The sequence below is a fragment of the Sinocyclocheilus rhinocerous genome, unplaced genomic scaffold (assembly GCF_001515625.1).
Source record: "Sinocyclocheilus rhinocerous isolate Xijiao unplaced genomic scaffold, SAMN03320098_v1.1 scaffold44, whole genome shotgun sequence".
NCBI classification, from domain to species: domain Eukaryota; kingdom Metazoa; phylum Chordata; class Actinopteri; order Cypriniformes; family Cyprinidae; genus Sinocyclocheilus; species Sinocyclocheilus rhinocerous.
The window spans coordinates 695,469-813,758 of record NW_015631022.1 but is presented as its reverse complement, the minus strand read 5'-3'; the positions used below and the strand labels follow the sequence as shown (position 1 = coordinate 813,758).

The 118,290-nt window shown below is 36.9% G+C and overlaps 6 protein-coding genes across 6 annotated transcripts in view; 4 read left to right on the top strand and 2 right to left on the bottom strand.

The window, feature by feature from the left end:
- Nucleotides 1–4,999, top strand: part of slc36a1 (solute carrier family 36 member 1) — a 46,296-nt gene extending 41,297 nt beyond the window's left edge. Inside the window, exon 12 of the mRNA XM_016553641.1 lies at nt 4,095–4,999. Coding sequence (XP_016409127.1) covers nt 4,095–4,363 — 269 coding nt within the window. The 3' untranslated portion in view covers nt 4,364–4,999. The remainder of the gene's footprint in view (nt 1–4,094) is intronic.
- A 7,379-nt stretch (nt 5,000–12,378) lies between these two features.
- Nucleotides 12,379–19,796, bottom strand: mtnr1al (melatonin receptor type 1A like). Its single transcript, XM_016553697.1, has 2 exons — nt 19,577–19,796; nt 12,379–13,148 (listed from the first exon to the last, which is right to left on the bottom strand). The coding sequence occupies exons 1-2, from the start codon at nt 19,761–19,763 to the stop codon at nt 12,379–12,381; spliced, it is 957 nt and encodes a 318-aa protein (XP_016409183.1). The 5' UTR covers nt 19,764–19,796.
- Nucleotides 19,797–27,256: 7,460 nt separating this feature from the next.
- On the bottom strand, nt 27,257–77,488 carry fat2 (FAT atypical cadherin 2). Its single transcript, XM_016553639.1, has 24 exons — nt 77,374–77,488; nt 70,953–74,240; nt 69,410–69,721; nt 67,596–67,654; nt 66,463–66,774; nt 65,078–65,288; nt 62,529–62,668; nt 61,698–61,973; nt 61,148–61,358; nt 56,909–60,949; nt 56,482–56,678; nt 55,943–56,096; nt 55,144–55,377; nt 52,511–52,900; nt 47,863–48,074; nt 46,282–46,419; nt 45,935–46,078; nt 43,335–43,532; nt 41,306–42,107; nt 38,403–38,557; nt 33,113–33,554; nt 31,408–31,567; nt 29,763–30,268; nt 27,257–27,865 (listed from the first exon to the last, which is right to left on the bottom strand). Exons 2-24 carry the CDS (start codon nt 74,209–74,211, stop codon nt 27,393–27,395), a joined length of 13,026 nt encoding a protein of 4,341 aa, XP_016409125.1. The 5' UTR covers nt 74,212–74,240; nt 77,374–77,488; the 3' UTR covers nt 27,257–27,392.
- An 18,907-nt stretch (nt 77,489–96,395) lies between these two features.
- On the top strand, nt 96,396–100,351 carry LOC107741106 (ganglioside GM2 activator-like). The gene is made up of 4 exons (XM_016553696.1): nt 96,396–96,772; nt 96,861–97,013; nt 99,507–99,689; nt 99,822–100,351. Exons 1-4 carry the CDS (start codon nt 96,668–96,670, stop codon nt 99,981–99,983), a joined length of 603 nt encoding a protein of 200 aa, XP_016409182.1. The 5' UTR covers nt 96,396–96,667; the 3' UTR covers nt 99,984–100,351.
- A 1,322-nt stretch (nt 100,352–101,673) lies between these two features.
- On the top strand, nt 101,674–107,189 carry LOC107741090 (ganglioside GM2 activator-like). Its single transcript, XM_016553682.1, has 4 exons — nt 101,674–101,778; nt 101,873–101,971; nt 102,589–102,774; nt 107,169–107,189. Exons 1-4 carry the CDS (start codon nt 101,674–101,676, stop codon nt 107,187–107,189), a joined length of 411 nt encoding a protein of 136 aa, XP_016409168.1.
- A 1,686-nt stretch (nt 107,190–108,875) lies between these two features.
- Nucleotides 108,876–118,290, top strand: part of ccdc69 (coiled-coil domain containing 69) — a 14,553-nt gene continuing 5,138 nt past the window's right edge. The window contains exons 1-8 of the mRNA XM_016553638.1: nt 108,876–109,076; nt 113,367–113,430; nt 113,778–113,935; nt 115,871–115,958; nt 116,166–116,239; nt 116,384–116,485; nt 116,572–116,691; nt 117,062–117,159. Of these exons, the coding sequence (XP_016409124.1) occupies nt 109,029–109,076; nt 113,367–113,430; nt 113,778–113,935; nt 115,871–115,958; nt 116,166–116,239; nt 116,384–116,485; nt 116,572–116,691; nt 117,062–117,159 (752 nt within the window). The 5' untranslated portion in view covers nt 108,876–109,028. The remainder of the gene's footprint in view (nt 109,077–113,366; nt 113,431–113,777; nt 113,936–115,870; nt 115,959–116,165; nt 116,240–116,383; nt 116,486–116,571; nt 116,692–117,061; nt 117,160–118,290) is intronic.

Genomic DNA, 118,290 nt, shown 5'->3' with positions numbered 1-118,290 from the left:
AGAGCGTGTGCAGAGCAGGGGGACGTGAGCAACAGTATTAAGAACCGCTGCTTTAAAACATTGATTTTGAATCTTGTGAATCCATTAGAATCGTTAGAAGTCAGAATCGCGATTCATATATGAACAGATTTTTACGTGCACCCCTAGTTTTCTCTTCCTCTTCTCTAAAGCATGGCCTAGCCCCCTTCTTGCGTGTTCCCAGGGGCGGGGTTTATCTGGGTTTGTGATGTCACAAACCCGGGAAGTAACTCGTTGTAGTCCCTACCAGCCGTTTTTGTAGGCATTAAACTGCCAGAATTTTAAAAGCCGCACCTTTGCAAATATTGTTTATGCTCAAACAGCAACATTACACACTTTTTAACTTTAAAAAAGTGAAATCGCAATCAACCACCCCTTTAAAACATGTGTTTTATTTATATTTATGATGGTTTTGAAAACTTTTATACCATTCTCAAGAAAAGTTTTCCATTTAATGACTCAAAATTGCATATGGTGTAACCATCAAGTAAAACTTAATAACATGTTTTTCTTACACCTTGAATTATTGTGAGTCTACACATCTTATTCTTTCTTTTGAATTTTTTTAAACAAATATCAAATAATTATTGATTCATAAATATCATGCGTTTTGGGGAGTCGTACCACATGATATTTGACAACCTCAACTAACCTGGCCATGTTATGAAATATTTCAGGACACCTTTTGACCTTGACACACAGTCATGATGTCATTTCCTCTTTTATTTATTTTTTTATTTATTGGTTTTCTGGTTGGTTGCACCACATGACTTTCATTTGAGCAGGCAAATGTTTCTCAAATATCAGTAAAGCAGTGAAGCATTTTTGTATTCTTTTTTTAAAGTAAATAATTATAAAAGATTCTGCTAAACAATTATGGAAAAGTTTGGCATAATTAAGTTTTCTATGACAATGAGTGTTTTTTTTTTCTTTTTCTTTATGATATTAAAACTCTGAAATATTCGACTTTATTCCCTTAATAACAATTCAGAAATTAAAAACATGCTTATAATAGTAGAGGTTTATTCAAGTCATTGTAATTGTGTATGCTTAAACTGCATTTGTTTCTGAATAGCGCCATGTCATTGACCCATACAGTAGTCTTACTGTGATGTGTGTCTAATCTTTCTGCAAATTCATGCCCTCCATCATCACAGTAAGCCACAAATGAGTCAACGGCCGAGGACTCATAGACGCCTGTACAATTTAGTTTGCTGGAAGAGCTGCACTCCATCAATTGATCCAGCACATGTCCTTAATGTGAATTTACTTTGCAATAGCTTTTAAAGCCTTGTTCTGCTCTCGGTCCCCGAGGGGAATCTGTCACCGGTGTCTGCTTTGTAGTCTGCTTGGTGTTTGCCGCTCAAATCTTCAAAGTGACCTACATCTCAACCCCTTTGGACTATTTGTCTTCTTTGGGCTTCAAATTTGGCTTTTCAAAACAACATGTTGTAATATGTTGTTTTGAAAGGCCAAATTTTAAGCCCAAAGAAGACAAAAGCAGGCCATCAGGTTCGGTTTGGTTTCCCTCGCCTAAGTCTTCGAGAGAGCGTGGGTTGTGGCATGGCGTTCAAAAGATCAGCCTTTCAATGTCGATCTGCCAGATATCCTGCTTCAAAAAGACTTGTGTATCAAATGAGAAGAAAGTGAACAGCCGACAACCCCTACAAAATAATAGTAAGTGACAGGAAGTGGGTGTGCGCTCGAATGTGTGTGTTCATGTGGACCGACAGGAATTTGCCATGTGAACGCTTGAAGATTTAAAAGCTGCGGTGTATTCCCGCCGTGCACAGTGTGAAAAACAGAGGAACGTTCGGAGGACATCAGCGGAGGCTTGTTTGGTGGAGAACAGTGCCTTTCCATGCCCACTTCAATCCCCTTAGTGACAGATCAAGATAACTCATTCCCAAAGCAGTGCGCCGCATGGCCACTGTCCTCTACTCAACATGAAATGCACTCATCAGCATTACGATTGGCTTCTGGCTTTTTACATTTTCCCTCTCCAGAGCTTGACGCTTACTTTTTTCCCCAAGGAGCACATTACGGAACTTTAGAGGTGCAGTGAAAATGTATCAGATAACGTTGTTTTCCTTTATGAAGGGATGCAAGGAGATATTTAGAAGGATTTGATTGCTTAAAATGCAAAATAGGTTTTAAAATATTTCTGCTACAAACTGTTTTTAATAATTACTGTATTATTAGGCCTATACACAGACCTTATGCGTCTGAGAAACAAGTGTGCATCCATTTTTAGAATTTTTTTGGTAACACTTTATTTTAAAGTGTCCTTGTTACATGTTACATACATGTACTTACTATTATAATAACAATTAATTATGCATAATTACATGCACGTAACACAGTAACAGTACTTAAATGTATAATTACACGGTAGCAAGGACACCTTAAAATAAAGTGTAACCAATTTTTTCTTTGAATTTCTGTTTGTTTGTTTTTCAGTAGCTCTATAGCATCACTACTGGAGAGTAATTAGCTGGTGAAGTGGATTTATTTATTGTAGAGTTAATGAAAGTTATCATGTGCATTGTAATGTTCGAAGCGGATGTCATAAATGTCAGACCGGGAAGATTTTTAAAACGAGTGGTTCATTCATAAATTGGTACAACCTTACCTTCACGCTGTGGAAATACGGAATACAGAAGACAACGAGCGCAGTGCTGAAAAGGGGCGGAGCTACATTAAGTCTATAGGATACATTGCATAAAAATGAATACATAAATATACATCAGCCGTGTTCAAGAATTTTCTGTCACAGACTGTGTGACTTCGCTACTTCCTGTTTTTTCCTGCAACCAACCGACTAATTCAGATATGGTCGACTTTTTTCAACTAACATGTAGTCAACTATTAGGGGGCAGCCCTAGTTTTTAGTATTTCCTTCTTGTGACGGGCTACAAGAAACATAAGTTATAAAAGTTTACTTTCAAGTAAATGCATGAAACAGAATGGCAATAATAACCATTAAGAAAAAAAGTATTTTTGTCCTATTTTCCATTAAAAATATCTAAGCATTCTTAAATCAAGATAAATTTACTTAACAAGCAAAATGGCTTGAGATATAAAGTCTTATTTTCTAAATAAAAATAAAAAATTTGATTAGTTTTTTTGCATTAAACAAGAAAAAATATCTGCCAGTGGGGCAAGAAAACTAACCTTGTTTTCCCTTTGAATTAAGTTTATTTTTCTCACCCTATTGGCATATTGAATTTTAATACAGGAATTATAAACAAGCCTGAAATACACACAGACTCCCCTAGTAAAAAATTTATATATTTATTTCATACCAAGTATAGTTCGAATCTATTAACATATTTACTGACAGATAACTCAAAACTTTCTGATATAAAAATTACCCTCAATAGCAGCAAAAGTGTTTTGCAATACAATATGAACACAATAAGTACACTGTACTTGTTTTTTGATGTAAGTACATAGTAGTTAAGGCCACTTAATATAGGACCAAAATTATAATTAGACTTTATTTGGCGTACTACTTGTGCACAATGCACATTTCTTAATATTAAGTCTAAAATGTGTTTTAATGTCACTTTTGATGAGGATTGTATGATCTTTGAATAGTATCGGTCTTTAAATGCAAAATATTTAAATATTTACCTCAAGTATACTTGCAATAGTTCCACTTTAGCACAATCAAATATACTATGTATAATATCTTTAATTGCACTTCAGCACTGCTTCAGCACAATTAAAGTGCATTAAGTGCAAAATTACATAGTTGTTCCACTTTAGCAGACTTATACCAGTTTAGTATACTAAAAGTACAATTGCAGGGTATTTTATTAAGTACATAAATATGTAAATGTATTTGTAGTATACTTAGCATGAAATAAATGTATTTCAAATACATTTAAGTATATTTATATATTATGGAAAGTCTATACTATCACGGGATGCTCACTGCAAAACATGTTAGGGATAAAATATGCACTCTTACAACTGTCTTCAGCATGGTACAGTGCAAACACCATGAAGAGCGCAGCAGCCGGAAGTGGTCGTGCAGTTTAACGTGATGTTCCTCTGCTGTCTCACCGCAGGTGCTCTGGCCATATTGATCCCGGAGCTTGACCTGGTCATCTCTCTGGTGGGCTCCGTGAGCAGCAGCGCTCTGGCCCTCATCATCCCTCCCCTGCTTCAGATCATCACCTTCCATAATGAAGACATGAAGCTCTGGGTGATGGTCAAGGACATCGGCATCAGTCTCATTGGCTTTGTGGGCTTTGTGGCGGGGACGTACATCTCCATCCAGGAGATTGTGGCACGGAACAGCAGCAGACACAACGGCACACACCTGCAGCTGCTGTGAACGCCGAGGGAGCGACAGATTAAATGTAGGCCGTGCAGACCCACTGAATCATTTACTCACTACATGCTCCTTTGATTTCTGCTCAATTCCGCTTGGGATTCTTCTTTCTGAACGTCCGTAGATTCTTTGTGTTTTTGTCCTTCGGTTTTTGTAGCACTGAAGTCTCTTCATATCGAGTTCCCAAGTTACTTTGGCTTCAAGGAACTCATTTTTACTAAATCTTTTGGGTCAAACAGCCTTTTATCCCAATTTTAAGATGAATATTAATGGAATAATATCTATATTGCTCATTTTAATGTCTTGTTTACAGTGTTTCAATGCCACAAACAGATTCCTTTCACATTCATTTAGAATGAACAGGTTCACATGTGTTGTTTACTCATTCTGAGTGGTTGCAATTGGAAAGAAGTGACATGAACAGTAATTTCTGTTTGTAACTGTGTTTTTGTATTCTTAGAACTCTTGTTTGCAAGACAAAAGGCGAGTTATTTGCTTCTGCATATTACACACAGACTCAACCTAGACTTGATTGTAAATATGTGGAAATCCAGTCAAAGTACACACGTTTGCACAATTACACAATACCCAGTACCTCTCAGTCTCAACCAATCAAAAGATTAGTCAGATCAGTGGACTTTAAACTATTTTATCTGCACTGTGTCAGCTGTTTAAGTTTTTTTCATTGATTTATATTTTTAAGTAATGTTTTATTGGTTTCTTTTATTTGTGCCATCTCACACATCAAACAGTCTTTTATATTCAACAGGTGCCGTCAGTGAGTCATCTTGCAGAGAAATCTGTTGATATAACTTGATTTTTTTATTTATTTTTTCATCTACCAGCTGTAGTTTTTTGTCAGTATCTACATATGGCCAGATTTCATTCCAGATGTGCAGTATATAATTGTTTTAAAACAGGCTCCAGATCTCATGATGTTTAGCACACAAAACACTTCAAGTTCAGGCAAACGCAACAGAAGTGTGTTTTAACTGTATGCATGTTGAGTAACTTTAATTTTAAACACTTGTACTGTTGTGTTAAACACTTTTTACTGAGGTACTTGAATTTAATTTTTTTTTTAGTTGTATGAAATTGCTATATAAATATATATATATATTGTTGGCAGTGCCAAAGTTATCGACTGGAGGTTTTTTTTTTAATATAATTTACGGTAATTTTTTTGTAATTTTTGTTACTTGTTTTGACTTTGTGATTTCATGGATTTTTGCCTTATTGTACATATGCTGTAGGTCATTTATTCATGCTCGCCTTGTTGAAAATGAACATACCTTTAATACGTTAAAATAGATTAAATATGAGAAGCATATTACTAGTTCATTTATTGGTTGATCATCAACATGAGAGTTTCAAGGTCCACCTGTTGAGTTGCGTCATTGTGTGTCTTTCTAGTTCATGTAAAACAGCAGGCCTTGAGAGCTGCTATGTGCTCTGTGTTTGAATTAAAGAACCGATAGCCTGTCTTGATGTTACTGCCTCTTCCTCAGGTGTCATTTTTCTCACTGTGTCTTTTTGTTGCAAGACAATGTTTTCCAACCAACAGTATGCATGCTGCAATGGTACTTGGAAAGATTTAGCTTTGTTAAAAGTACTTTTAGAAATTTTTGATAGGGCAACACTTTGTAAAGGTAGTGCTTGGTTTGCCGGTTTATAAAGACAGAAAGGAAAGTCAAACCAGGTTTGTATCTGTGAAAAGCTCAGATGAATTGAACACATGCAGGCATTCCTCTAGTTCACATCGGTGGCTAATTAGGTAGAGGTGCTTGTCTGTGACATACCAATAGAGAGTGCTGGGTAGTAACTGATGATCAGATTCGTAAAAAAAAAGTGCCTTTAATTAGATTATATTTCATTTTAAAATAATCGTAATCAGACTACAGTTACTCTTTTATTGATTACATAGTAACACAATAGCAAAGAATTATTCATAATTTATTGATTCTCCCTAATTCTTTTTTTTCATCTTTTAAATTTACATTTCAAAAATAGTCTATAGCTTATATGCATTCAGAAAGTCTTCCAGTTTTGTGGACATTGCTGACTTGTGACTGATCTTTGTGTCAGTGTTAGGAAAAGGTTACTTTGGAAATGTAACCAGTTACAGATTACATGTTACCCTATTTAACATGTAATAAGTAGTGTAACTTTCAATTACTTTGTTAATGTAACTGATTACATTTGATTACTCAACTCTTGAGATTGAATGCCGATTTGAAATCATAACAAGAAATAGTAAATATTCATACAAGAAATATTCAGATGTAACCCCCTTTGTAATCATTAACATTTTCATAACTGTAATTTAATTACATTTTTCTCAGTAACTGTAAAAGACTACAGTTATATTTATTTTGTAATTAAATTATGTAACGCTGTTACATGTTCAGGTTGATCTACAAAACACAGAAAGGCTACACAACAGTTGACCGTTAATTTCATGTTTTTATGATTTGGTTAATTTACTTTTTTTATTAAATTCACAAACCCCAATCTGGGAAACCTTGATATAATGTAATGTCTAATGCACTTCGTGTTGTTAACAACAACGAATTAAATATATGTTCTTTCTCTTTGTATTTTTATATCAATATGGTACACATTTATCCTATTTAAATCAGCATGGTAAACGAGCTAAAAAAAGTAATCCAAAAGTAGTCTGATTACATTACTTAAAATGTGAAATGTAATGGATTACGTTACAAACGACAGTTTTTGTTATGTAATTTGGAATCAGTAACGGATTACAATTTGCCAGTTATCTATCTAGCACTGCCAACAGAATATAACTTATTGTGAGGGAAAATTTGTTGAGAAATTTCATCACTGAATATCAGTGTGCTTCGGATGTGTGCACTCAGAAAACCTTATATCTGAAGTTTAAACTCATATGGTTTAAAACTCATGATTTCAGCGGGATAAACAGAACCAAAACAGATGTTTTTAGCAGGTACGAGCTGTAATGGCGCAGCCCTATTCTGGAAAAGGGGGCGGGGAGCAGCAGCTCATTTGCATTTAAAGACACAGGCCCGAAAAACAGCGTGTTTCTGCTTCCACTCAAAATAGGCATTTTCAAAATGTTATAATAAATGATCTGTGGAGTATTTTGAGATGAAACTTCACAGACACATTCTGGGGACACCAGAGACTTATATTACATATTGTAAAAAGTGGTATAATATGTCTCCTTTAATAATCAAGTCCTCAATTGAAGACGCCGGTGATACAAAAGAGACATAAAAGTAGTGCTGGTTTCACTTACCCGGATGAGTGCGTTAATATGCAGCACAGTATATTAGTTGAGCTTGAATATTTGAAAATATCTGACTGCTGAATGACGCCATTGACAAATCAGGTTTTCGAGAGAACCCTGTAATAAGCGATTATATCCTATCAAACTTGTGTTACAGGTGCATCTCAATAAATTAGAATGTCGTGGAAAAGTTCATTAGTGAGTTGGTGGGTTTTTGTTAAATGTGAGCCAAAATCATCACAATTAAAAGAACCAAAGACTTAAACTACTTCAGTCTGTGTGCATTGAATTTATTTAATACACGAGTTTCACAATTTGAGTTGAATTACTGAAATAAATGAACTTTTCCACGACATTCTAATTTATTGAGATGCACCTGTATTACATATCGTGATGGGAGAAACAAGACTTTTAGAAACTTTGAATCAACTGAACCAATTGCTTCACAAAATTATTTACTTTTTCGAAGTGCTCAACACACTGGTGATGGTCAGAACAGTAGAAATGCAATCTCAAGCTCATAAATGCATAAAAACACCTTTTGCAAACTAAAATTTAATTACACCTAACACGAATAATATGAAGTGTCTGTATAATATGTTATTTTATTAATTTGTAAAATAATGCAATAACATTAGCTTTGTTAATCAGACCAATAAGCTCTCTTTTTTTTATGCAAATCTCTCACTAAAAATATCTACTAATTTAATCCGAGATAATGTAACAACTGGTTCCTTCACAGAGATCACCAAAATAGTTATGGCATTTCAAAAATAGTCATTTCAAAATAGTTATGGCATAATGAAGCCTCATTTACTGAGATCACGTGACTTTGGTAGTTTTGATGCGTGCACTGAATGACTGGTTTAAAAAACGACTTGCATATTTTGAAAGCCCCCATCACACAATATCATATGATATTAGTGATGGGGCTTTCAAAATTGCTTCGTCAATCTTTGCAAATTGCATGTGTAAGTATTTTAAAGTTTAATATTCCAGTGAAATGCCCTGCCCCATAAATTTCCACTGTAAGTACATCACTGTGAATGTGATCTATGTACAATGATTTTCTGTAGTAATGGTGTTGTCGATAGAGCTTAACTTGCATTGAACCTGGAACAATCAAGCATGTCTAACCAAATTAATTACACCGTTGACCCATCTCTTACACCTTAACCTACCCATACAACCAAACCTGTTCCTAACCTTACCCGTATCGCTCAATAGCAGCATAGGTTTTTTTCAATACAATATTAACACAATAAGTACATTGTACTTATTTTTTTATTTAAAGGTCCCCTGAAATGCTTAGAAACACGCAGCGTTAGTCTGTGATGACGTCATTTTAACTGAAACAGGAGGACAGGGCGGGACATATCAAGCAGCCCCGCCCCTTTTTAAAATAGCCAATAGCGTTCGTTTATATCACAGCTTGGGTTAGAGCCGTTGAGCTCCGTAAAGCCGCATTTGACAGGGTATGCCAGCCACAATCTCATCCATATTGCTATAAAATATAGCATTCTGTGTAGAATTCAAATAGCTCCGATACATTTTGTGGTCTGCGCCGACTCGCGCATGTGATCCGCTCCGTGCTATCGTGTCTCTGGACCGGAGCAGAGTGTGTGTGCGGTGCTGTGGTTAGCATGACACAGCGCGAAACCAGACTTCTTTTTTTCCTCAATCGAAAGCATATTTAAACTGTTTGAATCGTTCCCTGTCCCCTATATAGTGCACTACGTGCCATTCACTGTACAGAAAATACTAATTCTGTGGACAAGTGACCGATTTCAGCCGCGGCTTCAGCGTCTATTTTATAGTGTAGGGGGCGGGCGCTTCGGATTCTAGAGAGCATTTGATTGGACAGAAAGTTTGACGAGAAGCTGAAGTACGATGTGACGTCAAACAAATCGTTGAGCCGTTTTGGCGGAAGTGACGACCTGCAAGCTTTGAATGCTTATATCTTCTAATGCGAATTTTGTCACCGTTTTGGAGGACACTGCCTTATAGATAACCTTAAGACTAACATATTGATACTAACACCCAAAAAACTTTAATTTTGATTTCATGGGGACTTTAAGTAGTAGTTAAGGCCACCTAATATAAATTTGTGTGAGTCTCAGCATCTGCGTGATGTTTCCCTGTTTTCATCTCAAACCCTGAGGCATAAATCCACCATCTACAAGCTATTTGTCCTCACTGACCCACAAAGCTCCCTGTCAGAGATCTATACTTCTTCTTCGGCTGAACCTGCTCTGAATGGATAATGATGACTGGCAGCACACCATGAAGAGAAGTGCCCCGGGCAATTGTGTGTTTCTAGACTTGTATTTATTGTTTGTAAAACACTTGAGGCACTGAAAACAGCATGCGTCTTGTCAAACATGTACTTGTGGTGTTCATCTAATGAAACAACCACATGTCAGAAAAAAAATTCTTTATAATTATGTGTAAAACACCCCTTCGTTTTCCTACAGAGGAGTGAATATTTCGACACGTTGCACAGTGATTACATTTTATTAAGACATCTTACTATTAAACATGAATGCAGCACTCAGATGTGCATTCATAGGAATGTTTACATATAAAAAATATGATTGTTTAATAAATATTTGATCAGAAAATGTGCAGTGGAGATTTCAAATAACACAGTATTACACTTTTTGATTTCCACCTTTACACACAAAAACGAATATTTGTAGGATGCATGGAAGTGCTTTCCATCCATATTTCTGTGCATTTTTTGCAACATTCTAGTTCATAAATCTAATGGATTGATAAACTGCTCTAACTTTCCACTTATGGTCCATTTTCTTTGTTTTAACCAGAAAACAAGCTATAATATTAATATCAGTACATTTGTGTAAAATAATTTAGAGTAAATCATACATTCTTTTTTGCAGTTGAGGTATCAGATAATAGAGTAAATTCATTTAGCTCAGCAAAAATATGCTCATATATGTAATCTATCAAAATCTCCTATTTTACATCCTCATTAATATATGCTAACTTTAATTCATTCATAGCATAGATATATTTTTCTTATTTAATAATAAATCCCAAGTCTCTCCAAATATGTGACTTCTGTCACCTTAATAACATGTAATTGATTGAGTTAATTAAATTGAGATAAAATGATATGTAGTTTTAAGTATAATCATCATCTTAATTATAATCTGAAAATCCTCTCATTGATTCGATATGCTCCATTAGTACTTCAAACATTCACTAATTGTTTTCGTAGTTTTTTCTCCCAAATATTTAACAAAAATGAGACACCATGATCAGTACAATAATGCTAAATATATATATAAAAAAAAAAAATCACATGTTTAAAAGCAATTGCATTTCAGAATTTTTTTTTTTATGTACTTGTGGTGTTCATCTAATGAAACAACCACATGTCAGAAAAAAAATTCTTTATAATTATGTGTAAAACACCCCTTCGTTTTCCTACAGAGGAGTGAATATTTCGACACGTTGCACAGTGATTACATTTTATTAAGACATCTTACTATTAAACATGAATGCAGCACTCAGATGTGCATTCATAGGAATGTTTACATATAAAAAATATGATTGTTTAATAAATATTTGATCAGAAAATGTGCAGTGGAGATTTCAAATAACACAGTATTACACTTTTTGATTTCCACCTTTACACACAAAAACAAATATTTGTAGGATGCATGGAAGTGCTTTCCATCCATATTTCTGTGCATTTTTTGCAACATTCTAGTTCATAAATCTAATGGATTGATAAACTGCTCTAACTTTCCACTTATGGTCCATTTTCTTTGTTTTAACCAGAAAACAAGCTATAATATTAATATCAGTACATTTGTGTAAAATAATTTAGAGTAAATCATACATTCTTTTTTGCAGTTGAGGTATCAGATAATAGAGTAAATTCATTTAGCTCAGCAAAAATATGCTCATATATGTAATCTATCAAAATCTCCTATTTTACATCCTCATTAATATATGCTAACTTTAATTCATTCATAGCATAGATATATTTTTCTTATTTAATAATAAATCCCAAGTCTCTCCAAATATGTGACTTCTGTCACCTTAATAACATGTAATTGATTGAGTTAATTAAATTGAGATAAAATGATATGTAGTTTTAAGTATAATCATCATCTTATATATAATCTGAAAATCCTCTCATTGATTCGATATGCTCCATTAGTACTTCAAACATTCACTAATTGTTTTCGTAGTTTTTTCTCCCAAATATTTAACAAAAATGAGACACCATGATCAGTACAATAATGCTAAATATATATATATAAAAAAAATCACATGACATGTTTAAAAGCAATTGCATTTCAGAATTTTTTTTTTTAACTTTTTTTTTATATTTAAACCACATTTTTAGACATTTGAATATCAACAACAAAATCAAGTACATTGATTTTAATTAAATAAAAAATAGTATTTCAAATAGACATTATTAAGGGTTTTTATTAGTGTTGGGATCTTCCACATTTAGATGCCAGTTAAATTTCTAAATAAGAACATATTGTGTAGACGATAATGTAAACAAGGAACTCAAGTTCAAACTTATGTCATTTTGTGCAAATTTTAGGATGCAAATACAGGGACTCAAAATATGTCCATATTTGGTATGACAAAATGCAAACAATAAAAACATTCGAATCACAAAAGATGCATCATTACGTTGCACTCATAAGTCAATCGCTTTGAATAACTTACGAATTTTAAGAAAGACACAGTGCTCGTCTCAACAATTAAACTTGAAAATAGCAAGTATAATCCTTTTATACTCTTTTCGAAAGTTGTGGTTTAGCACTCCATATATAACGCCATTGAGGCAGCTGTTGAAGTACGCCATGAAGTAGCTGGCTGTGAAGAGCCACTCGGGTATGGCTTGACCCAGTCTGGGGTGGATCGCCACCGCCAGGCCTATGAAGTTCAGCGGAGCCCAGCAGACAGCGAACAACACAAACACCACGAACATGGTGGGAAAGTTCCGGAAGTCATGAGGCTTGATCTTGGGTCGACTGTCGGGCTTGACCCGTTTGCGCACCTGTATGACGAGGATCCAGATGCGCAGGTAGCAGTACGTGACGATGCCGATGGGCAGAATGAAGTGCACCACCACCACCGTGATGGTGTAGAGCGAGCTCACCGATTGGGCGAAGGTGCATGAGTAGATGCGCGGGTCGTACTGCAGAGACTCCACAAACCAATTTGGAACGATCGCCAGGATAGTCAGCGCCCAGACCAGGACCACGTAGCATATTGTGTTCTTGTTGGAGAAGAGCTTGTCGTACTTAAGGCTGTGGCAGATGTAACAGTAGCGGTTTATGGCGATGCCTGTGATGTTGAAAATAGAGCCGATCACACTGAGCCCCATGAGGAAGCCGCTGATTTGACAGTGAATATCACCGGCGATCCAGCGGTCATGGAAGATGGCGGTCAGGATGAGCGGGTAGGGGTAGATGGCCACGACCAGATCTGCTACTGCCAAACTCACCACAAAGGCATTACCTGTAAGGACAAGAGGGTAAAAGATCACTGAAAGCACTGAGTTAAGATGTGTTGCTTGTCCAGGTTGTCTAGCTATATCCAGTTGCTTTGTCGTGGATTATTATTCTTTACTTTAACATAAATGCCAGCAGCAGCAACATATCTGTGTGATAAACCCAAAACAAACAGGGGTGCTTAATATGAGTCACAAACCTCATGTGCTGTAAATATCAATATCAAACTCTGAGTAGACAAATCCAGGAGGTTCAAAGCAGTGACCTACACGGTGTAATTGGATCCTGTAATGTTTGAACAATGTCTTCGTACTCCACTCTCACGTAACTCATGTAGCTCAAAATCGCACACATAATAAGACCAATGCCTGGCCTTTCTTCTTTAATGAAAGGATTTGCTAGTTCTGTTTAACTACATCAGTGAGATTATAAAATCGAATAAAACAATGAAATCAGGTCCGTGCCTGTGGAGCGCTTTGAACACGAGACTTTTACATTTACTGCATGTGTGGTGTCTCTAAAGTGGGCTGACTTTCATAATAAAACTCAGATTTACGCCAACACACAAATGAAATTGTTTTATCTATTTAAACTTCACTTTTCAACTCTCTAGGTACCAGATGCTCCATTAAACAAGTGCTGTATTGACTTCAATGAATTGAATTCTTTGAATTACTGAGCACACGCTTCACATCCAGCTGTGTTAATCCATCACATGTCGGCCAGGCTTGTACTACGTGAACAACACATTTATTGCAAATGATTTTAACCATCCTCTAGCAGAAGAATTAGAAGTGTGGGATGCTGGACCCATCACAATTTGGATCCAGAGTTTGTTTAATTAAAACAAACTCTGGTGTGATTGCTTTGTTAGTGTGATTCATTTGAATAAGTGTGAACGCTGCCATCTGAACCTGCGCTCAAAAGCAGACCAAGACGCCTTAAAATGGTGGGCCTTTTGAAATATGAATACAACATGGACCAAAGACATCTAAACGAACCAAAAACAGGATGTGATGTCACACTAGATGCAACCCTAAAATGGACAGAATGCTCAAACACACCTGGAATTCCTGCCACTGTTTTGACTCCAGTCCTTAACACATTTTATAAGTTCTTTGTGAGTTATCAACTGGTAAAAAATACCACCATATGTAATTAGTGCATTTAGCCCAGCGCACAGCAGTTCTGGATGTTCGGCAAGTTTCTTCTCAAAATATAAGTCATAAAAGCTGTCCGATCAGGTTGTGACCATATCCATATGCCTTAAGTTTTGTATCTTTAGGTTCGGTGTTAACTCTTACCCTGCCAGGATTTTCTGGCTTTCCATGTTTTCACTGTTATGCAGTAGGGGGCGCTATTACACATCTTCTGAAAGATTACTTAATTTCTGGATCAAAACCGAGCGGCAACCTCCCGCTCTCTGTCCTGAAGCCAACAAGGCAGTGACTTAAACTGTAATTCATCGACTGGCCGCTAGAGGCTGGCTGCAAAAGGGAGTCAATCCCATAGACTCCCCATGTTAAAATAACTTTACAGCAGAAAAAAACATGTTTACAGCCTGGTTCAAAAAATTATTTTGGTCTATATAGCTAATTTTGCCCTTCATGACAACTGTGAGGGGGGTGAATTTTTTTATAACTCATCCGTTTAAATTATATTAAGCCTTAAAGTTCTGCATAATTAAGGGCGTGGCCACTTGAGTGACAGGTGGATTGCCGCTGCTGTCACCGCCATCGAGCTAGGTGGGCGTGGTTTCAACAACCAGCTCCCGCCTCTTTGCCCATCTTCGATTATCCGGGAGTGACGCGCGGTGACGCGCTGCCAAGATGGCGACGGCCGCCTCCGCCCACTTTTGAGCTTCAAAAACTATCTTCGGAACCCTACGGGTGACGTCACGGACACTATGTCCATGTTTTTATACAGTCTATGATCAAAACATGTTAAAGAAGAATAAGAAACAAGCCATCTCATATGTAAGCAGATGCATATGTGAAATAATGCAATCATCAAACACAACCCAATCTCACGGCAATTCGTACATTTTTGACTAATTTGTACGAATTCGTACAACCTTACTCATATAAATGTGAAAAATCATATGTATTTTACAATGTAGCAAATTTATAGGAATTCGTACGAAGGACCACACATAACCCCGCCCCTAAACTTAACCATCACAGAAATCATACAAAATTGTGTGAGTGAGGTCATGTTATCAAACATTAAACAGCAAAACTGCCAAATGTTAGCGAATGAAATGTTGAGCCAGGAAGAGGTTTAGGACTGTGAAGTTTTGGGGGTTTTGATGGACTCGATCAACTTCATCTATGTTTTGGTCATCGTTCTGAATCTGATCTGGATGTCGTTTTTGACAAAAGCATGATTTTCTCAGCTTTTTGTTCAAAATGTTTTTCATGAAATAAACCCACATTCAAGGGTTGATAAAAAAAAATTAATGCATAAACTAATAGGATTTTTTTTTAAGCAGAGGCTCTGTTCTTTCTTTGACACATTGCATGTTCAGATATTCATGCAACAAAATATTCTGGTGGCCATGAACAATTTGTAAAGATGATTAAAAATGCTGGTTGTGGCTGGCAACTTTTTTTTAAAACACTGGTGGGAAAAGAGTTAAAAACGTTTCGGTTACGTATGGTAACCCTCGTTCCCTGAAGGAGGGAACGGAGACGTCACGTCAGATGACCGACGAATTGAGATACCAATTCGTCGGTCATCCGACGTGACGTTGAGAGTGACCGACTGAAAGGGAACAGTAACGTTTCTAGGCATAGGCAAGCTAGGCGGTCACCTAGGGTGCCACCAGCAGGAGGGGGCGCCAATGAGTGCACATACTGGCACTACATTTTAGCAGGGTTGTGATAAAGAGTGGCACGGCTGACCTGAAATATAATTGCCGCCCCCACTGGATCCCCCACCATCACTGGGCTAGAGAACTGCCAATCTGACGATGCCTGTATGCCATTGGATCAGAGCGCTGTCAATTGCTACCTCTGATTGTTGCATGCAAAGTTTGCATTTGGAGTGCTCAACAATAGCCCAAAGTCTGCAGAATTGGGCTACTTTTATACTGTTGCCACAGGTAGTTTTTTCAGTCCGGAGGTTAAAAGGAAATCCACCGAACTCCCAGAACGCAATTTTGACTGAGGACGACCCCCGGAACATGACTTTGGAGCAATTTTGATCGCCAATTTCCCCCAGAATGCGATATCTGCCTTATCTTCTTCTTGTCAACTCAATCGATCACCAACAAATCAATGAATGAATGCAGTATTTGTTACTTTATTTGTCACCACTGTGTTTCATGTGTGAGGCAGTATCAGCTCAGGGGCTCGATAAAAAATTGTCTGTTTGGGTGAAGCAATGAACATGTTAGTGGTGCTTCTCTTCACAGTCATCACGGTGCAGAAATTAGGGGCAGCTTTCTCTGATTGACTATTCAGACCCAGTCATGTGGAGAAGGGTTACAAATGTGACAAATGATAAGAAGACGCGATGAAGAACTGTTTTGCAGGATTATTGTTTTTCTCTGTTGCACAGGTAGCACTGCACAATTAATTCACAGATCACCTGGTCTCGCTCGACAGATATCTGTGATGACAGGACACATGTAAATTCATGCCTACAGGCTGTCATTTTGAAACAAGCTCACAGCACTGTTCTGGGAGTTCAGATAGGTGATCAAAGCAGTAGACTCTTTCACTGATGGACGTGTGTGAATTTTGATGGACTGGATTGTTCTTCATGTGAATTCTGGTGTCATGGAGGTACTTTCTGTGACCTGTCAGCACCAGCGTCACAAGAATAGAGGTCAACAATACTGATGAATTTATGCGCTATAAATTAATTTGCTGGCTATTGATGAATGTGATGGAAATGGGACTCAAATTGAATTTGGCACTTGTGCATCACCCAGTCTGAAGTGTCAGGACCTGTGATGGAATAAATCATCACATTTAAAATCACTTTGATCCAGATCCTCTGTCTGTAATGGATCTGCCCTCATTGAGCATCAAGTGACGAGATAAGTAGAGCTTCGGCTATAAGTGTTTACAATGAAAACACATTTAAAGACCAACATACAATGCCTTATAAACTTTTTGACTTTTACAGCAAAATTTAAAACAAGGTAAATTTAGAAGCAACATTGCATAAGGTATTAAGCCTTGTTTTCAGAAAATATATCTTAAATTAATATCTTAAATATATCTTGTTGTCAGCTTTAAATTGTTTTTAGCTTAAATCAAACAACATTTAGTATGTAGTTTGTAAGTTTTTGCTTATAAGAAAAAAAACACTTGCCAGTGAGGCAAGAAAAATAAATTTTATTCAGCCTTTTTTTCACTGAATCGCACACATTTTTTTCCCTTCACAAAAATAAATAAATAAATAGGGACTTGTCTCACAATTCAGACTTCGTTTCTCATAAAAAAAAATAATTGTGATATATAAACGCACAGAATTCTGACTTTTTTCTTGCAATTCTGAGAATTTAGCACAATTCTTTTTTCTTTGAGACTTCATTCAGACTTCTATTCTCAGACTTGCAAGTTTATATTTCGCAATTCTAAGTTTATATCTCACAATTCTGACTTTTTCCCCTAGAATTGCAAGTTTATATCTTACAATTTTAAGCCTACATCTTGCAGTTCTTATTTTTCATTTATATCTTGAAATTTCATACATTTTTCTAAGAATTGTGAAGTATAAACTCAGAATTGTAAATAATAAATAAATAAATAACTGTGCAGAATTATGAGATAAAAAGTAGCAATTACCTTTTTCTTTTCTTTTTTTCTTTTTTTTAAATTCCGTGGCAGGAAACAGCTTTCCTTAATTATCTTGTGCAATGTTTGATGTTTGAATATTTTTACTGAAAAACATGATGAAAATACTAATGAATAAATAAAATCACACCAAGACAGAACACCAAATGATGTGTAAATACTGTGCTGGTGTCTCTAAAGCAACCACACACATCACATGGCAGCAAAACACTGGAGCTCTAATTACTGGAGGTGTGTCAGGAGTGCATGAACCCATCTCACTGCCAGCACTGAGTGAGCTCCTGCATTAAAATTGCCTGAATGCATTCCTTTTAAGAGGAAACAACCATTCGTTTAGTATTGTTCTGTATAAGGGAGTATAATCAACAGAATTAAACATCACAAACGAGGATATTTCTGTCTGGAACTGTTTAGTATCCAAAAGACTACACATGTTGCATTAGCCAGATGATTATATAGGATCTGTATGTGTCTGGTTTGCAGCATATGCAAGCTGTCTCAGTTTCAAGCTCTGTTTGAAACTTTATTTCTCATGCAGAGAAGATCTGAGGCTGAGCTCATTAAGAGAAGTGTACTGTATCTCATTTGTCTTTACATTCTCTCAGTGCTTGTATCTTTTAAAGGTCAATCATTAGTTGGTCAGACAAAATAACTGCACCTTAGAACCACTTAAAGCTTAAATCTCCAAAAGGAAAAGGTCAGGCTGTGTGCTGTGTGTGTTCATGAGATGAGACCAGTGGCCGGAGACCAGTGGCCGGAGGACAGATTGAGATGTTGCATCTCAGACTAAAACTGACAATGTTAACAGGGCAGCATGCAGAGGCATTCATACAGCAGCTGCACACCCCCATGCTTTGTCTTTTCAGTATGACACCTGATGGTCTGGAAACCGTTGATGAGTCAATTACTGTGTCTGAATCTTAAATAATGAGCTGAGACAGACAGCTAATCAGATAGTTGTACTTTAATATCAAGGCTGTAAATGAATACTAGCTACTGTTTGGTCTAAAGAATGGCATCAAACACCACAGTCTGTTAAAAAAAAACATATTCACATGTAAAGTAAGTTTTTAAGGTGTTGTTCACAGTCATTTATTATTATTATATGAATTATAATAAAAAAATATTTTAAATATTAAAAATGACCTAAATGAGATAATAATAATAAATTGTAAAAAGAAAAATATTAAAAATACTAATAACTGCAGAACAATTATTGTTAGTAGTAAAATTGTTATCATTATTAATAGTAGTAGTAGTAATAATAATAATAATAATTATTATTATTATTATTATAAAAAGAAGATTAAAAAGATTAATAATATCCTTCTGAAAAAAATTCAACCAGTCTATTAACTGATTTGCTGGTCTTACTGGTCAGGCTCTGTTTTCTGGTTTTAGGCGCTTTTAGTTGCTCAGGTTTAAAGACCATGCAGACCAGGTGATAATAATACATATTCATAATGCATATTATTTTACTCTGTCAAAGAACAGAAACAAAAACATTTCAAATCTGTTCTGAATCAGTCAGTGATATCAATAACGAGTTACTTCAGAAAACCTTGCCAGTAAAATATACAAATAAAGGACTGTCAGCGTGATGAATTACAGAGATGAAGACATTTACCTGCCTTCCTGAGCTTTCTGTTTCTGAAGACCGATACAATGACCAGCAGGTTGCCCAGAACATCTACTATAATCGTAGTGATGAGAACACTGGAGAGTAAAGTCACCACCCAGGGGAAAGAGAGGTACTTGCTGTCCCGGTTTCCTGTCGAAATGTTCCTCAAAGGGGCGTCTGTTCCCTCCACCATCCTCAATTCATCATCACAGGACAGCGGCGAGGGCTCCGGTCCTCCGCGCATCCAGACACCGCCGCTTCAGCCGTGCGCTCTTACAGCTGCCGTAGAGGCATGTCGATATGATAACAGGCAAAGCAGTTATTAAATCGTGAATTGATGAAAACTGGCGCCGTTTCAAATAGAATAGCTGCGATTCAAACTCGTTTTTAGACATAAAATCCTGCAGGACAAGCGGAGAGACATTTGTAATCCAGCGTCTCTTTAGATCGCGAGAACTTGAAGAACAAGCAGCGCGCTGTGCTTGTCAAGACGCCCATTCATAAATCTGATACATAAAGTATAAAACTGGTGTTCGTTCATTCACTTCTTAAACGTGCAGCCCTCATTCACAATGTTGATTCCAAAAAGCTGTCGGGAAATAAAAGTGTGGATAAACGCCTCCCAAACTTCAGAAGTTCTCTCAGTAGGCTACCGTCGTGAAACGCAGCTGGAGATCCAGAGACCTGTGCCATTTATATCCGCGTGTGCTCTGACATGTGTTGGCTTTGTGTGAAGCTGGATGCTGATGCTGAGGATGAGGATGAGGATGTTCTGATCATGTGATCGCGCACCTGATGGCTCCTGTCTGCCGAGCGCAGTTAAAGCGCACTGTCATGCTGCCCTAAAAATATCGAAGCACAATGCTGGAAGTCTTAAAAGTTTGTATAACATACATTTTAGAGAATACACTTTACAGTAAAAACTTTTTACAAAAGATTGTATCGTTAGTCAAATGCTAGGCGTTCGCGAATAGAAGTTGCGTTAGAAGAAACCATAGCAACAGTATGCTACGCTGCTTGCGTTAGGACTATTATCTTATATTATATTAGCTTATAATCACAACTTTAGGTTTTTGTTTCAAACATCAAAATCTGTCTATCTATCTATCTATCTATAGTCAAATGCTAGGCGTTCGCGAATAGAAGTTGCGTTAGAAGAAACCATAGCAACAGTATGCTACGCTGCTTGCGTTAGGATTATTATCTTATATTATATTAGCTTATAATCACAACTTTAGGTTTTTGTTTCAAACATCAAAATCTGGGGTATGACATAGGTATTACAAGGAGAAGGTGACTTTTCAGGACATTACCCCATGTCCCCACTTTTCAAAACGCATATAAATCACACAGAATGGAGTGTATTGAAAATCTGAAATAGCACAAAGTTTCCTGTGAGGGGTAGGTTTCGGGGTAGGGTTGGTGTAGGGCAATAGAATATACGGTCTGTACAATAGAAAAACCATTACGCCTATGGGATGTCCCCACTTTTCACAAAAACAAACCTGTGTGTGTGTGTGTGTGTAATGAGACATTTATTTATTTCATTTTTGACATTTCAGAAGCATAAAAATCATCCAATTCAAAAATCATTTCATTCATCGCAACAAATATGTAAAACCTTTGCATCTTCTTAAACTGCATTCATAGCTGTCTCATTCACTCTTCACATCATCCATCATGGCTTTTGTGCACATGTAGTTTACAATGCTTCATTAGCATTAAAGAAAAGTGTCATTCTGCATATTTAAGATGATGCTTGACCGCTGTAATGATGGTTGTTGAAGAAGGGTTGGACACCAGGTGTGGGTTTATGGCTCATAATAAGCTGTCAGTAATGGCACATTTTTTTCCTGATATATTCCCCTACCTCATCATCTGTCAGTCAGCCAGGTCAATAAATATTGTATCCTCTATCTTGTCATTCTTGGCTGGTTCATTGATAAGTTTATGACAGAATGGCATGTATGAGAACACGTGCACTCACTTACTACATACAGTATGTTTCTGTGTTGAAGATAAAATGTTTAGATTCATTTCATTCATTCCAAAAAAACTATTTGTTAAGGCAACAATTAAGTACTTAAAATAAGCACACAAAAAATCTGAAATTAATGATTAATATGAACATGTCCAATGTTTTATGCTGCACCGTGAAGCCATTTAAAACAGACTGAACATCATCTATGAGCTTCCAAACAGACACATGTGTCAAACCTGAGAGATAAGTATGAATTCCCTAATGTATGGTAAGTTTTTGACATTCATATATATAATATATATAGAATGTCAGAAACAGACATTTATTTGTATTTGCACATGCGTTGTGGTCGCATGATATTCACTGTATTTTTCCCCATAGTCGATTGCTTCTCCTCTCCCCTCTCTTTTGAAACTGCACTACAAAAGCACTAATCTGAGTACACAAACATTGCTGCCCTCCATCTGTTGACCCAGAAATGACTAGGGGTCACATTAATAACCAGACTTTTTTGTTTGCAGAGTATGATGATGAATGCAAAGCAGTTTGCATTGCGCTTCAGCCACCGTATTTAACAATCCAGATGTGAGCGGGTTTACACACAAGACTGTTTATCATGCTATATGTGAGAGTGTCAAAGCCAGAGTAACAGGGAGCTCACTTGTATCCTGTTAAAATTACGACTCACGCCGCTGTGTTTCTGTATGTGCGAGGGGAATGTTTTTTTTTTTAATAGAACCTTGATGGGCATCTGAATAATTGTCAGTGGCTGTGCTGATTATAGAGGTTTGGGCCAAGGTTTGTATGAGGTGAACCTTTTATGCTGATAAACCAACCCACGTCTCTTGCTCAATTTTGAACTTGAATATTGAGTTGTAAACAGCTGCACAGTGGGACATTCATACAGTTTAATGAATTTTATGTTGACATAAAACAATATGGTATATTTTACATTAAACAGCGTGATTATATGTCCTGTTTTCACTGGACATATCCTGGCAGGGATTACTAAATTGCCTAAAATGTCTGGGTCATGGCTTTGTTTTCCTATTGCTTTAATACGTACAGAAGGTAATGACTGATAAGTTGTTTGACCAATAACATGCAAGGATTGTACATAATTGTCCAATTGTGGCATGGAGAAGGTGGGATCTACAGAGAATAGTCACTTGACAAATTCCTCAACATGTTTTCTCAACTTCACTTTGGAATAAAGGTCACATTTATATTTCTAAATTAGACATTTTGAGTATTAGTATATGCATTTACTTAATCTCTTTGACATAAAATACTATTTATTGTGATATTTCTGTGTGTGTGTGTAAAAGCAGGTTTGTTGAAAAAAAGTTTCAAGCTCAAGTAGCTCAATAATCCTGACCCAATATTTCAAATGACAGAAATTTTGTCCACCCTGTTACATCACATTTTTTACAGTGCAATGCGTAACAGAGTGGACCTTAACGGGACAGAGTTTTTAAACTAAAGAACAACATGCTGGCAGAAACTTACAATTTAGGAAGAATTTTATAGATACATAAGATCTGTTACAAAAAGCACATATTTTCATATGTGGATGTTATTTATATGCTATTAAAATAAGTCTTCTAAAAACGAAGAAAAGAGAGAAAACTAATAATTTGTTTTTGGAGATGCTTTCCCTCCAAGGAAATGATGTCACTTATAGAAAGTCATGTGAATTGGGATTGTGAGACTAATTTATAAATTATAAACTAATTTAGTTTGATACACACACACAAAAAAAAACATGCATCACAATGAATTGTATTTTATGACAAAAACAATAAGCAAATGTATACACTGATACTCAAGTGGGGTACGTCTATGCATGGAAACCATGTGGCATGAAAGTTGACTACCGTTTTATGCTACTGTTTGCTTCTATGCTACTATGTACTGTTTCAAGGGGACATCCAAAATTCCCCAAACTAATAACGCCAAATTAGTTAATGTCTTACTAACTCCAGTCCGCCCTGCTACATTGGTACTACTTGCCCTTTAAAATCTTAAGCATGTGCCCTAAATCACGATTTGCTAGATGTGGCCTCATTTCATTGGAGGGAAATCGATTCCAAACACAAAGTGAGTCATTAACTTGTCTCTCATTTCCTCAGTTTTAGAAGGCTTATCTAAAATAGTGCAAAACATAACATGTCCACCCTGTTGTGTTTATAGATTTTATATCTATTAAAATTCCTTTTAAATGTTAATCTTCTGTTAGCATGCTGTTGTTTCCTAATGAGTTTCATTAGCTTAAAACCTCCATTCTGTTAAGGTCCAGTGAAAAAAAAAAAGTGACGCAACAGGGTGGATTTCATTTTTAGGCTGAGCTTGATCTGTGCGTTTTTCTGATTGACAAACACTTTCTCCTTCTGATAACACTAAAAATTAATTGAATAATTGAAATTTATCACAAACCTGCCCACTCCAAAATCCACCAAGCTTTCGCAGCATCTAATCGTGGACATTAATATTAGAGAGCCACTCAGTTGAAGTGAGTGTGAATAGTCAGTACTGTTTAACATTGCAAAAGGCATTCTAAACAGTTACATCCTACACTTCAGATGTCATGTGTATGAGTTCAAGATGAGTTACGGCACTCAGTACTGTTATGAGTTGACACTTATATCCGAAAGCCTCAACGGTCCTCAGCTGTGGGGTTATTTGAGATTCCCGTGCTTCAGGACAGGGGATGTATACATTATGGGACTGCTCCACTTTCACTCGTGCATAAATCTTGGGGAATTGCTGAGTTACAGTAATTGTGGCGAAGCCCCCGGTGAGCTGAGTCAGAGCTCCTCTGAGTGTTGCCGCTGTGATTCACGACCTCGTTCGCTTATGTTCTTCCATTATTCTAATCGCTTTTATTCTGCGTCTGAAAGCTAATGAGTCTCCCTCATCCATTTCTTAATTCATTCAGAGATGTCTGAAATGGAAACAACTGTTAGAAGCCCTATAAAAAAAAGCATTAATAAACACTTCTGATGAAATCTGATGATAGTGTCCTCAAATGTAGCAGTAAGACAAATACTTGTACTAATAGATGTTACCACATTAACCACATTTATATATATTGTATACAGTAAGATTTTAAAAAGTTTTTAAAGTCTCTTGCTGACCAATGTTGCATTTATTTGACGGAAATACAGTAAAAACAGTATTGTGAGATATTACAATTTAAAATAACTGCTTTGTATTTTAATATTTTTTTAAAGAAATGTATTCCCAGGTGAGAAAAAAAGTGCACTTCCATAATGTACTTAAAGTGCTCTATTTTCACACACTAATTTTGTAATTAATATACTAAAAAAAAAATTATTTAGTTCTTAAGATAAACTTAAGATCATCTAAGTGTACTCAACTGTGCTATTTTGGGACACCATGAATATGAATATTTTTTAGTATATTAAGTACAAAATTAGTGTGTGAAAATAGAGCACTTTGGAAAGCACATTATGGAAGTGCACTTTCTTCACCTGGGTTATTCCTGCGGTGACAAGAGTACTTCAGTGTCACATGATCCTTCAGAAATCATTCTAATATGCTGATTGTCTGCTCAAATATTTATTATTTTCAATGTTGAAAACAGTTGTACTGCTTAATATTTTCTGGAAACAATGACCTTTCTTTAATGATCCTTTGTTTAAAAGAACAGCCTTTAACATTATTATAATAAAGACACATGTCTTTACTGTCACTCTTGACCAATGCAACCTTGCTGAATAAAAAAAAAATGACTGAGTACTTTTTGAATTACTATTGAATTTTTGAGTCTGTAAGATTATAATTAATACAACACACAGTACATTCTGTATATTAAACAATTTTATTTGATATATTTCATAGTATTTTTTTACATAGATGGGAAATGGCAAAGACAACACAGATTCTCTCACAGAGGAACTTTAAAACTTTAAAACATGGGAGTCATCCCACATTGAATTTTCAAAATACAAAAAAATGACATTCGCACTTACCACCCACTTCACAAACATACGGCAGATCACAACAAATACTTGCAACAGCTGCTAATAACATGTACATCAACACTGTGCCATGTAATTTGAAACACTATAGACTACAGTCAATGAGGGAAAGGAGCACATGCAATATCATTTGATGACACATGCAGCAGTCCACTAAACCAGTCTCCAAAGCCAGTTGCATTCAGGTCATCTATGCATCCAATAAAATGTACTCTGTTGAAAATATTCATAACCCTATTCATAACAAAAAAATATTGAACCCTAAAGATGACATCAATGTTATGAATACAGTTCAAAGACAGAAGCGCTTTAGAATATAAAATGCAGCTGTTTGTGATGTTCACACACACATACAGTATATATGATTCTTCAATCAGGTCAGTTTCTTTCATACTTTGGCAGTATTTTTGATCATTTTAATGATTAGTAAGCATTATGACAGTTTGTCAAGAAGCATAATTGAGCCATAAAAAGCTGCACAGTGATTTTTTATGGCTTAAGTTTGATTGCCTTTGATCAGTGAAAACTTCTAAAACTGCATAACTTCTGCAGCGTGAGAAGATAAAGCCAGAGTTCACATTTCAAATTAGTATTCACCAAGCGCAGCAATTCAGACTCATCTTAAAGGAACAGTTCACCCAAAAATTTGCAGAACATGTATTCACCCCCAGGCCATTCAAGATGTAAATGAGTTTGTTTCTTCATCTGAACAGATTTGGAGAAATTTAGCATTAGATCACTTGCTCACCAATGTGAAAAAGTCCATGCCCTGTTGTGAGAGGACAACGTGAAATGGACTTTTTTTACACTTAAGGACAGCATTATTATGGATTATGGACTCATATTTTGGACAGAAGCAACAGTTTGTACATAAAACGCCTTGATGGATTTGTTTCAAACAAGCAGCTGTTCACTTCACAAGATGTTAATTGATGGACTGGAGTGGTGTGGATTATTGTGATGTTTTTATCAGCTGTTTGGGCTCTCATTTGGACGGCACCCATTCACTTGGCGAGCAAGTGATATAATGCAATATTTCTAAAAATGTGTTCCCATAAAAAAAACAAACTACAGGCCTGAGTGTGAGTAAATCTTTAGCAAATTTAAGTGAACTATTCCTTTTACAAAACAGTCAAAAAGTAAATTTCCCAACAACCAATGACACATCAACTTACCATGGACCGATATTTGATATTTCATTAACATACATCTTATATTTCACATTGTGTACTAATTTTTGATACAGCAGGGAACCAGCCTCTGCTTCAGCCGCATGTACAAATCAGTGTAACCTCTATACTTTCGCTGTAGTGAAATGTGCCATCGCTAAAAATGTTTACACCATATGGAACGCTTCATTTCATAGCACGCTGATTTCGGTGAGCACATATGGGCTCGGAGAACAACACACCTCAGCTATGTTTTACAGAAATAATCATCCGCCCTACAGCTGGTTTCCAATCTGATAATGACATGCAACACTACAATCAATCATTTAACATCTGCTGAAAATATACTTTTTCCAACCAAACTGGACGGGGTGCGATTGAACTCGCAATACCAAATGAGGCCGCATTATCTCTACACGCTAATAACATCATTTATAACCACACCGTAGACGTTTTAAGGTCATGCAATAATTCCACAGATTCGTAAAGGGCAAACAATGAGGAAAGTTGCATTTCACACAGATGTATTTGTTTTCCCTGAAAGTGACTATTAATACTGATAGTGCTTCTGTGGCTCTCAGCCGTTGAGCTTCATATACTATATGTATGAGATGAGCTTCCTCTCTATAACCCCACTCATACGGGACCTTTGATCCAACCGCAGTCTCTTAGAACATGACCTCCTCGCAGCTGCCGTAGTCACTCTCCACCATATCTGAGCCAGCATAACTGCGAGACGTCCTTCTAGTAGATCCAGGCCGCTTGGAGCCGTCGCCGTCCGCGTATGAAGGCTGTGCCACGCTCAAACGCACGCTGAGCCTCTTATAGCCGCTGGAGACGTTGTCCAGGCTGCGAGTGTGCTGGGTAGGGTAGTAGCTTATGGCAGTGTACTCGTTAGGGCACTGAGAGCTGGGCAGCGGCAGACCATCCGGCCCCAAGAAGTCATCTAAATTCTGATTGCTGTAACAAGGGGGTAATGGAGCGCGGCGGTCGGCGCGGTCCAGCGGGAAAGGGAAGCCTCCGAAGCGAGAGTTCCTGCGCGACTCTGTGGCAGCCGTCGAGTAGGTGCTTTCCACAATGTCAAACTTTGGGAACTCTTGAACCGTGGGTCGGCCGTAGTAGTCAGGATCAGCTGGATACACTGTGAATGAGAGTTATTATTAGAAATCGTTTATTTCTTGCAACTAGGGGTTGCACAAATTAGTTGATTAGTTCTGACAGTAGTAAGTGAGATAGGTCTATGTCCACTTGGTCTATACAAGTAGTGATGCACCAATATTAAAATGATATTTTCATGTTATGGCCGATAAACACTATTGTTTGAAAGTTTGGGGTTGGTAAGATTTTTGATGTTTTTAAAAACATGTTTACCAAGGCTGCATTTATTTGATGAAAAAATGCAGTGAAAACAGTAATATTGTGAAAAATTATTACTATTTAAAATATTTGTTTTATCTTGTATTTAGACGTTTTTAATATATTTTAAAATATAATTTATTTGTGATGGCAAAGCTGAAATTTCAGCAGTCATTATTCCAGTCTTCAGTGTCACAGGACCTTCGGAATTCATTCTGGTGCTCAAGAAACATTTATTATTATTATTATTATTATTATCAATAATACAGTTGTGTTGCTTAATATTTTGGTCCATTTTAAAGCGTCCTTGCCAAAGGATACTTTTATTTCTAAAAACAAACAAAAATATTATTGACCCCAAACTTTTGGACAGTTTGGTAAGATTTTTGATGTTTTTAAAAACATGTTTACCAAGGCTGCATTTATTTGATGAAAAAATGCAGTGAAAACAGTAATATTGTGAAAAATTATTACTATTTAAAATATTTGTTTTATCTTGTATTTAGACGTTTTTAATATATTTTAAAATATAATTTATTTGTGATGGCAAAGCTGAAATTTCAGCAGTCATTATTCCAGTCTTCAGTGTCACAGGACCTTCGGAATTCATTCTGGTGCTCAAGAAACATTTATTATTATTATTATTATTATCAATAATACAGTTGTGTTGCTTAATATTTTGGTCCATTTTAAAGTGTCCTTGCCAAAGGATACTTTTATTTCTAAAAACAAACAAAAATATTATTTACCCCAAACTTTTGGACAGTAGGGTATTTTTTTTTTTTTTTTTACTTAAATTTTTAATTAAAAACATTTTTTAAACTACAAGTGAATTAAGGAATCACAACCTTATAATGTACAGAATGAGATTTGTGTTATTCAATTTTAAAGATTTACTTTAAGTGAGAGTTAGAAAACAGGGTTAAATCTATAAATAGGGAAAATATACAATTAAACAAAATATGCACCAATATAGCTCTAATATACTGATACTGAAAATCTCCACTATCATCCAATAATGATATGGGTACCGATAAATTGTGCATCCCTAATGGCAAGAGCAGGAGAAAATTCCTCTCACTGGCATGTGACATCAATTTTATTATTAAACCAATAAAATACCCAATATGTCCAAATATATGAAACTAATAATGTGCCGCACAGAGTTTTCCCACTATGCGAGTGGGATGTGAATGTTTTGCACTGTTTATGACAGTTCATGGTGATCCACTCATAAACTTTCCATCAAGGCAATGTTGGATGTGCCACAAACAGCAGTGTATGAGACATTTGCATTAGGTAAACACTGTCCTGCTGACTATTTCAATTGAGTAAAAATTAGTCATGTTTAAATAAAAATTCTAAAGTAGTCAAATTCTCACCCGTTTTTGAAATGTTTGAGTGTTAAGGATGTGCTTGAGAATTTAGTATGTCACCATTTTAAATGTGATAGTTTTTAAGCCATAGGTTTTAAACAGAGGCACACATGAGAAAGTGCTCAGTGCTGCAGCAAACAGAAGATGTAATTGATATGACCCACACATGCTTTTCCATCGACCTGCAGGAGCACACGCAGCTATTTGTCCTCCACCGCTCTCGTCTTTTATGATGTGACTAAATTCCAAATGAAGTGAAGTGCCTGTTGAAGCTGGGAAAATAATAAATAAAACTCAAGTTCTCACCTTCGTAGTCGTGCTCCCAGTTGTTTTTCCTAATAGAGTCGTTATCAGAGCTGGTGGAGGGTGGAGGAGGTAAATTGGGGGCCACGCTGCAAATCACAGGACCCTGAGGCCTGGACCGAGAGCCCACCTGAGGGCCGAGCTCCCGCTGTTCTCGAGGTTTGAGTGAGCAGAAAGGACTGCTGTCCAGATCGCCTGCGAAGCCAATCAGGGTGCTGAGCTCCATAGGAGAGCTGATCTCGGTTTCTTTCATCATGCTTTTGGGCAACGTTGGGAAGTAGCCGTTGGAATCTTGAACGCAGCCGGACTTGTGCTTTTTGCGGCTGACGTAGTGTTTTCGGAAACACACAAAGGCCACAGCGAGGAGGACAAGCCCCAATATGCCTGCGCAGATCTCTGCGATTTCCACATACGCAGGGGAGTTGGTGCGCTCACAGTGGATTGAGTTTCCCGCCATTGAACAGGTGAAACCAGCGAGACATGGATTGGGAGTGCACGCATTCTGACATCTGTAAAGAGAAGGAACAATTGACTGAATGTAGGAGAGTGTGTGGGCCACACTGATCTAGATATTCTCACACTCGGTCACAGAGACCACAGGTGAATTACTATTCAATGGAAATGGCATATGCCATCTTATCCAAATTGAATATTTTCCTCATTCCAAACGTCCAGATGCATTTCTTTTAAATTTTCTTTATGTATGGAAAAACAGTAATGTTATCAAGCTATCATCTGGGTGTTTCCACACAGCTCTTTTCATATTGAGAAATAAAATCAAAAATGCCAGCTACACACCTCTTCCTCCAGGCGTGAAGGGTATTTTCTTTTTTAATTCATTCTGTATTTTATCTGATATCTTTGCACATTTGATATTATAGAATGCTACAGTTAACTCTTTCCCTGTCAGCTTTTTTTTTTTTAAGTTGTCAGTCACGGCCAGCATTTTTGAGCATTTTCACAAAATTATCAGAATGTTTTGTTGTATGAATATCTGAACATGCTGCAATGTGTCAAAAGTCTTTTAAACACAAACAAAAAAGTTTTATTCTAGATTAAAAAATTTAAATTAAAAAATTTATTCTTTTATTGATTCAGTTTCTGTAGTGTGTTTTTAATATTAGTCTTTTTTTCTTGTTTTTTTCTAACATTAACATTGTGTTAGCTGCTCGAGAAAATAAGTGCATATTAATTCAATCAAAAATAATTAGTTAAATTAATATTACATATTTTTCATTCATATTTCTCACTCATGTAATATCAGCTATCATCATTTTGTTAGATTGACATGTCCAATATTCCAGACAGTGAATACTACTTAATTCCACCTACAGAAAAATAATTATTGCATTTTGCTTTTTGTCATAAGCATCTAACTGAGATAGACAAACAGAAGGACATCTATTGATTGGAATTCTCACTCCATGACTAATTTCCTCAAGCTTTGGTGTTATATATGAATGAGGACAATCAATAACGTTTTAATTTGTTAACTCAAAGGCGCAAAGCAAATGGCAAATGCACATAACGCATGTAACCTGTGTGGGCGAGTATTCATTCTCATGTAAATTAGTCCGACTTCTCAATGCCTTCACCGAGGACATAATATGCATGTGTGATTTCAAGAGCTTCGCTGTGTGAGTCTCACCTGTTTCCAGCCATTTGTGCAGAGCAGTTGCAGATGTACCCTTGATTATTTGGCATGCACAAACCATTAGCACATGGCTGGGATGCACAAGGATCGTCCGGCAGGATGCCGTTCTCACAGCGAGAGCCAAAGTACAGCGATGGACAGCTACAGCGAAACTCTGGAGGACATACGGAAAAAATGCATCTTAGAGAAATGGTCAAGATAACAAAGACATTTCCATAGGAACTTCTCTGTGCTGAGATGAAAGTGTAGACTGACACTGGAGTATTGAGAGATCTTTTGAGTGAAAATACAGCGGACATTATCATCTCCCTAGCTTTATTTACATATCTGTGTAGTGTTTCTTAGATACTCCAAAGACATTCCAGCATTTCTGTTTGTTGTCCCTTACCAATTTATTAAGGGACCTTGTTTAATATTCAAGAATTAATTCCGTACTTCACAATCTTATATCATGAAACAGAGATGAAAACAAAAAAAGTGAAATATATATAAGGGGTGAATACATTTGCACCACTTTAGCACACTTTCAAGATTTCAAGAGCTTTCACTTTCATGAACTACTTCCAACCTCCAACTTGACCAGGTTCTGGTACAGATGAGTTCAATGCGTTAACATTAGTTAATGCATTTTTAAACTCACATTAAACATTTATTACATCATTTATTAATCTAGGTTATTTTCTATTTATACAGTAAATATAATATTGTTCACTGTTAACTAAATGTTTAATTTTATGTTTGTATAATTTAAACTTAATTCTTGTTCATTCGAACTTTACTGTGTAATGTGGTACCAATAAATTCATCTTTATAATTTTTTTTTTTTTATTAAACCTTTTCTGTTTTTGTAATAAATATTATGTTGTCAATAAAATACATTTAATCTTAACAAAAATGTTTGTGTACATTTTCTAGTGATCATGGCAGCAGTATATGGCATATATAGCATTTCATATATAGCATTATAAAAAATATATATATATATCAGCATTTCTGTTTTATCTTTCTCAAATTGCTATTGTCCACCTCTTTGTTTGTTGTCCTAACAATTTGTTAATTTATGTCAGAATATGTCAGTTATGTCTAACAAACAAACAACATTTTACAGCATTTATTAATCTAGGTTAGTGGTCATTTATAAAAAATACTGTTGTTCAATGTTAATTCATGTTAATTCATAACACATTAATGTTAATCTATACAACTTGAAATCTTACAATAGTCATATTATTGTGAAATTAACCGCTATTAATTAATGCAATTAAATTGTATAGTTCATCCTTATGTTCATGATGATCAAATGATCTTATGTTAATAATGTTAATGATTTCAATTTATTGTAAAGTGTTATCAATTCATTATTATTACTATTTTTTATTATTTTCATTGCAAACCTTCTCTGTTTTTATTATTTCTACACGTATGATTATTGTGGCAATAAAATGCATTTAATTTTACAGAGATGTTTGTGTACATTTTCTAGTGATCACGGCAGCAGTAGTTCATCATATGCTGATTAAATAATGTAGCATTATAATCATCCATATATCAAAACTAGTGTAGACAAGCAAGATGGCAAACTGTGTTGTGCAAATGGAATTCAGATTTGCTGACCTAATTTGCATATCTGATTTTAAGAACGGGCAGGTAAAACAGGGAAGAAAGTGTGTGCAAATTTAGAGGAACATTGCTTTCCCACCTCCACTGGGCTCTTCAACACAAGTGCCTCCATTCTCACAAGGATTGCTGGCACAGATCTTCACATCAGAGCAGCACTGGTAGATCCCGAAGAGTCTGCCGGTCTGCGGGCCAGTTGCTGTCATCCCCTCCTCTCCTCTCACCGCCTCTCCGTTGAACTGTATGCTCTCCAAACAGCCGGTGAAGCCCAGGCGCTCTGCATCTGCGCTGGGATTGGAGCTGGCTAACACCAGGGCCCCACTGGACTGACTGAGCCTGCAGGGTTGAGGCAAAACCACAGCGTTGGAGTGGCTGGCATCAATGGTGAGTCTAAGGGTTGAGCCGTTGACCTCCAGAGAGACGTGGTGCCAGCGGCCATCAGCCAAAGGGTGGTGGGCCACATGCAGACTGGCAGGGAGCATGTTGCCACATCTATATCTGAGCCACAGCTCCTTGTCCACCAGCTAGAAAAACACACACACACACGAGTCAATGACAAATAACAGCATTCTTGGTAAAGAACAGGAAAAATCTTTCTTTTCTTTTTTTTATTTTTTATTTGAAATGTACTCTTTGTATTCATGTCGGTTTTATATGGATTTGAAAAACTTTTATAATATTCTTAATAAAAAGGTTAAATCTGCTGACTAAACAAATGTGAAAAATGATAACATTTTCACTTTGAATACATTTGAATGTGTAGTTCTGATTTGAAACAAAAAGTTATAAGTAAAATATTGTCTGTTCAATGTATGTTCAATAATGTATGTTCAAGTGTTTTTTTTTCTAGTAAGTTTGCTTTTAGTTAGTTATTTGATGCTATAAAAACGGGGCGTGGTGTCATGGTTGCGAGCTTGTGATTGGGTCTGTGGGAGTTTGGGCTCCAGCTCACGATCACTACTGCACAGACTCCGCTCCAGATGAATCACTACTGTGCCAACTCAGGCTCAAAAATGAATCACTTCTGCACAGACCTGGGCTCCAAATGAATCACTACTATTAAACAGACACTTGAGGTGGTTCAACTCAATAAATCTGAATTTCAAACTTCAGAATAAAAATGCAACACTCACTCTACAAACATTGACTTGACTCTATTGATGTTTCAGCCAACTTTAGGGCCTTCATTAGTCAAAAGGAATAAAGTCAAGTCTATGTTTGTAGTAGAGTCTGAAATTTAAGGCATGTTCATCACAAAAGAGACATTGTCAAGTCACTGCATGTATGAACTGCATATCAAATGTATTTTTGAAAAGACAAAAAAAAAAAGAGCATCACGTCATTGATGCAGAAAAGCACCTTCAGTCTGGCAAATAAATAAAAAACATCAAAACAAAAGTACACACTTATTATTAGCTTTAGCCTGACGTCTGCGGCTTGAATAAAGTTACATATTTATGGACTGTGCCCAGGTTGCTGAACAGCCAGCGAAGCTCTTGCTGAGGTAGGGTCGATAGGTTGTGTTTTTGCACAGTTGGAAGCTTGTGCTCCCTGCGCTCGTTCTGTGGGAGATAAGAAGCCCTTTGTGTGCGCTGAAGGTAGTTGTGAAAGACAGAGCTCGCGGGAGAACGCGGTTAGTTCTCCTTCAATCGCACCAACAACTTTGTGATGCAAAGCATTCAAACAGACGCTGACATTATGCCTCCTCAGCGATCCGTCCACAAATAATGGATCACTCACATATGCATGTGTTCTGCTCCAAGTTTGTCGCTTGTATAGGTTTGGTGCCACCTGGTGGCAGTTCTACGCCAAGTGAGTTCAGAGTAGAGCACATTTCTCATCCAGTCAGTTTCTCCTCGATTTTTGGATGCCATCCTTTGTTTTTTGTCTGTAAAAGCATCATCTGTAAGTTAATTATTCATTACATAATGCTTGATTATATATATTTGCACATATTTGTGATAAATTCTTTCGAAGCTTTGATTTGGTGTAATTTTAGTAATGGCCTCTAGCTGTTAGCTTAGCTTTTATTTGATATGGCACTCAATGTGTTGATTTCATTCTACTTTGATAAGACGATTTCTCTATACGAGTCAATATTTGAATTTGTTGCTATTTTTGGTTATCTGGTAATCTCATTTAAGTAAATTGATTACATCGATAACATTTGAGCCTTTTTTCAGATATAAGTCTCAGAGCTGCTTGTATGCATATTCTTTGGTTGTTGTTGTGTAATTATTCTGATTATTGTTTGTTTACTGTTTTTTACAGTTTTACTCCTAATTCATAATGTACATCTCAATGGCATCTTATTAAAATGACGAAGACTAAGATGAATCCTGACTCATCTGTACTTTATGGATGGAGTTTGGCTGACTGTTAAATTGCATTCGTACATGCGAGAAGAACAGTACAGCATGTATTAGTTTCCTGTTCTGTGCATTAAAAAAACATAGCTTGTGTGTGTGCACTTCACATCATCTCCTTCACACCAGCCTCTTAATTGCTGCGGCAGGATCTTCAGAGAGTTTTGCGATGAGAGAAACGAAGCACAGATCCTTTTGCTCTGATCTGATACCAGTCAGCCCATGGGTTTAGCTCATTTGCTTTCATTGGACGGAGCTGCTGTTTGATTTTGCTGTGCTGGGCTGAGCTGAGTGTGCAGTGGTGGTGGTGGTGGTGAGATGAGCACAGAAAAGGAAGAGGAACTTTTCCCGAGAGAACTCAGAGGGTGAATGTTCGATCTGAGTTTTGGTTCCTCGAGGGCAATGCTGAGTTTGACAGGCTACAAGGCTGTTTATCCACCAGAGTCCACATCAAAAAAAAAAAACACACAGCACATGATCTCGCTGTGCTTGTAAATCACAAACAAAACATCAGCCAACTAAACATTTACAGTCCAGCAAGCAGAAGAGAGTCTCCTCCATAAATGAAGTGATATTCCCTGCCCAGTTATTTGTTTTGAGAAATGATGACGGCAAAAATTCTGTTTGCTGATGAGATTAAACTAATTCTCTGGAATATTTGTTCTTGATTGGTCAGTTGTGGCATTCTGCGGCCTAAAATAAAAATAATTTTGACTCACATCAATGTGAATTAATTTATTTGGCAGGCAGCTGTGTATTACGTGAGATAATGTATATTGCGCTGGTTGTTTTAGCAAAATACACCATTTATGGATAATAAAAATGTCCCGTCCTATATACATTCATACTGCCTGACTATTATCCCTCACTTGATTATTGTTATTATGCCTCAATGAATGAATGGATGAAAGCTCTGCTTTATTGTCCACTGCATTCATATAGGCAGCATCCTATTCAAGAAGGCAGCAGCTCCACATGAACAAATAGCATGCGATTTAAACAGTAATTTAAATTACTAGAATAAAAATTTTTCTGATTTTGTATGAATGTATTTATACTAGTTTGAGGTTAATAAGATTTTTAAATGTTTTTCAGACGTCTCACAGGCTGCAAAAATACAGTAAAAACAGCAATATTGTAATCTATTATTACAATTTAAAATAACTCTTTTCTATTTTAATATATTTAAAAATGTAATTTATTCCTGTGATGCAAAGCTGAATTTTCAGCATCATTACTCCAGTCTTCAGTGTCACATGATCCTTCAGAAATCCTTATAATATGCTGATTTGCTGCTCAAGAAACATTTATTACTATTATTATCAACATTGAAAACAGTTGTGCTGCTTAACATATTTGTGGAATCTGGGATATTTATTTATTTATTTACAGTCATTTTTGATGAAGAGAAAGAAATAGAAACAACATTTATTTGAAATATAAATCTTTCGTAATATTATAAATGTCTTTACGGTCACTTTTGACCAATGTAATGCATCCTTGCTGAATAAAAGCATTATTTTCTTTATTAAAAAAAACTGCCCCTAAACTATATATATATATATACACACACACACACACATTTATAAATAAATCCAAATTTCTCGATTCTATCTACCATCTTGGATAATATGTTGCATTAAAATTTGGTCAAAATTGATGGATCTTTGATTAATCATTTTGTTCCCTGCTGTTCGGAAGAGTCTTGGCATCAGGATCGTGTCTGCGATGCCTTACAACGCTGTCTAGGTAGGTTTTGTAACAGACCTCCTGATGTGAGTCCGGTTAGAAGAAAAACCTAATTATTGCGATCAATGCCCCCATGCTCGGACTCCTCACTGCATTAAAGGGTATCAGTTCCAGCGTATCTATCCCGCCACAGATCTCTTTTCTCTTAATAATGTTAGATCGCAGCTGTCAGTATTCATAAATGCTACAGCTGCTTAACTGACAAGTCACCTTTACTTCCCTTTCTCTTGTCAGAGGTGGCTTTGCTCAAACAGGCTCAGTTTCCATTTGAAAGTAATTACTTGAAAGGTAAGAAAACTGAAAGTACTAGCTTAGCAGTTGATTCAAATTGTACAAGTTTCCAAAGCACGAGCTGTCGCTCCTCTCAAATTAAAAGACTGATAGGAATTTGCCGAGGTGCGGCAAAATGTTAATTCTCCAGAGAGACACATGAATTACGTCATGTATAGCTTTGCAACGTGTGAAGATGAATGCCCTGAAGATTTCTTGGATGTTTAACAATTCCTTTTGAAGCCCCTCTGCAACAATGAAATGGTCCAGCTTGCCAAGTTTCAAAACCCAGAGGTAAAGCTTAAAAAAAAGGAGAGTGCACTTTTGATGTTGCAAGCCCTTTAAATTGAATATTCAATTATGGTGCATAAATGAAGTGTCCTCTGGGAGAGGTGTCATATGATTTTGATGCAGAGGTCGGCGTTTCAAGTCATGCTTGCTGCATTCTTTATCTTACTCACAATGTATAGAACATGAATGCACTTTTCAGTCTTTTATGCAGAACCTTAAAGACTTCCTCTAGCTGAAGCTTCAAAGCTGCATCAGGCCGTTTAAATAAACAAATACTCAAAAGAGCCCTCACTGCGCCTCTGAGTCAAAGGAGGAGAGCAGTCAGCCATGGATTCATCATAACACTCATTTCAGAAATACAGGTTGATTTATCCCTGATGTGCTCAAAGGGTGGGATGAAATCCACATCACAAGCGCTTTCATTCCCTTTTGGAATGTGCTCCTGAATATTAACGCGTTTAATGCGCAGTTAGTCGTTCATGAGAACAAACAAGCTTCTACTGCAAACATTTGGACATTGCATTTATCATTGGGTGGAGTGAAGTTTCCTGTGATCGTTCTATTGTGATCTGGATGGCAGGGGTTTTTTGTATTTTAGATTTATACCTACAGCGATTCACTCAGAGTAAGCTTTTTGCGCAAGACAAAAGAAGAAGTTAAAGAATCTTTTGTCAGTGTGTTTGAAAAATGTCGTACCTCTAATTTTGCCCAGTCAGAGGCATTGGTGGACATCACTGTGCCCTCCGCTGCAGACGTCTTGAGTCGAAGAGACAGATGGAAGTTTTCTTTGCTCTCTTCCATTTGATAGAGGTATTTCAGATAACCCTTGCCGTCAAGTCTCACAGCAGATTCTGCAACGCAGGAAGCATAAATAATAAATACATTTGGCAAAATGTGCAGCAGCTGTCCACTTCTTGTAGAAACCTAAATTAAACAAGCTTATAGACGGACATCACGACAGACATCTTTGAAGGAATAGTTCACCAAAAAAATCTAAATACTGTACTGTTTACATACGAACTGTTCGAAGGTTTGGGATCAGTAAGATTTTTTAAAAGACATTTATACTTTTATTCAGCAAGGATGCATTAACCTGATCAAAAATTATAGTAAAGACATTTACAAAGTAAGATTTCTATTTCAAATAAATGCTGTTCTTTCTATTCATCAAAGAATCCTGAATAAAAAAGCTAACTATTTATTTTTTAACAATGACAATAAGAAGCAAATCTGCATATTATAATTATCTCTGAAGGATCACGTGACACTGAAGACTGGAGTAATGATGCTGAAAATTCAGCTTTGAATCAAAAGAATAAATTACATTTTAAAATAGCAGCTGTCCACTTCTTGTAGAAACCTAAATTAAACAAGCTTATAGACGGACATCACGACAGACATCTTTGAAGGAATAGTTCACCAAAAAAATCTAAATACTGTACTGTTTACATACGAACTGTTCGAAGGTTTGGGATCAGTAAGATTTTTTAAAAGACATTTATACTTTTATTCAGCAAGGATGCATTAACCTGATCAAAAATTATAGTAAAGACATTTACAAAGTAAGATTTCTATTTCAAATAAATGCTGTTCTTTCTATTCATCAAAGAATCCTGAATAAAAAAGCTAACTATTTATTTTTTAACAATGACAATAAGAAGCAAATCTGCATATTATAATTATCTCTGAAGGATCACGTGACACTGAAGACTGGAGTAATGATGCTGAAAATTCAGCTTTGAATCAAAAGAATAAATTACATTTTAAAATATATTCAAATAGAAAACAGTTCTTTTAAATTGTAATAATATTTCAAAATATTAATGTTTTACTGTATTTTTGATGAAATAAATGCAGCCTTGGTGAGCATAAGAGAATTATTTCAAATACATAAAAAAAATCTTACCATCTACAAAGTTTTGAACAGTAGTATACATTGAAAACAAAAGATATTTTGAATAACTTTCAAACTGCTTTTTACCAAAACATGAAAGCATATAGTGACCAGGAGCCATAAAGCTCTTTAAAAAATTAAAATAAAAAATACAAAATGTTTTACTGTATTTTTGATGAAATAAATGCAGCCTTGGTGAGCATAAGAGAATTATTTCAAATACATAAAAAAAATCTTACCATCTACAAAGTTTTGAACAGTAGTGTACGCTGAAAACAAAAGATATTTTGAATAACTTTCAAACCGCTTTTTACCAAAACATGAAAGCATATAGTGACCAGGAGCCATAAAGCTCTTAAAAAAATTAAAATAAAAAATACAGTTAATGTATCATACTGTAAATATTACAGTATGTGTGTGCTCTTAGTGTATGTGTAAGCAACAGACTGAAATTAAAGTAATTAATCATTGAATATCTTTGCCTCTGGCATAGCTCTCAAATCTTATTCATGTTCACATTCATTTAAATATAATGTGCCAACACATGACGTCAATGATGCCAAATGGCTTTGGTTTTTCCATGTCTCAAGTTTAAATATGAACAATAAAGGGAAATGAGATTGAAAATGTTCTGTGAATAGCAACCTTTTTCTGATCATATAAAACTTTAGACACATTATAGTATAATGAAAATAAAAGTCATACAGGCCAGTGGTTCTCAAAATTTTTGACTCCCGTCGTCCAAAATAATCTTCAGCCCCATGTCATTCATTATTTGCTGGATCATTTTGAAATAAACTATAACTATAAAAATTTATAAATATTATAAAAAAAAGTTTTCTAGAATTCTAGAAATCACAGTATTAAGGTGAGGTGGGAACGAGACATGGGAATCTTAAGTTTGTAAAACACAAAAACAGTTGTTGAGGGGGTGAATTATAAGAAATATCTAGATTTTTTGTTGTTTAGCTTATTTTGTCTTATTTTGTATCATTTTAAGTCATCTTGAAGGCCCTGGCCAACTGGCTGAGAACCACTGATATAGACTATTGCTTTTTTTGTCCTTACTGGAGCTTGAAAGTGCAGCTTGAAATTTCTATTTCCTTTTGTGTTGTCATTTTGGAACGACATGAGGGTGCATTTCATTTAGGGTGAACTGTTCCTTTAAGGCAAACCCAGGTGCAACTTAGGCCCTGTCCACATGAACGCGGTTATTTTTAAAACCGCAGCTTTTTCTACGCGGTTAGGCCATTCGTCCACACGCAAACGCAGCACCAGTTCACTGAAACCGAACATTTTTGAAAACTCCTGCCAGGGTGAAGATTTTCAAAAACTCCGGTTGCAGTGTTATCGTGTAGACAGCGAAACCGGAGTTTTTGTCTTGTGACGTCGGAGCCTGCGCTGTTATCTCCGCCTACTGGAAACTTTTTCAGGCTTCTGATTGGCCAACATGGCTTTACGGTTGAGATTATATCGCCACCTGTTGGTTTGGCATGCTCTTGACAGTGCTTCATAGCATGCGTTTGCGTTTTCATGTGGACGGAGATTTTTTTTTAAACGGAAGAAGGAAAAACTCAGTTTATAAAAATACCCATGTACGTGTGGACAAGGCCTAAGTGAGAAACAAGATAATATTCAAGGCCTCCGGGTTTGTCTAAATCCTCAGTGGAATGCAAAATAAGACGCTGGTGGTCTCGCCGCCTACCGTTGCAGGAGCACACGCTCTCCCAGCTGTGCTGCGGGGTGATGAAGTTCGCCCGTGCGGTGGCGTAGTTACTCATTCTCCCCTGCCTCATCACCACAGTGTTCCTGCAACCCCGAGGTGGGCAGCCAGCCCCCACACAACCATCATGCTTCAGTCTCAAGACGGTCAATCCCAGCATATCTTCTACGGTGGAAAGGACTCCGTTGAGGCGCTGAGCAGACACGGGCTGGACGGAGCCGTCCTGAGCTCTCCGGACCAGAAGGACCTCCATGTTGACGGAGTTCGGCTGCTGTTGCAAGCTGGCGATGTGCAGCTCTTGTCTGGGGATGTTCAGCTCCAAGCCCAGGCTTCGCTGGAGGCCTCGCCAGTGATCGGACACGAACTCTTCTGCCGAAAGTCCAGCCAACTGCAACGTGAAGCCCTGATCCAGATCGTGTAGAGCGGCAGCCCAAACATGGACCTTCACTCCCGCCCAGATGCTAAATTTCCCATCGGACACGCTCACGTTCAAGTGGTACAGGCCTGGATCCAGGTTCTTCTCCACCACGATCTTCCCATCCACTGCGTCCACAGAGAACAGGCCTTGGTCCAGGCCATCAGAAACCAGTTTGTAAGACAGGACGTCTTGGGGATCTTGGTCCGTGGCGTGCAGCTTGCTGATGACACGTTTGGAAAACGTCCCGCCGGCGGTGGTGATGAAAACCTCTAGCGGAGTCACAGTGGGTGGATATCGGCTCTGCTCTGTGATGTTGATTTTCACCACGCATATTGAGGACAGAGGAGGGTGGCCGCTGTCAGTGACCTGTGGAGATGATATTTATGTGATGTGTGAAAAAAACATTGCGACGTGCGAACAATACACTGACCTTTGAAGAGTCGCTTTAAATAATTTAAGACGGTGTGGTAGAATCACTGGTCCACAGATAACAATCAAGTTTAGGTCAGGTTGTACTGTCCCATACATGCCATATTCCATTTGAAGGTATAGTTCACATACAAATGAAAGGTTCTGTCATCATTTATTTACTCTACAGTACTATTGTTCCAAACCTGTATGACTTTTGGTTTTTCTTCAGTGGAAGACAGGATAAAGGAGAAGTTTTGACAAATGTTCACGGTACTCTTTTCTACGCAATGTCAATGAATAGTAACCAGAGATTCCTTTAAGTTAAAGAAAGCATCATTTTAAATTAAAATTGTACATTTAAATTCAAGGAAACTGTAGTAAGTATCATTTTTAACTAGCAAAGGAAAGTATGTCAAGACAAATTTGAAAGGTTGGGTTAACAACGCCTGAAAACCTTGAATTCCATGAAACGCCGGAATTCTTGAAGGTCGTGTAGGTTATAAACAGAGGCAGACTAATAAATAGATCTGAACTTAAAATTTTGCAACCTATTGGAATGTGTATTTACAACATAATGTAACAAAATTGTATGTAATATAATTAGTGCTGTCAAACGATTAATCGCGATTAATCGCATCCAAAATAAAAGTTTTTGTTTACATAATATATATATGTGTGTACTTTGTATATTTATTATGTATAAATATACACACATACAGTATATATTTTGAAAATACGTACATGTATTTACATGTATATATTTATATACTGTACATATAATTGATATTATATATACAAATATTTTATATATTAAAACAACATATTAAATATATACATGCATGCGTGTGTGTATTTATATATACATAATAAATATACACAGTACACACGCATATATTATGTACACAAAAACTTTTATTTTGGATGCGATTAATCGCGATTAATCGCTTGACAGCACTAAATATAATATAATATAATATAATATATGAGTAGCATAAAAAAATCTTCTTCCTGTGTTTTCCAGCAGAAAGAAAGTCTTATGGCTGTGGAACAACATGAGGATGAGTGAATGATGACGGTCTTTCATTTTTGGGTGAACTACCACTTTAATCTTTAAACAAGCATGTGTTGTAAACATGCGCTGTACTCATTCATTAACTAAAATTAATGAATGAAATCTTTCACCTGGATTTTTAGCAGATGCTGAGGCTTGCCTCTCCTCCTCAGCGGGGAGGATACGGACAGCAGTCCTCCTTGGTCAATGTGAAAGCTCCTGTCCTCATTTCCCGAGACAATATAGAAGGAGAAGGGAGGGCCGTTCTGAGGCGTATCTCTGTCTGTTACCAGCAGCTGCAGAATTCCACTGCCCCCGGCTTCCCATTCCTGTGTCCAGAAAAACACCATTAATCAAGCCACACATGCTTGGAAAATACCGACTTTTAGAAAAGTTGTAGCTGTCCTTTCTCGAAAGTAGATGAACAATTAACAAAAATGTGTTCTTTATTTTTAAAGATAAAACTCCTCTGAGTTTTATTGTGTTCTACTGCTCTGGCAACAGAATGTATCATGGCGAACAGAGAGAAATTGCTGGAAAAGAATAAAAATAATCAATCCACCCTGATGTTTCTTGCCGTTTTTCAAATCGATAGCGGATTTCTGTCACGGGACTCGTTTTCAATGCCAGATTCTTCTGTGCAAACAAATCTAAGCTTGAAGAAACAGCCCAATTCTGTCGAAATGAAAACACAGCAAGAACAGATGGTGATTTTTATCACTCTGTCTGTATTTGTGCTACCGATTGGACCGACATGTGCTCCTCGTCTTCCTTCAAGCTGGCACAACTGGAACAGGTAATTGAAACGGAGCGCTTGGATGGCAGAGATGAGCCTAATTGTTACTCACCACCTACATGGTGGCAAATAGCAGCCGCACTCTGAAGACACAGACACCTTGGGTGGGGGTAAATGGGGTGTGAAAAATATTTCCAAGTCAGCAGAGTTGACCCTATAATTAGAAGCAATGGATCTTGTTGACTTCCGAAAGGGTAAACCGAGTCCGAACACTGTTGTAGAAAAAAATGACTATATTATACATGGCTGATTGGCTCTTTAGCCTGAACTCTTGGCTTCCCCTGTGCTCATGTGCAGCTTAGAGCACAAATGTGATGACAACCATGTCCGGTTTTTGCACCTTTGATTTCTCACAATCCTATGTTTCAATGCATTGAAGAACAAAAATGGTGTAGAAACAATCAGAAATTGCTACACTGCTAAAAAAAAAAGTGTAGCACTTTACGTGAAGCCTTTGTGTAATGCATTAAAAAGGTATTATAAATGTACATTGTAATGCATTATATCATTTCATAAATAAATGTAACCAAAATGAAAATCCATTATATTAGAAAAATCCATAATATTTGAAGGTTTGTTTGTAATGCGTTTTAATGCATTATGCTTTCTAAAGGTGTAACAGTGAATAGAAAGGTATTATAATGTATTATAACTGGGGTTACAATTATTCATGAGATCATACAATGTATTTTAAGGTGCATTACAAGACATAATTAATGCATTAAAAATATTTGATAGTGCATTATATATAAAGGCTTTAAGTAAAGTGTTACTAAAAGTGTTTTTAAGTTATAAATAAAACAAAGACTATTGGTTTACAGGAAAACACTACACTGAAAAAAATGTTACAAATTTTTTTTTAAGGTAAGTGGCTGGAAACCATTTATTTTAGCTACATTTCAATTTTAACAAATGTTGAAAGTTAGTCAGCTAAATTTGTTTATTTAAATGTAGCTAAAATAAATTGATTGCAACCGCTTAACTTAAAAATATGTAGTAAATTCAATGAATCATTTTTTTTTTCAGTGTATTTCATTTTTTTCTTCTTCAAAATTTCATGTTTAATTCAATGTGTTACTAGCATTTTCTTCAACATACAATCTAATTAATTGTGAAATTTAAATTCCGAGTGAAAATTGTTTGGTTGAACCTCGTGTGTCTGATGGAGTGGAGGTATTATAATGTATTATAACTGGGGTTACAATTATTCATGAGATCATACAATGTATTTTAAGGTGCATTACAAGACATAATTAATGCATTAAAAATATTTGATAGTGCATTATATATAAAGGCTTTAAGTAAAGTGTTACTAAAAGTGTTTTTAAGTTATAAATAAAACAAAGACTATTGGTTTACAGGAAAACACTACACTGAAAAAAATGTTACAAATTTTTTTTTAAGGTAAGTGGCTGGAAACCATTTATTTTAGCTACATTTCAATTTTAACAAATGTTGAAAGTTAGTCAGCTAAATTTGTTTATTTAAATGTAGCTAAAATAAATTGATTGCAACCGCTTAACTTAAAAATATGTAGTAAATTCAATGAATCATTTTTTTTTTCAGTGTATTTCATTTTTTTCTTCTTCAAAATTTCATGTTTAATTCAATGTGTTACTAGCATTTTCTTCAACATACAATCTAATTAATTGTGAAATTTAAATTCCGAGTGAAAATTGTTTGGTTTAACCTCGTGTCTGATGGAGTGGCAAGAAGTAAATATCCATTTTTAACATATGCTTTCATTTCTACCATGAAACAACCATTTTAATCATGAAATGTTTGCTTGGTTATCTGTAGAGCTCATTTGAATTTCTTCTAGATCGTTAGGCGTGATATTGCGGCGCCGTCTGAAGCTGTCTGTCTGAAGTAAACGAAATCATTGACTAACTGGGCAGGGAGGCAAAAAGGTAGATTTTGGCCGTGTGTTTTTACCTGAAGGACGAGGCTGTGATTGATCTGCGAGAACATCGGTGGGCTGTCGTTGACGTCAGATACGGTCACTGTCACCTGGACGGCGGAGGATAAAGGGGGATCGCCTTCATCGGCAGCTTGCACGGTTAATGAGTAGTGCGTTATCTGAAAGGTGAGGGGCCGTGTCAGTGGGATTATGAAGATATGAACATCACGGCACCGATGTTCAATAACAGCAGTCAAATATGCACAGTAGTGATTAAAATGTTCATCTGTGATCACGGGATTCAACAGATACAACTAAATCCCTGATAAAACAAATGAGTCTGTGCTCTGGGCAGCGATTCAGGAGTGAAAGTGAAACCCACCTCTTCCCTGTCCAGCGTGGAGCGCACCGTTACGTGGCCGGTGCGAGGGTCGATGCTGAACGGCTGCTGTGGATCACCGCTCACAATAGAGTAGATGATGAAGTTATTTGGAGGCCCATCAAGGTCGACGGCTCTTACCTGAGACAGATGCACAGTTAGGAAAGGAAGATGAGCACACCTGAGAGGTATTAAACAAAGCTTCAAAGCTCTGGATTACTGCAGATTCGTCTAATCTAGCGGCCTGCATCAGACACGGCTAATGTCACAACGAATCGCTGAGCAGACTGTAAGTGCTCATATACAATCACCATTAACTGATTGCTCCATTCAAACTGTTTATCTGATTGCTTAACTGACAGATGCAGTAAATCATTCACTCAACAGCTGCCACAATAGCTTGCCTCAATCCCGTCACCAGACTGACAACAGTTGGCTTTATTTTGCGTCATAGAAAGCATTGTAGAAAAAGTCTGAGACACCTTACATATGAAGTCAAAGGCAATATGATAACAATCCAGAAAAAGCATGCTAAAAATAATTTTGTCATAATCAGTATGTTTTTGTTGTTTTCCATTAAAAGTCTATCTTTAATTAAAAGTCTATATTTACTTTAACAAAGGAAAACAATTAAAATACTTTGTTAATTGCAATAAAGCTGAAATCAAATAATGGGTATTAAATGAATTTTTTTAAATGTACGAAAATTAGAAATGTTGCTCTAGCAGAACTGAAATAATTTGAAGTACTAAAATTGTTAAAACTAAAAATAAATTAAAGCTAAATAGAAATATTAATAAATAAATAAATATAAAAAAATGGCAAAACCACATAATAAAATGATTAAAACTTAAAATTAAAATTATAACTAAAATATAAAAATAACTAAGAAAAAATACTAATACATAATATCATTGTATATAAATAATACTAAAATAACATTGTATTTGTTTGTTTGTTTACAAATTGTGTATAGAATATTACAACCTGTTTTCATACAAATTACATTTTTCTTATGTCTGATTTCCCGAGACAGAGTAGAAAGAAAAGGAGGGGCATCATTTTTCCCATAAACTAACTAATTAACTAATTAACTAACTAACTAACTAACTAACTAACTAACTATCTATCTATCTGTCTATCTATCTATCTATCTATCTATCTATCAGGGTTTATGCTTTAAACAAGAAAAAATATAATCTTCTGATGTGGTAAGAAAAATGCACTTAATTCAAGATAATAATATTCTCTTAATATCTGTATATTGTTATTGCATATTAATATCTTTATATACAATTTTGATTTGTTTAGTTTTTTTTTGTATTAAAAAAACTAATATTATATTGGCTGTTTATTAATACTTGCAAAGCACTTATTCTGCATGTCCATATTCTAGATCCCTTATACCCAATACCTAAACTTAACAACTATATTACTAATGAATAATAAGCAGTAATTAGGCGTTAATTGAGGCAAACGTCATAGTTAATAGTTAGTTTTAGTGAAAATTGGAGCCTAAAGTACAGCGTGATTGAAAAGTTTTATCACTGGATGTTCAGTGAGAGTTAAGGGAAAGCGTGATACCTGCAGAACCATGTCCCCAGGGGAAATGTCCTCTGCAATCACAGCACTGTAGCTACTGCGGTTAAAGACAGGCGGGTTGTCGTTGACGTCTGTGATATTGATGATAACCGTGGCAATGTCACTGAGCGACGGTTTGCCCCTTGCTCCCTCCACTGACAGGTAATACTCACGACAGAGCTCGAAATCCAGCGCGGAGTTCACCGCCAGCAAACCTGTGGCACAAAACAACAAAATCACATCCAGGCCTGGGCCATCTCTTTATCAGTTTCCAGCTGGTTCAAAGTAATGGCAAAAATTCTGGAAAAAAAGGGAAAGTTTGGATTAAAAATACTAAATAGTGTCTTAAAATACAAAATACAATGCTGGCAGGACACAAAATCTCTTGGGTTGGATGAGTTTGTTTTGCACTTCCCCAGTGACAGAAGCACGTTACCAGCTGGTCTGGGAGTTTTGGTGAATGAAGAGAAACCTGTTTCTAATGGGAAGTGTGATAATGAAAGATTTATTGTTCAAAGTTTATGCTCATCTGATTTAGATTTATCCAAACTAAACTGTATTTATTGTGAGCCTAACATACTGTATGCTCAGTACAGAATAGTGCTGACAGAAACTTAATGAGGTTTTAAAGCATTTCAATGTAACACCAGCTGATTTTCTTTTATTGTTGCATCAGCTGACCACATAGAAAACTCACATTCCAACATGACTAATAACCCTCATGTACTTCCCAGTGGAGTTGGACTGAATGCATGATATATTTGCTCCGGGTGTGTGTTCACGGTGTGTGTGTGTGTGTGTGTTCACTTCTGTGTGTGTGCACTTAGGATGGGTTAAATGCAGAGCACTAATTCCTAGTATGGGTAACCATACTTGGCCACGTCACGTCACTATTTTATGCAATGTTGCATTTTCTGTTTTTGCAAAGCAGTTGATTCCTACAAGAAGCTGATTTATCTAAAGCATTTGAAAAGCCGGTGGGATTTGCTCTGTGCATTATGGGTAGACGCTGCTATTTTATGTCTTATTCTCAAGCAGAAGAGAAAGTTTCCTACTGGACCTTTTGCTGGTCGTTCTGCTCACATTATTAGAGTAAACGAGACGGCACTGAAGCACTGGCATTTTTTGCTTAGCTCAAGAATCCAGTTTGCAACAAGTGCAAAATTGCTTTCTATAATGTTTCTTTTTATTGATTTTAAAGATCAAGGGATATGTTGTGTCACTTAATGGCTTTCTTAGAGATCCTCCACCGTATTATTAACAGGGCTGTGTTTGTCCTTGGCTCACATTCTGTCAATATAGGCGTGTTTGTGCTTGTGTTTGAACATAGAGCTTGTGTTCAATGCAAGAGTGGACAGCAATAGCAATCCTGGTCTAAGCAAAAGGAGCACTTGTCAATGTCAAGTGTGATGAAGATGCATCAGTGTGTTCTCTGCTTTGGCTCGCTAGGGCCAAATGTGTATTTGTAGATCATTTAATTGTAAGATGGAGAATGATGCAGCTTTGAGGCATTCATAAAAATAACAGTCCATGTGGATTGCAATAGCCATCAGTGTCAGACATCAGTTTATGCCTGGTCTTATTTCTATTTTTCATTTGCTTTGAATGACAGAAATAATTTTAGAGCATTCTGTCTGAGCAGAGATCAAAGCGTGAGAGATGCAATGTGACACTGAACCGTGGGTAATAAGATGTAAAACTGTGACATCTACTGGAAGATGCAAAAACTGGAAAAATTACATTATTTTATAAGGGGTTATATGATTCATGGGTTACAATTTATTTCGATGATCCACTTTAGACATTCTAATAACTATTAGTAACTTTGCAACTACAGTGCATGTCAACTAACGCTCATTAGAGTATTATCAGACTGTTAGGTTAGGGATAGTAGAATAATTTCCTGCTAGTTGACATGTAGTTGCAAAGTTACTTAGTAGAATGTCTAAAGTAGTCAGTCCCATTCATGAGTTCCTGTAATGACAAAATCATGTGCTTTATCATGTCAGAATGTCTAAAAACAGTTATGAATCTATAGCATATAATAGCTCCTATTATCCTCTAATGTTTATGTCACACATACAGAATGAATGTTTTATTGACAATAAAGGATTATGTCCCTTCAGCTCACAATGACAAGTACTGTGTTGAGTAGCTTTGCCTGTTTTAATAATTATTGTGAGCATGGACAGCTTTAATTGACTGATGATCAACACCCAGATCACAAAAGTACAACCTGCTGAACAGACTGTACATCTATCCCTCACTGCCTCATCGTCATTCACCAAAAAAAAGTTAATCTCTCCCTCATCGCCTCATTGTCCCTCACAATTAAATAATGCAGTTAATTAGCCGACAGTAACCTGCAAAACGACTCACTTGCACAAAATTAACCCTTGTGGACCTTCCAGTTTTAATGAACAAGCGCAAACTTGCCAGTTCAACCATTACCTAAAGTAAGCAGCTATATTTTCATTTTTAGATGTTATTCTTCTTTATTTCAGAGTCATTTTAAAAGTGCAGTAGCAAACTGATATTTTAAACTAAGCTATTTGCAGTGATACAGCCATTAGATATCTGTCCATACTCTTAATATTTCTGTGACATTTCATTAAGCCCCCCTGATTTAAAAGTCCTTTTGAAATGTCAGAGGTGTTATGCTGTTAATCAAATTATGATCACTTTTTCACCAGAGTAGGTCAGGTGATTGTCTAATGTGGTCATATTTTTTATTTCTGTAATTCATGGCTACATCATGTAAATCATCTTACTCATGAATCCATCAATGTTACTGGTTCTTATTGCACTTAATTAGGTTTAAGAGATTTTTTAATCCTACAATTATTCAGTTTCACCTTGCAGAGAAAAAGGCTAAATAATACAGAGCAAGTGGTTTAATGTATGATTGATGAATTTCAATTATTTCATGACATGCAAAAAAATATTGTACTTCACTAAAAGAATCCACTGAAAGAAAATATTGCTGACATGATAACACTAGAAAAACTGAACTACAATAAATCATCCATTTTCTTTACTTTCTTATACCATATAAAGGTTTGTCTAGATAGCACTACACTCTAAGCAAAACGAAAATGTCCAAAATTGAATGCATACCCAGCAGACCTGAGCTTGACTGTTATGTGCTGAGACTATAAGCAACTACACAGTGGACTTATAGCTTTTGGATTGAAATGATCACTAAATAGCCAATTGATTTGTGCAGCTAGCAGAACTCAAAGTAGCGTATTGTTTGACAGCTAATAAAGAGTTTGGCTCAATCTCTCACAAAAGTCCTACAGCACGAAGGCTCTGAGGATTCGCGATAAGAGGACACGAGCGAGAGAGAGAGAGGAGAGACTAAGAGGAATGAACAGATGGGAATAAACAAGCTGACAAGTGCCTGTGTGGATTCAGAACATGTCAGCACAGGTTCTTCTGTTTAACATTTACTCATGCTGAAGAAAATTCCAGCTTCACACAATAGGAATAAGCCACAGAGGATCAATGGCAGCATGCTAATACCTCATGTCTTCTTTCTGCAAGTAATGATGAGTAATGTTCTGCACATAGATCACAAACATATTCAGCCTCAAAGTCAGTGTAATTGATCAAGTTACATGGGCTGCAGTCAAATCTTTTCATATCAGATTTTTTCATTAAAGGGTTCCTAAAAAGTTTAAAGGGGTCATATGATGCGATTTAAATTTTTCCTTTCTCTTTGGAGTGTTACAAGCTCTTGGTGCATAAAGAAGGTCTTTAAAGTTGCAAAGACTAAAGTCTCAAATCCAAAGAGACATTCTTTATAAAAGTTAAGAGTCAACCACGCGTTTCAGAAAGGCAGGGCATAGAGGAGAAACAATAATGTACAGTATGTGGAAAATAGTGTGTTTTTTTAACCTTAAACCGCATAAACACATTTCATTACACCAAATACACAAAATAATGTTATTTTTAGCAACATCATATGACCCCTTTAAAATACATAAGAACTTTCAGTAAAACTTTATTTTAAGGACCAATTCCAGTGCATATTACTAGCATACTGGCTGTTCATTAGTACTTATAAAGCACATATTAATGCATTATTCTGCATGACCATAATTTAGATCCCTTAATCCTACACATAACAAACTACCTTACTAACTATTAATAAGCAGCAAATTAGGAGTTTATTGATGCAAAAGTCATAGTTAACTGTGGGCCTTAAAATAAAGTGTGACCAAATTTTTTGAAAACAATATTAGAACTTTTATGGCATTTTCAAGAAAATATTACATTTAATCACTTTCAGAATGCCACATAACCATCAAGTGAAAAGTAAAAACCTTTTCCGTACACCTTGAATACGTGCGAGTGCATTAAATACATGTTCAAAGTTAGAAGTATTTGTTTTATATCATTAATTCATAAATATCGTTGTTTTGGGGGTTGACATTTAACTATGCAACTCACCATATCTTCGTATTTTTCTTGTTGGTTGCACTAATAAAAGATCTCAAACTACCAAAAATAAACCTAAATCTACCTCTGAAATTTAAAGTGTTTCTATACAGTGTATAAAAATGTTGACATGTTTGATGCCGTATATTTCATCAACCAATTTCATTTACATGCATCAAAAAAGAAACCTCAATTAAAAAGCCCGTACCTGTCATGGGGTTTATCTGGAATCGGCTGTCTTCATTGCCAGAGATGACAGTATATCGCACAGGCTCACTTTCTGTGCCATCTTTGGTGAGGGCGGACACGCTGATCACCTCCGACCCGATCTGAAGTGATTCTGGGATCTGTACTGAGTAGTCCGAGCTAAGAAACAATGGCTGGTAATCACTCAGGACGACCACGTGTACTGTAATGGTGGCGAAGGAGAAAAGGTGGCGAGGGAGGCCTCGGTCAGTGCCTTTGACTTTCATCTCATAAGTGGACTTGATCTCATCGGCTAGAGATCTCTCCAGTCTCAGAATGCCTGAGATTTCATCTAGGGAGAAGAAGCCGCTGTCGGCGCCTTGAAGAGAGTATCTCACCTCTGAGTTTATACCTGGAAGAGTTACATAACATAATATTCTCAGTATTTCAGTTCAGGAATGGCAGAACAACAGATGCCTAAAAATGATTCGGGGTCTTAAAAGTAATATGTTTATTTCTCACTATTAACTAACTATTGACAATGACTTTTACCTCAATAAATTCCTAATTTGCTGCTTAGTAAGCTAGTTGTTAAGTTTAGTATTAAGGGATCTAAAATATGGTCATGCAAAATAAGTCATGTGCTTTATAAGTACTAATAAACAGCCAATATATTAGTAATATGCATGCTAGTTAATAGTGAGAATTGGTCCTTAAAATAAAGTGTTACCGCATAATTATTTAATTGGTTACTGTTGATTTGATTACACTTTATTTTGATAGTCTACTTCATTTATTTATGCATTTAGCAGAAGCTTTTATCCAAAGCGACTTACAGTGCATTCAGGCTATACATTTTTTACCAGTATGTGTGTTCCCTGGGAATTGAACCCACAACCTTTTGCGCTGCTAACGCAATGCTCTACCACTGAGCCACAGGAACACTTAGACTTTAGACATTCTACTAACTATAAGTAACTTTGCAACATTCATATCAACTAACTCTCATTAATTTGCAACTACATGTCAACTAACACTCATTTCAGTATTAGTAGACTGTTAGGTTAGGGTTGGTAGAATAAGTTGACATGTACTTGCAAAGTTACTTATAGTCATAAAGAGTTAGCAGATATTAAGCAGACAGTTTACTAATACTCTAATGACTGTTAGTTGACATCTAGTTGCTTATAGTTAGCAAAGTGGACTATCAAAATAAAGTGTTAGTATTGATTGATGGTCACACTGCAAGATAAACACATTCTGTTCTTTGACTTTGCACATTTGCGTAATACTTGTGCTTAGAGAGGATAATGTCATTAATTCACTTGAAGACATATTATATAAAAGGCAAAGTAGTTCAAATTCACATGAATCCCTGTGACGGTAGTCAGTATGTGTACATGTTCACACACATCTCCAGGTGTGGTCTGTCCCGCCCTAATCATGTTTCTCTGTCACAGCCTTCAATCCCACATCAAACGCTGCATACCTTTAGGATTTCAATCTGCGTGTGATGGGTCAAGGAAAAAAAGCTGGGGGCTTTTAATGTTTTCTGAGTGGATAAGCCAGTCTGTGTTTTTGCTTTAAAGCAGCCATTCGTGACAAGAGAAAACAGTACCATACCTGTGTCTGTGTCTTTGGCATAGATGACAGCAATAGGCGTCCTAATCGTTGTGTTGTCAAACACCGTGATTTCATAATGGCTTGTGGAGAATTGTGGCGGGTTGTCGTTCATGTCTTGCACCATGAGTGTGACGTCTGCCTGACAAGAGCGGCCACCGCCATCAGTCGCTTTGACAACAAGATCATATTCTGTTTCCCGCTCCCGGTCCAAGACAGCAAGCGTGAACAGCTCTCCTAAAAAAAAAAAAACATGCATATGCTCGAAACATGGCTTTACTGACAATAACAGGGGAGGGTTAAACGCAAGGTGTTGTAACATGTATGAGACGAGCCTTGACTAGTTATTTATTTGATAAAGGTGTGCAACAGATTATTTACTTGGAGTTAGTGGTTTCTTTTCTTTAACATGGCTACAAAAAAACAAAGAAAGTTGCAGTTTCAGGAATTTAACACTACAGAGTTGGACACAGTCCTTTGTTTCTAGCTTTTCCCAAAGCATTTCATGCATCTTGTATCTTGGAAACCTTATATAACAGTCTTAAAAGATGTTACATTTACACTGGATACTCTGGAAGAAGGTAAGTCACATAAATAGTTAGCAAAGTGGACTATCAAAATAAAGTGTTAGTATTGATTGATGGTCACACTGCAAGATAAACACATTCTGTTCTTTGACTTTGCACATTTGCGTAATACTTGTGCTTAGAGAGGATAATGTCATTAATTCACTTGAAGACATATTATATAAAAGGCAAAGTAGTTCAAATTCACATGAATCCCTGTGACGGTAGTCAGTATGTGTACATGTTCACACACATCTCCAGGTGTGGTCTGTCCCTCCCTAATCATGTTTCTCTGCCACAGCCTTCATTCCCACATCAAACGCTGCATACCTTTAGGATTTCAACCAGCGTGCAATGGGTCAAGGAAAAAACCTGGGGGCTTTGAATGCTTTCTGAGTGGATAAGCCGAAAATAGTCTGTGTTTTTTGCTTTAAAGCAGCCATTCGTGACAAGAGATGCAGTACCATACCTGTGTCTGGGTCTTTGGCATAGATGACAGCTATAGGCGTCCTAATCGTTGTGTTGTCAAACACCGTGATTTCATAATGGCTTGTGGAGAATTGTGGCGGGTTGTCGTTCATGTCTTGCACCATGAGTGTGACGTCTGCCTGACAAGAGCGGCCACCGCCATCAGTCGCTTTGACAACAAGATCATATTCTGTTTCCCGCTCCCGGTCCAAGACAGCAAGCGTGAACAGCTCTCCTAAAAAAAAAAAAACATGCATATGCTCGAAACATGGCTTTACTGACAATAACAGGGGAGGGTTAAACGCAAGGTGTTGTAACATGTATGAGACGAGCCTTGACTAGTTATTTATTTGATAAAGGTGTGCAACAGATTATTTACTTGGAGTTAGTGGTTTCTTTTCTTTAACATGGCTACAAAAAAACAAAGAAAGTTGCAGTTTCAGGAATTTAACACTACAGAGTTGGACACAGTCCTTTGTTTCTAGCTTTTCCCAAAGCATTTCATGCATCTTGTATCTTGGAAACCCAATATAACAGTCTTAAAAGATGTTACATTTAGATTGGATACTCTGGAAGAAGGTAAGTCACATAAAATTATCATAAATCAAATACTCTCATTGTTACAAGGAATTCCAAAAATGCCAAATGCCCTGGGAAAGTTGCCTCTTATCTTTGTTGTTGATTGAATTTCCTCAAAACATTAGTAAGCAAAGGCAATCTCTAACTGTTTCGAACTATTTTTAAACAGTGAATTCTTCTAGGAAAATGCAGGAGGAACTAGATCTGGAGATCAAAATTACCAGTTCTGGAATCAAGATGAAACTTGTCTGCATTAGGTCCATGAAGAGTGAATGACACTTGGCCATTTGTCCCAATGTCGGGGTCAGAAGCAGAGATCTTCAGGATGAACAAGCCCGATGGGGAATTCTCCATGATGGCCTCAGTATAAAGTAACTGGGAAAAGGGAAAAAGTTACTAAATGTATTCCAAGTGGGAAGTTTTCAACAACAAAAAATAGCTCGCCATCATATTTCAACATTAACATCATATTTCATCAAGTTTTGTCATTTGGGAACAATAACCCAAGTACTTTTAGTATTTGGGTGTTTCTACAGGCACTTTTATGTCCCTAGGGTGTTTTTACTTTCAATCTACTTTATGAATAACATATTGGTAACTTTTTCCCATGCATTCATTGTTTATTTCTTCCTACATTTAAAAAATGCATTCATTTCACCAGATTTATTTATTGCTATTTTGCATTTATTTTCAGAGACAAAGTGGTCATAGTTGAAGAAGCACACATATACATATATCTTCTGGAGATTATCTGACTTACTTGCTCACACAAAGGACTGTTGTCATTGAGGTCAAGAACATGGACCTCCACATTAGCAGATGTTTGAAACCTTCCATCTGTGGCGATTATCTTAAGGTTATATCTGTCTTTGTCTTCTCGGTCAAGCTGACTTTTGGAAATCACTGTCCACTCCTCCCCTGCTGCTGTGACCGAGAACTGGCCCAATGGGTCTCCATCTTCAGAGATGAAAACACCAACAGTATTTGTTTAAAACCAAAATACATAACTTCACCCATGCAAAACTGTTTACACAACAGTCAGACTTGAAATAAAATGTCAAAACTGAACTGTAAAACCAGAAGAACTACCAGAACTCAGTTTCGTGAGTGATTTAAACTTGGTAATGACAACTGTAATCTCTACAGACAATGAGGCATCATTTAACTACACAAGTGACTTTGCATACCTGTTATATAACATACAATCTGTCTGTTTTCTGCAGACACGTCTTTATCAGCAGTCGTCAGAGTGACAATGGTTTCTCCAGGCCTGCTGTTCTCAAGGATGGACCCTTGGTACAGTTCCTCTGTAAACTGAGGTGGGTTATCATTTTCATCTGTGATAGTAACCTCAACTAGTACTGAAGAGGATAGTTTGACAGCGTCGCCATGATCAGTGGCCACCACATAGAACCTATAAAGCTGTTTGGTCTCAGAATCAGCCCTCTTTAAGGTAATAATCCAGCCAGTTTGCGAATCCATGGTAAACATGTCGCCAATATCATCTGACTCCGGCACAAGTGTATATGAGACTTCTCCATTGACGTTTGTATCTACATCATTAGCTGTCACTTGAATGACCGTGGTGCCAGGGGGCAAATTCTCAGCCAGGAAGGCCTCGTAGGGGTCAGCCTCAAACATAGGTTGATTGTCATTAACATCTTGAACCTCTATGTGAACAGATACAAGAGATGCTACATCGGTGCCATTGTGACTTCCTTGAGCGATCACATCGATCTTGTACACCTTGGTTTTTTCGTGGTCAATGTTCTTCTGCATAACAAGAGTACCGCTGTCTTTGTCGACAGCAAAATCATGTTCTTTGTTGCTGTCTATAGTGTTGCCATTCACCAAGCTGTATATCAGTGGCATGTCAGCGTCTGCCTTGACTGTCCCTATCTCATATCCGATAGGGAGGTCCTCAGATGCTGAGAACGAGTACAATGGCTCTGTAAACTGGGGCAGAGTGACCTCCGGTGGGACCACTTTGACCTGTACTGGCACAGAGGAGTTGTAAAAAGGTATGCCTCCATCTCTGGCCTTAACTTTGAAGCTGAAAATCTTATTCTCCGAACCAACCAGACTCTCTTTGACGCTGACCACTCCGGTAAAAGGGTTGACCTCAATAATATCTTCTGTAACCTCTTCCGCCTCTTCTACTGTGTAAGTGACGTCAGCATTTTTACCTTCATCTGCGTCATAAGCCATTATCTGTATAACCGGTGAGCCTTTGTTCACTGTGGATTGAATGGAAATCTGATACTCTGAGGCTTTAAACTGAGGGGCGTTATCGTTTTCATCTGTTAGAATAATCTTTACAGTACAAAACCCCACTCTTCCTCCTCCGTCCTTAGCCATGACCTTAATCGCGATCACGCGTTGCGATGGATTTTCTCGGTCCAAAGACTGAGAAGTCACAATTTGTCCATCTTCATCGATAGAGAACTTCTCATCGGCAAGCTTGTTAATGATGGTGTAATCAACACTGCCGTATGGACCATCGTCCGGGTCAATAGCAGCCAATCGGATCACACGAGTTCCCACTTCTGCATTCTCTGCCAGATCTGCTTCGTAAATGTTCTGGCTAAAATAGGGGCTGTGCTTGTTGCCGTTTGTCATGTCAATGTTAACAGGGGCAGTCTTCTGAAACACACCATCGGAAACCGCAACGGTGAGGTTATAAAACGGATCCAGGTTTCTTTTGCACACATTCGAGAACGAGATAAGTCCGGATGATTCATTAATAGAGAAATATCTCCCTTCATTGCCTGACAGGATCTTATATTGGAGGTCATCCTTACTATCGGGGTCTGAAGCCTGAACTTTGATAACGATGTGGCCACAAGTGGCCTTTTCATCAAGAGAGGCCCGATAAGATGGCTCGCTAAAATCTGGAGGGTTATCATTAACATCTATGACGTTCACGATGATTTGAGCCTCATCGCTGAGAGGTGGTGTGCCTTTATCTGTGGCTTTAACTTTCAGAGTGAACTGTTGCGAGGTTTCATAGTCCAATACTTGCGATGTCGCCAAAATTCCACTTAGTGGGTCGATTTCAAAAAAATCATTTTCTTTGTCAACCAGCTGGTAAGTCATATCTGAATTCCTGCCTGAATCTCTATCAACAGCCGAGACTTGTAAAACAGATGTGCCTATTGGAAGGCCTTCAGACATATCTGTAACATAAGACAGACTCTGAAAGACAGGGGCATTGTCGTTTATATCTTCCACATCAATCTCTACTTTGGCTTCGGTAAAGGTGCCAGTCACCGAATCCGTGGCACGAACAGTCAAAATATGCTTTGTTTGAGTCTCAAAGTCTAGGAAATCAGTGACACTTAAGACCCCTGTTTTAAAATCGATGTTAAAGAACCTGGAGGCGTTGTCTTCCTCTAGATTGTAGATAAGGCGGTATCCTTCAGGATTTCTTGCTTGCACATGCAGGATCGTTGTAAATGGCTTAATATTCTCAGGTAATTTCAATGGGTAGTACAGGCTTTGAAATATCGGATGAGAACGATTTTGCACTTGGACGTACAGCGTCCCGGCGGCTGACAGGCTCGGCTCACCCTCATCTGACGCCAGTACAGTGAGAACATATTTATTCACAGACTCAAAATCTAAAGGTCTTAGTAACGACACATCTCCAAGATAACGATCGATTCTGAAGAGACTGAAATCATCCTCCAGTGAAAATAGTATGGATCCATTTTCACCGGAGTCATTGTCGGTTGCTAGCACTTGAAAGAGAACATCCCCTGGTTCGGTTTCATCCGATATCATCAGCGAATGAGGCAAATTTGATATTTCTGGGGCATTGTCATTGATATCATCTATATAGACCTTAACATGAGTGACATCCACACGTGGAGGATGCCTCATGTCTCGGACCTCCACAGCGACATCGTACTCATTCCGTTCCTCCCGGTCAAACGGAACGCCGGTGGTCTGCAGGATTCCAGACGATGGAATCGCTGCAAACTTCCCATGTGGGTTCAAGACGGTGTACTGCAAGGGCTCGTTCAGGTAGATACCTGTTGCTCTCAGAACAGCTAAAATTTTAATAGACGTACTGTTCTCCAGTACGGTGGCTACATGCATCCTGTCATCGAAATTCAGACTAGTCTTTGTTGCATTGGTGATATTTAATCTCACTAGGGTAGTGTCTTTATATAACCCATCTGAGGCAGTGATCTTTAACTCATAATGGGACTCTAGTTCAGACGAATCATTCACCGAGATGTTGCCAGTGGACTGGTCTATTTTAAAAGCATTTTTAATAGTGCTCTCTGAAATCATGTAGGTGACTGCTGAATCTGCATCATGAGCTGTCACTTGAATCACATCCATGTCTTCAAAAACTGGTAAGGTGAGGGCAGTTTCATATACAGGTAAAGCAAATTTGGGAGGACAATCATTAATGTCCAGGACACGAATGTTTACTCTGCATGGCTTGGAAGCACTTAGCGATGGCTCACCAGAATCCCACACCTGAACGCTGAAGAAAAATTCAGGTGTTGCCTCAAAGTCAACTGCAGACTTTAAGAAGATGGTACCCATGCTTGGGTCTATTTGAAACACTTTCTGAGCAGCAGGCTCAAGGATTTGGAAGATCAGAAGAGCGTTTGTGTCTTTGTCGGCATCTGATGCCTTAATCACTAACGGCGTGTTGTTCTCCCCAGTTACCATGCTGTTGATGGGCGCAGACTCACTAATTTGCCCATAATATGTGTCCTGATGGAAAACAGGGGCGTTGTCATTTTTATCGATCACATAAATGTAAACCACTGCATCAGATGAGACTCCCACTGTATTTGTAGCTCTTATTGTCAAACGGTAGGAAGGGTGTTGCTCAAAATCGAGTGCGTTTCCGACAGACAAGAGTCCAGAATTTATGTTGATGTGGAACGTCCCATTGGGGTCGCCGTCATTGATCCTGTACAGCACTGAAGACGGGCAGCTGGCGGAGACAGACAGTGCAGGGGAGCCAGGAGGCACAGCCTCACTTATCTCAGTGATGTATTCTTCGGAGGAGAACCTGGGTGGTGTGAATTCAGACAGCTTTACGGTGATGGTAACGGGGCAAAGGGCACTGCGCTGGGGAAAGCCCTGATCTGTGGCTTTTACTGTGAGGTGATACTGCTCCTGCGGAAGTTTGTCTAATGCATCAGACACACGAATGCTTCCTGTCTCCTGGTCGATTTCAAAGGCACCATCTACATTCCCACCTGGACAAAAAAGAGAATTTTGTGTTAAATGTCAAAAACAGATTAAACATGATTATAATTTTTTAATTGCCACCCAAGAGTATTTATAAATGCCACATTAAAATTAAGTATTAAGCCAAGACTTGTATCTGTGCTTTCCATGAACACAAAAGTGGTTAAAAAGCAAAGGTAACATAGTGCTCCAGGCAAATGTCTTACCAGAGTGAAAGGAATAAACAATATCCGCATTGCTCCCTGTATCCTTATCGAGGGCTTTGACTCGTAGCACTTCCGTGCCAGTGAGTGCCATATTACTTATGGTGCCCTCATAATGAGTACTCAGAAAAGATGGGTTGTGGTCATTACAGTCTTCTACATGCACAACAACCTTTGCAAAGTTCTTTTTTATTGGGATCTTCTCATCTCGTACCTGGAATGATAAAGTACACGGGTTAATGTGTGTGGCGCAAGAGTCAGGAAGATAACTTTTTAAGTTTTTTTTTCTCTTTTAGGTGCTTAATTGAGGTCAGGAATGTTTCGGGAATGTGGATTTATGGTCTTCCCTGTGCTCTGACCCCATCTATATCATTATGTGAGGGACTCGAGATGATTAAATGAATTCTAATATCATTCAACTGGAAAAATGACTAAATGTTTTCATGCCCATTTAATCAAAGCTTGCCCATAATTGCAACAGATTGCACTGGCTACTATTTACATAAGACCTTGAGATGAGAGTCTAGATGAGTCAAGTCAAGTGTCTCTTTACCATCACAATCAGAGTATGAGTGGAGATGGTCTCGTAGTCTAGCTCCTCTTTCATGACAAGCACACCGCTCCTTTGGTCCAGGTGAAAGTACTTGAGGCTGTCTGGGTTAAGGCTGCTGTGGATGGAGTAATAGAGTCCACTGTTGGCATCTGCATCGTGGGCACTGATGTGAAGGATCTCCTTCCATGGAGATGTGTCCTCTGGCACTCTCACCTCATAGAGGCTCTTCAAGAACATGGGCCGATGCTCATTTATATCCACTACTTGAATGTAGGCCTAAGAGAAGAAAGACAAACCACTACTCTCTCAGCTGTCCATTGGCATAAAGTGAGACATATTAATACGCTGACCTGATAACAATGGCAAATCTTTCATCTCGCATTCTATTTGCACGCTATGAATTTATTGACTCTGCATTCGTTGTGTGATGGATTTGGCATGTGTGCTCATACCTGAGCAGTTATGGCCTGAAATCCATCTGAGACTCTGACTGTTAAGTTATGGAGTAATAGAGTCCACTGTTGGCATCTGCATCGTGGGCACTGATGTGAAGGATCTCCTTCCATGGAGATGTGTCCTCTGGCACTCTCACCTCATAGAGGCTCTTCAAGAACATGGGCCGATGCTCATTTATATCAACTACTTGAATGTAGGCCTAAGAGAAGAAAGACAAACCACTACTCTCTCAGCTGTCCATTGGCATAAAGTGAGACATATTAATACGCTGACCTGATAACAATGGCAAATCTTTCATCTCGCATTCTATTTGCACGCTATAAATTTATTGACTCTGCATTCATTGTGTGAAGGATTTGGCATGTGTGCTCATACCTGAGTGGTTATGGCCTGAAATCCATCTGAGACTCTGACTGTTAAGTTGTAATGAGATGTTCTGCCTGCATCCAGCCGTCTAGCTTTCACAATGCTCCCTGTGTTCTTCTCAATGTAGAAGTCCTGCTTTTCATCACCACCTGAGATATAACATTACCTATTGGTTAGATCAGTGGTTCTCAACCCATCGGTCTGAGGTTTGTTCTGAACTAACCACATAAATGCAACCACAAAAAAAGGCTTGTCAACTTTAAAAGGGAGAAAAAAAACCACTTCCCATGTATTATACTCATCAAAGGGCGTGTATCCAATCAAACTGTATGGTGCATATTAATTTGTTAATTCTCTAGCTGGTCTATTAATCATTGTTCATGTGTTTTAATTAATATTCCAGTAATATTATTTAAATGTATGCATTTCAATATTACATAATTACAACAGTCCATAAAAATAATAACTTATTACAATGTTTGTATACAGACTAGTGCTTTTAATTATAAATTTATGTAACCACGTAGCTTCATTTCGGTTTATATGCATGCTTTTTGCATTACTGACTGCTAAGATTGATATTAATTAATATTATAATTCTATATTATATTAATATGATGAAGATTAATGCATTATAATGTTTGATTTTAAGAGAATTGTTGTTTACTTTTGTACTGTTCTTTTGTTGTTTTAGGTCAACACTCAGTGTCCAATGTAAAATCTGCTGCGTTAGAAAATAACATGTTTCACACATCTGATGGTTTGCCATCAGCACCTCTGAGTGAACCTTTGTGGGTGAACCCGTATGCATTACTTTAGGGCTGAGTAACATGAAGTGTTGCGACAGTTAGATTCAGGTGAACTGTAATAAATGTACAATCCTCTAAATCTTGCATGAGCAAAATAAGTACACGAGTAGCAACAAAAAAAAAGCCTTGATGAAAAGCACCAAGCATACTGTAGATTTCACATTTCAGAGTATGGGTACCAATCACGCAATTTCTCTCTAACACCCACATGAGACTTTGTTGTTATGCCCATCTTGGTACAATAATGACAGAAAACAAGGGCACTCCTGTGACACTATTCATCAGATCAGCACTATTGTTTAAGGGGAAATATTTGGCACATGCACAAAAAGACCAGACGTCTTACTCAGTAGGGGTAAATTCATGCTTGCTTTAACAGATGGTGTTTATAAAAAATTCCACCTATTTCAGGCCCATTTTCCGCTCCTGATTTAATATAACTATATTTTCAGGTGTCTATTCACTGTGTTTATTTCCAAACTTTACAAAGCAGTCTTCAAATGGATCTATCTCTTTGCTGAAGATCAACCATATCTAATACTGGCCTTGATGGAGGTTTAGAGATATATTCTGAACAAAAGCTGTCTGATGATCTTTTTTAATGAATACATAATTGGCTTCTCATGGGCTGCTACAGTGAAACAAAGCCTTCAAATTAAACGATGAAAAGTCAGGGTTAGGGTTAAAGTACTAGAGATGCAATCATTCAACTTCTAACCAACACTGCACTAAGATTCAGACCTCTTATATTCTCATCAAATGTGAATATTTTTTCTACTGTTTATGTAAATTATTGCTTTTAATATAAATTATCTTTTTAAGTCCATCATAAAACCATTATAGATTATTTAATGCTTTTATGAACAAATCAACTATGCACAGTTAATTCTGCCATGCAAAGTAATAATCCATAACTTATTACAATACCTGCTTATTTTTGTCATTGGTTTTCTTCCTAATTAAATAAGCGCAGGGTTTACAGACTAGCACTTTTAATTATGCATTTATGCAATCACATCACTTCTAACTGTCTAGCTTACAGAATCAAATTAAAAATCATAATCTAAAGCACAACGTGACACCACATATATGACCTAACATTAATAAATCACAAAATTATGCATGACAAATTCAGAACTATCTGTAAGTTATCTGAAATGTATGACTCTGGGTCTCATATCAAAGAGTCTTTTTCATCAGATTGACCAGTCTTCTGGTTAAAATATAATGTGTTCGTATCTAAGAGTAAGATAACGAATGTAAATTAATGCGGGCCTCGCTGTCATCATATCAGAACCACGCTGAGATAAAACAAGATCTGTAGCCAACAGGTGCATTCTCTTCCATGCCATTCGTTTTCCCTCCCTACTACAAATGCTTGTGATTTATTTCCACTGAAGCTCATTCCTCTCAGAGTGAGTCTGCAGGGCTGAAGGTAAGAATGCGGGAGCAGAGTGAAGGTCAGGTTCAGCCCTTAACTGCAGGCGAAATGTGCTGCTTGCACGGCTACAGAGAGACCGATGGCAGAGCTGTGAGGAAGGCAGCTCCTCTGGTGCTCTGGCTTATCATCTGAAGAAATGTGTCACTGCTAAGATCAGCCTCCTGGCGCAGATCTCATCACAGAGAGGGACGCTAAAGCATCACAGTGACACCAGTCCCCCTACATGTTGTACTTTACCATGATAGCCAACATCCTTACTGTTTGACTCTAATACAATTAAGTTTGATAAGTGATAGAGAGGTGCTTACCGATAATGTCAAACAATAGAAGGTTCTGCGGGATCTCCGTTCGGATGATTCCCACCATGTCAGTGACAGGATCGGTCTCCATCACCACATAGTTAAAGGGGGGCTCATCAAAAGCCAGCACATCGGAGCTGGGCTCAGGTTGGGGCAGCCATTCAACATGCAAACGGGCCTTAGACATTCTTGGAGGGTTGCCTTGGTCTGTTGCTTGAATCTATGATAGTGAAGGAGAAAACAAAAGATGAAAATGTGTATCTTTTTTCTGTTTGTGTAATTGGAATATATCACATATTTGTTGGCATAAATTTTGTTAATGCTTGTAGAATGTTTTAGGATTATAACAACTCGTTTTCAGAATATGTTGCTTAAAATTGCTGCAGATTCATATGCATTATTCTTGAAACATGACTTTTGAATTGTTAATTATTTACACTACTGGTCAAAATGTTTTAATAATTAGGATTTTTAAATATTTTTTAAAGAAGTGCTTACCAATGCTGTTTATTTGATTCAAAATACAGTAAATACAATAGAATTGTGAAATATTATTACAATTTACAATAACTGTTTTCTTATTCATGTGATGTAAAGCTGAATTTTCAGCATCATTACTCCAGTCTTCAGTGTCACATAATCTTTCAGAAATTATTCCACAAAAAAATATTAAGCAGAACAACTATTTTCAACTTTACTAATAATAAGAAATAAATTCTTGAACAGCAAATCAGCCTATTAGAATGATTTCTGAAGGATCATGTGACACTGAAGACTGGAGTAATGATGCTAAAAATTCAGCTTTCTCAATTGAAAAGTCATATTTCAAGAATGATGCATATTAATTTTATGCAATAAAGCCTGAAAACAATTTGTTATAACACTACTAAAAAATAAAGTAATTACAAAAAATTATAGGAACAAATATCACAATATCTTCCATAAAAATTTGGTGCTGAAAATCCAGCTGTCATTACAGTAATAAATATTGTTTAAAATACATTCAAATAGAAAACAGTTCCTTTAAATTGCAATAATAGTTCACAATCTTAGTTTCACTATATTTTTGATCAAATAAATGCAGCCTTAGTGAGCAGCAGAGACTTAAAAAAAATCTTAAATATTCCAAACTTTTGACCTGTAGCATACTTCTTTAAAAAATTACACCTCATGTTTGATTTCGCCCCAAAACTGATAGTACTGTGACTCGCATGAGTAAATAATGGTATGACACAACTGAAATATGTCTTGCCTAATAACTTAGTGGAAAGAACTGTATAAATGCATTTTAAAAATACTGATTCAAATGGTTGTTCTGAACCAAACTGTAACATTGTGAATCACACTGATTCCTTGTCAATCTAAAAGTCCACAGCCCTAGTTTGTATCCGTACCGTCAGAATACTGTAGTTGCCCCGGACATACTCTCCTCTAGCCGTCACCACCCCGGTCTCAGGATGAATATCAAACTGATCCTCACTGCTGTCTTCCAGACTGTACTTGATCATGCCGTTGGGCCCCACATCGTCATCACGAGCCACCATCCTGTAGATCTCCTGAGGCTCAGCCGTGCTCTGCCGCTCAGGGAGTTTTACCTGGAAAAGCTTATGGCTGAACTGAGGGCTATTATCATTCTCATCCAGGACTTCAATGACTACGGTTGCAGTCGAGCTTAATGGAGGGGCCCCTTTATCTGAAACCATGACCTAAACAACGGCAGGTGAGGGAAACATCATGTGCACAAATCAAAAATGCATTTATCTTTAAATAAATTTTTTGGTGTTCCTGTGGCTCAGTGGTAGAACATCATTTCAATTTCAAATCAAATGTAATTTTTTTATGGGTGAAAAAATGTTTTCAAAATCACCCCCTTTTATTATTACCAAGTATTAACCACACTACAAATATGCTTCATGTACTTCACCCAAAATGAAATGCGGTTACTTTTTATAGAACACATTTCAAGTGAATCTTCATGCATTTCTTTACCACACAACAACGGTGCCATATCAAATGATTCAAACTGATCATGTTTGATTAGTGAACCAGATCAACCAGTTTGTTGAAAAGAAAAAAAACTGACTCAAAAGAGTGATTCGTTCACAAATTGGACAGATCTGGTTCTCTGATTCAACACTGACTCAATGATTTGGTCACAATGGATCTGAAGTTAACAGCACACTTGAGGAAATGATTATGAGTGAATCATTTTACATTTCCGTCTGTTCAGCACTCAAAACTTGGCTTGGCTTCAGACGACTTAAAATAAGTCATATATACATTTATCATGCTTTTTTTTTGTCATTTTGGAGCTTATGGACACCGTGAATTGTTGTATAGCAAAGACGCACCTGAATATTATTCAAAATTTCTCCTTTATGTGTAACTTACAACGATCCCTTTAAGACTATAATACATAACAAGACACTGGAAACACAAACCGCAACATGTTCTCAGCAATCAGCCAGAGAAATGCTCAGGCCTGAGGTTCATGACCTAGTAAACCGAAGGAAGCAAGTGAACCAACCTCAATGATATGCTCTGCTTTTTGTTCCCGGTCCAAGGGAGCAAGGGTGCTGATCACACCTAAACAAACACAGAGGAAGAACAGACAGGCTGATCAATGCCACCAGCTTCAGATGGATGGCACACCTGTTCATTCACCGCAGGCTGCCCGTTTTACTTTCCCTTCCCACAGCTTTGTTTTTAAACCTTTTTTGTTTTGTTCCACTGTTTATACTAGGTCAACCTGTGGTATACAAGCCGTGGGAACAACGGTTAATATTCACGTCTGTGTCAGTGAAGATTTAGCCATCGCTGACGTAGACCAAAAGACCAGACTTCCCAGTTGCCAAGAAACTGGCAGAAAATGAGCCACGGCTTAAGAGCCACTGAAGTGTTGTGAATTAGTACAAGAGGTTTTCAGACACCTTTTTAAAACTGGGTGTTAGGGGCTTGGTTAAGTGTGCTCCATGGATCAACAGCTGATTTAAGGGCGGACAAAATGCACCAGTGACAGTGGTTTACCACCACTGCAATAAACACTTAAGAGTGTCGTTTCAGTAGACGAGGGCTGGCAGGGACCCACAGTGTCTTGTGCAGCACTCAAAACAAACCCTGCTGGGCTTTTATGACGGCCTGTATTTAGGCAGGCAATCCTGAAAGTGTGGTTTTGGCATTAATGCTCACCTGTGGAAAGATCGCTCTATCGTGCATGGGACAAAAGGCAAATGCATGGATTAAAAGCACGTCTTTAGCACTTTCAGCATGCAAAAAAATTACAAAGCAACCCTTTTTGTCTCGATTCTTGTGTTTTAATCTCCCCTAGAGCATTTGGCTTTTGATCATGTAAACTCAGTTCCCAACCCACACAAGAAATATTTGGCTTGCCTACGTACTCACTAGAAAGAGTTCATATTCGATAAATGCTATGGTTTAGTGGTGCTAAGCTGTTAAGGCGGTTAGCTTAGTCACATTGTTCTTTCTAGTGATTAGTCATCTCAGTCCGTCCTGTCCTGACATGGAGCGCCAAAAAAACTCTAGTCCCTTTAGCCCTGAGGGAAGCAGGCTAAACCGCACTGGAGTGTGATTTGTTGCTGTCTCTGCTGGCTCTTGAGATGTAGCATTGATTATATTACACTTTTATATTCATTTAGCATTCTCCTTGATCCTCCTGGACTATACAGTGCATGCATACAATATTCATAGAGATCTCTTTTAAAAGTAACGCTTCACACCGGTTGGGTTTTTGACAGAAATTTTCACCTCAAGCTTCCAGCCAAACCCGCCAGCACTATAACAATGGAAATGCAAACATCTAAATTTTTTAAACATCTACCAATGAACATTTCAGTTTGGTAGATCCTTCATATAATACAACCCAACCCCCTGTCTTGTTTGTAATCCTTGACTATTAGCTCAGGGTGGGGCATATGAAACAACAAAGAGACAGGACTTAGTAAAGACAAGTGCGAGCTTGCAACGCTGGTTAATGCAGTTCGAATTTTCATAGCTAGTGTTCAAAGGCTAGGTTGAGCTGCAAAAAGGGTCAGAGGTGTTGCGGTTTGTGTGACTCTGTGGGCATGCTTAACAACTGTCCTCACCCTTGACATAAAATGACACACACTGATCATAGTATTCACAGTAATTAGAGGTCCTATTCATTGTGCCCTTCACGAGGCATACCACTCTTATAAAAAACATGTGCTTAGACATGTTTTATCAATCCATCAAAGATTGCACGACATGAATCACCAACTTGTGCCGTTTCATCATTCTCATAAAAAGCCAAAACTGATGAACAAGTACTTTCTGATGGACCATTTGAAGTATAGAGTTTACCTGTTTTTGCGTCAATGGTGAAATATACACGTTGAGAATCTAGGATCTGGAAAGTGAGCTTCCCCTCAGAGGACTTGTCTATGTCTGTGGCAGATACTTTTAGCACAGATTTGCCCTTTGGCAAATTCTCTTGCACTGAGCCAAAGTAGACAGGCTGGGACAGCTCAGGGGGATTGTCATTAATATCCCAAACTTCAATGTAGACCTCGGTCCAGGATACCAGTGGTACAGTGCCCAGATCTTTTGCACAAACTGTCAGCCAATAGTGTGGCACGGCTTCACGATCCAGAAGGCCTGTGGTCCGAATAACACCTGCAAAATGTAATTGTCCAGAATCACTAACCGATAGCAACAGCAATATACTGCACATTTAACAATAAATGTGTGCTTGTCTTCATATAATGTTAAACATTCGGTTATACATTATTTTAAGGACCAATTCTCACTATTAACTAGTTGCTTATTAGCATGCATATTACTAGCATTTCAGCTGTTTATTGGTACTTATAAAGCACATATTAATGCCTTATCCTGCATGACCATATTTTAGATCCTTTAACCTTACCCCATACCTAAACTTAAAGGGATAGTTCACCCAAAAATGAAAATTCTGTCATTAATTACTCACCTTCATGTCGTTCTAAACCCATAAGACCTTCGTTCATCTTCGGAACACAAATTAAAATATTTTTGATGAAATCCAAGAGCTTTCTGACCCTCCATAGACAGTAATGCAACTGACATGTTCAAGGCCCAGAAGGGTAGTAAGGACATCACTGAAATAGTCCATGCGACATCTGTGGTTCAGCCTTAATTTTATGTCCATGTGACAAAAATCATAAAATTAAGGTTGAACCACTGATGTCACATAGACTATTTTAACGATGTCCTTACTACCTTTCTGGGCCCTGAACATGGTAGTTGTGTTGCTGTTTATGGAGGGTCAGAAAGCTTTCAGATTTCATTAAAAAATATCTTAATTTGTGTTCCGAAGATGAACGAAGGTCTTACAGGTTTGGAACGACATGAGGGTGAGTAATTAATGACAGAATTTATTTTTCTGGGTGAACTATCCCTTTATCAACTAACTTACTAACTATTAATAAGCAGCAAATTAGTAGTTCATTGAGGGAAAACTAAAAGTGAACGTGTTCCCTAATCTAAAGTATTATCAAACATTCATAACAAGTATCAACATTTGTTTTTTTGTCCTTTCATTCTAAAATCACTTCATCATACAATGTGCACAAGAACTGCAAAACTCAACCCAATAATTATATAGTCAAAGAATAATAGTTTATGTAATGTAACAAATGTTATTGGCAAATGCCTAATATCTTTCAACGTGCAGGAGAAAGTTATGTATCATTTTGTCTTTACATATGTTTGGTATGCCTAATGACTGATCTGATAAATGTTTGAACATGCAGTGTTGACCCAACATGCTTAAGGCAGGTGCTGTAATAGAAAAGGTCAGCAATATCCATGAGGTATTTTTCTATCTAGGTAAAGCATGTGAGACGTGTTGTAATCAAAATCATACCTGTTTCTTCATCAATTGTGAAGACGCCAAGCCCTGAGCCATCATGGATGTAATATCTGACTACTCCATCTCGTCCCAGGTCGTTATCTACAGCGGTTAGTGTCAATACTGAGGTTCCTACTGTAGCATCCTCCATAATGGCTGCGTTATGCACAAACTGGGTAAAGAGGGGCCGGTTCAGGTTTTCGTTTACATCTAACACTTCAACCTCAATGAAGCATGAAGATGATAAAGACCGGGGCTTTCCGTGGTCTACAGCTCGAACTGTTAGATTATACGACTGCTGCTTCTCATAGTCCAGTTCACGCTCCAGAGTCAAGCACCCTGTGGATGTATCCAAGAAAAACGTCCCTGCTTCACTGTTCTTTAGGTTGTAGCTTATGAGACCTCCGCTCTCCAGATCTAAATCAAAGCTTTCGACCCACAACAGCACTGTGCCTGGAGGAACATCCTCAGGAACTTTGATCCTGTAGATTGTAGGTACAAACTTTGGAGGATTGTCATTGATGTCCTCCAGTACAACCACCAGATCTGTAAATGAGAAAAGCTGTGGGTCCAGTTTGGCTTGATCTCGGGCCTCAATTGTTATGTCGTATCTGCTAAAGGTCTCTCTGTCTAAAGGCCCAGTTACCTTCACCACCCCTGTGACTTCATCAATCTTGAACAAATCGGTGAAGGTTAGCAATGAAAATGTAAATGCTCCATTGTCTTCAGAGTCAAAATCGACTGCATTGACTTTGAATATGCTTTTGTCAACCTCTGTGTTTTCTGCGATGTTCACAACATATCTTGGCTGAGAAAATAACGGAGGATTATCATTTGCATCAAGAACGTTAACAGCAAGCAGCTTCCATGTAGAGGCTTGTGGAGATCCCAGATCATACACGGTTATGTTGAGAATGTAAAACTCTTTTTGCTCTCTATCCAAAGCACTGATTACCTGCAGTTCACCTGTGTTCATGTCAATAGTAAAACATCCATCCTCATTTCCACTGGAAATTGCATAGACAAGCTTTCCGTTAAAGCCAGAGTCATTGTCAGTGGCATTAAACTGCAACACAGATCTATCAAGAGCAAAGTCTTCCCTGATGTCGATTGAGCTTGGTGTGCCTGCGATAAACTTTGGAGAGTGCAGGTTAATTATATGAACGTCTGAGATATACTCTTCTTCTTTGGCGTTGAGAGACGGCTTAAATGACTCAATAAGCTTCTCTGTCAACTGCCTTGTAATTCCGGTCTCCTCGCAATGTGTGGTGGCGACTTCGCCCTTGTTTGTGATACGCACAGTCACGGTGTTGGGGTCAGCACTATATTTGCCATCTGTTGCTGTGATTTTAAGTATATAAAAAGGATTTTCTGTGCCTTCGTACTTTGAGGGAATTGCCCTAGCAAGTTTAATGGAGCCAGAAACGTTGTTAATTGTAAACAGTTCGTCATCATTCCCAGACTCTATCCTGTATATGATCTGCTGCAGCTCATCCAGATCGAGTGCTGACATCTCTGCAATACTCTCCCCCACAGCAAAGTCTCGGGGTATGGAGGCATTGCATGCTACCCGCTCAAACACTGGAACATTGTCGTTGACGTTGGTCATGGTGATGGTTGCGGAGCATTCGCTTACTCTGTTGAAAGGGCTTCCGCTATCAGACGCCCAGATTCTCAGGTGGTACCATCTCTTCATAAGCTCATAATCAAACTCCTGAGAGGTCGAAATCACACCGGTCAGTGGGTCTATATTGAAAGGAACTGGACTTGTGTTTGCTACGGAGTATGTTACAAAACCATTGTTATCTTTGTCCACATCAATAGCAGAGACAGCCAAGATGCTTGTTCCGATCGGGACGTTTTCAGGCAGAGAAGCCTGGTATGAGGGCAACGTGAACCTGGGGGCATTATCGTTTTCATCAATTATATCCACAACGACACGGGTAAACGCTTCTCCATCATTTGCGGTGACATCAAACTCATAGTGAGAGTGCTTTTCAAAGTCAAGAGTCTGAGAAGTCATTATCACACCAGTTTTGGCACCGATTTTGAATTTATAGCTATCCAGGTTTTCTTTGATGCTGTAGGTTATATTTTTGAAACTCAAACCTACAGATACTCGAACTACGTGACTTTTCGGTGGAGAAAATTCACTGAGAGTGACGTAATAGAGTTCTTGATCGAATGCCAAAGGTTTAACTTGAGGAGGAGGAGGTATATGCACGGTTTTTATCGGCGTTAGCAAAGGAGGGTTTCTTCTGTCTTTGGCTTGCAGGGAAATGTTTAGTCCAAATGGGTTTTGCGACCAATCAATCCATTTTGTTGAGACCAATTGAAAGCCACCATCATGCAACGTCGATGGAATAATCTGAAAGCACTTCAGCGGATCCCCTTCAACTATACTTAAAGATGCCACTTTCTCCTTTTCCTTGGGTTCCGTTTTGATGTTCACACTTATTTTGTCGTCATCCATCTGTGGAGTCGCTGCACTGGTGGGTGTGACGAGGGTAAAGTTTTCTGTCACAGTTTGTATGGCCACAACAACCTTTGCAACATTTCCAAACTTCTGCACGCCAGAGATTTTCTTTGTCCTGTCCTCTGCCAGCACAGTCAGCTCATACCTGTCTCTCTGACTGGCGTCAAGCGTCTTGATAAGTGTAACGGTCCCTGTGAAAGGATCAACGGCAAAGGGGTGTGATCTAGTGGTGAATGAGTAATAAAATTCTGCGTTGCTGCCAATATCAGCATCCGTTGCACTCACTCTCACCAGACTCGACTTGATTGGTGTGTCTTCTTTGATTAGTGCATGATAAGAGGCAGGGTAGAAGAGTGGTTTCAGATCATTTGTGTCAAGCACTTGGATCGATACCTTTGTTCTAGCTCGGTTGTCATAGGTGCTTTCGGTAGCCTCGACGGTGAGAGTGTAAATGTTTCGTACCTCTCTGTTCAGCACAGCTGAGTAACTGCTTCGGGTTTTGATTCTCAGAAAGCAGAAATCTCCTACGGTTACCTCCTCGGCTTTGAAAAGGCCATCGTCATCTCCAGAGACAATCTTGTACTTAACGTCCCAGAAGGGATCAGATAATATGATGCCCATTCGGACCGGGCTCTCCGTATAGGTCCGGGGGGCAGAGTTCTCATAAATGCTGGCATTATACAAATGATGGGTGAACCTCAGCAGAGAGTTGTCTTTAACCAGGCTCCCCTGACATCTGGTTAGCGTTCCTAGGACTGCTATGACAATGAGAATTATGGCTGTGTCTGTGAAAGCCATTCTCACTGTCTCAACCTGGACCCGCAGACCTGAAGAGAAGGGAAAAAAAAAATTTTAACAAATTTTTTTCTGGCAAGTAGACCACAACATGGTTTTACCATGAGCTGATATGCCAAAGTAATATTACAATGACCATTATCTAACCACATACCGAAACTAAAAAGCACAAAACACACACGCATATTCATCTCATTGTCTGTTTCACCTAGTGAAAGACCATAGTCGGGTACTTTTTGTCCCGTTTTGACATGCCTTGACAAGCTACATTACATTGTTTAACCGTGAGAAGAGCGCCAGAACTCTTTAAACCAGGTGATACATTTTCACATAGTTGAGCCAGGTTTCTTTAACTACAAGTCAACTACAATTAGCATATGAAAATTGGTTTTGTAACTTATAAACTAAACTACATTGGGTTGCTATTCAAATCGGGTACCAAAATTATTTATTTTGGGGGCGCCTGACATTGAGCTTCCCTTCCTCACCCTCTTGTTCGACAGCAATTTTTAGCGGCAAGATTTAGCCCAATGTTTCATATCCCACCCAGTTTCAAATAAACTTACAATTTATTCTTTATTAAACACTAAAACAAATATGGTAACTCTTTAGTATAGGGACCAATTGTCACTATTATCAAGTTGCTTATTAGCTATTATTAACATATTGGCTGTTTATTAGTACTTATAACTCACATATTTTACATGAACATATTCTACATCCCTAATCCTACCCAATACCTAAACTTAACAACTACCTTACTAACTATTAATAGGCAGCAAATTAGGAGTTTGAGGCAAAAGTCATATTTAATGGTTTGTTAATGGCGAGAATTGGACCTTAAAATAAAGTGTGACCATATATTTTTGCTTTGGAGCCATGAAAATGCATGTCTTTAGTTTAACTTCTTTTTTCTTTTTTTTCAGTTAAATTAGCTTGAATTTCAAATATTAAGATATTTCAGATGTTTTTACTTAAAAGTTAGCGCACTGACTGAAAGTGTATTTTGTGAGGTGCCAAATATTGTATTGCATTAACCCCCAAAAACGGATTGTTATGCCCCTGATTTAACTACAAAGACTGTGTGACACTAGGTCAAAAAAAAAAAAAGGAGACTGTAAAGAATTAAAAGCAAGCTGAACTAATTTACGCTTATTTAAACTAGTATTCTCTGTCAGCCTGTATACATATGTAGATGTATGATAACAGTTCTAACCGCCATAAATCTCTCTAGATGGGGGTGGGGGAAATGTAGCCATATTTCCCAGAACGCATCAATGGGATAGAGGTAGTAACAGAGAATTAATCTGTCCCATACTGGTTAGACTTAAATAAAACCTGCATTTCTGTGTGGGTTTCAGCAATAATGCTTCTTAACTCTTTTGAAATCTCCTGAAATCCAACAGGTAAGAGTTGTGAAATCCCTCAGGGTGAGTCTGTTAGCAGTAGGATGTGCAGTGTGCTGCTCTCCAGCCTACACTCTCACAGCCCAGGCGGCACACACTCGGATCAGGTTTCACTATCAGTTCTCACTTTGCCAGTTTTGTTCGATTTAATGACATTTAAGGATACTGTGAACAGTTCAGCATGCTTGCACGTCTTGTAATGGTACTAAATCAAAGTTTACATGCAGCAAGCACTAATAACACTCAAGAAAGTCACATCAAAACAAACTTTAGCATGTGTTTAAAACATGCACCACAAGTAAGCCAACAAAGTGCAGTCTTCAACTATTGCACGTACTGCAATTTTTCATACTCTACAGGAGTTCTTATTACTTTCCCTGCACGATCAGTGCTTTGTGATGCATGGATTACTATAGGATCACACTAGCTCTTGCTGTTGGTTTATTGTTTGCAAAAGTTGTGGCCAGAGCCAAGCATCAACATGCCCACAGATGCGTCATTTTTAACAGAACAGCTAGTTCGGCGGTGCTGAGGCATTACGGATGACGTGGAATTGAACTTCCTCCCAAAACGTTTTTGAACTGCCTGCTAATTAGATTATGATAAATGCAGTTATCTTTGTTTAAAGCAAAGCAATGAATGCATTTTTTGTTTTGTCATATTCTATCGGAGATTAAAGTTTAAATCCTTTTCTCAAAAAAAAATTCTTGCTCAAAAATCTTTACAACATTTTTGTGTGTGAGCTGGTTCCCCATCTGTCGATGGATACTTACGTGAGGACCTCACATAAATTTCCTCACATCCACACCTAGTGCCACAGGGAGGCAATTATCTAAATTGCTAGGAGGGCTTCAGAGAATAGATAGTTTAGACAAATGGCTTAAACCCAGTTTACTTGGACCTGGACATTTAAGATGGCCACCTTCTTGTTATCGTCAAGGTGTCCACCTTCATCTATAACCCCCTTGTACCACAAAATGTTCAATATGTAATCAACTCAATGTTCAATATATAATCGCTAATGAGCACACCACGTTAAAAGCCTTGATGGATGAGATGTTAAATTGCTATGTGTATTTAGGAAGAAATAACATTTCATACTGACCGAGATTACCTTAGGCCCCAGTCAAAATGTGTTAGAATAGAGGAGAGCTTCTGTTTGTGTTTTAGATGACAAGTCGAACATTTGAATTAACAATAATAATATAAAAAGAATATTAGTATTTGCTTTAATAACTAATTTTTTATAAACACACAGACCTGTGAAATGCACTTGCACAGTCTTCTCATTAGTAATTACTAGCACCGTTTTGTTAGCACCAATATTTAAAATACTTTTATCTGTACTTAGAAAATGAAAAACACTTTATTTTAAGGACCAATTCATGCATATTACTATCATATTGGCTGATTATTAGTACTTATAAAGCACATATTAATGCCTTATTCTACATGACCATATTTTAGATACCTTAATCCTAAACTTAAGAACTACCTTACTAACTATTAATAAACAGAAAATTAGAGGAGTTTATTGAGGCAAAAGTTATAGTTAATAGTGAGAATTGGACCTTAAAATACAGTGTGATCACACAATTGCAACACTTGTGACAGCCCAAAGAAATGCTTACCACAGCAAAATAATAAGATTTATAAAATCCCACAAAGCACCACCAACACACTTTTGGATGTAGATTAAAATCCACTAACAGAAGGTTCAGCAAACTGACACCGCATGCCTGACATCTCAGAAACTCACCTGAGGTCCTCGACTGCTGCTATGCGTAAAACTTTTCCCAAAGTCCTCACACCTTTGGTATGACAGCATTCCAGTGCGGAAATAAATCGAATCGCTTTTCATCCATAATGAACACTAAAACTAGTCAGAAAAGCCAGAAAAGCCAGTGTTGACGGTTCCAGCTAATTTAGCATGTTCATGAGACTAAAGAGTTGCAAGGCTGTTGAGACACCTCATTCCCTTTCATTATTACATCCAACAACAGAACACCTCAATCGCTTAGGAGTCATTCTTGTCTACATCTGCTCCGGCGGTGAAACAATGGCGGACTGATGACAGCTCACTGAGGGCGGAGCTAAGGTAAGACGCCAGTCCAGTCTGTGCTGAAACGCTACTGTCAATCAAACTATCGTGGGAGGGGCCTGTCTGTGTGACGTCACACAGACAGGCATCTGAGATCTGCTCGATTTGAGAAAGGGGAAAACATTTAACCAGATTAAAAAAAAACACTGGGTGGATTTTTATCATTATAGGGTGGTTGTGTACACACACTGCCAACACACATTTCAGTTCAAACATCTTGTAAAAGTGCATGTAGCATCCTATGACCTACATATGAATGGATGGATGGAATTTTGCACTAACATTAATTTAAAAAAATAGTTTAAACGTACTTTTAAATAATTTAAACTGAACGGACTGGTTTGTGTTTGAATTTTACATTTACACATTTTTTATTAATATTATTTTGATGTCCAATATCAATTAATACTGTTCATGTACATATAAAGCTACATGATTTAAAAATAGCAAGCCACCTAGCTATCAATTTTTTAAATAAATGTTTTTATTTTATGTTTTATTTTATAAATTACCTTTTGAGAAAGGTAAATCATAACACAAACAACAACAACAATACAAACTCTAACAAGAAGCACTTATTTTTAATAAACTGAAAAAGATAAATACTGCAGACATACACACATATTTGTATGAGTATTTTGTTTACTTACAATTTTGAAGTTAGCATCTTTAACTTTTCCATTACGATATACAGTACACTGATCTTTATGATACATCCACAAACACAACAGTCTTTTTCTGCCCCAAACTGGCCTAAAAATAATTTATTTTTGTTTATCAGTCTCATCTGCACTCTTCCCAGCAGCCACTGGGGCATGAATAATTAATATGGTTGCAGTGTTTGATCGTTTTCCAGTTTTAATTGCATTGTAGTTGTTGTGTTGTGTCATTACATTTAGTAACAAGTTGGCTTGTAATGTCATGAGTTTGTCCCTGTACTCAAAATGATCAGTTACATAATTGTTTTCCTTTTCATGTACCAAGTACTGTTCACAGCATTTTAATGTACTTCCTAAATATTTGTTGTCTCTCGAGTGTCTGTGTGATGAGGGTTCATCAGATGTTGTCAACTGATAATTACTTTCCTCTCAATGACAAATAGCTCTAATAAATGAAGCAGGCAATACAACAGTTTAAAACTGAAGGTAGGCTACAGTTTTTTCAAGTTGGAAATGTCTACAAATAAACTACTCATGTTTGCAGTCTACTGAGTAATAGCTTACATGACTAATGTGGAGAGGAAGTGCTATAAACCACTGTTCATATTTACTGGCTGTCAGACAGACCTGGTTGTTTGTCTGTCAAAGTAAAGGAGCAGATGAATGACTGAAATTCACAACTGTCTGCACCCTGTAAACAGTATCCTGCATTTACTGACCACATGGCTGTCAGGCTTGTCAGGAGACTCTTCAGCTGTGGGTCAGTATTCATTTCTGGACAGTTCAGTCACAATCAGCAGGTATTACAGTTTTTTTTTTTTTTTCTTAGTATTTTTCTTAAAATGCTTAGTATTTTTTAAAGGGGTCATATGATGCAGCTAAAAAGAACATTATTTTGTGTATTTGGTGTAATGAAATGTGTTTATGCGGTTTAAGGTTAAAAAAACACATTTTCCACATACTGTACATTATTGTTTCTCCTCTATACCCCACCTTTCTGAAACGCGTCGATTTTTACAAAGCTCAACCCGGGAAGTAACTCGTTGTAGTCCCTACCAGCCGTTTTTGTAGGCATTAAACTGCCAGAATTTTAAAAGACGATATCTCCGTTTGCATTGAACTTTCAGCTTCGTAACTTTGCAGATATTGTTTATGCTCAAACAGCAACATTACACACTAACTAACGTTAAAAAAGTGAAATCGCGATGAACCACCCCTTTAATTCAAAATAACAATTCTCTAATTAATCACTTTCAATGTTTCAATATTGCTGATTTTTTTCTGTAAACTCTTATGCAGCTCTTTTCCATACTGCAACGATTCATAGTGATCAAAAAGGCTTTGAAAAGACAAAAACACCATATATGTGGTCTATATAAGTCATGCATCACACTTCAAGCCTTCTGAAGCGATACGATAAATGTGTGTGTTAATGGCAGACTTTTCATGTTTAGATGAACTGAAGTAAATGGCATAGGGAGTTGTTATGGGGTAGGTCAGACTTTGTTTTAAGAGCGCAGGCTGCAAAACAAGGATCTCTTTCCTCCAGGGCTATAGTAATTATATTCACATAGTGCCAAAACAATCATACATTTTTTTAAGGTTTTGGCAAGTACTGTTTTATTTATTGTAAATATACACTGATCAAAGCTTGTCATTAGAGTTTGTTAAGCATCGCAACTGGGAATTTGCCCATAACTATATTTCATGTTAGGCTGAGGGCAGAATGTTCTCAGATGTCGAGAGCTCCTGCAGATTTTACTGATCGTCTGTATAAACCTAAAGCCCTGTCTGTGACTTTCTCTCAAGGTGAGTATTATTTAGTCATATGGTTCTGAATATTGCATGGTACTATTGATTACTATGTGGATTTCAATGTGTTGGTTTCAGAAGGCGCATGATATGGTTACTAACATGATAAGCAGAAAGAATGAAACAGATTAGTGGGTTTACAGTGCCCCATCATTACTTTGCTACCTGAAAACACCTGATGAAAGCAGCCATAAAACCAGCATGGAGAAATAACACAGTGGTACGATGAAACATATTTGTATTTGAAATATCAAATAATTTATGGTCTTATCTTGATTAAAAGAATATTTCACCCAAAAATTAAACTGAACTGAAAATGTACTCACCCTCAGGCCATCCAAGATGTAGATGAGTTTGTTTCTCATCAAAACAAATTTGTAGAAATGTAGTAGCACTTGCTCACTAATGGATCCTCTGCAGTGAATGGGTGCCGTCAGAATGAGAGTCCAAACAGCTGATAAAAACATCACAATAATCCACAAGTAACCACACCTCTCCAGTCCATCAGTTAACATCTTGTGATGTTAAAAGCTGCATGTTTGTAAGAAACAAATCCATCATTAAGACGTTTTTAACTTTAAACCTAATGCTTCCTCTAGTTAAAAAAAAAAAGTCTATCCCCTGTTGTCCTCTCACATCAAAATTAAACAACATATTTGTTTAGAGCTGTTTTGGACCGTTTTCACTTGTAAACAGTGTTTGATCTCTGCATATTAATCTCCTGATTCAGACCTTTTCACTGGAGAAATAAATATTATGGTTAGATGACTAGTATTTTAGCCATGGAAGCAACTGAAGCAAGTTAAAAATATCTTAATGATGAATTTTTTCTTACAAGCACACAGCTTTTCACTTCACAAGACATTAATTGATGGACTGGAGTGCATGGACAATTTTTTTTTTTTTTCATCAGCTGACTGGACTCTCATTCTGATGGCACCCATTCACCACAGAGGATCCATTAGTGAGTCGTGTAATGCTAAATTTCTTCAAATCTGTTCCAATGAATAAACAAACTCATCTACTTCTTGGATGACCTGAAGGTGAGCACACTTTTGGCAAATTTCCAGTTTTGGGTAAACTATTCCTTGAAATTTATTTATTTTATTTATTTAACACATAGTAAGAAATGGTTATAAAAACTGAAACAGAAGTGAAACAAGTAGTAGGAAAGAGGAGAAATAAAAAGCGATACTTATCCTTGTCCCTGCCCGGTGGAGTCGCACGATAAGAGTCGATGGTCTTTACACTCTTCGGTCTTCACACGAGGAGGCCGTCACGCGACGGCTGCCGCGGTAAACTACGCTTTTTTTATACCCTTCTAACAAAATACTACATTAATTCAGCTGGACACACTTTCCTTATTTTCTCCACAACAAATGGCCAAGCAAGCGCAGACACTGACAAGATACGCGATACAGAACGAGACCAAACGCGATATCATTGAAATGGACGGTTTACTCAAACATTGTTTGATTTCATTGCCGCATATAATTCCAAATCTATTTTTTTTCTTACATAAACCACAAAATAAGATTTAAAGGCAGGGTATGTAATATCAACATTGGCTACCAGAAATCGCTTACTCTGCCTTTAAGAAGGTTTATGGTGGTTTTGGCCATCCCTGATCATCATTAGCTTAATTGTATGGAAACAAGCAGCATGAACATTATGCTAAACCTCTCCTTTTCCATTTCATTGAAGAAAGAAAATCTCAGGTGTGAAACGACATAACGATGAGTAAATGATTTTGAACTGCGAATCATTGGCGCATGTCAACATTCCTCAAAGAATGCGATACACATGAACTCAGAATGCCAATCATCTGGCATTTAAATTGTTGAGATTAGGCAACTCTTGATGATCTCTGATTGAAATGCTGGCCAATGAACGGCACAGTTGCTACTAATGTTTATAGCGCTTGGACCTGTCATGGACGCATTAACTGCATCATTAGAATGAGAACAGCTGCTCGCGGCCTGCATAACAATTGACACTGAGATCACAGCGGCAGCGGGAGAGGGATCAGGACGGCTATGACTTTGAGCTCACTCATATGTCAGTCTGACTCTGCAATGCTAATCAGAAGATTCTCGTACTGCCTGTTTCTGTAAGATAATGAAGGTCCCATCAGAGCAAATCACTGGCTTATTGTGTTCACATGACAGGGAAGACTATGATCCTCCTGTATTATTTAACAAACCAGGTATTTGAATAGAGAGATGTTAATCTGACTCGAGTCCTGATTGAATGTTATTTCATGTACGCCTTTAGATTGCATTGTCCAAGCGCACAAAGAATTCCTGTCGGTTCAGTTCTTCTACAACTGACTACAAGGCATACTGTGCATGATAAACCGCAACAACACATGTAATCGCAAACATTTGAAGAGTATCTTTCGATAAAAGGTTTATGTTTCGATCGCTCAGCTGTTTGCAGTTCTCTTCTAGTGTAAAGTAGTGTAGATGTGTTGTTACAGGCATTAGAGATTGGGCAAGGCAGGTAAATCACTTGTAGTACCTTCTGTTCAAAAGAATGCTGCCATTCCATCTTCTTTCCTGAGATGAGAGCAATTTTCTTTCAACAAGCTTTTTTGTCAGACGATGGAGGAAATAGATGGAACTCTATTGTTAAATATGTGTGCCTTTTGCATGCATGCAGGTATGAAAAAGTGGATCGAAGTCTGTTTTGGGCTAGTCTGTGTGTATGCATTGCTGTTTTGATTGTAGCAGATTAAGCAGACCTGCCAAATATTTCAGATAAAGTAAAGTTCACTGAGTCAGACTGGAGGATAAAACTTTACCCACCTGGTGCAACCAAAGATATTGCATTTAAAGGTTAAAGAGAATTTTGTCATCATTTAACCCTCTGGTTAATCACCCTAATATGTCAACACAACCGTGACTTCAAATCTTGCAATAGTTAGTAAGTCAAATTTGTGCAATATTTATATAAACAATAAAAGTTATTTATTATCATACACGTCCATTAAAAAGTACGATTTTTATAAAGAAATTAATACTTTTATTCTGCAAGGATGCTCTAAATTGATCAAAAGTGAGAGTAAATATGTTATAAAAGATTTCGATTTCAAATAAATTATGTCCTTTTTCTATTCATCATAAAATCCTGAAAATAGCAGCTGTTTGCTATGGAAGCCTGTGTCACCAACAGAATTCACCAGCTCACAATTCTGACTTTTTTTCCTGCAATTATGAATTTATATCTAACAATTCAGACTGAATCTCGTAACTGCAAGAAAAAAAATCTAGTCTAAGAGTAAGTCTAAAAGTCTAAAAAGACAATTGTGAGAAAAAAAAGTTGTGAGTTGTGAGATAAAAAAGTCACAATTATCTTACGTTTTATTCCACGGTGTAAAAAATATAATTGCAAAAAATAAAATCAGAATTGTGAGATATAAACTCACAGTTCTGGGAAAGAATGTGTAAATTGTGAGATATAAAAAAAATCACAACTTTTTTTAAAATTCTGTAGCAGAAACAAGCTTCCATAATTTTCTACATAAGAAATCAGCATAGAAATCATCAAATCAGCATATTAGAATGATTTCTGAAGAATCATGTGACACTGAAGACTGGAGTAATGATGCTGAAAATTCAGCTTTGATCACAGGAATAAATTACATTTTAACATATATTAAAATTGAATATAGTTATTTTAAATTGTAATAATATTTGACAGTATTACTGTTTTTACTGTATCAAATAAATGCAGCCTTGGTGAGCAGAAGAGACGATCTTTTAAAAACACTTTAAAAATCACTTGGCCATACCTGCAGGGGGAAAAAAAACTAATTAAATGGTGTAGAAAACTAAATGAGGCAGAAACAAAAGCCATCTCAAAAAAAGGCTCTGAGACTCGTGTTGCGATGGAATGTAATTACTAGTTTTGAGAGTGAATTCTACCATGCAAATCTCCCATTAGTGTAACACTGTGAGAAAATGTGCATCTAATCCTCTTTTATTTTATCAGTCATATATATGAGCAGCTCAAACACATGCATCATCCAGGTCACTGAGATCTCAGCAGCAATGCAACACCTCACAAGCAATGTTTTCATAGTCTTACAAAAACAAGTCTGGGTATTACTCAGCTCACCACACAAAGCCAGCAACTTTTCTCACTCGAGGCATTATTGTGCGGCATGTTTTTATCCACCCTGTTCTGTCGTAAGAGCGCCGCACGCCGCCAACAGGGAACGAAGAGTGCTAGAGGGGAGAAAACCTTTCCTCGTGTCACGTCGTCATCGCCTGGCCCGGCTCTAAGCAGGCCACGAGGGTTGGGGGGGTTTGTGGGCGGGTTGAAATGCCGTTTGGATACTGGAGGAGAGAAGGAGGAGGATGAGGAGCGGGAGAGGCAGATGGCGCGTGGTTGGGGAGAGAGGGGACAGGACTAGGCACAGCGCAGCACGCCCAGGAAATACAATCAAACTCTCAGCAGACCCGCTGAGTCTGACATACAACACATCTCTCTTTCTCAATCGCAGTCTCTCCTCAAACATTACCATATACCTGCTATGGCCATTTGCTATAACTTAAACGTGTTTCCAAAAGGTCACTAATATGCTAGACAGACAGGAAACTGTAAAAAGCTGCAATAATACACACGCATGTGTTTGGATGCACGTGCTGTATATGTGATGTCCTCTGTGCTATAGAAAGTCACATATTAAAGGCAGAAAATGCACAAATTCAGTTCCATTGTAAATAAAAGCTGAATGAGGTCACTCTGAGGTGTTAGCTGTGTACTTCATAGTGAAGTGACATGTGGCCCCCATGATTATCTGGTTTCATTCAAGTGATATATTTCATATTCTTTCGGTTACACTTTAGTTTGGAGACCAGTTCTCACTATTAACTAAGTACTACAACTTTTGTCTCAAGAAAATCCTAATTTGCTGCTTATTAATAGTTAGTAAGGTAGTTGTTAAGTTTAGGTATGGGGTAGTATATAAAGAGATCTAAAATACAATCATGCGGAATAAGACATTAATTTGTGCTTTATTAATATGCTTTACGTATAAGGGGTCTCTAAACTAAAGTGTTACCAATATTTTTTTAATTGATTACAGTACATTTTAACAGGGAGATCTTAAAACTGCATATATCCACTTTTATGTTGTCTGAAACATTGAGTCTTATTATGAAAGTTGTACGGTATAGTTTTTAAAGCAAGTCAAACTTTAATTGGCAACGACAGAATGTGGAAAGAATTTGACTTTGAATTTGATGCAGGTACAGTGCTGTGAAAATGTATTTGCCCCCATCCTGAGTTTCCCTTTTTTGTGTGTATTTCATACGAAATAGTTTTAATATTCAAATAAAACATAAAATAAAGGCAACCCTAGTAAACACAAAATACAATTTTAAATTATAGTTTGATGTATTAAACTAAAAAAAAAGATGATCTAATTGGCCTTTTTCACATTTACGGGTTTCTCAGATGTGCAAGATAAACTTCTATAGCAGTGAACGGGAGATTACATGAAATATATATTTTTGTGTTGCCATTTGCTCTAATGGCAAAAGAAAAAGTCCACAATAGTGTTTTCAAAATTTGCCAAAAGAGGAAAAAACAGAGAGATTGATAACATCTGTTAGTAGACAGAACATGTCAAATTCACTGTCACTTTCACAGCCGCTGTATTACAGTAGAAACACCCTCACACAACATTCACTCTTTTTGTTCTTTTTATAATTTGATGCAAAGGTAATATAATACAAAGTATAGTGTTATAAATGTACATTTTTAATGAAAGACAGGATTTACGATGCTGATGACATTTAAAATGTGTCATCATCACAGTCCAGCTGTACTTGTGTAAATATTTATTTGCCCCTGTTGTTCCTAATTCTATGGAACTGCATTCATAACAGGGCCTAAATACTGTTCAATTCATTCAAAACTTTTTCAACAGCTTTTTCCATGATGGGGAAGAACGTGACTGAAATACATCAGTCTTCGAAGGGTTACAAAGCTATTTCAGAGCCTCTCAGACTCCGAAGAGCCACAGTGAGAGCCAATATCTCCAAATGGAAAAAAACTTAGCACTGTAGCAAACCTTGAAACACCCTCACACAACATTCACTCTTTTTGTTCTTTTTATAATTTGATGCAAAGGTAATATAATACAAAGTATAGTGTTATAAATGTACATTTTTAATGAAAGACAGGATTTACGATGCTGATGACATTTAAAATGTGTCATCATCACAGTCCAGCTGTACTTGTGTAAATATTTATTTGCCCCTGTTGTTCCTAATTCTATGGAACTGCATTCATAACAGGGCCTAAATACTGTTCAATTCATTCAAAACTTTTTCAACAGCTTTTCCCATGATGGGGAAGAACGTGACTGAAATACATCAGTCTTCGAAGGGTTACAAAGCTATTTCAGAGCCTCTCAGACTCCAAAGAGCCACAGTGAGAGCCAATATCTCCAAATGGAAAAAAACTTAGCTCTGTAGCAAACCTTCCCAGAGGTGTTTAGCCTTGTGAAATTCCTCCAAGAGTACATCGACGTTTCATCCAGGAAGTCGAAAAAGACCCAAGGCCCAAACTAGATTACATTTTCAGAGTGGCCTTGTCAAAGTCGTGACTTGAACCCAATTGAGATGCTGTGACAGGATCTTAAACGGGCGGTTTATGCTCAAACCCTCCACTGTGGCTGAACTAAAGCAGTTCTGATCTAATGCAAAGAGGAGTGGTGGCACTGATCTCCAATTATCGGTAACGTTTGGTTGTAGTTATTGCTGCTAAAGGTGGCACAACAGGTTTTAAGTTTAAAGGGTCAATTAGTTTTTTTACATGGGTGATTGCTTCAAGAACTGTTTAGCATGAAACGTACACAAAAACAGAAGAAACGCTGAACTAAAGCAGTTCTGATCTAATGCAAAGAGGAGTGGTGGCACTGATCTCCAATTATCGGTAACGTTTGGTTGTAGTTATTGCTGCTAAAGGTGGCACAACAGGTTTTAAGTTTAAAGGGTCAATTAGTTTTTTACATGGGTGATTGCTTCAAGAACTGTTTAGCATGAAACGTACACAAAAACAGAAGAAATCAAATGGGAGCATATTTTCTTTTTCAAGTACATATATGAAATGTATATAACTGTAAAATAACCCAGACAGGATAATCATGACATTTCTCATCCTAAAATAATTTATTTAGCAAAAATTGACCGTCTGAGTGTACTTCGTCATTCTTATTGGATGGCTCTACAACCCCTAATGAATAAATGGATATCAAATTTTACTACAAGTTGAAATTATTTTAATAACTAAGAAGAGAGAGAGTGCGGACAGCTATAAGAAACATAAAACTAGCACTGCCAATTAAATACAAACTTATCATTATTACACATAAATGCAACACAAAATGTTGCAAATGACCAATCAGAATTAAATATTTAAAAAACTGTCTATTAAATGATAGTAAAAAGTAATATGTACAATATAAAATATACAGTTAAGCATCAAAGTACTTTTCCTGGATTTGTCGACTAAGCTGAAAACTGGTTTAACCAGCACGGATTTGCTTGATTTCACAGATTTGCATTGTAAAACTATGATGACATCCTGTTGTGGAGGTTTATGTGTGTTTTGTAATTTATTAGGTTATTTATCTGCTCATAAGCCCCTATATATCCGGCCATCAGTATCGTACTGAATGACTGATGATCTCCAAAACTTTATGACATTTAAATTCCACTGTCCTCTCAGCCATCTTTAATGCATGAAACACGGCAGCGCTCCTGCTCCTTTTAAGCCTGATGAAAGTGCCATATTTCTAAGTGCTCAGACAAAGGCTTTGTCAAGGATTTGAGCTCGGCTTGTTGTGACAACATAGTTCAGCTGCAGATGGTCAGAGCGAGAAGCGTTCAGATAAGATTAAATGCTTGTGTTGTTCTCATTTGGAACAAAGACCTTTTTGATGAAGAAGTTGATGTTCGCACCAACAGAAGCAAAAAGAAAGATTACACTGTGTAACACGAACAGATAAGGGAGCATGCAGATGTCTTCGGAGGAAAGCCTTGGCCATGATCTACACTCCCACTCACACAACACACACACACACACACAGGTCTGCCGGTAAATATTCAGCATTATCCAGGGAGGAGAAATCTGGACACCAAGCAAGATGCTCATGAAGGTTGCTTTTATTTAAGTCCTGCGATTCTGGAAATGATCTACCATACACTGAAAAAAATGACCGTGAATTTAACGGCAAAAGACTGTAAAAATGCTTCAGTAAAAACCTGTTAAATGGTTAAAGGTAAATTCCCCTACTATATACGGTGAAAAACTGTATTGGTCATTACATGTATTGGACATAATATACCGTTTTTGGAAGTGAAAAAGACCGTATAATTTACAGTGAATAACCATTACATTTGAAATGCGTTACATTTCAAATTTGATGTTTTTTTTGTTGAAATAACTATGTTTCTTCTTAGTTTTTTCTTATCAGTTTTGTATATTAGGGTTGTGTGTTACACCTAATGTTGTTAAATGAATGTTTATTGCATTATTTCAGTTTCATGTGGGTTACCATGATGGTGTTTAGTGTTTGTGTGAATGACACTGTGCTCCTTCTATATATGTTATTATTTAAAAGCTGCCTGTGATGGGCTTTGGTTCATCATGTGACTTTCTCATCACCACCCGCATTTGGTGGTTATCAGTGTATTACAAAGGTACAAAACAGATTTCAGTACTTCAATAGGTTGGTATATTAACATTATATCAGTTAATGAAATTACGGTATTTAACTGTAAATTTAAGTTAAAACCGTAAAATCTAAAATGTTGCTACCGTATTTTTTACGGTAAAATTCCGGCAACCACAGCTGCCGTTTTTTTACCGTAAATTTTACAGAATTTTTTTTTACAGTGTACTGTATATTTCTAAAGAAGAACAAATGAAGGATGAGATAACTAGGCTTTACTACCCCATTGAGTTTCCATACTGAATAACAGCTGCTATGGATATGCATTGTTAAGCAGCAAATGACAAAGCTGCATTATGAGAACAGAGTAATGGGCACCTGTACAAATGCGGCCGACCAGATTATGTGTAATGTTAAAACAGACTATAGCAAAGATTTCCTCTTCTGGGATAGATCGTATTCTACGCAGCCTTTCACCCAGTCTATTCAGCTAGAGCGTGTTCCTCTATCACAGTATCAGTTTCTCTCTCAGGCTTTGCCTCAGCAAGTCTGCTTGTGCAGGCAAATGCATTCAGTGCAGTTGCTCAACAATGCTTCAGGCGCAGCTTAGAACTGGCAAAGTCTGAGCTTTCATCAGGGTTCGGTGTCAATCATGCCACCCTTGAAGCGTTTGAATCGAACCCAAAACATCAACAGAAATAACTGACTCAAATCAACTGCACAAAAGGATTTGGTTCAGCTGAAAATACTAAGTTGGAATTTGATAAAAAAGAGCCACCATAATAACTTTTAGCAACCATGAGGTACCTGTTGTCTGCCTGTAAACATGCTTCGGCTACTACTGATACTTAATGTTAATTAGACCAAATTTAGAAATACGAAAGGAATATTTATGCTGTAGCATTCTGGACAAACACTCTTCTTAACACAGTATAAAGCATGAGACATTTTATTGAACTACAGAAATGTATGAAAAGCACATTGAAAAGTTTGGTGTTTTTTAATTAAATATTTTATTTATAAAGGATCAGTTTAATTGATCAAAAGCGACTGTAAATATATTGGTAACACTATAGTATAGAGACCAATTCTCACTATTAACTGGTTGCTTATTAGCATGCATGTTATTAACATAATGGCTGTTTATACTTATAAAGCACATATTCTGCATGAACATATTTTACATCCCTAATTCTACCCGATACCTAAACTTAACAACTTACTAACTATTAATAAGCAGCGAATTAGGAGCTTATTGAAGCAAAAGTTGTAGTTGCTGATGGTTTGTTAATAGTGAGAATCGGACCTTAAAATAAAGTGTGCCCAAATTTGTTTTTTTAGAAAAAATGGTTTCTGGAAAAATATTAAGCAGCAACTGTTTTCAGCATTTTTTACAATGCATTTTTAGCATTTTCTTATTACGTTATTACACAACAAAAATTTGTTTCTCTTAATTTTTTATGGTTCTTCTGTAATTCTGTGGTGCTTATTTTTGTACTAATTATTTTAACATCAATATTTTGGTAAATATTTAGGTCAGGTAATTTTAGAGCTTCTATCATTAATTATGAAACATCGGTTTAGTACAGATAAATATTTGTTTTAATTTTGCATGTTTTTTTAAGATATTTTACTTTTGCAAGGACTTTTTTAAGTTTTCATGAGCACTGTTAATGATACACAAAAAGTAATGTGATTTTCGTATTCAGCATGTCAAAATAAAAGTGAAAAAAACGTTCATCAAAAAAAAATTAATGGTGTTATTTGTAACATAATATGATATTTCTTGAGCAGCATATTAGAATGATTTCTGAAGGATCATGTAACACTGAAGATAATGATGTTGAAAATCCAGCTTGAAATTTATAGGTATTATAAGTATTATTAAATAAAATATATATCCATTTAACTATATTACAAAGTTAATAATATTTCACAATATAAATGTTTTAATGTATTTATTCAAATAAATGCTTCATTGGTGAGAAAAAGAGACTTCTTTCAAAAACATTAAAACTGACTTGACTCTAAACTTTTGAACAGTAGTATATTGTTCATGAATTGTTTAATAATTCTATCAAATAACTGTTGGTCGACATAATGTTATTCAAAGTGCTGGTTAAAAATAATAATAATAATGTTTTATATGTAGTAACTAAAGCAAATCTCCAGATAGTCAGAGTGATGTTTGTGTAGTCGACAGGTTTAGCATCCATGGTCATTTAGTTTGTGCTACAAAATTGAGCTGTAAAAAAATTATCCAAGGCTAGATCAAGCAAATAGAAAAATCTGGTGCAGAAATTTAAATCATGTGGCCTTTTTCTTACGAGTATGTTGTATTTATGTATGATGATACTGACTATTGGCATTTAGAAATGCCAGCTATATTTCACAAGCTGCAGCGCAGGATTGTCAACACTGGTTTTACTTGCGCAAAGATTCTTGGATTTGATTTATTGTCATCTGAAGAAATCCCTTCTCGACTGAAATGGCAAAACCCCTTGGTGTATTATTTAAGCAAGTGTCCTCAGTGTACCGTAACGCTGAAGACGCCTGCACATCCCCGCAGCTATGATATTTTAAAGAAACACTGGCAAGTGAACTCGTCAGGGAACCTGGCGTATTATGTTATTAAAGTATTGTCATGCATGAGTTCACCCGCAGAACGCAAACCCTCATTCATTCCTGTACCTACAGGGTGCATCTGTGCGAGTTATGGGGTAACATTATCACCCTGGGAGACGCGTGAATTGTTTGCCTGATGTAAAGAGAGAGAGAGAGAGAGAGAGAGAGAGAGAGAGATGCTGGCTATTCGTTTCACTCAGCTGCGTTTGAGTGTATCATCTACAGATGAACGATGGTGCAAGAGACCACAGCGTTAATGGAGAGTATCTTGGGCTTTACTTGTTCTAAACATACTGAAACATATGTGTGCATACAATATATAGGCTATAAAAATGTGTTATTTGAAGAAAAAAAAAAGAAGATTGCATGGCTACCCAGCACTGGGTTGAATTTAACCCAGCATTTTTTAGAGTGTATATAGATAGATAGATAGATAGATAGATAGAGGAATTCTTAACTTTTATGCTCTTATGCAAATTGTGAAATATTATTATCATTTAAAATAACGTTTCTATTTGATTTTGTTTTAAAATATTCTTATTCCTGTGAACCAAGCTGAATTTTCAGCATCATTACTCCAGTCTTCAGTGTCACATGATTCTTCAGAAATCATTCTAATATGCTGATTTGCTGCTCGATTATTATCAGTAATATTGGTGCTCAGTTATTAATAATGGTTCGTATTACTATCTATGTATGTCGAAAACAGATTTTGCAGCTTAATGTTTTTGTAGAAACTGTGACACATTTTTTTCAGGATTCTTTGAATAGTTATGTGAATAGTATTTACTTGAAAAACATTTATTTTGTAACAAAATAAATGTCTTTACTGTCACTTTAGATCAATTCAATGCATGCTCGCTGAATTAAAGTATTAATTACATCTTTTTTAATAATATTTGCCCCAAACTTCTGAATGGTAGTGTATCACAGTTTTCAAAAATATTAAGAAAAACTGGTTTCAACATTGATTTCTGAAGGATCATGTGACACTGAAGACTGGAGTAATGATGCTGAAAATTCAGCTTTGAAATCACAGGAATAAATTACATCTTAAAATATATTAATACAGAAAAAAGTTCTTTTAAATTGTAATAATATTTCACAATAATACTGTTTTTACTGTATTTTTGATCAAATATATGCAGCCTTGGTGAGAATAAGAGGCTTCTTTCAAAAACATTAAAAAACATCATAATCTACACCTTTTGGCAGGCAGTGTACTGTATATGTTTATACATCTGCAAATCAAGAGTTGGGGACAAAAATTGTGATTTAGTAAAACTAAAAATATATATAAAAAAAGTAAAAATCTCAATGCCTCTTGCTTTTCAGTGAGTTACATAACTTATGGTCGTATGAAACGCTAATTTATACACATTTACAGACAATTTATACAAATTCTCCATAAAGGATATTCATTGGCATACAATAGTGAACTGTAGAGAACCAATGTAATGTTTTCTAAACTGATCCACATAAGTATCTCAATATGAGATGAGAAAAATCAATACAGGAATAAAGAATGAGAAAAGACATCCAAGTCTGTATTACCACATACCATGCATCTTCATCTCAAAATCTATAAGCAGCAATCTCTGGCTAAATATTCCAACAACCAACAACACTTTCAATCATCATCGCGACAGAGGCTTACCTCTTGTTGTATATACACACCATATCTCACAGCATTCATCTCCATACCTACACGTGAAAATCAAAGAAGGTGTGTGTGGTTAAGTGCTCTACTTGCTAGTGTTTAAATGAACCTGTTTGCTATGGGGTAACCTTTAGAGAATCTGTTTTAAAAAGGGAATGTTGTTGAAAGAATCAGGCGTGTTGTTAAATATGAGAATAAAGATATATATGAATACTCACTATACTGACGGACAAAAGTTTGGAATAAGTACAATTTTTTTATATATATATTTTTGAAAGACATCTCTTATGCTCACCAAGGCTGCACTGATTTGATCAAAAATACAGTTATATTGTGAAATATTTAAACAACTGTTTTCTATGGGTCTGAATACTTTCCGTACCCACTGTATATATATATATATTTTTTTTTATTCCTGTGATGGTGAAACTGAATTTTCAGGATCATTACTCTGATCCTTCAGAAATCATTCGAAGAAAGAAAGAAAGAAAGAAAGAAAGAAAAGATTTCTGTTTCAGGTAAATGCTTTATATAAAAAATATTAAGCAGCACAACTCTTTTCAACATTGATAATAATAATAAATGTTAGAATGATTTCTGAAGGATCATGTGACACATGACGCTAAAAATTTAGCTTTGCTGAATATTTCACAATATTACTGTTTTTACTGTTTTTCTGATCAAATAAATGCAGCCTTGGTGAACATATCACTTCTTTCAAAACATAAAAAAAAAATCATTCTTCCAAAATTTTGACTGCCAATGTATAATTATTTTGTTGCTAATCAAATTAAATACTCATCTAAGATTTATGAGTGTGTTTAGAGGTAACGTGCTTCAACATGGGTTATGTGCATTTAAACTCTTTTTACACATCATGACATATTTTGCTATATACACTCTTAAAAATAAAGGTGCTTCAAAAGGTTCTTCAAGAGATGCCATAGAAGAACCATTTTTGGTTCCACAAAGAACCATTCAGTCAAAGGTTCTTTAAAGAACCATCTCTTTCTTACCTTTTTGTAATCTGAAGAACCTTCTTTCGCCACAAACAACCTTTTGTGAAACAGAAAGGTTCTTCAGATGTTAAGGTTCTTTATGGAACCATTTAGACAAAAAGGTTCTTCTATGGCATCGTGAAGCACCTTTATTTTTAAGAGTGTAGTTATAATGCATATAGCTTAAGTACAGTACATGACCTCTGAACACACTGACAAATCCCTGGGCAAGTATGTACAGTAATTTGATAAGCGGTGATTTTCTTCAGCACTGTTTAGGAGTTAAACTTTATGAACAAAGCTGTGTTTGAATAGCTCACGTACCTTTAGATCGAAACATTAGGTGATTATTTGGCACATATGGGCTGGCATTTACCTGCAGGCACATGCAGAGAGATTAAAGGTGACTCATGCGCACTTACAGTATCATCATATGGCCTGTGAATACAAGCGCTGCATCAAATAAAACCTGAAACCCTGATTAATGCACTCTTTTGTGATTCATAACACATGATACTGACAAAGAAAATGACATAGCCTCGTATTTCTCATGAAATGATTGTAGGATGCAACTCTGCACGGGAATTTCTCCCATAAAACTATTCAGCATTAAAATGTGTGCGCATTACTAGCTTTATATCAGATTGAATTTATGTGTGCATTGAATTAATGTGCCTGTGGTTTAGGAAATGTATGGATTTATGTATACTTACACGTTACTGACAGACCAAGAGCAAATTTGCATAGGTCACAGCATGACTCTCTAAGCACAAATACAAGATCTCCATCTTGTGGCCACAGGGATGACGACAACAAAAGAATGCAACTGGTTTCAGCATTACTTCAACAATAAACAATGCTTATTTAAATAGCAATCAACATAAGACAAAGGACAATCAGGTACTGTGTGGCCTGAGAGAGACCACAGATAAAATCAATCACTCCTTTCAAAATCAATTACTAAACCGTTTGAACGTGTATTCTTAATTAAATTAAATTAAATTAAATTAAATTAAATTAAAATTTTCACACAATAAGCAACATCAGACAAATAAATATAGAATTCTGAAAATATTATTTTTAAAAAATTTAACAGTAAAAAGGCTGTGAAAAAATTCACAAGAAAAGTCAGTAAAATAAAGCACACTGTAATATGAAGGAATTTTACATATTGATTTTTCCACAGGTGTTTTTTCTAATATTTTGAATATTTTGAATCATGCACTGTTGTGTTGTAGGTTGAATGTAAATGTCCATAAACTTAATGTCCCCGCAGAAAATTATCAGTACTTTTTCTATGGATTCTAGATTTTCTACCATTGTTGTTTTGGTTTTGTTTATTGTTATAATTCAGAATGAACATATATTTCAGTAGCTAAAAGATGCATTCATAAGGTAAATGTATAACTTCTTATGGTAAAAGGTTAACAGATGGGAAGAGACTATCACACAAGAAGCGAAGAGTGTGTGTGTGGCAGACCGTATTTAGAACAAGGCCTTCTAGAAGCTGACAGTAACTTTGACACTATAATCACAACCACATCACGTCATGTTATTTCTACTAACACTTCTGTGTGAAGAGATCTGTGCAAAGGATCAGAGAAACAAGTGTTTCAGTATGTCTACAAAGATTCCATCTGTTCAAAGAACACCATTCCATGCCAACCATCCAATGCATGTATATTTTTTGTGTGATAAGTTGGTAGGGAAATATCAGATTCAAAACTGCAGTTCAAGCATACATGAGTTAATGCCATCAGATACACACATATATAGAACATTTTGCTTTTCTAGTGCTGCTATATATGCAACAGGACCTACGTAAAGTATCTAAAAATCAAAAACAGTTTCTGTATGATGGAGCTAACATATAATGGGTGTGACACGGAACATATACAAACTTGTGATGCATAGACTAAATAACACCAAATAAAGCAATGATAAATTAAACGAATTAAATTATAAACTCACCAGAGCCAGCATTGTTGAACTCGCAGCAGGTGATAAGGAAAGAGGTCTTTCAGCATGAAGATGTGCTTACCTGATTTAATAAATGATTTCTTAGTTGTATCGTTGTAATTTTTATAAGTTGTGTACTTGTGTAAAAATGTCCCTTTCTTCTCTGAAAGTTATAGTTTTGTTGTTTAACCAGCATCTTTGCTAGTAAGCGCGTTCGTTACTGGCCTGGTGTTATTCCTCCTGCCTTTAGAGGGCGCTGTAACACTGTATATCGCAGTGCTGGCTAAATAAAATGCGGAAAGAATTATGGCAAAGTATTTAAATACCACAACACACTCGCATGACGGGTTCTGATAGTTCCTGATGGGAAGCGAATAGTCTTCAACGCCTTTTATAGTCCTGTTGTTGTGTCAGGTGCTGCTAAATCACACCGTGCTGTGAAGTGCTAGTGTTTGGGCATGTTCGCGTGCGCTTTTGTGAAGCTCTCTACTCTCTAGTTAAGCAAAATTTCAAGGTACACTTCGTGTTTTTTTTATATTAACCGTGCAAAATGAAAAGCTGCGTTTCCGTGTTTATTGCTCTCTTCGCTGTAAACTGTTTTTCGCTGGAAGGCTCGAGTCAGTTGCTCGGCAGGAGAATCTCTAAATTCACTACGGTAAGGGTGTTAAATATTGTGCTCAGACTGTTTTTATATATATATAATTCATTTAAATTGTCATTTGTTCATTATTCTCATCGAATAGGTGTGGGGCTTTTCTTGGCAAAACTGCGGTGCACAAGATGATCCTGCAAAGATGAAGAGTCTCAGTATTTCTCCAGATCCCATTTCCATCCCGGGACAGCTGACAGCAGCGGCGTCGGGCTCCACATCAGTAGCGCTGACATCTCCTCTCTCTGTAAGATAGAGACATTTATCAGCATTCTAGAAATCCCGAGCCCATTTTGATTTTCGTTTGGGACACAACAGTTCATGTTTTTGTAGGGGGCATTTTTTTGTGTGTGTGTGTGTTAATATCTCTAAAGGCAAATATCCAGGTAGATGTTAAGCTTTTCAGAGATGCCAAAAGTTTGCCCATGACAACTTCCTCTTTTTGGTTTTTAGGAAGTCACTAGCTGCGTCCCAAATCGCGTACTTATGCACTATTCTATGCCGTTTTGTAAGCATACATAGTGCGAGTAGTGCGTTCACACTGAAAATTCCAAAAAGAAACAGTGCACTTTAAGTACCCGGATGATGCACTTAACCGAAAAAATGAAGTGTGGAATGTTGGACACTTCATGCACTCAACTGCAGCAGCTTTAATTACGTAGCGAAGGGGGAGGGGCTATCAGACTCCGATTATGAATGACAGAATAACTTTATGTAATTCATACTCTGCATGGTTGAGTACATAGTGCTTAAGTACATAGTGTATGAGTGCATAGTGTATAGTTCGTCATTTGGGACGCAGCTACTATTCCGTATTTTTTTCGTAGGAGGAGGAACTCTACTGTACTGTGCTTGTCACTTATTTATAATTTATTAATTTACAAAAAAAATCTATGAAATATGAGATGCATGCTAAAACAAAATTAGGAAAACACCCAGATTTTACTTTGATTTATACAGATAGGAGCAATAAATCAGGAAGTAATTTGATATATTTTTAAAAAAATAATTTGAATTTAAAGCAACCGTTTGTAATTCCTCTGTGTGCTAGTATGCTTAGGAAAAAGTTTATGTAACCTTCCCCCATCTTTCTCCACTTCTTGCTTTCTCCGTCTGTGGAGTTTTCGTTCTGCTTCCAAGCCAATGAGGTCAGGAATGTATTGGCAGCCGGTTACTGATGTTCCCCCTGCGCTCCAGCTCACTGTTCATATGAAGAACTGCTGATTCTGCCATTAATGCTAGCATGTTTTGAATACTGTATTTGCAGTCTTTGGCCCAAAACATATGTATGTAAGTAGATTAAATGTGTCATTGCCACACATGTACGTATTCTCAGTCTTGCCACAAGGGGTGCTGCAAGCAGGTATCATATCTGTTGTTTCCTTTTGAAGTAAGGAATGACCTAATGTCATGATGGAGCAGTAGTTTGGATAGATTCTGGCCACTTTATTAGGTACACCTTGCTAGTACCGGGTTGTACCCCCTTTTGCCTTCAGAACTGCCTTAATTCTTCGTGGCATAGATTCAACAAGGTGTTGGAAACATTCCTCAGAGATTTTGGTCCATATTGACATGATAGCATCACGAAGTTGCTGCAGATTTGTCGGCTGCACATCCATGATGCGAACCTCCCGTTCCATCACATCCCAAAGGTGCTCTATTGGATTGAGATCTGGTGACTGTGGAGGCCATTTGAGTAAAGTGAACTCATTGTCATGTTCAAGAAACCAGTCTGAGAGGATTTGAGCTTTGTGACATGGTGCATTATCCTGCTGGAAGTAGCCATCAGAAGATGGGTACACGGTCGTCATAAAGGGATGGACACGGTCAGCAACAATACTCAGGTAGGCTGTGGCATTTAAACGATGCTCAATTGGTACTAAGGGGCCCAAAGTGTGCCAAGAAAATATCCCCCACACCATTACACCACCACCACCAGCCTGAACCGTTGAGACAAGGCAGGATGAATCCATGCTTTCATGTTCTTTACGCCGGATTCTGACCCTACCATCTGGATGTCGCAGCAAAAATCGAGACTCATCAGACCAGGCAACGGTTTTCCAATCTTCTATTGTTGTAAACCCTAGAGATGGTTGTGCGTGAAAATCCCAGTAGATCAGCAGTTTTTGAAATACTCAGACCAGCCCGTCTGGCACCAACAACCATTCCACGTTCAAAGTCACTTAAATCCCCTTTCTTCCCCATTCTGATGCTCGGTTTGCACTTCAGCAAGTCGTCTTCACCACATCTAGATGCCTAAATGCATTGAGTTGCTGCCATGTGATTGGCTGATTAGCAATTTGTGTTACCAAGCAATTGAACAGGTGTACCTAATAAAGTGGCCGGTGAGTGTATATATATATATATATAATAATTATTATTATATTTTTTATGAAAAAATAATTGATAGTTGCATCTTGGCTTAATTTTCACTATAATTTCTGATTTCCAAAATTGTCAAGTTGTAATGCTACTGTAATGCAAATACTACAATGACATTTAACAACAACAACAAAAAAACCAGACAGGCTTAGGAATGGAGTTCAGAGGTTCCCGGTCATTCTCGTGACCTAGTTTATGCTAGTGAAATAAATGTTTTATCCCTGAATCTTTGGCTGGCTGTCTGTCTTGTTGTGACTATCACAAGAGGCTGTAAACCTCCATGATTGTCACTTTTTATAATTTGTGCCTCCATAAGCCATTGTTAAATTCCATGTTCGCACCATGTTATTTGTTTCAGGTGAACGTGACGCTGGAAAGAGAAATAGCAGGTTTGTGGGTGAAAATACCGTGTCTGGATGAAATAGGAAGTTGTCATTATCCTAATGCCTGTGACCTGCTCGATCAGCTCATCCCGCCAGGACAGGACTGTCCTGAGCCTCTGCACACATACGGCCTGCCCTGCCACTGCCCATTCAAAGCTGTGAGTGTGTCCCGATTCAGGAGATTTTACTCAACATGCAAGTGTTTATGGGTTAATAATGTCTTCTTATTGTGACCAAAAAATCTGTCTTGCATTTTAAGAGGCATAACATTTGTCATATCATTTTTCCAGGGAGATTATGCTTTGCCATCATCAGAAATCGTCATACCAGACGTTGAACTGCCTGGCTGGCTGACCAATGGCAACTACAGAGTACAGAGCATTTTAGGAAGCTCTGAGAAAGAACTGGGATGCCTCAAAATCAGCTTCTCATTGCATTTCTCCAAGAAGTAAAAGAAAAGCAGTATTTGATTATTCTATAGGACTTTTACTTAAGATTCTCTTTTAACTTTTTAGAATGATGAATTTTCAGTCATAATAAGCATATTTCTTTTTAACTAATGATAAATCTCATTGAATTGTTTTTAAATGATTGGTGGAAGTTGTAAATATTGTTCACATCAGTTTACTTTATAATCCACTGGACTGCACATTTTGGTTTTCCTTTTTTTTTTTTTTTTACTTATTTTAATTAACATGTTAACAATGCTTTGTCTAGTTTTAACTTCTGCTTTTGTGATTTGTTTTTGTTCTCTGGGGTTAACAACGTTCAGTGTCAAGGTGGAACTAAGTTTCTCAGTTTTCTTTAAAGGGGAAATTTCTGTTTTTTGTTCTTAATAAACATTCAAACATTCAAGTGTTTAGTAGTTATGTTTTATAATGTATAATGATAAAATTATGCTATAAATTGTATAATAAATTATTTATAGATAGATAGACAGATAGATTTATTTGAGATAGATAGATAGACAGATATATAGATTTATTTGAGATAGATAGATAGATAGATAGATAGATAGACAGATATATAGATTTATTTGAGATAGATAGATAGATAGATAGATAGATAGATAGATAGACAGATATATAGATTTATTTGAGATAGATAGATAGATAGAAAAATTTATTTGAGTCAACATTTATTTGAGATAGATAGATAGATAGACAGATATATAGATTTATTTGAGATAGATAGATAGATAGATAGATAGACAGATATATAGATTTATTTGAGATAGATAGATAGATAGAAAAATTTATTTGAGTCAACATAATTTGAATTTTGAGAAGATAATACAAGAAATGTGTCAGTAATTTATTCTTATTTTATTTCAATTTATTTATTTTTTTAAGTAAAAGGCTGTCTTTACAAATGGGCTGTTGATTCATTGATGCACCAAGTAGTTCAGAACACAGATTCATTCAGAAATGAAACGCTGCTGAGTGTTGCTTGGAGATGCATAACGGTTCTGCTGTAAGAATTTAGTAATACTAGTGAAAATTGAAAAACAGACAATATTGTCTAAAATATTAATAACTTATTAATATTTTACATTAACCATGGTTTTATTATAGCCTAGTAAAATTGTATTTGGCGTATTTGATTCACATTATATATTTTTCTAACTAATTAATTAAATTATATATATTATATAAAATATATACAATTTCATATATATTCAGATAGTATATGTCACTAAATAATCCTAACTTTTAAAATAACAATCTTATATCAGTGCTGTATTCCTCAAACATGTGACAGAGTAGTGTTTAAAGGAGCCTAAATTATATATATATATATATTATTATAAATTTTTTAAGCTATCGTTACCATCATCCATTGACCATTGTTTTAAACGGGTTCTTATGGTGCTGTGCGAATCAGCCTGTAGAGGTCGCTGTACAACGCTGTATAATTGTTTTCATAAATGACAAAAAGAATCACGGAAAAAAAACATATTTCATTACCATAAGGAACTCAAATGACAAACAGTTCCTTAAGTGTCTTTGATATGGCATAGATCGCATTGGTGTTTCACCTCTTCATATCATATGACTTTATTCATATCTTTAACTTTAAGTAAATACAAATGAGATAATTACCCAAAAATGAATGGTGACTACTGTAAATCAGCCGTGCGAAATGAAAAGCTGCATTTCCGTGTTTATCGCTCTGTTCGCTGCCAGCAGTATTTTGTTGGATGTCTCGAGCAAATGGCATAGCAGGAGAAGCTTTGCATTTACAAAGGTAAGAACGTGAGATATTGAAATGAGATTGTTTTAATACAGTTTTAGTGTTCCTTGCATCGCCACATGCTACAGTACTTTCTCTTACTGAATAGTTCAGAGGCTTTTCCTGGGAAAACTGTGGAAAGCCAGACGACCCTACATATGTGCAGACTCTTCATGTGTATCCAAACCCAATTCCTTCACCGGGATGTGTATGTAATAGCAGCTGCATCTGCGCTCTCCCTTCCCTGTGAGTTCAACTGATGACAACTGACCTACTCACGTGATCTTTTACCCTTCAAATTGAGATTCTATTATAGTTTTTATTAATATTTTATTTAGTGTTTTATATAATGTATTGTGTCAAAGTATATGTATTGTTAAATGTGTTTTAATCATTTGTATTCGTTTTTTTAGGTTTTATATATCTATATTGTTTTTATAATTTTTTATTTCAGTGTTAATTTTAGTGATTTTAGTACATGGTTAAACTAAATTAAAATGAAAAATGTAGTGCTGAAATAAAAAAAAAGTTTTGTATACTTTATTTCAGCTAATATTTATTGACCTTTTGTTTTATTTTAAGTAAACTTAAAAGCCTTTTTTATTGGTCTAGCATTAATAACCCTGGTACCATGAAACTCTAAACTGAGCTGTACCCCATTCTATTACCTACAAACTCATGGTGTTATGAATGTATTTAGACTTGCTGTGAATGTTGTGCAGACGGTAAACCTGTCTGTCCACATTTCAACAGCTCAACACTGTGCTCTGTACCTTCGTAAAATCATCTGGATTACAAAAAATGATGTTATTTTATTTGTTTCAGGTGAACTTGACACTGGAAAGAGAAGTTGCTGGTGTATGGATAAAAGTACCTTGTGTTGATGACTTAGGAAGTTGTTATTATCCTGATGCCTGTGTGCGGCTGACCCAGCTCTTTATGACAATCCCGGAGCTCTGTCCTGAACCTAAACGTTCATCTAGCGTCCCCTGTGGCTGCCCGCTCAGAGCTGTGAGTGTGTCCTCATTCACTGAACATCCACAGCAAACGTTTATGTATTTTTATATCAGTGTTTTTAAAGTCACCGTGAAATCAAAATGGAAAATTCTTATTTTTTAATGGAATACTGTAGTGTTTATTATAAATAATTTATCTGTGCACTTCATTCTTTTGTTTTAAATTCATGTGCCCTCCTAATCTTTAATCAAAAACGTTAACCTCCCCTCCCCCTCAAAACGACTCCTCTACTCTTCCGGTCACGAGCTATGGCGCAAGGGCGGAGCTATCTGGAACTGCCAGCAGCTGCAGTGACATCAGTGACGTTTGGAATAAACGACAGGGGGAAAATCTGAAGCTGATGCTTCACTTTGTAGCACTGACACCAGTCATAAGGGAGTACGTTACCCTTAAACATTGAAAATATTTTAGGATATTACGACAACATTACCCTTAGAACATCGCAAACTAATTATTATTTTTTTCATGAATATGACAACCTGATGGAAGATGCGCTCAGTCATTCAGGCAGTCTCTCTCTCTCTCTCTCTCTCTCTCTCTCTGGAAGGATGAAGGATGAAATCAAGTCCCGCCCTCTCATTTCAGATGCTGTTTCACTCTGATATACATCACAGCAGAGAAGAAAAGACAATCGCAACTTCCGTTTCATGCCGACTTTAAGGTTAATATTTATCTGTTTTTTCCAGGGGGACTACTATTGGCCATCATCTGGTATCTACATACCAAATTTTTTACTGCCTAACAGGCTGACCAATTTCAGATTACAGATCATTTTAGGAAGCTCTGAAAAAAGAGCTGCCTTAAAGGTGGCATATTATGCCCCTTTTTTCAATATGTAATATAAGTCTCTGACGAGACATCTGTCAATCAACGTATACAGGGAAGAACCAGCCGACATTATAAAACAGTATGCAATAATAACGTATTGAGTGTAAATTATAATTTTAATTATTAAATGGATGCCACCTTATTGGTACAATAAAGCCCTCCCTACACCTACCCTAACCCTACCCGATACTTTATTTTCCACTTTTTGATTATTTCCTTAATTTTTTATTGAAAATAAATGCCTTTACGATGTGATACGAGATATGAAAAGGGAGAAAAAAAAAGTTCGGCAAGAGGCGGAATCGAACCCTGGTCGATCGCGTCAATAAGCCAAAAACAAGCACTTATCCATCTGCCCCACTGGAGCTGATGTTTTACAGCCACTTTTAACTAAATCAAATATAAAACTTATTGAAATGTTTTCAGTGTGTGTATCAGTTCTTTTTGAACGTTTTCATCTAATTTGAACAAAACCGTGATAATATTGATAATCGTGATAACTTTGGTCACTATAATCTTGATAAGAAATTTTCATACCGTTACATCCCTATTAAAACCTGGAAAAGTTAGATTTTCATGATATGTCACCTTTAAAGTCAGCTTCTCAATAGCATCAGTACTGCACAACCAACGCAATGAAATGTAGTTGTTGCTGTCATGTAGCAATCTCTTTTCCTGGCTTTTGGGAAAGTGTCAAAAAAGAGCCAAATGTCCAGGACTAATCTTGAGATGGTACGGGTTCAGGATTCAAACTCTTGTAACCTCTACCGTTCCCATCATGATTAATGCACTAATGTGATTAATGATGAGTGATGCACTAATGTGATCCAGTGGCAAAAGAAGCCAATTCAGTTACTGATAAAAAACTTTTTTTTTTAAATTGTTGTTCTTAATAAACATTCAAATCAATAACAGTTTTCTTTTAGTTATGTATTATATTTTCCCCAGTGAATCTGTAATGCTACACTAGTTTATTATTTTTAAAATGTTATTTTTCTTTGTGCCATAGCTCTTAAATCTCATTTGCACAGCTGTGTCAGTGATGTCAGCGATGCAAAATGCCCAAATAACCAAAAGTTTAAATATATGCAAATACTAATGAGATTTGAGAGCGGCAGTGGAGGGAAGTTGCTTGGACTGCTTATATGGTACTTTATTATCTTTTTTTTAGCTTGATTTCCTCTGGTCCCTGTATGATTATGTTTTATGGAGCAAAGTGCACAAAATATTGTGCTTTCCACAGAAGAATGTCAGTTAAGGCTGGAATAAACTACATGACTTTTAAAATCTGGACAGATTTTAAAACCCTATAGGCATCATTCATACACTTCATGACTTTATGTGGAAACAGAAAAACGACTGAGGATCACACACACTAACAGACTTTAAAGTTGTTCTAAATACAACAAACTCAGACAGAAACATGTACCTCATTGCTTAGAGACACATGACAACAATATGAGTTCTAAAATCGGCTCAAACATGTTTGATATTCTCCAAATAGATGGAAAAAGAGTATAAAGCTAAAAAAAAAAAACTTGAATCCGTGCCCATCAAACACTACGTGATTTTCTGTGAAACTCCAGCTGTCTAAAATCTGGCTCTGACTTACAAATTGTAATGAAAATCAAAATATAATTTGGCAAAATAATTTGAAATTATTTCACAACAGTGAAGATTTTAAAATGAAGACGTCTGTGCATTGATTACTTTCTTATGCTGATATAAATTTTTTCCCAGAATATGTTCATATGGTCAACTGTAAAACATCAGCCAGGTTTGTTCTCCTCCTGTGAACATTGTTTGCATTCCTGATTTTTCAGGCTGTCTTTCAAGAGTTGTACATGCAGCCCTCAATCCAGATGTCCAGGTGGAATACCAACCACAGCAGATTTCCCCCGAGAGCAAGACTAGCCATGTTCTTCATTTTTAATGATTGCTGAACCCAGATGTACCATCACTTGTAAAACTTTCCTGACATGTGAAATGTGCTGTTTACTAAAATGCACCTATACAGACTTAACTCTGAAGTTTAGAACTCTCAGCAGTATGCGAACAGCATAGTGTATTATTATGCATAACAATTTTATTTTTACAGTTTCAATTCAACCTAACAGACAGAATTCTCAGTAGGACTTCTATGTTTTATTTTGCCCTTTGAAAACGCAGAGGTTTTGCGAGGCCTTGAGGCTTACACCATGCCTGGGGTTGGAGGGGGAGCAATGGAAAGAATGTTATCTCCTGGCTGACTGAGAGCTTGCGTCTGGTTTTTTTAAGAGCTTTGTGGCACAAAGCACGTTCATAAAGCTTTGTGGAACATACTACTCCTGGCTGGCAGACTACATGCATTTACCATGCAGAAAATCACACCCAACAATATTAGAAATGGAGAAATATACTATGTGAACTCAAACAATGAACTTAAAGCAACTCCATGTATGTTTGTACATTTAAATATCAATTCAAAATGACTTCTAATAAGGCGAAAGGCCACATTCCCCCTAAACATCAGTTCTGGGAGTATATAAATGGCAGATTGCTTTGCGCCAGCATTAAATGCATGTGTACAACTCTCTATGGGATCCCGTTTTCGCCAGGGAATAAAGAAAAAAAAAGGTAATTGTGACTTTTTATTTCATAATTCTGACTTTTTTTCTTGCAATTCTAAGAAAAAAAGTCAGAATTGTGAGATAAAAAGTTGCAGTTACCTTTTGAATTTTTTTTTTCTGTGGCGGAAAACTATCCACTGTAATTATGATATATTTACAACAGTAAATTCCACTCAATTAACTGTTTTAACGGCAGCCATTGATTTCCTTAGTATGGATAAATAATACTATGGAAGTCATTGGCTAGTATGGCTACTGTCAACTGTCAGCATTTATCAAAATATCTTCTTTTGGTGTTCAACAGAAGAAAGAATCTCATTTAGGTTTGAAACATCATTTTTCAATTCCCATAGTCACAAAATACAAACCTAAAATCATTATTGTCCAAAAATTGTACCAAAACAATACAGAATTCATGCACGGAAATGTGTCCTGACGAGTGTTAAAGGGGTCATATGATGTTGCTAAAAAGAACATTATTTGGTGTATTTGGTGTAATGAAATGTGTTTATGCGGTTTAAGGTTCAAAAAACACATTATTTTCCATATAATGTACATTATTGTTTCTCCTCTATGCCCCGCCTTTCTGAAACACGTCGATTTTTACAAAGCTCATCGGTCTGAAAAGCGAGGTGTGCTGTGATTGGCCAGCTATCCAGTGCGTTGTGATTGGCCGAATACCTCAAGCGTGTGACGGAAATGTTACACCCCTTACCATACTGTGATGCCTTGTGATGCCATGCCAACCGGAGTGACGAGACAAAAACATTAAAACCCATTATAAACGAGGGAAATCGCATCATATGACCCCTTTAAGGAAAACAGACTTGATTTATTGTTCTCCCTTCAAATCCTGACCTCATATGTGTGATAAGCCTGTTAACTTTGGCAAATCCTATGTTAAATCCAAACATACTGTTTTATGCGACTGCTGTGTTTTTGTTCCTGTAGATAACTGGAGAGCTGATCTAGCAGACGGCTCACTTTATTATTGTCACCACTAAGCTGCCGAGTCCCTGCAGCTGCCTGTCAATGGAAAGTTTGTCATGACGCACACTTCTCAGCAACAACTGGTCTATCACTCTTATGACAGATTAGAGACCCTACTATAAATAGACAGAGTTTCGACAAAAAGGAAAGTCTCAAATTACCCAGAAGATCTGAAGTCAATGTTTCGCTTAATATATACCAAACAAGAGAGCCAAGAGGCCAAAGATAGATGTATCTCTGACACACTACTGTATGCACCATATAGAGCAGTGAATACGATGAGCTCAGATCTGCCCGTTTATATTTTCTCCACTGAATATTTGACAATATGTTGTTACAATAGGCAGTGACAGAATTGAAGAAAGGTTTAAATATCCATGCTTCTCTCTTTCTAAATGTACACTTAGTGTTTAACTCATTTGTCATTAAAATGACACTGGTGATGAAATCATAACTAGCAGCCAGTATAAACCTTGTAATGTTTACATTCAGCATGTGCATCCACATACCTCAACGCTGACTATGGATCACTGCTGTTTTGACAGTTTCTCTAAACAGAATTCCTCTACAGCAGCGGGATGACAATATGGCCGCTTAAAATACAATACAACTTACGATTCACTCTGTTGACCTGTGAGCCTCACATTTTTACTCCTCATTCAAATCTGCTGGATAATATGGCCATTTTACTGTCAGAATTCATTTCAATTTGAAGAGAGTTGACTTGGGGAAAGAAACTAGCCTACTGCTAAATTTGCTCATTGCAATGTTTTTCTATTTGACCAGATAGATAGTAACGATCTGTCTGTAGGGCCTATAGTCTATAATTAACCCTCAAACATCAAACTTTCCTTTTTAACCTTATTTTTGTATACAAGATATTTAACTGTTTACAAACTGTGATATTAACTGTAATGCACGGTGTCCATTACTTCAATGTGTTTGAGCTACCATGTGACCTGTAACTATGGCCTCCTTATGGCATAAACATAAATTAAACATTGTCAGTGAAAGTGGTTTAGCACCAAATACCCAGATCCATACATGCATATGAAGAGTTTGGTTCCAAAACGCGATAAACGCCATTTAAAAAAAAATAAAAAGAGTTCCCGCCAAAATCAGTATTGTATCTGGTCGGTATTTGAAAAGACAATTTTTAATTTTATGCAAAATGCGATATCCGCCGTGTTATTCTGTCATGTTTTCTATTTTGTTAATATTTCTATAATAAACAATGTAAAATTATTTAATAAACAATTACTTTATTTAATAAAGACTTAATTTAGCTTTATTATATTTAGGGACATTTATTTATTTATTATTTTATTAAACATTTGCTTAGGAAATACAAATGTGAAAAAACATACGCCAAAAAAAAAGAGCCAGGGGTTCAAGGATGGCCAAACAATACGGCAATTAAAATTCAAAAGAGAGAGAAAAAATACATTACATAGAAAGAAAGAAAGAAATTAGGGGAAAAACAATGAACATAATATTTAGGGACATACTATTGTATTGACCAAAAACAATTTTCATTATTTATTTATTTACTTAGCCTATTATTATTATTTATTTTTTGCATTAGAGGAAGCTGCGGTGTGCATCAGTTTACGCAGCTCTGCACAGATTCACCAATTTCCCGCTTGTTCATGTAAATGCAGCCTGCGTTTTCGGAACGCCGCGCTGACTCTGCAGTTCCCGCCCCTCTGCTCACTCTCAGCCTATTCGACAATGAGAGCTCAGCTCATATTTGAACTGCTGCAGACAGCCAAAAACTTACCAGCGACAACGGGGTAGAACATAGAGGCAGAGCAGAGAAGCATGGGTTGTCACAACAGCAAGGTTTGTGGCCAGGTCTCCCGGAAAAAGGTAGGTCGTTTTAAAAGCTCCTCAGGATGTTCACAAATAATGCAAACTCACAATGAGAGCCGCAGCAAGGTCAGAGGCGAGAAATGTTGCGGATACAGCACGTGTAAATGTGTCTGTATTATGGGAGCCACTCTTGTTTTGTTCTCTCAAATCACTTGTTACTTCCTCCCTAATGCGATGCAAAAGCTCTCATGATAGTTTGTCGACTTGTGAAAGTTTTAATTAGAAACAGATGCCGGGTTGAACAGATGAGATCTACTGTTGTTTAAAATGTGCTGCTGACATCCGTTGTGACAAATTAAAGGCGTGTTATCCAGCGTTTAAGTTTGAGCACTTTGTGCAAGCTTTTAAATTGTTCCGCATTTCGGTCAATGACAAAATCAGGATATACGAGGTGGTAAAAAAGATGAACGCCTTTTAAATGTAATTTAAATGTAGTTTTAGCCACGCACCCTCTTGTATACCTGTTGGTTTCGTACGTTTTGGAAAACATTTGTATCACTATCTGTAAATGTTATAATTTAGCGGTTTTAATGAATGTATTTTGGTACACAGCTTTGTAAATATAATTAACTTTTAGTCATAGCTAAGTTTTTTTTCTTGTTCTTGACGAACAAAATGAACGTTTTCATAAGTTACATGTGATATGTCAAGAAAAGGAAAATCAACAATTAATGACCTGATTATGTCTGTTTTATGTAGATTGCCAAAGTATTTATAAAAACTTATTTTGGATATTTATGGAAACTTTTTTTTAATTTAAGAATTTCAGTATTTTAATTTGACATTTTTTTTATTTAGTATTATGTGTGTTTTTTTAACCTAGTTATTTTGACTGTGAATTGCATTTTTTATGTATTTTTGAATGCATTAAAGGGGAAAATGTCAGTGGTTCATGTTTTTCAATATGGAATATTTTTTATACAGATATTAATTATTTTTTATTCTTGAGTACAAAGACTTTTCCTTAGGGTTATTCTATTTTACCTGAGGAAAATGTGATGTATTTTAACTGACCTTTACATGCATGCGTGAGGGTCTGCAGAGGTCTTGTCAGTTTTATGTTGGTTGTCAAACTACTTATTTAACTATTTCTGTTTTTCAAGAATTTCAGCATTTTAATTGTAATTTTCCACCTAACTCTGGGCAGTCGCACCACATAGTCATATATTGAAAATGTTCATCATAGAAGAGACATATATAGAGCCATTTATTTTAATAAATTGCATTTTAATGTTTTTTTAATGCATGCATTAAAAGAGAAAACCACTAGAACATCATTGGCACTTTAGATTTGACATTTTTAATGTAAATGCATGAGAAAAATCAATGCATTCCTGGGGCCTTCAAACATACAGGGAAATCTGGCTTTGATATTAACAGGGTCAAGCTTTCATTAGCCCAGATTGCTGAAGGATTTATATTCACTAGGCTTGGATGTGACAGACACAGGGTCCCGAGTTTCTCACTGCAAGTTTTAATGTGATCTATAAACAGCCAGAGTTCATTTGGTCCTGTTAATCACATAGCCATGTGTCAATATACTTGACATGGACAACTGGAGAAGTGTGAAAATTCTCTGAAGACCAAACAGAGAAAGCCTTACACTCACTATTACAGCCTCTATTGGAGCTGCATCAAAAGCAAATAACCACATGACGGCGAAGTGCAATAAAGCCATGGGTTCATTAAAGTTCCAGAACATTTGGTTCCCTGCCACAGACAGCCAGCAAATGCATAATAGCGTTTGTTGTGGATTAAACCGAATTATGAGATGCAAGCAGTTCCTGTTCTGGGTTTTTATTGCTGATTAATTTTTGAAAAGTAAGCCTAGCCTACTAAATTGTTTCACTATTAGAAAGTTGTAGACCTTTAAAATGCTATTCATAGTTTTTGGCCACATGACTGGCGTGGCGACCTGGAGGGCAAAACATCCATCGAACTGCAGCACAACCCTGTCAATTTTCCATCTGTTTCAAGCTACGAGTTTAAATCACCTCTCAAAAGAAGAAAAACAAAGTGATGTGAACAAACTGCAAGTTTTGGGCACTTGCGATCCATATAAAGCACTTGCCGCAGTATTTTAATGACTAAAAATAGTGGATAATTCTGTAAAAAAAAAAAAAGCATAATGTGTCCTAATGTATTAAGCGATATTAAAAGATTAAATTCAACATACACCTTACAGATGATGCAAACTATATAAGCAAGCGGCTGAGCCCAGAATATGAATGCATTTAGTCATATTAAGCATTTTCTTTAGAATGCTTTTCAATGGAAAAATGCCTTACGTGCAAATTAAGCAAGCAGATTTCGTATTCTGGCTGCATCTTTTCGTCTGTACATAGTTTTCATGATTAATAAGGTGTATACTTTAAAGAGTTTGCTCTTTTGTCTTAGTACATTAGTTCCTAATATAAACCTGATAAAAATAAGTGGCATTCAGTAGAGGAAAGCTGAATGCCCTCCAGGCGGGCGTTTCTGTACAAGTGTACATGGGCAGGATGACATAATTTGCTTTTGGTTCCTTTCAAACTGTGGATTGCGTGAAGCATAAGTGTCATGTTTTGGTTGGCTTGTGTCTCACCCTGACACTTAACCGCACATGTCTTGTCATTTCTCATTTAAACAGTCTCAAGTGACAGTGAGAATCTCAGTAGTTATTAACCAGGATGATTTGACAAGGTTTGACTCTTTTTGTTCTTGAATGAGGGTGTTGGCTTCAAAGTAGAGTTGAAGAGAAAGGTGAGAAGGGGCCATCAAGCCCCAAAATCATGGTGATCGTAGTTGAAAGTCATACTAAATGTGAAATTGTGAAATTTAACTCACTGATAGTCTTTGCTACAGCTCTCAAATCTTAAGTGAGCTGTGAAAATTTGTTTTGTTGAGAAACGCATCTCTTACCTGAACTAAACAGGAGATTTTGCTCTCAAAGGAGAGATATTTTGCACTTGTGAGTGTTTTGAGGCCGCGTGTGTAGGCTATATCTCTGCAGACTTTTGGCACGTAAGCTTCAAAATGTTAAATCACCTGTGAACGCTGCCGACCTTGAGCTCCATCTTTTGATCCAAACAATGTGTCATGTAACGTCACATTTAGAAAAAACATATTCGGTGACCATAAACTCATTAGTCAGATAGAAAAATAAACTGTAGAGAGGGGCATTTTGCTAAAAATATGCACCATATAACATATTCATTATAATTTTTACTGTTCTTCAATGTTTAATTTATGTTTGAATAAATCCATCAATTTTTTTATGACAGACACCATTTAATTGTTTATATATAAAAAAAAAAAAAAATGGAAGTAGGAAGTAGAATATATATATATAAAACAGTTATTTAAAATGGTAATATTTCACAATAATACAGTTTTACGGTATTTTTAATCAAATAAATGCAGCCTTGGTAAGCATGAGAATTCTTTCAAAAAATGAAAATTTTACTCATTTGGTAGTGAATGTGTGGGATTTAAATAGGCCTTCACACTTTGTTCGTCTGTCTGTTTTTGTTCTTATTTATATTATCAGTATGTAATAGGCAGTGACTGTCTGCAATGGGGGAAAAAATCTTATTTTGACTGTACTGAAGCATAAAAATACCTCCGTATATTCGCAGATATTTAGGAAACATGCTAAGTTCACATACTTGTTTTTCTGAAAAGCAATGTTACAGTCAGTTATTCTACTTTGAAATGTGTGTTCCGTGTCAGAATGTCGGTTTTTGTTTTGGTCTGTGTGACTCCGCCCACTGCCCGTTTATCCAATAGTATTTCGACACCCTGGGTTGCCAGTTGGTGGAAAACACAGCGTATTGCAGCCATGGAACCCAACAAACGAACTCCGAGATCACAGATTCCTAAAAAGCGTGCAGCATCTGCTCTATGAGCAGAGGAATATTAAAACACGGATAAATCAACTCATCAGCTTACAGTGTACGGCTCGTCGCCTTCCGCTGTCAGTTGCGCTCATTCCCATTTCAATCACTATCTGTCAATATTACATACCGCACCTTTTAAAGTAAATTAGATTTCACTTGTTCCACCCATTGAGAAATACAGCTCAAGTTTTCAAAGTGTACTGCACTACTGCAAGTGGTTTTTCAATGATGTCATGGTTGCGCAATCTTGAGCGCATATCTCACCGGTAATGTCAGACTGCTTTGGAATGCAACAAAAATCAATTTATATGACACTTCTGTGAAATGTTAAAGTTGTAGATAAAGCATGTAGATTGAGTTTGTCAGCTAGTTTTTGAATGATTGATCCCGTGTCTGCAATGTCTTTCAGAAAAAAAATAAAGCACAAGGAGCTGAGAAGCACATAAAGGACATCAAACTTCAGGGTGGAAGTGGTAAGTGGTTTCTCTCGATCATGTCATGGGAACATGTGCAGATGTTCTTTAGATAAACGAAAACAGAAAATGCATTGTGACTGAAAAGCTTGTTTTGCACTTCTAGATCGTGATGCGTGTGCTACGGTTATTATCTGTTCATGTGTCTTTTCAATGTCCCACGATTCCATTGTGAAGTGTGTTGTTCTTGGCAGAGCGCGGGGTTTGGTAGCGCTGATGTTGGGCTGCAGGGACCTGTTAATACTCTTGTGTTGCTGGCCGTGGGCGATTCTGGCTTAAGCTCATGGAGATATTGTTTCAGATGTATCATAGAGCAAACAATGTAGTGTTCAATTGCTCTCCCCCAGGTACATGCTCATCTGAGGAGAATCTGTTGGAGACTTATGAGTGTCAGCTAAAGATACTACATGCAGTTTTGACGGCTTCAGGAGACCAGGAGAGAGATCAGCTCCTCAAGGACCATCCTGGAGACATCTGCACTTTAGTCCACAGCATTATAGAGAAGGTAGAGTTTGAAAGCTCTTCTTATTCAAAGCCCTTTCTTTTTGTCTTGTGAATGGAATACATTACAAGTACATGTAGCTTCATGTAGGCATTCAAGAATGACTAGTATCCTGATCCCGGATTATGTCAGCGGTTATATGTTATGAAGCTGTCAGCGCCAATAAACAAGACATGCTTTTCCATTACAGCATAATTGGGAACAAGGCCGATTCTGTGCGCTGTTGTTCAGGGTTTGGGAACGTGTGCTTTGGTACATCTGTCCTTGTGCTAACCTCTGACCAACAAAGCTAAACCTGTTTGCAGGGAGGGATGTTATTCACTGCCCTGTAAAGAGGGCTGGTTTGTGTTTAAACGCAGTAGAGCACTGCTTGTTTTAACAAGAGAGAACAAAGATGGCTTATTTATTATTATTATTTATTTTTTATTTTTTTAGAACTTTGCAGACTAATTTATTATGTAAAATTATTAACAGTTAAACACAATTATATAGCAATATAATTGGGAACATTTCATAAAACATTACATTGTTTGTATAAAAAGCTATGTATAAATAATATAACCTATCCCAACCGGAAACATCTCCCAACATCTCTACAAAAAAAAAAAAAGTATTTATTTTCATTTATTTAAATAGTTTTTTGTTTACTTTTTAATAGTGTTTTTACAAGTAAAGAATTCCCCAAAAGGAGGTTTTTGTATATATATTTGTGTGTGTATATAATATTTTATATATATATATATATATATATATCTCCAGCTCTGGCCATTATCTAAACATCCTTTTTTAAGGTACACACGTAGGAACTCAGTCAGGTTTGCTTAAGTTTTACTGGTAGTTTGACAGATATTCAGATTTATTTTTCATTTTAGAATTGTAATTTTATTTGTTATTTTATAATCTCAATTGCAATTGATATTTTAATTTATCATATAATTAATTTTATAACTTATTTATTTATTGTTAATTTATTGCTTATTATTTATCTATTTATTTTATTTATCCAAGTTTTTGTATCATGTCTTAAATGGATTTATTTAGAAATTTCATTAATGGACTTAAAAAAAAAAAAAAGAAGTATCCTTGGGTAAACTTCTATCAAATATCAAACTGAAAGATCTTATGTAAACAGTATTATTTTATATATTGAAAATATTATTGCATATCATTCTTTATAGAAGTTTCTTATTTTAAAGTGCCCCTATTATGGATTTTTGAAAATGACCTTTCATGCAGTGTGTAACAGCTCTAAGTGAAGGAAAACATCCTGCAAAGTTTTAAATCTGAAAGTGCGCTGTGAATAAAGTTATTGTCTCTCAAAAGAAAGAGTCGACTCTGAATCTTTGAAAGGAGTCGTTTTTAAAACTAATCCCAAGCTGTTTCATGTTGATGTCAACATGAAACATCAACATATTGTCCGCCCACTTGTTGCGCACGCAGATTTGGGAAAACTTGACCATCAGTCGATTTTCGCGTTGGTCTGAATGAAAATGCAAATTCATTCTTTGCCACTAGGTGCCGCTTTTGGAGTGGTAAAAATAGAGGTTTCCCCGGTAATGCTGTACACAAAGCAGCACTGCTGACAAACCTGCTTTATCAGGCATTACAGGCATGACAAAATGAAAATTAGACCAATCGGACCAATCACTGCCGATTAGCGTCACGCAAAGGAGGGGTTTGGAAAAATGAATCACTGAGCAAATCGTTTGGGAGTCGTTGAGCAAGTAAGGTAAAAATAAATGCATATTATAAGACAATGAAAGTGTTTTTTGACCTTACATGCATGTCAACCTGTTGTTGGGGACTCCCAAAACCAAAATATGAACCTTTCATTACCCATAATAGGGGCACTTTCATTTGTACTACGTTGCCATGAAAATAGCCTTTGCTGCTAAGGCATTAAATAATAAATAAATGCATAATTTCTTGTGTTAACAGGTAAAGACTGAGATAACCGCTGATCTAAATGATCTTCATGAAAAACAGATGAGGAGCACCTTAGAGCAGCATCAGAGCACAACAGAAGGTCAGAGCACAGCAGCACTGTATTACTAACAACAGCTGACAAACGCAGACATGTAAAGTAACTCTGGCAAACACATTTTCTAAGAGCATAAATGTGTGTGTGTGTATGTGTGTATGTATATATATATATATATATATATATATATATATGAGAGAGAGAGATAATCTTTTGGTAAATAGTAATATTCAATAATTGTTTACTTTGCAGAGCTACAGCGATTACACAGTGAAGAGAACAATGTTTTAAATGAGTCTCATGCAGCAGCTGAGAATGCACTGAAGGTAAAACACATCTATTTGTAACATCACTGCTCTGATTTGCCTTAATACATTTGATTGAGAGCTGATCTAATATACTTCCCATGTCAAGCTAGACATACCAGACTTGATTTTGAAGTGATTGCTCTGAACTTCCTATGAACTCAGGATCAGATTGAAGGGCTGACGTCAGAGCTGAAGCTGTTCAACGAGTTAAAGCGCAGAGCAGAGGAGTCCACGCTCAAGAGAGACCTTCAGAGAAATATTGAGGTTTGTTATGATGAGAGTGGAGATCCGTTGGCAAAGCGTGCTTCAGATAGCTGCAGTATTCAGCTGTATCTGTTTTTTCATCCCAGACTCATGGCAGCCCTGGTGCGTTCTGGGAGCAGGAGCAGGAGAGTCTTTTATTTGTCATCGAAATGAAGCGTGAGCGTTTACAGGACCAGGGGAACAAGCTGCTGCAGATGGAAACACTGGTATGAACTTGTATCAGTAGTTATTGTGGGCCAATAACTCGTGATCTTCTGATTAGAGGTCAATCAATATGTATTTTTCAGTGGCAGATTCTTAAATTTTTACATTTGGTCCCTCCTTCTAAAAAAATTGGTTATATCCACTTTGTTAAACAAGTCATCTGCTTTATACTCCGTCAATGAGAAATAATGTACAGAAATAAGAGCCAGGTGCATTATTTGTGTATTCATGCGTTTATTTGAATGTGGCAAATTGACCTATTTGTTTGCATAAAGAAATGCACAAGTCACCAACTCAAACCAAAACCAGTTTTTTCCCAATATGTCAGCTATTTTGATAACTTTCTGCTTCTTGTTGTGTTGTGATTGTCAGGTGGAGAAGAATCTGTCACTGGAGGATCAGCTCCTGCAGGCTCTCCAGCAGAGCGAGGACTACAGAGTGCGGATAGACAACTACCAAAGCCTCATACAGTTAGTGTTTACTTCAATCTGCAAACTAAGTTGCAAACGAAGTATTTTAAAATAGTGAGACCAAGTGTGCACTTCTTTCTGGGTGAAAACGTTTGACAGAGTAAAGAAATATTAATTATCTAGATTTACTTTAAATGTGTCATCTTTCTCCTCTCTCAGCTTAATATGCATTTTTAGTAGGGATGCTTCGATCGATCGGCCGGAGATCGGTATCGGCCGATAATCACACTTTGACTCGATCGGTACTCACTTCACTTGGCCGATCTCACGAACCGATCGCAATTTGATGACGTCAACGCGTGATGACGCACATGATGCATGGGGACATACATGATTTGGGCGCCACAGTCATGTCATCGCCGGTGTGGAAATGCTATGATGTTTCGAGAAACAATGAAAAATTCGCTATTTGTCGTGTATGTTTTGCATGATGATATGATGAATGGATGGTTCATTTTTAACAGCAGATTCAGTGACGTTAGAGCTGATCTGCGCCTCACTGCATTCGTCTGCGGCGCATTACGGCTCCACGGGAACCGGAGCTGATCGCGGCCGATCTAGTCAGTGCTTGTGTTTATACCAGCCAGCCGCTGCACGTTTCTGAAGCGGCTCTCCGCGCTGCTTGGCTAAAAATAGTCTTTTGTGAGTTTTCACAGTGTGGAGGACGGAACAAAACCTCGTGCTGCTTTATCAGGCATATAACATGCAAGATGAAATGAAAATGACATCTAAAATTTCCTAAAGATAATCTTCCTTCAGAAATACAGTGATATAAAAACACCCGCGCCTCGTTTTGATTTTTAAACGTGCAGTACGTGCTTATGTTTATTCAACGAAGCCTTTTGGACAATCGGTCAGTTTTGATATTGTGGCGAGCACAACAAATAAATAAATGTATGGGAAACACATCCCACAGCACAACCACCTGAGCCCAACTTCAGTCTATTCATCACCTTAACTTTAACTGCGTTTGTAGCCGGCACCATAGCCAGACTGATAAACAAACACAGACCGGAAGCTAACTTTGGGCTAGGCGCGTGCGCCCGATGAAACCGTCTATAGGGAGGATCGGCTATGTGTGACAACCGCATTCTGTAACCGAACTCACACCTGTAAATTTTCAGGACTCAC

Bases quoted from the DNA above. Each gene is read 5' to 3' on its own strand.
- fat2 (XM_016553639.1), bottom strand. From the start codon at position 74,211: ATGGCTTTCACAGACACAGCCATAATTCTCATTGTCATAGCAGTCCTA. The intron at 56,679-56,908 runs GTATGCAAAGTC...TCATCTCTGAAG, and splicing joins GATTGTATGTTATATAACAG to ATGGAGACCCATTGGGCCAG. The intron at 30,269-31,407 runs GTGAGACTCACA...TTCTCTTTACAG, and splicing joins GCACAAATGGCTGGAAACAG to ATGTCAGAATGCGTGCACTC.
- LOC107741106 (XM_016553696.1), top strand. From the start codon at position 96,668: ATGAAAAGCTGCGTTTCCGTGTTTATTGCTCTCTTCGCTGTAAACTGT. The intron at 96,773-96,860 runs GTAAGGGTGTTA...CTCATCGAATAG, and splicing joins GAATCTCTAAATTCACTACG to GTGTGGGGCTTTTCTTGGCA. The intron at 99,690-99,821 runs GTGAGTGTGTCC...TCATTTTTCCAG, and splicing joins GCCACTGCCCATTCAAAGCT to GGAGATTATGCTTTGCCATC.
- mtnr1al (XM_016553697.1), bottom strand. From the start codon at position 19,763: ATGGTGGAGGGAACAGACGCCCCTTTGAGGAACATTTCGACAGGAAAC. The intron at 13,149-19,576 runs GTAAATGTCTTC...TTGTCCTTACAG, and splicing joins CAGAAAGCTCAGGAAGGCAG to GTAATGCCTTTGTGGTGAGT.
- LOC107741090 (XM_016553682.1), top strand. From the start codon at position 101,674: ATGAAAAGCTGCATTTCCGTGTTTATCGCTCTGTTCGCTGCCAGCAGT. The intron at 101,779-101,872 runs GTAAGAACGTGA...CTTACTGAATAG, and splicing joins GAAGCTTTGCATTTACAAAG to TTCAGAGGCTTTTCCTGGGA. The intron at 101,972-102,588 runs GTATGTAATAGC...TATTTGTTTCAG, and splicing joins CAATTCCTTCACCGGGATGT to GTGAACTTGACACTGGAAAG.